The 144,179-nt window shown below is 37.3% G+C and overlaps 2 protein-coding genes and 1 long non-coding RNA gene across 6 annotated transcripts in view; 2 read left to right on the top strand and 1 right to left on the bottom strand.

The window, feature by feature from the left end:
- The window catches only part of LOC121374828 (anoctamin-6-like), a 62,761-nt gene extending 6,216 nt beyond the window's left edge, over nt 1-56,545 (top strand). The window contains 15 exon segments of the mRNA XM_041501939.1: nt 1,803-2,110; nt 3,493-3,610; nt 4,404-4,453; nt 5,301-5,421; nt 5,932-6,279; nt 9,414-9,650; nt 12,510-12,622; nt 12,930-13,016; nt 16,391-16,546; nt 17,025-17,061; nt 18,137-18,246; nt 53,126-53,262; nt 54,142-54,343; nt 54,890-55,019; nt 56,262-56,545. Of these exon segments, the coding sequence (XP_041357873.1) occupies nt 1,838-2,110; nt 3,493-3,610; nt 4,404-4,453; nt 5,301-5,421; nt 5,932-6,279; nt 9,414-9,650; nt 12,510-12,622; nt 12,930-13,016; nt 16,391-16,546; nt 17,025-17,061; nt 18,137-18,246; nt 53,126-53,262; nt 54,142-54,343; nt 54,890-55,019; nt 56,262-56,344 (2,202 nt within the window). The 5' untranslated portion in view covers nt 1,803-1,837 and the 3' untranslated portion in view covers nt 56,345-56,545.
- Nucleotides 56,546-61,449: 4,904 nt separating this feature from the next.
- Nucleotides 61,450-124,776, top strand: LOC121374252 (anoctamin-7-like). Of its 4 annotated transcripts, none has more exons than XR_005958214.1 (22): nt 61,450-61,485; nt 72,641-72,721; nt 79,237-79,565; nt 80,064-80,133; nt 80,859-80,959; nt 81,673-81,778; nt 82,267-82,633; nt 83,347-83,406; nt 84,763-84,845; nt 85,416-85,528; nt 85,837-85,926; nt 86,403-86,558; nt 87,039-87,075; nt 88,076-88,185; nt 91,592-91,731; nt 93,373-93,592; nt 94,291-94,420; nt 95,234-95,367; nt 95,811-95,891; nt 103,899-103,984; nt 121,102-121,189; nt 122,037-124,776. XR_005958214.1 is itself a non-coding variant. In XM_041501273.1 (21 exons), the coding sequence occupies exons 2-20, from the start codon at nt 72,718-72,720 to the stop codon at nt 103,980-103,982; spliced, it is 2,415 nt and encodes an 804-aa protein (XP_041357207.1). In that variant the 5' UTR covers nt 61,450-61,485; nt 72,641-72,717; the 3' UTR covers nt 103,983-103,984; nt 121,102-124,776. The 4 variants fall into 4 exon arrangements, 2 of the variants coding, with proteins under 2 accessions (XP_041357207.1, XP_041357209.1); XR_005958215.1 differs by having other exon boundaries at nt 121,102-121,203; XM_041501273.1 differs by having other exon boundaries at nt 121,102-124,776.
- LOC121374253 lies at nt 118,030-121,102 on the bottom strand. Its single transcript, XR_005958216.1, has 3 exons — nt 119,387-121,102; nt 118,486-119,233; nt 118,030-118,344 (listed from the first exon to the last, which is right to left on the bottom strand). It is a non-coding gene; the product is annotated as an uncharacterized LOC121374253 (long non-coding RNA).
- Nucleotides 124,777-144,179: the final 19,403 nt, after the last annotated feature.

Genomic DNA, 144,179 nt, shown 5'->3' with positions numbered 1-144,179 from the left:
TCACATCAATGGAATGAATGAATGAATGAATGAATGAATGTTTAACGACACCCCAGCACGAAAAATACATCGGCTATTGGGTGTCAAACTATGGTAAATCTCATTAATGGAGGATCCTTCTTAAAGATAAATGAATGTGTCAAGTATGTATGACCGATGTGAGCACGACACAAGACTATTTCATCCTTCCTGCACTGTCTATAAGAGGTCTGCCACTCTCCCAAGACTGGCTTGATAGCTTGAAGCTTGTTCGCAGAAGCACCGTCCCAATCATTTTGCCAAGTCGAAAAGATAAATTAGTTTATACTATATTTAAAATCAGTATAAGGCACACCAACCCCGGCATGAGGCAAATCTAAAGCAGACTTGACAGCCAAAACTGTCTTTTCATTACCCCTGATACCAACATGGCTGAGCACCCAACAATATACAACATCTTTATTGGCAATGGATAAAACGACACACTGTCGTATCACCATCCCAATTAAGGGATGAGCCAGCTTCATGTTTCGTAAAGCTTGGAGACACGAAAGTGAGTCAGTAAAAATTATTGTGCAGAAATAATTAAAAATAAAATATTAAACTAACTCAGGGTTAATTTAACTATGCTTTGAACAACTAGACCTTGGGGGGGGGGGGGGGAGAGAGAGAGAGAGAGAGAGAGAGAGAGAGAGAGAGAGAGAGAGAGAGAGAGAGAGAGAGAGAGAGATGAATCCTTCTGCCGCCACACGGTACTCCTGCAAAACCAGCTAAAGATCGTTTATATTCAGATCTAGAACTCGAATAGATGGCAGCTTGGTTTAGTGTCATTTGAGTATGATTCGGATAAAGTGTTCGTATGAATTTAAGACATTTTATTACCCTAGTCATTGACAAACATTGCACTCATGCCGCTTTTTTCACGTTCAAAATTATTTAACAATTTCAGTATGCTTACATACACTGGACCTCTAATTGTAATTTTACAGAACCTTATAAGGCAAACATTGCTTGATAAAATAGCCTATAATATATTAGCGAAGAGATAATATGGAACTCATACGGGTGCCACCGGTGAGGCAGGATATGCTGACCTTTCGCTAACACCTGATATCATCATTTACCATGCCATCACTGATGTATATATTGAGCTCTACCTCGTGCAAGTTAGGGTTTTCTAAGCTAGTCTGAGAGTGGCAGTCCTCCCACAGGCGCTGCTGGAGAGATGAAACACACTGTTACAGATATCCTAGGGTAGTGGTGGTCCTCCTAGGGATAAGCACATGATAGTGGGTCATGAAAGCAATCACATTGCCTAAAACATCCTATCGACTTAGCCTTGTACAGAGTAACGAAATTATTACCCCCCCCCCAAAAAAAACAACAACAAAAAAACAAAAACAAAAAAAACAACAAAAAAAACAACAATATATATATATATATATATATATATATATATATATATATATATATATATATATATAAATATATATATATATATAAATAAATCCAAAACAAACTATACACCCCCTCCAGAAACCACCCGAATAGAAACTCCAAAACAACACCCCACAAAATACCCCCCCCCCCAAACCCGAAATGATACAACAAAACCCTACATACCCAAACAAACAAATCCCCCCCCCACCCCCAAAAAAAAAATAAAATAAAAAAACAACAAAAAAAAACCCTGAAGAAAAAGAAACCACCAAAACAAAACAAAAAAACACCCAACAACCAACAATCTACACACACACCCCAAAGAAAAAAGAAGCAAAAAGCAAAAACATACAACACATACCAAATTTGATTTTTGTTTCCAGAAACAATTTGTTGGAGCACATCAACAAATACCAAAATGACGCATAAAGAACATATAATTATTGAAGATGAAATGAAGGTTAAGGGGAATAACGAACAGAATAAGAGAATAGATTTGGTTCTCGTGTTCCCGAAGCCGTCGAGCCGTGAACAGTACAGGAAACGATTTGAGGAACTATTAAAGAAAGAAGAAGGTTTTTCCATCGAGCGTGACACTATTGGAAAACTGGTTTATGTCAAGCTCCACTGTCCTTTGAAACGGCTACGTACTGAAGCACAGAGAATACGACTTAAAATGCCTATTAAACATGTAAGTACAATGTATTTTAATTTTAAATGCTTAATGACTATATATAAATATATATATATATATACAGTCGAACCTGGTCTAACGGTCACCTGTACATAACGGTCACCTGCCTATAACGGTCACTATAAATCCCTTCCAATGCATTTCCTTCCTTATTTGACCTGTACATAACGGTCACCTGTCCATAACGGCCAGCGGTCACTATTTTTCACCCAAAATCACAGGTTGAACCTGACATAACGGTCACAAGATGATCGTCGTAAAGACGTTTTTTGGTTTATTTTTTTATCCTGGTTATGTCTCTACTTTTTCAATCATCTTAAAAATTATAAATTAAATGTGTTTATATGGCCATGTCTGTAGCTTTGAGTTTATTTTCTGTCAAAGTAAAATTCCATTGTAATTCTCTGATCGTAATTGAAAAACAAACAGACACTCAGTAACTTCCGTGACACGCAGATACTGGTGGTGTAATTCGATTGGTTCTCAGCATCCTCACTGAATAGTAGACGACTTCCCATTGGCTGTACATAATGTAATTTGTATGTATGGTCACTCTATTAAGTCTCGAGAAACCAAACAAATGAGGTATTATGTTAGGTGTTTCCTTGTTTCTAGCCAGACATGATTGGTAAATAGACAAGAATTGCTGAAGGCGGCGGTCATTGCAGATGTCCCGTGTTCGGATTTTTTAAGCGACTCCTGATTTTATTCAGCTGTAATCAAAGATCATACCCCACTGAAGGATTAGTGGTGACATGAAACAAACAAATGAGTCAAACATGCCACATGGGTAATAACCTTCAATTACACAAAATATCTTCTGCAAGTCAATGTTAGCGTTTGCGAAATATATTAACGAATACATTTGTATGCAAAATGCCACCGAAAACTAGTACTGCTTTAACGTTAGAAGAGAGAATCGACGTTATTAACAAATCTGAGAAAGGCAATTTAAGTGCGTGAAAGATCGCCGATCATTTTGGTGTAGGACGTTTTCAGATTAATTCTATTTTAAAAAGGAAAGCCGATGTTCTGGCCGATTTTGACAATAATGTTTCAGCCAAAAGAAAAAGGCAGAAGAAAGCAACAGGCAATGATTACATAAACAGCTAGTGTGGGAATGGTTTTAAAATGTGACATTTTTTTTAATGACATTTGTGATATTCTTTAATATATGGGTTCTAATTTTGAACTTGTATATAAGGGTCACCTCTCTATAACGACCACTTTTGTCAGGTCCCTTGGGTGGCCGTTATATAGATAATGTCTGTACTTCACTAAGCCAGTAGCTTTAACAGTGGTACCACACTCAGAACTGTCTCATTAAATACTGACTTTTGTTCATGATTACTTTCTTACTTTTAATATTTGTTTTACAGTGTCAAAACAAGCCAGGAGACAAGAAGAGAAAGAAAGAAGGAAATGTTTCATTTAAGGACGCACTCAAGATGACAACTTCAAGGATGATCCAAAATCGCTTCGTAACCGACAATGAAGGTATATTTAGAAACAATAAAGTGAATGGCGTTCGAGTAAACTCTATTAACGTGCCCTTATCCCACAAGAGGTTTGGTCTCTGTTATGACCAGGGACCTGACTCGGGACAGAAAGACTGTTAGAAATCTTTTATGCCCATAAGAATTGGAGGAGGGTTCTACCCACCAACCCATCACTCAATCATACCATTTACCTTTTGTCTTATATAATTATATAACAGAACGAAAAACCTTTAAAACGAATAAAAATCGTCATCTAAGACATTGCTATTCTGTTTTTCAGATGCTAACAAATTGTGTTTTTAAGACTGGAAAATATATCCTAGTGACAGTTGCCAAAATCTTTGAGAGGTTGACGCAGACTAGTTTTTAGTATCCCTTACAGGAAATGTTTTATTTAATGACGCACTGAACACATTTTATTTACGGTTATATGGCATCGGATATCCCTTGCTATGAGTTCTGGACACGTACTAGGGGAGTGGCGGTCCTCCTAAGGACGAACACTTGACAGTGGATCATGGAAGCAATCAATTTTACTAAAATATCCTTTCGACTCTACATTGTATAGAAATACGATTTTGATAACAATATGGTTTTGTCATTCAGAATTATAAGACTTTAGTCTCAAATATGTAACATTCATTTTACTCGAGGACAACTTCTGACTGCTCAATGTACAGTTTGAGATTACATTTCATATAACTAAAAACACCCAACTGTCTTTCGTTTTAGTCGATTTTGTCAGTACTCGATTGTCTGGTGATCATAATTTTTTATTTCCTTGTTTAAAGATTGTGACGATCCAGCCACCTTCTTCAGCCCAGCACGAAGGTCATTTCTTGTAAGTATTAATTAGATAATTATTATAATACTATTTTTTATGTTTACATCTTAAAACAAATGTAAACTGGGCACTATTGCCTGCAGGATGAAAAAGGCCCTTCCCAATATATATTTAATAAGCAGATCACAAACCTGATTTCTAAAGGGTCGATTTGTATGCAAAGTTACTAGGATGTTATATATTATGGACTTTTGTAAACTAACTAAAATTTCTGGTTGGTTTTTAACACTTGAGTCTGAAAGGCATTCGTCACTGTTGAGTGAGATTTTATTGATAACACGCTAGAAACCTTAAATTTTGGATGGTCATTTCGGAAAAAGGTAAAACTCTTTTTTAAAGACAGCTGTAGTACACATATACATTTTGGTTATCTCTCAGAATTCTTGAATCGTGAGTGGAGACAAGGCGATCTTCATTGACCATATTTATTTACCATACGTGTACCTGTATATATACAATCTCTTGTAATTAAACGAAATAATGATATTAACAGCTGTGACGGAACATGCTCTCAGAATTCTTTAATCGTGAGTGGAGACAAGGCGATCTTCATTGACCATATTTATTTACCATACGTGTACCTGTATATATACAATCTCTTGCAATTAAACGAAATAATGATATTAACAGCATAAATATTAACAAACATTTCAGTATCCTGACAAAACTAATTTTACTTTATATGGATCTGGAAAAAGTGTATTAAAATCATAAAAAATTCTTGAAATTGTTGCAATCTCTCATGATTGAAGATTAACTTAATAGATAGATTCAACAAGTGATATACACATTTTCGGAGCCTGAAATGTCGTGAAATATTATTATTTTCGTTTCTTACCTACAGATACACCACATTTTAATAAATATTGATAATCAAAAGATAAAAAAATATGATGAGCAGAAGGAACCGAGGGAGAAATCTACAAACACCGCCAAGCAAGGCGTTCAAGTTAGGAAACGGAGAGGTAAAGGTTTGTTAGGTGTATACAGGGTACTGACCTACTCTGAATATTCATTACTAAAATACATTTTTATTTGGATATTCAGTTATCATTTATATATTCATTATTTATTAAAAAAAAGAAAAAGAAGAGAGAAAAACCCCGAAAAAACCGTAGACAAAAACCCACCTTAGAATACTCAAGAAGAATGATTAATTAGTACTATAAATGTTATTTTATAAGATGTATAATTGCAGAACTATGGTAAATATGAACCACAAAACCGTAATACATGATCGGGGCCCAATCTATACACAATGCAGATTCGAATGGGCATTTAGCAAAATAGTGATTGATTTCGTGAATACTTTTTTCCAAATGTACTGACAATGATAAATTAAATGTTGCTCTAGAAATTAAGTAAACAAAATAATGATATTAACAGCATAAATATTAACAAACATATTAACGAGTACATTTTATTCTTACAAATAATTACGTTCTTAATAATGTAATATGTTTATTATCTGGTAGGTCTTCAGTACCTGCTAATGAAAAAAATCTACACTGACGCCTTCATTTTACACGAGGACTCCAAGTTATGCCAGGAGATGGATACATGCAGTAAAACCGAAACTGACATAGAACAGAATGCCAAGGAAACCGAGACAAAGGGAAAGGAACTATTGGCCTTTGATCCACGCTCTGAACTGAATGATACTTGGACGAAGCTTTATAAGTTTCAGCCTCTGTGGAAAGTGCGAAACTACTTTGGTGAAAAGATAGCTCTGTATTTTGCTTGGTCTGGCGAACTGATGATGTCTCTGTGGATACCGACAATATTCGGTCTCATCATCTTCATTTATGGACTTGTAAAAAGGTGTGTGAGTGTTTGAAGTTTTTGGATGGGTTTCGGGGTTTTTTCTTCAAAGAGACGAGATGTCCAGGGCTCTATGTTAAGACTTGTCAGCTTTTCCAGAACAAGTTGGTTTGGTTTAGCAGAACTACAGTTTTATAACAGCTTATCTGACTGGACAAGACCACTGAAAATCACAATATATGGACAAAATTAGGCTTATCATTTACTGTAATTTAATCAGGGGAGAAAAGTTTTTTGCAGTTTATTATTGGTGTTTGGTTCAACCATCACATTAAAGATACAATATACATATTATGTTACCATTCTACAGTATGGCTAAGTAACAGTGATGTTTCTAGAATTTATTCTTTTTAGCTTAAATAAAAATGCCTTCTTGGTCAAACTGAAGAAGACCTCAAATATATTAAAGGGACATTCCTGAGTTTGCTGCATTGTAAGATGTTTCCGACTAATAAAATATTTCTGCGATTAAATTTACATATTAAATCTATTTTCTTGGTTAGAATATCAGTGTCTGTATATTCAATGTGTTTCTGGTCGTCTTAATATTTGTAAGAAGCCCATAATGGATTGTTTCTTCAAATAATTTTGTACGTACGAAAAAAAAATATTTTAGGAAATACAGTGAAATATAATCTAGTACAAATATTAGAACGACCAGAAACACGTTTAGTATACAGCCACTAATATTTTAAGCAGAAAACATATTTGATATGTAATTACAATCGATAAAAAGTCTCTGTTAGTCGATAACATCTTAAAACTTGCAGCAAACTCAGGAATGTCCCTTTAATTTCCCTGATTCTTTTCTTCTGCCACCTCTCTTCTATTATTTTAGACTAGATATATGACCATATTACACACGTATGGCGTATGCATTTGTTTTTGTTAAATTGTACAATTAACTTTAATTATAAGAACTAACCGCGAGTATTTTGTTCGACTTGTGAAAGTGTGTATATATATATATATATACTCTTCAAAAGAAGAAACGCAAAACCACATTGTCGTAACATTTGGAGAATTGATTTAATTATTGAATGGTGAGTCCGATAATTACCAAATGTTGCAGGATTGTTCACAATTCACTCTAGTCTATTGTGAGTAAGTGATAGGACACACCACCAAGGTCAAGGTCATCTGGAGTCAATACCGGGTGTGGCCTCCGCGTGTGTTGACAACTGCCTGGCACCGCCTGCCCATTGAAGCAACCAGAGTACGGATGACGTCCCGGGGGATGGTGGCCCACTCGGCCTGCAAGGCTGCTGCCAGCTCGGGCAGGGTCTGGGGCTGTGGTTGTCGCTGTCGGAGGCGTCGGTCCAACTCGTCCCATAAATGCTCAATTAGGTTCAAATCCGGTGATATCGATGGCCAAGGAAGGACATTAATGTTGTTGTTCTGTAGGAAAGCCGTTGTGAGACGTGCTGTGTGAGGCCTGGCGTTGTCATGTTGGAACACTGCGTTGGCGTTGGCCATAACTGGAACGATGTGTGGCCGGAGGATCTGGTCAATGTAGCCCTGTGCATTCAGGTTGCCCTGCACGTGGCCCGGTCAGTTCTGCCAGTGTGTGAGATGGCTGCCCACACCATGACACTACCCCCGCCGAATCTGTCCACTTCCTGCACGCAGTTTGCCGCATAACGTTCACCACGACGCCTATACACGCGACATCTTCCATCATGACGTCGGAGCAGAAATCGGGACTCGTCACTGAACCACACCTGTCTCCATCGCAGTTGAGGCCATTGTCGATGAATCTGGCACCACTGCAGTCGGAGTCGACGGTGTTGTGGTGTTAAGATGACACCTCGAACTGGACGTCTGGCACGAATTCCTACCTCACGTAGGCGGTTCCGTACGGTCTGGTCGGATATGCTGCGCAAACCTGGTATTGCTGCGGCTGTGGAGGTGGCAGTAGTCAATCGTTCCCGAAGGTGGCGTACCCGGATGTAGCGGTCCTGCCCGGGGGTAGTGACCCGTGGTCGACCGGATCTAGGGAGGTCACGTGTTGATCCATGTTGCTGGTAACGGTCCCACAGTCTGGAGATGGTGCTTGGGGACACATGGAATGCCCTGGCAACGGCCGTTCTGGATTCGCCTGCGTCTAGTCGGCCGATGGCATTGTTTCTCTGCGGTTCACTGAGACGTGGCATGTCCTGCATTGTCAACTGTCGGCCAGATACAGATGGGATGGGAAACTGTATTAACGTGCCCCTATCCAAAAAGGTTCAGGCACGCCCACTACGGATTTAGCCTCTGACTTCGCCAGTGACTAACTCCGGAGCAGGAGGGGGGGGGGGGGGGGGGGGGGGGGGGGGGGGGGGGGGGGTAAGTTTGAAGTGGGCGGAATTTGGAAAAAAGCCATTTAGTAAGGTCAACGCGAGCGCGGACCAAATAGCAGACACTTCGTAAACTTGAAGTACACCGAGTGGGAGCCGTGCTCTGATTGGCTGAATTTCGATTCCTCGGTGAAGCCTGTTTTTTACCTAAGTCTACAAAGAGTAACTGCATCCAAAAACATGTCCGGACTATAAAATTTAACCCAAAATAGTTAGGACTGCTCGGCCAAAAAGTTTTAAGGTGATTTTGAGCAATTGAACGGGCGCCAAAGTAAAATGCGTTAGACTGCTTATAAAAAAAAAAATAAACATAAGAATTTTGAACTGCTTCCAAAATGTTTAAAGTCTAACTAGCCCAAAAAAAGAGGTTGGTACTCACGGAGGTGAAGGAGGTTGGCAAAGGGGAGGACGTCACGGTGAGCCGATGAAGTTAGAGGCGTCAAGATGCGGGATGCCCGGCCGGTAAGTGGATTCTGCAATCAACTTGGCTAATGTTTGGTACTCTTTCCCGGCTACGATTTTGATGACTCGATGGAGGGTCGGGTTATCCATTTCTGGGAGTAGCAGTGCTTGATTGTAGCTCCCACTCCGGCGTACGGTAAGACAGACTCCATGGCCATCCCGCATCGTGACGCTGTGGACGGAGAAATCTCCCTCTGAAGGGCTTGACGGTAGCGGCATGAAGGAGGTAAGCTTTGGTTGGGTGAATAACCTCCGGACGTCCTCGATGTTAGTTTTCACTAGCTGGGAGTAGCGCGTTGGTAATTTGCCGGCCTTGAGTGACCACTGCTCCTCAGCTTCAACAACAGGTTTCGGCGGTTGCGTCGGGGGTCCTGGCTTGACTGGTTGGTCTCCTGGTGACGCAATCGCTTTCCGCTTCGCAACGGCTACCGATCGGGCCTGGGACTCGACTGCGGCACTCTTCCTAAGTGGAGGTGGCATCGTAGGAGTCCCGGAGGCTGAGTTCAGAGGAGTTTGTGGGGGCGACTCCATAACCGCCTGGTTAAGGTCTTCCCCTGGTGGTTCCACTGTTGGTTCCGGCTGAGCTGGATCCTCTAGTTTCGCCGGTGTAGATCGGTGCCGGGGATGATCATCGTAAAGGGCCGCCGCCGGCAGTTGAGCTGCCGGTTTTGCACCCCCCCGGTCCATCCCTGGCGCGTCGGTCTTCCTCCTTCTTCTCTTCCTCGCTGGCTTCTTAACCGGGTCACCGTACACCAAGGTCACGGTTGCCCGTGGCCCGGTGTACGTGACGCGGTACTCCAGTAACACTCCGTAAGAAGCAATGAGTCCCCCCAGGTGGGGGGGGGGGGGGGTAGCTCGAGAGAGCAAGCGCACACGTCCTGCTTCATCTTTGTTCAAATCGTGAGTGGCCAGATACAGAGGCCAGGCAAGCGAACACCCTGCACTTTTATACTGTCGGTGTTCATGTTGCACGTGCAGACAACGCACGTGCAGTGGTGACATGGTTTGCACGTGGCTGCGTTTTTGCGAATATTCACATTTTGGAACTTTATTGTACGGTAGCTGCGTTTTATCGAATGTAACCGTGGGAATGTGTTTGGGACATGCAATGACCTTATATTCACAAAGCATGAACCGGTAGGAAACATAAAATCGGAGTTATAACCCATTTGTACCCTTTTGCGTTTCTTTTTTTGAAGAGTATATATATATATCCTCCCCAAATATAACATGAACAGTAAGCTGTGCACATTATTATTTGGTTCAACTTGACTGAATTAGAAAATGCTTGAAGTCGTTTGTGAAATGTTCTTATTTTTGTCAGCATTGAAAGTTCGCTGAATTCCAATCTTTGTCTTTGTATGGAATAAATATCACATATCTTACCGCAATTTTACTTCAAAATGTTGTGTGTTTTTTTTTTTTTTTTTTTTTTTTTTTTTTTGTGTTTTTGTGTGTGGGGGTTTTTTTTTGGGGGGGGGGGGAGGGGGGGGGTAAATTGTACAAAATTTTAAATTACATTTATAATTGTGTTTTTTTTATATTTCAAACAAGATCAGATACATTCGTAATCATCGAACAAGATATTTTCAATGACAATTTCCCCAGGGTTTTTTAAGCACTTAAAATGAAAGTGTTGTAGTTGATAATATTATTATTGTAGGGTTATGCTGTGTGATGTTAATCAGTTATTTAAGACCCCGTTTCGTTTAAATGAATGCTTTGTTTGATGTGATACATCACAAAGAGTAACGAATATAAAAGGGCATAAAATTATAATTTGAGCTATGAGGTACAGGTTTTTTTTTTTATTATTATGCTAATTGTTTACGTACTTTCATCCATATAAAAATAATTGCCATTTTATATTGGTTTTAGTTTGCATATTTTCCATTATTGCTATATGTAGGCAAAAAAGAAAAAAGTATTCAATGTCTGTCTCACTAGCTGGAAACCATTGGACTCCTTGTCATGTTTTTATAATCAAACTAATTTACTATCATTTAATCACTCCTTCATTCACGGATGACGATTTGCTTAAATATACAATAAAATTGGATTAACCAATAGTGTGGAGAATTACCTTGGTTAATTTCCTGTTTAATACACGCACTATATAGAAATATTTCTGTATACAAAGCAGATATGTAGAATAAACAGAATACCATACTAAAGTGCTCATCAAAATTATACCAATCAATTTCTTTTTAATGATTTGTATTTAAATAGTATGTAAGATTCATGAGAAACCCTAGAATGAAAACCTGAAAACTATGTTAGCATTAATTATGATGTCCTGTTACTAAATACAGCAACATGCATGTCTTTTATATAGCTGACAAATGTTCATCTTATTAAATTATTACCGTCGAAAACATATTGTTGTTAAACAGACAATAATATTCCATATCGTCGTAACTGTCCTATGTAATAATTCAATCAAGCTTTGGCATTTGCAATCGACTTAATATGGTCTGTTTCGGATTGTCCGCTTTTTATTTCACGGATAATGTGATAATATAATGTTAAGTAAAAACGTTCTTTATTATTTTATTTTGATATAGTTTTGTTTGTTTGTTTTCTTTTTCTTCCTATTTTAAATTGTGGTTTGGACTTTGGTCACAATTTACTATCACTTAATTTTATCATCTGGAAATATTGTTAATTCAGATGAAACCTTGAAATAATGAATAGTTTTGACTGTAGGTATTCCAATATATGTTTGCAGAGTGAAGGAGGCTATGGGTCATGTTAATCTATCGTTTGATACTGATGCCGCCCATATACTTTGCTCTTGTCATATGTGCATGGGGTGAGAGAGTTTTTTTTTCTTTGTCTATTTTTTTTATAAACTACAGGTTTAAATCCTTAGATGCTATAATATCAAGCTTAATGTTTTTGTAAACTGTATACGCAACTTTAATTCCAGTCAGCCATTATTCGATATTCAGATGACGTAAGAATACGCGACGCGGTGTCATTTTGAATGGACATGACGTCAAACTTGAATGTCGCCATTTTGGATATGCTTTGATAAAAACAAACTATAGTGACATCGATTTAATTTGTAAAGTTATAAATACTGAAAGTATGTGATCACATACATGTACTTTGTTATATGCATGTAATACAGAGAGATAGACATGCATATAATTTTGGTTATATACTTTTAACTTGCGATCGATTTTAGGTTTTACTTAGTTAATATGATTATGGATATAAACAAATAAAGTGCTTTTAGAAAAAACGAATGGCTGAGGTATTAGATAGAATAACACACTCGGTACCATTTATTATCACATGCATGTCCTCGTCAATTAATTTCATTTGTCAAACGCTAAAGTTCGTATTAAGTGAAAGTTTTATAATAATTGGTAAATCGTGTATTACCCTCTATAATATATGTGTACACAAATGTTTTATCATTTTAGGTACTATTGTTTTGAAGTTGTGGAAGCGGAAGGAAGGTACACTTGCCTATGAGTGGAATGTTGACAAATTTGAGGAAACAGAACCAGACAGACCTCAGTATTATGTTACAGACGTATGTTTTGCATGAGATAAATTGTCTTACCTTAAAACAAACATTTGAGTATATTTACATAATATTATGTAATTGTAACATTTTCGAACAGTCATAATGCATTACCTGTAGTTATCGATGAACATTTATAGCTTTTCAGTCTTGTTTATCTATGTTGACGAAATATTGTTGAACTATTTAAGAATTAATTATTCTATCAGAGTATGTATGGATATACATTTACGTCTTTTATGCAAGTATGTGAATGTTGTGTGTATGCATGCACCCGTATGTGTATAACTAATAAATATGCTGATTATTATTTTAGGATCCTATAGACAATGGACAGATATGGTATTACCCAACCGAGAAATGTCGCAAAATTTGTGTATCAGCTTCTTTTGTGATTTTCATGGTACGTTTTCAGCTAGTCTTATCACAAATACAATTAAAGGTACATTCGCACATATGCAAGTGCTATATTTCACTATTTTTACATGTCAGTGTAATAAATAACTAAACATTGTAACGTACTGCCACTCGATGTAAACAACCAGTAATCATTATTAAAATAGCAAAATAGCAGCCAGTTCTGTGTGAATATGAAAACACACGGACGCACGCACGCACGCATGCACGCAGGAACGCGCGCGCACACACACACATATATTCCAGATTAGGACCTGGATATATATATATATATATATATATATATATATATATATATATATATATATATATATATAAGTAAGTATCTCAATACAAAACGTTACAAACCCTTAAAACCAATAATTTTGCTAAGTCCTCTGGAGAGGGGATACAACCAAGACAGAACAGTTGGAACATGTCCAGGAGAGGTGAAAAGAACGCACCCCAAGTCTGTGAAATTTGTCGTGACGTAGGCATTGTTGTGCTTCGAGCGACATCTACCGGTGACATCAGAATACAAACTTTCAAAATTATTTCAAGCAATTGGGACATGGGGATTCCCATGGTATTTATCGATATAAAACCTGCTTTTTCACTCAATTTGATAAAAACGTGATCTAAGTGTGTTACAGGTTTGTAGATTAACCAAATTATAATTTATTTTCGCTGGATGGAACTAGGGTGTGCGGCTTTAAATATTGATAAAATCACATTTTAAGAACAAACAAGGATAAGTATATTGATTACACAATTTAAAATACTACTTAATATGAATTATTACTCAACTTTCGCTATAGTTTCAGATTAAAGAATCGTAGAAAATATGCTTAATACCACTTGAATATTACTAACAAAAGGTTCTGGTAATTAATGTTTCTCTGGTTTATTCTTAAACAAACAACACAGCATCTGCTATATTATTGATGTCTTGTTATCTAGGAGCTTCTTTTCATCCCTGATTATTTGTAATGGTTCGCTGGTTTATTCTCAAACCTAGCCTTGCTTTGTGTTTCTATAAACAAATGGATCAAGACATGGCTACTTTCAGTGGCTTCTTCTAATTCTTTAGTACAAATTTATAAAACTAAACATGTTTCTGGGGTTTACTCAAAAGTTCTTCTGTTGCAACCAGTACATGATGGCAGAGTCCAATGAAGATAAATTTAAAACTGAGCCTTACAAAAAGTATGAAGTTTGTAGAAAAGTGTTAATTCCAAAAGATGCATATTTCACAATGCTAGAAGATCTTAAAACAGCAGCAGCTGATAGTGGACCAAAGAGCAGACATGGATACTATCTGCTATCAAAGTGACCTTTCTATACCAATATGTTAGTTTAATGATTTGACACGGACTACTTGGTAACATTCAACTTCATCTTCATGTACAACTTCTGAAGTGATTTGATTTGAGATTAAATAAAGCGTTACATTAGGACTTGAGTGGTGTGGTATTATAGATAGCACTTTAGTCATTTTGCGTAATGGCTGGCCATGATTTTCAGTCATTTCGTGAAATGCCTGGAATTTTCAGTCATTTTGCGTATTGCCTGGTGGTCACAGGCACTTCTCGAAATGACTGATTTGTTTAGTCATTACGCATAATGACTGGCTTCACAGATTGACTGTAACATATATATATATATATATATATATATATATATATATATATATATATATATATATATATATATATATTACATACCCATTAAATCTTACTATATAAATACAGTCCTGAATACAAAAATTTATGAAATACACGTTTCCGTATTCAACTCAACTGTCGGAACTATGCCGTATTCAACGCTACTATTTATAGCACATATTACCGGGAATGTCCTTGGCGATATGTAAACAAAGTTGGTGCCTGATTTGAATTGTTTGTTAAAGCAGTTAACTGTTATGCATGTTTAAAATGCTATTTTGTGGAACATTTGAACTAAAAACAGACGAAAACGGTGACGAATATTTATAATTTAATGAGCGCGATACCAAAACTAGAGACGGGAACATTACTCACCAACGAGCTTTTAATACACGATTAATATTGACTGAACTGAACTTTATTTACACTCTGGCCGTAATTCAACGGCATATGAGGTACATTGTAAAAATATAATTAAATAAATAAATAAATCAATGACAAGATGGCACATTCGTCATAATAATGTACATCAGATAAAACAAGTGTATATCTATGGATTCATACTTGCATTTGAAGACATACATTGCATATACAAATAAAATGAAATTGTAAAAACAGATTTCAGCCCTGGGACTTAAGAATATGCATAATTTGTTTACAGAAAACTGCTAAATTTCTGAGAACACCAGTTTTTTTTACTGTCAAATAGCATTCTAAATTTATAAACATTTGGTCTAGACTGGCAACACTTTGGCAGAAGTCTTGTTCTTTCATCTTTAAACAAAGGACAACACATTATATAATGACAACAGTCACTTTTTAGATCCCTGTTTTGGCTTGGTACACAATAAATAAAACATATCCAACGGTAATTTTGTGATATGATATATTTGATAAAAGGTACTTTTTATTTCTTTCATCTGACGTTTCCTTTTAAAGATTATTGAAAAAATTCCAATGCAAAATTGCTATTGATTTTGTTTTTAATATTACTAATGCACCTGAATGTGTTTGAACAAACTCTTGTGATTAAAAAATTGTACCTTTTACGAAATATGGATTTCTAGTGAAATTACGGTAAGATATAATGCTATATTTATTGTGTACGAAGCCAAAACAAGGGTGCGAAAAGTAACTGTTGTTGACTTTAGCAACAATGACGTCGCATGCACAGTCTCCCCAGGTAGAAAACTTGAACTGACAACCGGATTATTCAGTGGAGCGATGATTTATGGAGGCAAATTTAATATAAACGTCAACTTTTCAGCAACGAGTAATTCCATGAACACCAATAAAAGAAAACAGGCCGATGACGACACAGACATTGAATGAACAATTCTTGACATTTTTCTTCATTGATTAAACTGGCGCGCTGAAGGTTTTGTGACGTATTACGAGCAAAGTAAATATTACATTGTTCCTGAATTTGAGCTATTACATTGTCTTTAAAAGGCATTTCAAACAATATCATAAAAATTATAGGTAACTTTTCAGTCATTCTTTCCTATTTTGTTTATTGTTTAAATTGAACTATATTCCTATGTGTAATAATTGGTGGTTCATCGCTCCGCGTAGTAACACAGCTGACCTAGTTGTGTAAATTGAGAAATCCCCGTCATTATCTAGCAGTGTTACGCTGCATCGAGGTTTCCTGCAGGAAATACACATATATCTAGTTTTGTCTACACACACACACACATATGATTTGTGTTTTCAGATCTGCCTGGTGTTGATCAGTGTTGTTGGTGTAATAGTCTACCGTATTACCCTGTATGTTAAAGTGTGTCCGGGCATGGAGCTTCCACGATGCATCTTTCTGACCACAGTCGTGTCCTCTGTGATAAACGCTGTCTCCATTTTATTTCTCCAGAAGGTTGGATATCACCAAGGCTGAACATAGAATCAGTTTTAACATATCACGGTTTTACTCACTTATAATGTTCATTTATTTGCAGACCCGATTTACAGCCCATGAAAATGAACACTAAGTTTAATTTAGAAACCTGTAGAACATCCGGATAAATAGATTGAAACAACAGTCTGTAATCATGAAATGGGAATAAATACCTACTAAGAGAATAGAAATGGATATTTTAAACAATAAGATGTAAGTAATATGTGAATTTAGTTATCATAAAATGGCTCTAATAGTAAACAGTACGCGGTAGTTTGAAAAACTAGGGTCTGTGACTTTAAGTAGATATATGTCATAATTCATTATAATGAGAGGTATTTGTTCTTGTTATACAAAAAGTAAAAATAACAAAATAAGTAATAAATTTGTGCCACAAATTCTTCATAAAACGCCAGTTTAACAAATGTTACTTTTCTTTGTTTGTTCTATTTTTCAGCTGTATGACTGTATGGCTGTAAAGTTGACTGATTGGGGTATGTTCATAAAATTAGGTGCACTGTACATGTTAAATTATCAGTTGTGGAGTGTTTGTAACATTTGGGGCGGGACGTAACCGAGTGGAAAAGTGCTGGCTTGATGCGCGATCGGTTTGGGTTCGATCCCCATCGGTGATGCCATTGGGCTATTTTTCTTCTCAGTCAGTACACCACGACTGGTATATCAAATGCCGTGATATTTAATACCCTGTCTGTCGGATGGGGCATATATATATATATATATATATATATATATATATATATATATATTAAAAGATCCCTTGCTACTAATGGAAAAATGTAGCGGGTTTTCTCTCCAAAACTTATGTCAAAATTACCAAATGTTTGACATCTAGTAGTCGATGATTCATAAATCAGTGTGCTCTAGTGGTGTAGTAAAACAAAACAAACTTTTATAACTTTTTGAAAAGGACATCTACAATATTGGGTTGTCATTCTATAGTTTAAATACGGTATTTTTCTTCTATAAATGTATTTCATTCAACCCTGGAAACATCCTGAAAAAAGAAAATATATTCATTAAAAATAGAAGTTTCGGGACATTTGTATCACATGATTGCATAAAATCACATACACACTCTCCAGGAAGAAAGCCAACAGCAACCCTTTTCAATAATGTTCCGCTTTATAAGTAGCTGCTGACGGGTTTTTTCTTTGTAGTGTGTGTATTAATGATTACTATGTCAAATATTTGTTATCAACGATCTCGAACATTAACTATCTAAAGGTATTTAACATCAAACATAGGAATATTGTTGTATTAGGGCTGAAATCTTTGACTATCGTTTGGTAAGCACACATTGCGCAATTTTGATATACAAGTGGTTTTTCTGTATTGAGAGCGTTACAACCGTCCACATTTCCGCCTTGCTCTCTTCCGGTCAGAGTACTCGGGCTATCTTTGGGAGTGCCGCTAATTTGCCTTCGGCATGCTGCAAACTCAAACATGTCCTTTTTTAAAACAAATATTCTGTGAGCCTTCTTTACAAAATCGTGGATCCGCCCCTGGAGCTAGCCATAGAATGAAATGAACTATGTTGTTTACTTTCAGAGAACCACCAGACTGAAACGCTCTACCATGACGCTTTGATCATCAAACTGTTCGCCTTTCAGTTTGTCAACAGTTACGCATCTTGCTTCTATATAGCGTTTGTCAGAGAGGTAAACTTTACAGTGCTCCTTAATAGCCGTTATCCATGACTTTACAGTACTCCTGGGTACAGGGTTCGCAGCCCGGTACCGGCTCCAACCCAGAGCCAGTTTGTAAGGGCTCAGTAGGTAGTTGTAAGGACACTACATCCTCTTCTCTCTCACCAACTACTAACCAACTAATAACTAACCCACTGTCTTGGACAGACAGCCCAGATAGCTGAGTTGTGTGCCCAGTACAGCGTGCCTGAACCTTAATTGGATATAAGCAAGAAAATAAGTTGAAATGAAATGACTTTGCAGTGCCTTTTTGCCTTGTAATATGTCGAAGTTGTAGCGTGGTTTTAAACTTAAAAATTTACACAACAGTTAAGAGTAAAAACTGTGACCAGTACCAGTATGAATTAATGTTTGACGAATCCTAGTCGATGCGCATTTCGATAGCTTTCACCAATGCACGAGAAACACACCGTGACCAAGATTTCTGCATGTATCAGAAATGAAAAGAACAGAACAGAACAGAATAGATCGTTATTAGGCTCAAGGTCACCACTTCGTGACACAAAATGAGTACACAAGTTTACAAATCGTGAGCAATCAAGGTGACAAGACATGAAATATATAACAATACTTAATAAAACACACAATAAAGTACATAATAAATACCATACGTTTTCAGGAGGAACACATTTTGTATATAATATTAATAAATAGGCACAACTTTCACAGTGCCAGCATCTTTGCAGTTAACTGTTGGAATTTAATAACAATAAGCCGAACAATATAAAATGTCTTTAAATACATTGATCTTTTATCTTTAATTTGAACATATATACATTAATAGTGAAACTCATCTCCGATTTTGTCCGAGGAGCGTAATGAAAATATTTTGCGGGATATTGGTTGAAAAGAAGAAATCGTAGTACACAAATATATGATTTCCTGCTTAATATATGCAATATGCTTCAAACTATGTTTTCTTTTTGAAATGTCTAAACGTTAAACTTTTCGTAGATTATATTACTTCGCTTTGCCAATACTGTCTAAACTGACCTAGATTTAATCATGATTTTAAAATACCAAAATTCTATAGCGTAATACCAGTTTCATATTTTTAATATCTGAATACTTCAAACATATTTTATTTCATTTAAAAATCATATGGATTGGACACATGTTTTTCAACAACTTGCTAGACCCTCTCCATAATATATACAGTATTGGTGAAAACATGCATGCATGTATTTGCAATTTAAAATTAAAACACAGTAGATTAATCCAGAATATGGAGAGAGAGAGAGAGAGAGAGAGAGAGAGAGAGAGAGAGAGGAGAGAGAGAGAGAGAGAGAGAGAGAGACGGTTTGTCTCGTTCCAGCCAGTGCACCACGACTGGTATATCAAAGGCCGTGGTATGTGCTATCCTGTCTGAAATAGTGCATATAAAAGATCCTTACTACTAATGGAAAAATGTAGCGGATTTCCTCTCTAAGACTATATGTCAAAAGTTACCAAATGTTTGACATCCAATAACCGATGATTAATAAATCAATGTGCTCTAGTGTTGTCCTTAACTATAGTACTATATTGCAATAATTACACTGATTTCAATTTGACAGCGAGTTGATTATTCGTGGCTGTTTGGAAACTCGTACTACGACAGCTGCTCGGGGACGTGCATGTCACAGCTCTCCATCCAAGTTCTCGTGTTGATGATCGCCAAGCCATTCCCCAAGTTCGTCAAAGACATCATTTGGCCGTAAGTTTGTTATTTCGTTTAGTTATTTATAGATACGTATCGAGGACTGATAACCTAAACTAGATATGCCCAAAGTCATGATTTTCTAAATTAAACATTTTAATGTTTAAAAAATTCTGAATAATCCAAAAAAGATTTTTTAATTATTCAAATTATTCAGTTTTGCATCGCTTCTATTGCGTGTAAAAACTAACCCCCACAAAAAATCCTCACCCCAGTAAAATAATGTAAAAATACCCCAATAAAACAAACAAACAACGAATACTAAAACAAACAAACAAACAAAAACCAAACCTCCCCATTCCCTGTAAAAAATAAACGAAACACAAACGCAACAAGCAAAGGAATAAAACAAAGAAAAAAAAAAGAAAACCCAAAACTAAACATAAATCCCAGCTCCCCCCCCCCCCCCCCCCCCCCCCCCGAAAGAAAAAGAAAGAAAAGGTAAAGGACACAAAACAATTGTTTTTTAAAAGTCTCATTTTCGCAGAGTGGACATGACCAGTTCTCGTTGTCAACCTTCGATTTTGGCACCATGGAATTTAAGTCATGCAAGAATGAATAGAATTTATTTTTAGTGATAAAGTTAATTAACTTGTAATGAATTACAACATTACTCTTGTATCGGTCGTTATTCACTTAATACTGTAAACTGTTCAGGTTTTAAAAATGTCTGTAACATTTGCACAGGGACATCCATAGAAGACGTACGCTGACGATAATATGCACACCGAGCATACATGGTAAAGGATGCGATCCATCACTCACAGAGTACATAAATGTGCCACATATGTATCGGTGATATTAAATAAAACATATTGAATCATATTGTATTTTTTTAAATGATTGCCGGTTGTAAACATATACTATATTACTATATAATTCTGTGGCAATAAAGGTTTGAAACGAATATAGAATTTGTAGTGGTGCATAGAGGTGGGGGTTACTAGGTGGGGCAGCAATATTTAATTGGTTATGTTTTATTCAATGTTCTGAAAATATTGAAATATTTGCCTGCATATCCATATATTTTGGCCCCTCTTGTAAATCTATGAGACATATGCACTGGATTTTATATTGGGATGGGTGGGGGTGGGGGTGGAGTGATTGGGGTATCATTGCAGCGAACACTATGTATGTATGTATTGATGTATTGATGAATGAATATCTATATATTGTATGTATGTCGAGGTTGACTGTTACATACTTAAATATTAACGCTATGACACAGGAGATAATTAAATCCTTTCTGACCTCACAAATTGTCCCATGCCGTTGCTGGCACTGAATTTCCCGCAAATTGCGGACTAACCACGATGCGCTCTGAGCTATTGGGGCATCCATAATACAAGGATGCTCTTTAACTCATACATGGGGCCTACAATCTACGCGGTCGATCGCGCTTACGTGTATAAAACAGTGGGCAGACCTGGCACTGGCTAGTATGTATTAATGTATGAATATCGATATATTGTATGTATGTCGAGGTTGACTGTTACATACAAAAATATTAATGCTCTGGGAGGCATGGACCCCGTGCCTACCCACTCTCGCAACGCCAATGGCCATACATCATCAACTTGTATATGTAAACAAAGTCATTTTGTAAATTATTATTACTATTCGTTTAATATGCAGTATATATTGTAAAATCTATTTGTCTTTCAAAAGGTTTCTTAAACAACGCTGGCAACGTCGTCCCTCCTTCTTACGTGTCAAGTGTTCACTGTGGTGTCGAAAGAATCAAGTGAACCAGTCATCAACGAATGATGCCATCAGTTCACACTTCCTTGAGTTCTTGACGAACGAAAGACTAAAACCCGACCTGGGCGACTTCACTCTTACTGAGTACACAGAGAAAGTCATCATGTATGGATTTCTTATGGTGAGTAGGTTTTCTTCTTTATTTTCGTATTTCTTTTCATATTGTATTTCACCCATTTTGCAGTGAACTTATACAAATATCCCATCACCGCTCTTAAGGTCTGGGGGTCATTTCTCTTACACTGCATCGATCACCGATTATAATCGTTTTGCACCAACCGATCATCTTTCGATTACACAATCAGTTTGAATTGTAAGAATATCAGAAGGATTTTAATTATTAGCACTTAGAACCTATTGTCGTTTTTACTGAGATAGACCCTACATAATGCTTATTTTACATTTAATATATTGTTTCTTTTTGTACACTTGAAAACAAACACCAGCCCCAACATATTAATTCCATCATCTACATTAGGGGAACAATTACAGTTAACATTTTCCAACACAATCAGTTAAAGATTTTTATAATCGGTCATCACATTGGCAAACCAACCAATTTTCGATCATTGGAATATTTATTCTGCACTCACCTAATGCAATTTTAGTTGTAACTCTCCTGAGAAATATTCTCATTTCTGAATCCACATGCACCTATCAATCTGTGCATCACATATCCCAATACTTACAATACTGACATACCTAATAGCCACTGATTAGAGCAGTGCTTGGGTGCCATTTAACACACAAATAGTAAATGAATCGACGTGCTCTTTCAGCTATTCGGCGTATCATTTTCGTTGGCACCTCCTGTGGCTCTCGTCGTCATTTGGGTGGATATCCGCGTTGATGCCAAACGAATGCTGTGGTGGTACAGGAGACCAGTTGCCTTCATTGCTGAAGACATTGGTATCATGGGCTGTCCTAGAAGTGATCACAAGGGCATAAACATCGGATGATCAAATCAACGGGGTGGGGTGGTTGGATGAGTGGATGCTATATATTAATGTACCTTTCAACTGCCATCTTCCGACTCTTGTGAATTGGGAGTTAGAAGGCAGCATTAATATTATGTTATAAATGGTGGGCCGGCCTACCGTTAAACAGTTTCTCGATGCAAAATTTAATTTTGTTGGTGGTAAGTGTGCAAAAATAAGTTGTCTCCTGTTCCCAATGTGATCATTACTGGAACAGCCATAAATTATTTACTGGTTTTTTATTATTTTTACAGAATGTTACATTGGATGGACATACCAAAATCTAGTTATTGTATATATATATATATATATATATATAAAAACATTTTTTAAACAAGTACAGAGTACAATAGTGTAGCGTCTAAAGATTATGTTCCTGATAAACAAATCTAAAATAATTATACTTCTCGATTATTTTATATTATATCGATGCCATAGTATCAACAATAACAGACAAAACGTTATAAAACTGTACCGACTGCAATGTTGTGGTTGGCTTCTTACTTGCCGTGGTGCTCCGAAAAACTGCTTGTCGGCGGCCACAAATATGCCGTGATGCCCTACGTGATGTAACACTGTGCCCTTTCCACATCTCATGTTGAATATGTACATTTCGAAAGGATTATTGGTAACATATTTTAAATATTGCTTTATTGTTTACATGTACATTTGATCACAAAACATAAGACCTATTAGCTTTGACATACTAGGTAGTGAGGGTGTATTTTAATTGCAGGAATGTGGTCCACGATTATGACGTTTGTTAACATTGTTGGAATTCTATCACATGCCTTCATCATTGCCTTCACGTCGTCTTGGAGTGAAAACTTCTCAATGCAGAAGAAAGTATATACTGTCGTTATTTTTGCGGTAAGCATATCAGCTACAGAAAATTCACCTGCTGTGATCACTTCACTTTATAGATTTCATGTTGCGAAACAAAATTGTTTATCGTCTGAAAGACAGCACCATCCTCACTGATTTTATGGGCCAGTTGATGATACCTCATTTGGACAAATTATATGTTGAAAATAGTAGTTTTAAGTGAAACCTGTGCAATTTAAAATGATAATTTTTTTTAAAGAGGTACTGTAATTATAAAGGATCAAAGCTCTTTCTATAAGAACCCTTCCCTCTGCATAATCCATCTTTTGACACTTTTTAGACAGTGCATGCCCCATTTTCCATAACATAATTCTTAACTTTTGTGGGGTAGCTTTCAAAATACGAACAGACACAAATTATTAGATTAGTCATTTCGAGTAATATATGAATCATAGCACGTGTAATGAATTGTATTTGTTTCAGCTTATATTGATGGTATTCAAATTCATCTTGACCTATATAATATCAGATGTACCTGCCTCACTACAAAAGAGAATGCGAGATGTAAGTTATCATTTGAACAGTCTCATTAGTTGATGTAAAACACTGCAAAATAATGCTAAAACTTTGAAGCAACATAATTAATTAACTTTTAAAGCAATACCAAGTCATATGAGATGTGTTAGCGTTGATTGCAGTGGATGAATAAAAGGCAGGTACAAGTGACCGTTGCGTACGGAGGTTGATCTTGATTAGCAATATATATTTATACATGGCTAACTAGCTACATGTAGATGTGGTCGTCTGCCCACTCGTCGTTCTCTGAAATTGTTTAAGTGTGCTAACAAAGTTCTCTAAGAGTGTAGGTGGGTTTTTTCTGTTTACACACACACACACACACACACACACACGCGCGCGCGCGCACACACGCATATTGTCTAGTTAGGGTTTCGATTACATGTATTCTATGAATGTGTCTGTACAATATATTAAATTGTTTGCTAACTGTATCATTTCGCATGCAATATTCCTCAAATAAACTGTGCTACAGGAGGAAATCTAACCTTAATAATTTATTTGTATTTTATGTCTCACAGGACACAACAGAATATCTGAAGAAATATGTGGAGGAACTTAGCAAAAATAAATCATCAGACTGTAAAAATCCAAAAACCCAAACTGAAATATCCGTAAGTATAACATGCTTTTCAGGTTATTTCCAGTTAGAATTGTTGCACGCATGCACACACACACACACACACACACACACACACACACACACACACACACACACACAGAGAGAGAGAGAGAGAGAGACACACACACACACACACACATGTTCACACATGCACACACAATCACACACACGCACATTTACATACATACATATACATACACACAGATACACAAACACACACATACACAAACATAAACAGGCACACATACACACACATACACATATATACACACACATACACACACACACACACACACACACACACACACACTCCATCCCACACCACAATCACCTCACATTCCACACAAAGTAATCTATAAATAAAGTGTAGACTATGTTGAACACAAAACATTAACTCTTTTGTTAAATTTCCATGTTAAAGGAACTCTATTCCTTATTCCTTTTATATTTCCAGCCATCAATCCTCTAAAAATGTTAAATATTAATCCATCAACCTAATTAATGTGGTATTACAGGTACCACTTATGTGCATTTTTGTTTCATATCCTGAAATATGCTGACAAGTCAGATTAATTGTTGACTAACAGACATTCAAAGTTATATCTTGAGCTTGGCTATGTAATGGTGTCAGGAATATATAAACTGTAAAACTGATGGGTGCCTATAGGAAGGAGCAGTTTTAAAAACCAAAACTTAATAATTTTTTAACACTATAAAAGTATATATTAGCATTTCCTGAAACGTGAGTAATAGGTGATTAAAACTACTACGTGTACATATGGATCTGGTCCTTGTATTTAGAATACATATATATTTCCACATACAGAATGTAGCAGTAGACTCCCATCCCTTATGGGGAGCCATACATAAAAAAGTATTTATCTAGTTTGAACTCCTTTTCTACACATTTACGTTAAATATAAACTTACATATTAAATAATATGTACCAAACTTTTATTAAATGTGGCTGTATTATACAAAAATAACATTGGTAATATATATCTATAATATATATTACGGTTCAAAATATTTATCAAATGTTTACAAATATTTCCAACATGTATTAAATGGCTCACACTATTAATTAAAATCCCCCCTTACTTATTTTCTCTGATAGTCAATCCTTTTCCAGACGCAAATCTCTACCTAAATGCATGTATGTGTAGATATTAAAGCCGAATCTAATATTAAAGTGAATAAGTTATGTACTATTATCCTGTTCAATTATTTAGACCCAAAGTTTTTTGCAAATGTTACGTTTATTTCTTATTCGATATTTGTTTTCTTTGCATTTACATGAAAACAAACCCAAACCCCGACAGGTTTTATATACAAATCATCATATAAAATGCACGAATTTAACTTAATTCCACTTTTTAAAAATCTGTGTCGTTTGAATGCACGTTATTTCGCCTATAAATAACTATGGTCATTTGCATATCAAAAGCATCATTCTATAGTGCGTTTCAAACCAATGTTCGGTTCTATCGTCCTATCCGCACAAATCGTAGTATGACCTATATTTAAAAAAATATCTGTAAACATGAAGCAGGCGCGGATTCAGGTGGGGAGTTCAAGTGACTAAACCTCAGTTTGAAAAAAAAATATGTATCAAATATTTTAATTATATTAAATATTAAAGGGAGAGACAGACAGACAGAGAGAGAGAGAGAGAGAGAGAGAGAGAGAGAGAGAGAGAGAGAGAGAGAGAGAGAGAGAGAGAGAGAGAGCGAGAGAGACGTCATTTATGTAACGACGCACTCAACATATTTTAATCTATGGTTATATGGTTATAGGGAGAGAGAGAGAAGAATATGGTATGCATGCGATTGGTGGAGGTGTGACCCTCTGCACAACCCCAACCCCACTTAAGGCTTCTTTTGTATATGGAGCGGGACGTAGCTCAAAGGCAAAGCGTTCGCTCATGGTAGGTCGACTGATCGATCCCACATGGTGGACCCATTGGGTTGTGTCTAGTTCCAGCCTGTGCACCACAACTGATGTATAAAGGCTGTGGTATGTGCTATCCTGTCTATGGGATGGTGCATGTGACGGTACATACGGTCGTCTAATACACACCCAGCGCAGATGTGGAGGCCATGTGGCTAGTAGTTACGTAATATCTCCGGTAGTGCTGTTTATGGCCAGGGGATTGCTCGCGGTATGGTGACAGCCAGTCTGACGATCAGAGAAAAATATGCCGGCATGGTGGTTGTGGAAAATCCACATGATACGTGAGGTACCGCCTGGCGATATTCGCTGTCTCTGAGAGTTTTGAATAAATAGCTAGGATTTTAGAGATATCGAGGAGAACGATAGGAAGGCTCCAGGGGATCGCTGTCCGTCCACTGAACGATCTATATTAGTTCAGACGGGACTTTGGTAAATATATATTTTCTGCTCTGTGTATAACCTTGATGTGATTGATGTGACTTTAAATATTTTAATACTGTATTATACCAATATTATTTAGACGGTGCTGCCGGTCATCTGACGCAGTAATCTGTAGGCTCACTGTCCTAAATAATTATAAAAAGCTTAACCAGTCATCCTAGAGGACCTAGGTAAACCGTAGGTTATTGTCATTATTGTGATAGGTACCAGTATTAATTCTGTGTTACAAGGTTACTGAATGAGTAGTTAAGGGTTAATTAAAAATTAACCAGTTAGAAATAGAGCTGTAATTCCTTTATTAATTAAGTTCCCCTGGAAGCGTTTCTCAATTATCACACGTGTGGGTGTTGTGTCACGGTGAAGTGATTAGCATATTGTGTAAACTAGACACCTAGAGATTAACTAATTAAGTGATCAGTTCTGGGTTGTTACTATTGTTATTAATTAGCTACTGCGGCAGTACATGTGTCAGCGTAGGTTAATACAGATTCCAAAGTGTATTGTGTTTTTGTTGTGTTTTCTAGTGAACTAAACGTGCTATAATAATATATACTTTATATAAGATCTTATCTCTGATCATACCTAGACGAGCCACAGCGGGTATAACTGCTCGATACAGAGAGATCTAATAGATATACAGTTAGGAGAGATATTTGGATAATCGTGTTTCATCCAGTTACGGGTATTATAGAATCCCCGTGACAGTGCATATAAAACGTCCCTTATTACTTATCAAAATTGCTTATCGGAAACAGTGGCCCATGTGGCGGTAGCGAGTTTCTTTCTCACTGTCATAATGCTCCTTAACCGTTTTGTCTGACGCCACATAAACGTATATCAAATGCGTTGAGTGTGTCGTCAAATAAACATTTCTCTCGTATGTATGTGTAGTCTATATGCATTTCGAGTTGATTAGTTTATAGGTTGTTAGGTTGTTTGATAGTGAATGATATGGAAATAAATTGTTTTTGGTGTTAAAGAGTTCTGCATACATTAAAGTAATACTCCTGATGGGTATGGAGAAATAACTTAATCAGTCGACGAACTCATTTCTTCATCACTATCTTCGTTAAGGGGGACTATCACAGGGGGTATTTTATTTCTTATAAAACTATTTTGTTTTCTAAAATCTTCTTCGATCTTTATTACATGTTTAATTGCGTCAGAGAAGTGTGTAGGTGTGACAGAGTTCAATGCACGTGCAAGTTCTCTCCGCACCGTGGTCATTTTACCATCATTATGACGAGCTATGTGCCCTTTGACTTGACTCCAGATCAGTTCTATCGGATTGAGTTCAGAATGTCTTGGCGGCAGTCTTAGACACAAGTGCCCACGGCGTTCAGCAATATCATCAGTAACAAATTGCTTTGCACATTTGTTACTTTTCACAAGTTCATAAAGAACTGGCTTTGTCATGTTACTCTCAAAAGGTATATTTTTGTTTTGTAGCCACGACTGAATTTCTTCCTTTTTAGCGTTTAGTGCAGGACATCGTGTAATCTCAGTTAATTTGTTGTGGTAGCTTGCGTTATCCATGACGATAACAGAAGGTTCTGGTAGAGAAGGCATAAGTTGTTCTTCAAACCATTTGATGAAATTGTCATGATTCATCTCACCATGATAGTCTCCGTCTGTTTTTTTTAGCCTCAAAGATCAATTCAGAGCCATCTATCAATCCATATTTATCACAGCCAGCATGACAAATAATAAGTCTTTTTCCCTTCCCAGTCACCGAACAGAGTTTAGGAACTCGATCAGCAGCGTCTGATTTCGGCAGGTGATTGGCGGTACTTGTGCCCGGGTGGATATCTGTCCAGTGGTGGGATGTTGTGTGGTTGACATTCACCCAGGTCTCATCTTGATACACTATTAAATACCCCTGTTCTCGTAAACAGGATATTTCATGGAGATAGGACAGTCTCCTGTCTGATATATTGGCGTCCTCAAAAATCACTTTTCCGGTTGTAGACATATGTTGGTATTTAAAATCGAGGTCATGGAGTGTTCTTCGTAAAGTTGATATGGATATGTTGATTCCACATTCCTCCCTTAAAGCCACGTTAATCTTATGTAATGTAGGTAATTCGCCCTCTCTATAAAATCTGTATACTCGTCGTCTAATAACATCTTTATCAAATAAATCGATGAGTTTTCGGCCGCGTTTTTTAACAGTGATTTCTGTGCTTGGATTCGTAGAGCTTAGATTTTTCACAGTTCTTTTTACTGTTGAAACCGAAACTTTTAGTGCAGAGGAAACTCGATCGACAATTCGATAAGAAGCAAATCTAGGTCTACCGCGCTGATATTCATCTTCAAAATAATCGAAAACGTTCTTAATACACGATTTTACATCAACTGAAGTGTTTTTCAATTTATCCATATTTTTCCTTAAATAACAATAACAAGAATGTTGAGTAATACATTTTTAATGAATTTATATACCCTACCTAACTTGTATTTTACGTGGTTTACACATTGCTACAATATCACGTGCAGTCATAGATCGAAATAATGATGTTATTGACCAAGCAATGCTGTCGTATTTTGAACATTCAGGGCTGTGTCTGCGGGATGAAAAAGTGGTTGAACCCATACGAGTCCGAACAATAGCCTTTGGTTTTTCGCATTACAAATGTAACACTCCACCCCCAAACCCCAGCCCCTAGCACCACCCTAATACTATATATATATATATATATATATATATATATATATATATATATATATATATATATATATATATATATATATATACGTATGAGTTCCCAATTTAGAGGCAAATTAAATAACATTTTTATTATTATTTGATGTTGATGGCCTTTGACATTTTATCCCCCCCCCCCCCCCCCCCGGTCTTCTGGGTCCGGCCCTGCATTAAATTTATTTATAAATTTGGAAAGCACATTCCTGCGGTGTGTGAGGTGATTTGTGTTTATTACTGTGCTACACCTCAGTTGTGTTAGGTTAGGTATGGTATGCTAATATATAATTGATATAATAAAATAAACATACATAATACATTAGCTAAATTTATTAAATATAATGCACCTACAAGAAAGGGTTACATATTCTGTTTGTTTACATCTATGTTTAACGGAAAGATTAGACAATGCTGTTACACACTGCAAAACAATAATAACCTTGATTTAGTGAAACAAGCTATAATGGCCTTCACGTAGCCTCAGATCCCAATGTTTTGATATGCAAATGACCTTAGTTATTTATAGGTGAAATAACGTGCATTCAAACGACACAGAGATTTTTAAAAAGTCGAATTAAGTCAACTTCGTGCATTGTATATGATGATTTGTATATAAAACCTGTCGGGGTTTGGGTTTGTTTTCATGTAAATGCAAAGAAAACAAATATCGAATAGGAAATAAACGTAACATTTGCAAAAAACTTTGGGTCTAAATAATTGAAGAGGATAATAGTTTTGATTTACTAAACTAATCTTGGCAGTGAGCGGTGCAGGAAGGATGTATTGTCCAGTAAAGGATCTCACCAGGAGTGGCTGTCTTCCTATAGATAGAGATTCATGGAATCAACCACAATTTTGACAAATGCTTATTTTCTGTATTATTCAGAGATACGGTTTTGATCATGGATAATGATGTTGACGTTCAGATTTAGAATATATTTGGTTCATTATATATATATATATATATATATATATAATTATATATATATATATATTTTGATAAAATAAAAGTTACGTTTGTGTTATATATGTATAATATGTCTTATCTAGTGTGTAGTCTTGATCAAATAAGCATGTATGTATGTAGAAACGAATATGAACTGCAGCAGCAACATTCAAGTGAGATATTTTATCTTTATATACACAAGAAAACTCCTTATCATGAAGTGTTGTAATTTAGCCATTATGGAAATAATCCTTCATTGTCCTAGTTTATTTATAGCTGCGCCTCTTCATCACTGTATTAGTTAATTCATAACAAAAATACTTCATGTCCTGGTTAATACTTTCCTGATTAATTTGTACCAAACGTACCGTCATGGCATGTGATTATTCATCCATAATATACACAATACAAAACAGAATTGTTCTAACTCATCTATAACCAAATGTACCAATGTCCTGGAACATATATAACAAAACTTTTATCAGTGTCCTATTTCATCTCTAACACAATCTGCATCATTGTCTCAGTTAATTCGTTACAAAACGTTTATCATTATCCTAGTTCTTCTATAACACAACCTGCATCATTGTCCTCGTTCATCTGTTACAAAACCTCCATCATTTTTCTAGTTCATCTATAACAAAACATTTCATCATTTTCCTAGTTCATCTATAACAAAACATTTAATCATTTTCCTAGTTCATCTGTTACAAAACATTTCATCATTTTCCTAGTTCATCTATAACAAAACATTTCATCATTTTCCCAGTTCATCTATAACAAAACCTACATCAGTATTCTAGTTCATCTGTTATCTGTGAACTCGCTCATTCATAGCAAAATTTTGAACCATAGTGTTATTATTTTCCTATTTTCAATCACACTCTTACACACACACACACACACACACACACACACACACACACACACACACCTTGTTATTGTTCTTAATGTCTTTCGGTTAGGTTTTGTATTGACATTTCTAAATGAAAGGATCACCATACATCTTGGGTTTATAACGATTTGGCATATTTCGTTAGTTGTTAAGTTGTTGGTTGGGTTTTATTTTGGTGCTTTATTACATGCATTTTATTATGTTGGTTTGTTTTTAGAATCACAACTTAGACGCTACATGGACATCCACAACCACCACGACACGGAATGTTGATCAAATTCATCGGGGAAAGAACTGTAAACTGGGTTATCTATTATAAACTACATGTATTAAATATTATAAAATATATTCAAAATTACAGCATTACTTTATGAATGTGTAAATACATTTGTTTGTGAAAAGACAATGAATATGGCTAAGACAATTGTGGAATTTTGTTCAGTAAATATTTTATGATAAGAATTGAAGCATATGTGATATTGTAAATAGTTACTATGTCAAAACATCTGCATTATATGAAATGTAAATCTGAACAAAATGTTCACTGTATTTGACTTTAATTTCCATGATTTTCCCGAATCATGATCAGTAATGATTGTTTCCGTGACATCCAGAAGCTTATAACCAATAGACCAATAATTATTTTTATCTGTGGTAAAAGCTGGTGTAATGTATGAGACCAGGACCAATTTAATAACTAGACAAAACATTAATTGAGGTACACTAGAGCTTATTAATTACTAGTTCGTAATTGGTGTGAAAAGATCACCATGCATCTTGTATTTACAGTCTGTTGTCTGTTTAATTAAGGCTTGACGTGGATTAGGGGAAGCAAAATAATTCTGAACTAAATACATTCATTAATGAACTGTCAGGGACTTGGTGACCTGGATATACGCAGAGATGTTTTTAATTATCTTAGAAAATTGGACTGTTCCATTTTTTGTTTACAAGATACACATTTCGAAAACAGTCAAAAAGCATATATCAGAGCACAATGGGGTTATGAATGCCTTACTAATTCCTTTAATAGCAGCTCCAGGGGAGTAGCAATTCATTTTAAGTCTAACTTTTAATATAAATTGGGTAGAACAAAATGTGACGATAAGGGCAATTTACTAGTTATTGAAATAGAAACGAGCTTCTACAGAGTAACTATTGTAAATATATATGGCCCAAACAAAGGCACTCCTGATTTCTATAAAACTGTTTCTGAATCTATTGAAGAATTTGATAATGAATTTAATATTGTCTGTGGGGATTTCAATCTATTACTTGACCAAGAGTTGGATACTTATAACTATAAACACAGAAATAACCCTTAGGCCCGTAATGAGATACTAAAAATTATGAATAAATTTAATTTATGTGATCCATGGAGAATCAATAACCCAGAAAGTAGACGATACATGGTCAAGGAAATCACCATTAAAAAAGGCAAGGCTGGATTTTTTGCTGATAACAGAAGAATTATTATCTTGTATCTTAAAAACTAGTATTGTTCCAGGGTATAAAACAGACCATAATGCCACAGAGATCTTTATAAAACTTTCTGAATTTACTAAAGGCAAAGGTTTTTGGAAATTTAACAACTCCCTATTAAATAATACTCAGTATGTTGAACGCGTGAAATCGGTTATTTATAAGTAATAGAGGAGTATGCTTTACTTCCCTATGATAGAAATTACCTGTTGTCTGCAGACCCACATCTTATATCCTTTATGATAAGTGACCATCTATTTTTGGAAATCCTCCTTACAAAAATAAGGGGCATGCCAATCAGTTTTAGTGCAGCTCATAAAAAGGAAAAGGAGTTAAAAAGAAAACAACTGGAAAATCGAATTAATTTTTTAACTGAGTTAGTGGATAAAAATCCTGAATCAAAGATATTTGTTGAATGGTTGGAAGAAAATAAAAAACAGGAGGAATTAGATAGAAAAGAATATATGAAGGGTTTAATTTTGAGAAGCCGAGCTAGGTGGATAGAAGACGGAGAAAAGCCATTGAAATATTTTTTAAATCTAGAAAAAAGAAACTATGTAAATAAAACAATAACCCAACTTGTTTGTGAGGATAGTAACATTATTATTGAACAAAATCAAATATTGGAAGAAGCCGGATCGTACTACTCGAAACTATATATGTCACAGGAAGAATATTTAATAGATATTGATTTAGATGAGGTTTTTAGAAATACAAATATTCCCAAAGTTGAAAATGTTAGCGAATATGTAGGTCAAATAATAGCAAGTGAGGCATTGTATGTATTAAAAAAATATGAAAAATAACAAAACACCGGGGCCAGATGGGTTCACAGTCGAATTTTTAAAATTCGTTTGAAATTGGCGAGCTGTCAATAACTCAAAAACAAGGCATTATTACTCTGTTGCCAAAAGGAAACAAACCCCTTGATGTTCTAAAAAACTGGAGACCAATATCTTTACTAAATACCACTTATAAAATCATTTCTGGCTGTATAGCCAATAGAATAAAACAATCTATAGATAAATTAATTCATGAAAATCAAAAGGGTTTCCTAGCAGGCAGGTGTATAGCCGAAAATACCAGATTATTATATGACCGGATGCATTACACTAGTGAAAATAATATTCCGGCACTCCTTTTGTTAGTAGATTTTGAGAAAGCTTTTGATTCAGTATCTTGGGGATTTATTAACAAAACCTAAAAAAAAATTAACTATGACGAGGACATTATAAAATGGGTCAATATATTAAATAAGGACTGTATGTTAACTGTAATTGAAAATGGTGTTTTTACTAAAAAAAAATCCAGTACGGAGGGGGTGTAGACAGGGGGATCCAATACCACCATATCTTTTTATATTGTGCGCTGAGATCATGGGAAATTTGTTTAGAAAGGAGGAGTCAATTAAAGGAATAGTAATAGAAAAAAGAGAATATAAAATAATGCAGTATGCAGACGATACAGCTATAACACTCGATGGGACAGAAGCTTCACTAAGGAACACATTAAATTTAATAGATCAATTTTCTAAATTCTCAGGATTGAAACCAAATATTGAAAAAACTATTGCTATTTGGATCGGATCAAATTCAAATAATACTCATAATCTATGTAAATATAAAATCTTAAAATGGTCACAAAAGAAGTTTACCTTCTTGGGAATTAAATTTAGTGTCCAGTTAAATCAAATTGTACAATTAAATTATACTGACAAAATTGAAGAGATTTCAAAGTTACTGAATACCTGGTCTAAACGTCATCTTACTATGCTGGGTAGAATTACCGTTGTCAAATCCTTGGCTCTATCTAAACTTGTTCACCTTGTTTTCAGTATCCCCAATCCAGATAATGGCATAATAAAAACAATCAACAAGATCTTTTATTCATATATTTGGAAGAGTTCCATAGATAGAATTTATCGGAATTCGCTAATGCAGGATATAGAAAATGGTGGTTTAAAAATGGTAAACTTAGAATATTTTATGAATTCCTTAAAATTAACATGGATTAGAAGAGCAATAAATGGACATGATTCATTATGGTATCATGTCCTTAGATGTTACCTCCCAAAGAAAAATATTTTATTTACTAATATAGCAGATGATTACCATAAACTGTCTGGGAAAAAAATTACAAATATGTTCTGGAAACAGGTATTCAATATACTAGCATTATTCAAAAAGAAAGTGGAATTTAACGAAAATGATGTAAGTTCTGAACCACTGTGGTTCAACTCCCTAATTAAAATTGGTAACAAAACTGTTTATTACCAGAATTGGAATATAATAGGTATAACAAACGTACATGATATGTATGACTCAGATGGCAACTTATTTAAATATGATGGATTTTGAAGGGCTAAAGGCTGCAATATTACATACATGGCCATTTTTATCCACCAAACCACTTTCAGCTGAGTTTCTATTTTGGCCAAAGTATATAAATACCATAATACAAAACAAACAGGGGTCAAAACATATATATAACACCTATATAAAGTCGTCTTTTTCTCCACCAAAAAAATATATCTAAATGGGAAAGAGAATTAAATTTTGAACAAGAATACAATTGGTGGAAAAGTATCAAAAGCAATGTGTTCAGTATATCTAAGGATACCAAATTAAGATGGTTCCAATATAGAATAATCCAAAGAATTCTCCCTACAAAAAGTGTCTCTATAATATTAGAGTGATAAGCAGCCCAAATTGTAGCTTCTGTAATGTGTCTATTGAAACGTATACGCATTTATTTTTTGATTGTGTACACGTCCAAAATTTAATTAAACAAGTCGAACAATGGATAAAAGAAGCGGCAGACATTATAGTTAGCTTCTCTCATACCAGTTTTCTTCTTGGGCACTCAAAGAACAATATCATAATTTACATTATTGCTCTTTTGACAAAGCAATTTATATATAGTTTAAAATGTCTGAAGAAATCACTAGATATTAAAATATTAAAAATTCATATACATTCTTATTATATATTAGAATTTTTTTTTATATAATGAATTTATTAAAAGATGGAGTGTTTGAATAAATATCTCTAGGTCATCCACCACTGACAGTATCTTAAGTATTTATTACCATATATACATGTATGAATTTTTTTTGAGTGTTTAGTACTGAGTAAGGTTCAATGACGTGTTGGCAAAAGGTTTGTTCTTTTATTTCATAGTATATTAATTTTAATCTGTGTATGTATGTATAAAAATATATATATACTGTGTGAAAATGTGACCAAAAATGAAAAAAAAATATTCAAATAAAAAAAAATAAACAAAGTACATTCATTAACACATAATAGTATAGTAATTATTGCAAAAGCCATGTGTATATGATATGACACTATTTTCTGTTGATTACAGTTGCAAACATAACTGAAATTTGTGAAAATGTCATTTGAAATGTTTCTGTGTTCCTATTGGTATTTGACCCGACAAGTGACTTGTACATCATAAAGAGATACTAACGACGCTGAGATTATCTGTAAACATTACATTGTACTGCCTTTTGTTTACAGATACCATATTGATATGATTCTGCTTTTGCAATATTAGTATTGTGATATTGTTTGTTGGGAATGCTCTTCCTTAAAACATATTTTTAAATTTTGTTTTGATCTTTTGTGTCAAGGGTAATCTGTTGTAATCACTGTGTTTATGCAGATATTTGCGTGAAGATGTAACAGACAAGAGTGAATTCATATTGTGTTTTTGACATATTATATATATATATATATATTGTAGTGATAAGTTACAAAATCCTTAGATTATAATATTGATTACAGGTACCAATATAGTAATTAGAATTTGTTAGTCATGTTCAGGCTTTGTTTGGAAACTTTAATGTTTACCACATAAATGAATACCGTTATTAGTTGTGCATTTATTAGCTTTTAGAAAGCATTTTTATTAGGACAAGTATATTTATCAATTTAATATTGTTGTTGTGTTTGCTTTTTATTATAAAACGTATATCTGTTTTTCACTAGTGCCATATGCCTATTTGGTGGCTAAAATACTGTGCTTTTGAGATTTTAAACGATGCCTATTTTTTGACTAACCTGGTGATTTCAATATTTCAAGTTATAGTTATTATACATGCAGCAACCGAAAAGGGAACAAATGAGGCAGGATATTCTCACGGTTCGTAAACACCTGATATCATTACTTATGGAATTGCTTCAAGAGAGCATGGCATCACAGTTATATCTATTGCAATAAGCCCTGCCCTGTGCTAGTTTTGATTTAGAAGCTGGTCTGGGAATGGCAGTCCTCTTTGTGGCGGTGCAAGAAGGATGTAGTGTCCAGCAAAGGATCTCCTTAGGAGTGGCTGTCCTCCTATAGAGGAGGCACTAGAATGAGTTTCGTGAAATTAACCAATATTTTGCCAAATGTCATTAGACTGCATAGCGGTTTTATCGTTCAGATTTATATGGACTTTACAATAGACAGGACAGTACAGACTATGACATTAACGTGCCAATCATGGGATTCTGAGATGGACAAAAACGGAGTCCATCAAGGGCGATAAATCTTGTGACCCATTGCGCCTTAGGCAAGCACTCTAGTACGAAGAGAAATATTTCTAAATAGCTTTAACTGGGAAGATGGGAGATGGAAGGCCATTGCGTCCACGTGCCTAACTAAACGTTACCAACTGACCATTATTATATTAGTACGTATTATATATATTATATGCATTATATTGCAGCATAATTTATTGAGTATTTTTATTTCTATAACAAAGGCTTTGTTAATATAGTTTTTATGATCTTATTGTGAGAAATGTGTAATATGTAAGTAAAAGTCTAAATAATTTAACAAGCATGCACATCTTCCAGTTTTATCAAAACTATCCTTCCACATTCTTCTAATTTACCTTGTCTTGCTTGTTTTCATAAATATCGTTTTTGTGTATTGTTTTGTCTTCTTTTGTTTTACCAAAAGTTATGTTGTTGAAACTAATTTCCTTCATTAAAATGTTCCTCATTTTGAAAAACATTTATCCTGAAAGAGTTTACTTTCAATATAATTTCAGTCCGTTTGTCTAGAATATGGACCTATGCTGGAGTGTGCACATAACCTACTGTTTCTGTTAGTGTTGACGTATTTATTTTCTTTGAGTTTATATATTACTTTTAAGAATTGTCTCATTGTCCTGTCACGACGTGTATTTATTGAGCATCTGCTGTAATAGTATAGTACATTGCATTTTAGCATTTTGGACTTTTATTTGTTATTAAAACAGCTTTTTTAAAGCCTCGTTTTCTGTTATTTGGAATATTGGAACAGAACTTCTATTACTTCGATAACCGTGTAATTTTATTAACAGCTGGTTCATATAGTCGTAGTGCATATATTCAATCGTAACTGGGTAGTGTTCTTTTCGACTGGTAGAATAGGTAAGTAATAAATATATGATAAGAAATGGTCTTGCCCCCTTTGGGTGCTGAACAAGAAGGCTATTACACTGGATTAAACATTAGACTTTAAAGAAAACATAAATACGCTTTTCATTTGGTGGCACATGGAAATAAATGCCATACCAGCTTCCTTCCACAACAAAACAAAATGTGTGAGGTCCCATGCATATACTAGTTTTGTGCCAGTAGCCAAGTATTCCACAGATGTGAATATATAAAAGGGCGAAACATATTCTAGAACGTAATTGGCGACCTAGAAACGATTGATGTGCTTTCGATAAATCTACTTTGTGTTGCATTTGAGTTAATATTGGACTCCTTAATCAACACCAAATTGGAGAGTTAAGCCGGAAGCTGATTTCTTCTCACCTTTTGATCCAGCACGCCTCGACATGAACGATGACTACTGTATCTAACAATTAGTTTGGTAAAACATATAATCTGCAAGTATAGGTAATACTTTAGACATTTGGTGGAACTCAGGAGGTTCATCGGTGACTCATCAAAACCGATAAATTACAAAACAATTGAAACACAAAGACGCGGGTGCACGCACACGCACACCACAATAAAATGAAGCACAAAGGCGCGGGTACACGCACACGCACACAATAAACTGAAACACAAAGGAGCGGGTACACGCAGACAGCAATAAACTGAAACACAAAGACGCAGGTGCACGCACACGCACACAACAATAAACTGAAACACAAAGCGCGGGTGCACGCACACGCACACAACAATACACTGAAATACAAAGGCGCGGGTGGACGCACACGCACGCAACAATAAACTGAAACACAAAGACGCGGTTGCACGCGCACGCACACAACAATAAACTAAAACACAAAGGCGCGGGTGTACACACACGCACACAACAATAAACTGAAACACAAAGGCGCGGGTGCACGCACAGGCACACAACAATAAACTGAAACACAAAGACGCGGGTGCACGCACACGCACACAACAATAAACTGAAACACAAAGGAACGGGTACACACACACAACAATAAACTGAAACACAAAGGCGCGGGTGCACGTACACGCACACAACAATAAACTGAAACACAAAGACGCGGGTGCACGAATACGCAAACAATAAACTGAAACACAAAGATGCGGGTACACGCACACGCACACAACAAGAAACTGAAACACAAAGACCCGGGTGCACTGACACGCACACAATAAACTGAAACACAAAGAAGTGGGTACACGCACACAATAAACTGAAACACAAAGACGCGGGCGCACGCACACAACAATAAACTGAAACACAAAGGATCGGGTACACGCACACAATAAACTGAAACACAAAGGAGCGGGTACACGCACACAGCAATAAACTGAAACACAAAGACGCGGGTACACGCACACGCACACAATAAACTGAAACACAAAGGAGCGGGTACACGCACACAATAAACTGAAACACAAAGACGCGGGTACACGCACACGCACACAACAATAAACTGAAACACATTCAGTAAGACGCGGGTGCACGCACACGCACACAATTAACTGAAACACAAAGGAGCGGGTACACGCACACAATAAACTGAAACACAAAGGAGCGGGTACACGCACACGCACACAATAAACTGAAACACAAAGACGCAGGTACACGCACACGCACACAATAAACTGAAACACAAAGGAGCGGGTACACGCAGACAGCAATAAACTGAAACACAAAGACGCAGGTGCACGCACACGCACACAACAATAAACTGAAACACAAAGCGCGGGTACACGCACACGCACACAACAATAAACTGAAACACAAAGACGCGGGTGCACGCACACGCACACAACAATAAACTGAAACACAAAAACGCGGGTGCACGCACAAGCACACAACAATAAACTGAAACACAAAGGAGCGGGTACACGCACACGCACACAACAATAAACTGAAACACAAAGGAGCGGATACACGCACACAACAATAAACTAAAATACAAAGACGCGGGTGCACGCACACGCACACATCAATAAAAGAGTGTCTGTTACGACCACCCTATTTTAACAGACTCCTTCAAAGTTCCTTAGTGTTGGCTTCCTTCCAAAAGTATTGTATTAATTACGTTTTATTGGTGTGAGAGGAATAATCATAATATCGTCCTCTTAAACTTACATTTTGAGTTAGGTGATGCCCAATCGCCAGTCACCACGTCCTCCTGGACCCACCTTCACCAACAGCCCATATAATAATTATCTGTCCTGGGGTGCAGTTAAAAATTAATTAATTAAATAATTAATGAATTAATTCCTTCACTCCACTCTATTCCAATCTCCTCCAACTGCAACAATGCAGGCCAATGTTCTGAATTGTATCCAGATTAGAATCCCAGACGACCAGTCTCCCCCAGCTGCAACAATACAGGCCAATGTTCTGAACTGTATCCTGATCAGAATCCCAGATGACCAGTCTCCCCCAGCTGCAGCAATACAGGCCAATGTTCTGAATTGTATCCAGATTAGAATCCCAGATGACCAGTCTCCTCCAGCTGCAACAATACAGGCCAATGTTCTGAATTGTATCCAGATTAGAATCCCAGATGACCAGTCTCCCCCAGCTGCAACAATACAGGCCAATGTTCTGAACTGTATCCTGATCAGAATCCCAGATGGCCAGTCTCCCCCAGATGCAACAATACAGGCCAATGTTCTGAATGGTATCCAGATTAGAATCCCAGATGACCAGTCTCCGCCAGCTGCAGCAATACAGGCCAATGTTCTGAATCGTATCCAGATTAGAATCCCAGATGACCAGTCTCCCCCAGCTGCAACAATACAGGCCAATGTTCTGAATTGTATCCAGATCAGAATCCGAGATGACCAGTCTCCCACAGCTGCAACAATACAGGCCAATGTTCTGAATTGTATCCAGATCAGAATTCCAGATGACCAGTCTCCCCCAGCTGCAACAGTACAGGTCAATGTTCTGAATTGTATCCAGATCAGAATCCCAGATGAGCAATCTCCACCAGCAGCAACAATACAGGCCAATGTTCTGAATTGTATCCATATTAGAATCACAGATGACCAGTCTCCGCCAGCTGCAGCAATACAGGCCAATGTTCTGAATTGTATCCAGATTAGAATCCCAGATGACCAGTCTCCTCCAGCTGCAACAATACAGGCCAATGTTCTGAATTGTATCCAGATTAGAATCCCAGATGACCAGTCTCCCCCAGCTGCAACAATACAGGCCAATGTTCTGAACTGTATCCTGATCAGAATCCCAGATGGCCAGTCTCCCCCAGCTGCAACAATACAGGCCAATGTTCTGAATGGTATCCAGATTAGAATCCCAGATGACCAGTCTCCGCCAGCTGCAGCAATACAGGCCAATGTTCTGAATCATATCCAGATTAGAATCCCAGATGACCAGTCTCCCCCAGCTGCAACAATACAGGCCAATGTTCTGAATTGTATCCAGATCAGAATCCGAGATGACCAGTCTCCCCCAGCTGCAACAGTACAGGTCAATGTTCTGAATTGTATCCAGATCAGAATCCCAGATGACCAATCTCCACCAGCAGCAACAATACAGGCCAATGTTCTGAATTGTATCCATATTAGAATCACAGATGACCAGTCTCCGCCAGCTGCAAAAATACAGGCCATTGTTCTGAATTGTATCCAGATCAGAATCCCAGATGACCAGTCTCCCCCAGCTGCAACAATACAGGCCAATGTTCTGAATTGTATCCAGATTAGGATCCCAGATGACCAGTCTCTCCCAGCTGCAACAAGACAGGTCAATGTTCTGAATTGTATCCAGATTAGAATCCCAGATGGCCAGTCTCCCCCAGCTGCAACAATACAGGCCAATGTTCTGAATTGTATCCAGATCAGAATCCCAGATGACTAATCTCCGCCAGCTGCTAAAATACAGGCCAATGTTCTGAATTATATCCGGGTTAGAATCACAGATGATCAGCTGAATCAGTGCCATGGTCTGTGAATTAAAGTTCGTAAAGAATAGTCATTTACCACCGACAGCGATACTTCACATACCAACATAAATATACATGCGAACAAGTAACCAACAACACATCTACATCTACTTCTGTTCGGAATGCCACTGGGAACAGTAGGTCGTGAAATGTGATATTAAATGTTTCGCTTCACTTTGTTATCGACTTCTGTTTCCCCCAGTATAGGAAGGTACATTGTATGTGAGGAAAGATGGCGGGCTGGAGAAGATAGGGCATGTCACGTCTCCACCAGACGTGGATGTGTCAGTACAAATAAAACAATACGTGTATAGGGAAGTTTTCAGATCTGTCTGGTGTTAGTCAGTGTTGTTGGTGTGATTGTCTACCGTGTTATCATGGATGTCGACATGTGACTTCTGTTTTCAGATCTGTCTGGTGTTAGTCAGTGTTGTTGGTGTGATTGTCTATCGTGTTATTGTGGATGTCGACATGTTACTTCTGTTTTCAGATCTGTCTGGTGTTAGCCAGTGTTGTTGGTGTGATTGTCGACAGTGTTATCATGGATGTCGACATGTAACTTCTGTTTTCAGATCTGTCTGGTGTTAGTCAGTGTTGTTGGTGTGATTGTCTATCGTGTTATTGTGGATGTCGACATGTTACTTCTGTTTTCAGATCTGTCTGGTGTTAGCCAGTGTTGTTGGTGTGATTGTCGACAGTGTTATCATGGATGTCGACATGTAACTTCTGTTTTCAGATCTGTCTGGTGTTAGTCAGTGTTGTTGGTGTGATTGTCTATCGTGTTATTGTGGATGTCGACATGTTACTTCTGTTTTCAGATCTGTCTGGTGTTAGCCAGTGTTGTTGGTGTGATTGTCGACAGTGTTATCATGGATGTCGACATGTAACTTCTGTTTTCAGATCTGTCTGGTGTTAGTCAGTGTTGTTGGTGTGATTATTGACAGTGTTATGATGGTTGTCGACACGTAACTTGTTTTCAGATCTGTCTGGTGTTAGTCAGTGTTGTTGGTGTGATTGTCTACCGTGTTATCATGGATGTCGACATGTGACTTCTGTTTTCAGATCTGTCTGGTGTTAGTCGGTGTTGTTGTTGTGATTGTCTACCGTGTTATCATGGATGTCGACATGTAATTTCTGTTTCCAGATCTGTCTGGTGTTAGCCAGTGTTGTTGGTGTGATTGTGTACCCTGTTATCATGGATGTCGACATGTGTCCGAACCGCGGTGCTGCTGAATGTCTCCTCACAACGGTTTTGTCCTCTCTGCTCAACGCAGTCTCCATTTTATTACTCGGAAAGGTACGACATCATCTAGGTTTGTACATTTGTAATACACACACCACAGTGTTAATTGTTCTCTCTGCTTAATCCTTGAAAACAGAAGTTACCCATATGATTAAAAATATCTTGGTACATATCAAAGTGATACGTCCGAGTAGAACGCAAAGTGGGACGTAACACTTCGAAGTTACACGATGACGTCATCGATTGGCGTACTACAACCTTACAGGAATGCCAACCAAACAGTTGAGTGATATAAATTAAGATCGATTATGATTAATAAATAGGATATTAAACTCGCTACCATTTCGTATCATGTTTATGTCCCTCGTAAAATAATGTTCATTGTTACTGACTAAAGCTCATGACAATTGAAAATTATTTCACTCAGGTCTTAAACATAAAGAGGTTTGGTCTCTCTGCTTAATGATTGGAAAGGTATAACACCATCTAGGTTTGTACGTTTTTATTAATAGACCAGTTTTGTTCTCTCTGCTTAATGCTTGGAAAGGTATGACATCATCTAGGTTTGTACATTTGTAATAATAGACCACAGGTTTGTTCTCTCTGCTTATAATGATTGGAAAGGTATGACTTCATCTAAGTTTGTACATTTTTATTAATAGACCACAGTTTTGTTCTCTCTGTTTATAATGATTAGAAAGGTATGACATCATCTAAGTTTGTACATTTTTAATAGAGATCACAGGTTAGTTATCTCTGTTTATAATGATTGGAAAGGTATAACATCATCTAGGTTTGTACATTTCTATTAATAGGCCACAGGTTTGTTCTCTCTGCTTATAATGATTGGAAAGTTATGGCATCATCTAGATTTGTACATTTCTAATATAGACAACAAAGCTGAGATGATTTCCAGAGTGGAGGTCATAGCAACGGCAGTTATTCCACCGAGTCATGGACTCTGGCTTCCAGTAAGAATACCACAAGTGGAGAAACTGGCCAAATCTGTATTTCTTCAAGGTAAAGATGTACTACCCAAAGGAGTATTTATTTCAGAAAGGATCATAGACCCTCACAAGGAAAGTATCAAAGTCAATGTGATCAACTGTAGTTCAAATGAGGTCACTCTTCACCCTAATATGAACATAGCCATTGTGGAGTCGATCTACATGACTTCTGACGATGACGATATGAGATGTGCTGCTTGCCACTTAAAAGTTTCGAAACCAGCAGCCGAATACATGCCTGACCATCTGGAACAGCTCTTTAAGAGTAGTTCAGAACACCTGTCTTCATCTGAACGTGAAGCCTTTGCAGAACTCCTGATCAAGTACCAGGCAGTCTTTTCAACAAACTCAGCAGACCTAAGTCAAACAAACAGAGTTCAACACAAAATCAATACTGGTACAGCTTATTCAATTCGCCAGTCACCAAGGAGACAACCCCTAGGAAAACGTCACATTGAAAAAGAAGAATTACAGAAAATGTTGGACAACAACATCATCGAGCCATCCGACAGTGCATGATCATCTCCTGTGGTTCTGGTAAAAAAGCAAAATGGTTCATACCGCTTTTGTGTTGATTACAGACAACTAAATGAAGTGACCATCAAAGATTCCTATCCATTACCAAGAACCGACGATTGCCAAGATGATCGAGCAAAGTGCAAATGGTTCAGCATTATGGATCTAAACTCAGGATTTTGGCAAATGGGTATCGCTGAACAGGACAGGGATAAAAGTGCTTTTGCCACAAGTCTTGGTCTCTACCAGTTTCGAGTGATGCCATTTGGATTAACAAATGCCCCTGCTACGTTTGAGCGACTTATAGAAAATGTCCTTCGTGGTTTGCAGTGGGAAGAGTGCCCCCTGTTTGTTGATGACATTATAGTGGGAGCCGCTGATGTGGCAGAAGCTGTGCAGAGATTAGAACAAGTTTTCCAAAGACTACTGGATACCAATCTCAAGCTCAAGCCAAACAAGTGCACGTTCTTTCAGAAGAAAGTGAAATTTCTGGGCCATATCGTGTCTGAAAATGGTATTGAAACAGACCCAGAAAAGATTTCAGCAGTAAGAAATTGGCCTGTACCAAAGAACGCCAAAGATGTTAGAAGTTTCCTTGGACTATGTTCTTACTACAGGAGATTCATCCTCCATTTTGCTGAGATAGCAAAACCCCTCCACAGGTTGACTGACAAGGCAGCAAAGTTCATCTGGACAGTTGAGAGTAATGAAGCCTTTGAGAAACTGAAAGACGTTCTGATCACAACACCTATTCTTTCATACCCTTTGCCAAATCACCAGTTTATCCTAGATACCGATGCTAGTGACAAGGCTGTTGGTGCAGTCCTGTCACAAAAGGATGGGGATACCGAGCATGTCGTTGCTTATATGAGCAAGGCACTTAGTAAACCAGAACAAAGTTATTGTGTCACACGCAAGGACCTATTGGCAGTTGTTGCAGCCCTTAAACATTTGCACAGTTACCTGTATGGACAGGAAGTTCTCCTACGTACAGATAATGCAGCTGTAACCTGGATAAAAAAAAAACCTCAAGCAACCTACAGGACAAGTTGCTCGTTGGCTCCAGGAATTGGGCACTTTCAATCTGAAGGTAATCCATCGAGCTGGGAGAAAGCATACAACTCATGATGCTTTGTCTAGGAATCCCTGTAAGGCATGCAAGCAACAAGAGAATATCCAGAACAGTCATTCTGATAGTGAAGATGAAGATTGAAACCCAACATTACCAAATGTTTCCCAACCTTCAACAGGTCCATTTAGAGTGCTAGCCATGCAACAGAAATCTCAATCCACTCGGTTCACACCACACACCCTCCTAGAAGGCTGAGATCTTCCATCTGTAAGACAAAAACAGTTGGAGGATAAATCTGTTGGACCCACCGTAGTTGCAGTAGAGAAAGGAAAACGTCCAGAATGGGAGGAAATATCACCATGCACAGCAACCATAAAGATCCTTTGGAGACAATGGGACCGACTGTAAGTCCATTCTGGAGTGCTATACAGGAAATAGATTGATGAGAGTACAAACACACTTCAGATGGTCATACCAGAGAAACTTAAGTCAAATGTGTTGAAATACCATCATGATATACCATCTAGTGGACATTTGTGCAAAGAAAAATCTCTGCAAAAGATTCAAACAACATTTTACTGGCCAGGAATGAAGAAAGATGTTGAGACACACTGTTAACTCTGTGATCATTGTACTGCAAGAAAACAGTCCAACAAGTCACTGAAGGCACCTTTGGGACAGTACCATGTTGGGGAACCAATGGAGCGAGTAGCTATGGACATACTTGGACCATTACAAAAGTCACGAAGAGGCAATCGGTACATACTTGTAATAGTTGACTGTTTCACCAGGTGGACCGAAGCAGTAGCCATCCCTGATCAAGAAGCCAAGACCGTTGCCAAAGCCTTGCATCACTGGGATGAGAGCCCAATCCAATGGCAATGTAGAACGTTTTAACAAGACACTAGGTGCTATGCTGACAATGTATTGTGAGAAAGACCAGAGATCCTGGGATGACTATTTACCACAAGTCATGCTGGCTTACAGAGCATCACCACATTCTACAAGAGTACAAACAAAATGGTTTTTGGAAGAGAAGTCTTTCTCCCTATGCATGCCATAATTGAACAACCTGAAGATATGAGAAATCGAATGGATGTCAATACTTACCTTTTGAATCTAGAAGATAACCTGAAGTTAGTCCATGATCATGGAAGAAAATGTCTGAAAAAGAATGCAGCCTATCAGAAGAAAATGTATGATACCAAGGCTAAAACTAGATCGTTGAAAGAAGGGCAAGCTGTTTGGCTACATAATCCTGTGAGAAAGCCAGGTGTTTGTCAAAAGCTCACGTCAGGCTGGAAGGGACCTTACCTTGTTGTCAAGAAGATAGATGATCTTATATACCTTGTCAAGATGTCATTGGGACTGCCAAAGCTATCCACATAGACCGCCTGCTACCTTATAGAGGATGCAGTCTTCCAATGTGGATTATAAAGCAACAGTCGGTCAGGAAGAACAGTTTATAAATCAGGACATTTGTATGAGTATTGTTCATATTTTTTGTTGTTGTTGAGTAATAGTTTGTTGAAGTTCAAGTTTTCCAGTCTCGAGAGGATTTTAAAGAAGCAACACAGTGGATAAAGATAGCTTTATTACAGGTACCTTAATTTATAAAACTATAATTGTGATTGAGATATCTGCTTTGATGTAAACCTACAATGACACCGAGGATGGTACACATGATGTCTGCAAATAGTTCTTTGACCTCCTTGTGAATGAAGGATGGAAAGTCTGCAATGAAAAAAGAGATGAGTTGTAGCTGCAGCGAGAGTTAGGAAGTTTCTTAAGATGTTTTCAGCAGGACTAGGACTGATCACCCTAGGGTCTTCTGAATTGAAGTTTTTCTCTTTTCTTCACTGTTGAGTTGTACAGATGGAAATCCACAGTAGTCAGTAGTGGGTGACTGAGTGGTTAATATTAATAACTATAGATTCCAAACCCGAGTGTGTGTAGCTATCCCTCTTTGTCAGCATTGGGTTACAGTAGATAAGCAGTGCTATAGTAACCATGAAAAATCACTTACCTTTCAAACAACATTGATGGAGATAATACAGGTTTCATAAACATGTGTTAACGGACAGACTTTGTGATATCTGGAGAAATACCTATATTGAAATATGGGGAGTAGAACAAGTTACAGATGGTGTAGAACAAGACCTTTACTTGCAGTAAAATGGTGTTCTAAAGTTACACGTGAAAGTCTTTAGTGACAAAGTTCAGGTTCTGATCATCAATGTTTCAAGATGAGGACATTTCCAGATATCACAAGTCTAGTTGAAGTGACCTATATTTGTTTAAAGAATTCTAGACGTCTACCAGAGAAAGTATTGAAAGTCTTTAGTATCGATTACAACACATTCCTTAATCACGTTTACCAAGTTCCATTAATCATGATGTTTGAGGCCTGATAAATTTTAATTAACATTTCTCAGGAAGATCACATTTTATCATTAGAGATTCCACCATGCCGAGATATTCTTGTGGTATCGGTACCTGCAGTGACCAATTCCCAACAAAGAAGGAGTTGAAAAATCACCTTACAACGATTCATAGAAAAATTAGAATCCTATGTGTTTTATGCCAAGGAAACACATTTTTCAACAGGGTAGCAGAGTGGAGGAGACATTGTGAAGCGAAGCATGAACAGAGGTTGCATGAACTGGGTGCAGAATTCTGTGGGGAGCGCAATGCAGTGTGGCTGTCCTTGAATCCAGAAGTATATGTGAGAGTCGTGAATCCACCATCATGGTCTGAAGACCTTTCAATAAAGACAAGGAAAATAGCTCTCCAATGGACATCAGATATAATAAACCCGATACACACTGAAGATGACTGGATAGAATGCTGGGAGAAGATAGGGCATCCAAATGTCTCACTGTCCACGTCTACATCCACGCCAATACCACTGCAGCATGATGACGACGCAGTTTCAATCTATGCAGAATCGACAGTAAGTGAAACCAAGATGTCGGAACCTACCCAATCTACATATGATCCAGAGAATGCATCATTAAAGCCATCGGAGGCATTGCAGTTGGTAGATGACTCGCTCAGAAGGGACATGGCAGAAGCAACCTTTACAACTCCTGGTCATGAGATAATTTATAAAACGAGGCTATCCCATTTGACAGATAGAGAAATGAGCTCAATTGCAAGGAAGATGCGGGTGATGAATACGTTTCCTGATTGTCGTCAACATTCTGGGGATGGTCATCTTCTTCAGGAAAAAGAATTTAAGGTACGGTCGAAGACGGTGGCGACTCTACTTTCCATTGATACCAATCACGTGATGGCCATACGCTGCTGGAAACCGAGATATCCTTCCATGCAGCGCAAGAGGTTAAGAAGTCCTTCTCCCACAATGAAACAAACTTCCAATATTCTGAGCAGGAATGTACATGATATGGAACACAACAGCAGATGACTCCCAAACATCCAAAGGGACCATCGCCAACAAAGCAAAATGCAGCTATGACAACACCTTGCGAAAGAAGTAAACGGATACTGGCCAAAGGTTGCATGCCGCTGGTACCACCTGCTCGTCGAGAATGGGAGACGAAGCAAATTAGTATGCAAGTAGGCAATGTCATCCTACTATGGCCGCCCTCTGGATGGAAGGACATGGATGGTGACCAGCGTCTTCTATAGTGGGAGTGTGCTGCAATGACCCTAGAGCAGTCTCTTCAAGTGATAGACCGGCAATAGCTCCAGGATAAATGGAATATGCTAGCCCTTCCTAGTAGTCCCTCAACAACAGGCAAGAAGGGATCAATCTCAAAATCAAGGCTATACAATTATATAACCCTTTCAGAAATTGCTCTAGGAAAAACAACATCCAAAGAAGCAGAATCTTTTGTAAATCAGATGCAAGCAGCAATGTGTTACAGACGTACTGATACTGACATAGTCATGATGTGGATTGAAGCTGCCAGCATACCATTACGACTGGAAGCATCACCAACAGAAGAATGAAAATTGGGTCTGTGAAAGACAATGATATCATCAACGAGATTTATATATATATATAAAAATTCCATTCCTATGATTGTTAATGTCTGGATATTTCAATTGGACTTTAGTCTACTCTATTGCTGATTTCATAAAGATTCAAGAACATTCTTCTGTTATTGGTTTCTTCAGAGATTCAAGAACCTTCTTTTGATCTCTTCAGTGATTCTCTTCTATCGACACATATTCCAAAGATTCAAAAACATTCTTCAACTACTGGCTCTTCAGTGTTTCATGGAAAACTCTCTATTATTGGGATCTTCATCGATAACTAATGATGGTATTGCTGACTACAACATGATCCGGAGGATCATTTCTACTGAGTGTGTGTGTGTGTGTGGGGGGGGGGGGGGGGTTAGTGTAATGGTCACACCTTAAGTGTCCATTATGGTTTAATTAATTCTATTCTAGTGGAAATACGAGGCAGGTAGCTTAGGTTCCAAAGTACAGTTTACGATGTACAACTGTTAAAACAACGGAACATTGTCCTGGATATTCATTGTGACTGTGAGAAAAGTTTTACTATTTGATAAAATAGCTATATAGTGATGATTAGTCGTACCTACAGATTGTTTCGCTAAGTTTCTAGCACACAATAACTTATTATTTCAATGGAATCGCCATAGTTTATTTGTATTTACTTCCGGGTTTTGACGGACGCCGCCATGTTTACTTGAAGATGTGTTAGGACAGGTCAAGGCTACGTTAGACGAAATTTTTCTAAATATAATTTATGAACGTTGTAGCTGAATGACATAATTACATAATTTAATGTTCAGATTTAATATCAGTTACATGTGTTAGAATTCATCAAACTTGTTTTGAACGTTAGACTGTATTGTTGTCAACTGTAGATTTGTGCTTACAGTTGCATCGGTGCGTTAGACTATCCCTTAGTCTTTCACGTTGACTTACTGGTGCAGATTATTACATAATCTAGGGAGGTAGGTAGCCAAATACTTTATTGTGTGAGTGTTAATGCAGTTACAATTGAACCAGTTATTTTACAAACATTATCGGTTTACACCTTTTTATTAGATAGGGTTGGTACTTACTTTTCGAGGCGTCAGGTTGCAGCGGGTCGCATTTCGGGTTGGCGGGTTGCATTTGATAATTCTAGATCAACTACACACTTGTTAGACAAACTGAAGGTACCAAACTGTACAACAACATTATGGAAAAATATGTTGAAATGGGCAACCTGATATATAATGATGATTTAACTACGAAAATAGCATTTTAGTAAGCCAATTTAGTAAACATAACATCAAACGGGTCGCACCGCGTTGGCAAATCCTGTATTTTGATTAGTCAAATGACGTCACGTGGTACGTCTGAAAACATATAAAAGCAAGCGACGTCATTAATGGCGTCACTCTGTCGCAGGCACTTTTAGCTATGACGCCGAATGTAGTAGACGTGGTCGACTGCTCTGTACAATCTATATGTATGTATGTATGTAGGTAGGTAGGTACACAAAAGCAATTGACATTCATTGTTAGTTTAGAGTGGGTTGTTTTGTGTGTGTGTGGTTTGGGGTGGTGTTTGGGGAGAGGGTTAATGAGAGAGAGAGAGAGAGAGAGAGAGAGAGAGAGAGAGAGAGAGAGAGAGAGAGAGAGAGAGAGAGAGAGAGAGGGGGGGGGGGGGGGAATTCTAGCCATATTGAAATAAATGAAATATGCTGTCTACATTTTCAGAAAACCATCGGACTGACACCCGCTACAATGATGCTCTCATTATCAAACTGTTTGGTTTTTGTCAACAGTTATGCATCATGTCTTTATATTGCATTTTTCAGAGGGGTAAGTACTGTCATGACATCCAGAGAATTACTAAGCAGATTGTGGTTCCACATTTATTGTCTTCTTATACATCGCCCATTATATCCATACAGCAAATATTTTTTTTCCAACGTAACCCACAGGGGGTAAACGCTGTCCATACCAAAACGGAAGTTGCCTAGTAGTAACTACCATTTTCCCGCCTCGGTTGATATTTCCCATATTAAAAAATACTCGTGACGAATCCTCTATTTATTAACCCGATTAACATAGACTCGGTTGATATTTTTCATATAAAAAATACTCCTCTCTCTCTCTCTCTCTCTCTCTCTCTCTCTCTCTCTCTCTCTCTCTCTCTCTCTCTCTCTCTCTATCTCTATCTCTATCTCTATCTCTATCTCTATCTCTATATATATATATGTATCTGCGTGTCAGCGGTTTGATGATATTGGTGTGCTTGGTCGAGGTTCCAGCTACAAAGACAGCTGTTCTTGTTACAATATTTGTATACATGTACATATTTCTACTTGTCAGCGGTTTGATGATATTGGTGTGCTTGGTCGAGGTTCCAGCTACAAAGACAGCTGTTCTTGTTACACTATTTGTATACATTAACATATTTCTACTTGTCAGCGGTTTGATGATATTGGTGTGCTTGGTCGAGGTTCCAGCTACAAAGACAGCTGTTCTTGTTACACTATTTGTATACATGTACATATTTCTACTGGTCAGCGGTTTGATGATATTGGAGTGCTTGGTGGAGGTTCCAGCTACAAACAGCTGTTCTTGTTACACTATTTGTATACATGTACATATTTCTACTGGTCAGCGGTTTGATGATATTGGAGTGCTTGGTGGAGGTTCCAGCTACAAACAGCTGTTCTTGTTACACTATTTGTATACATGTACATATTTCTACTGGTCAGCGGTTTGATGATATTGGTGTGCTTGGTCAAGGCTCTAGCTACAAAGACAGCTGCTCGAGGACGTGCATGTCACAGCTCTCCTTCCAAGTTCTCGTCGTCAAGCCATTCCCCAAGTTCTTCAAAGATATCATTTTGCCGTAAGCCTATTCTTCTTACCTTCTCTTAACCATTTAGATACATGTATATTTTACTGTTATAGCAGAAATCACATTTGATAGTTAATGTACAACAAGAAAATTAACAAATATGAATTATTCTTTTCACATATAAATACATTTTGGTATCACATTAAAAAAGCAGAAATATCATAAGTTATAACATCAGTACTGTTAGCATTAGACATACATATTCAAATAACAAACAGCCTCGGTGGCGTCGTGGTTAGGCCATCGGTCTACAGGCTGGTAGGTACTGGGTTCGGATCCCAGTCAAGGCTTGGGATTTTTAATCCAGATACCGACTCTAAACCCTGAGTGTCTGCTCCGCAAGGCTCAATGGGTAGGCGTAAACCACTTGCACCGACCAGTGATCCATAACTGGTTGAACAAAGGCCATGGTTTGTGCTATCCTGCCTGTGCAAATAAAAGATCCCTTGCTGCTAATCGGAAAGAGTAGCCCATGAAGTGGCGACAGCGTATTTCCTCTCAAAATCTGTGTGGTCCTTAACCATATGTCTGATGCCATAAAACCGTAAATAAAATGTGTTGAGTGCGTCGTTAAATAAAGCATTTTTTTCTTTCAAATTAAAGCACATGTTATAGGTATATCGAACTGGGGATGCATGAAGCAGCAACATCTGAGGATGAAGCTCAATTATGCTTTCTCCAATTTTTATTCTGAAAATAAGTTAAAATATGTGTCTGGATATCCATATATTTTGACAGAATTCACACCACTGCCCATGTACCTATGGAATCAACTTTCTACTAGTCATATACATGTTCAAATACAATCATTTGATAAGCACTGCATGTTATTACACTGTGTTATAATGTACCATATTTGTCTTTTCAAAGGTTTGTTAAAAAGCGCTGGCGACGACGTCCCAACTGCTTACGTTGTCGTAGGAACCAGGTGGACGAGACGTCGCAGGATAAGATGAACGGTTCAAATCCTCGTCACCAGACATTCATGGAGAACGAGAGGCTAAAACCTGACTTGGGCGACTTCACTCTTTCTGAGTACACGGAGAAAGTCATCATGTATGGATTCCTTATGGTGAGATGTTTGCTTTAATTTGTATTAGTAGTCCCCTACTGATTTGTCACCATCCGTCCGTCTGTCTGTCTGTCCCACTTATAGTTTTTTTTTGTATTACCTCAAGATATTAAGCTGACATTTTGTGTATGGCTTTATTATGCCCTGTTGCAGATCAAGTTTGACTTTCCTGACAAAAACAAATTTTTCACAGTTATGGCCCTTGAACTTAGCTAGTAGTTAATTGTTGGGCCAAGTAGGAGACCTGTATTGCTTTCTGAAACTTTTTGTTTGTAGTGGCTCAAGATATTGGGTTAAAATTGTGTGTATAGCTTTATCAGGTACTGTTACAAATCAAGTTACACTTTCATGGCGATTTACCAATTTTTCACAGTTATGGTCCTTGAACATAGGAGATATAAAAATGTGTTTGGGCCGATGCAGTAGGGGACATGTATTGCTTCATCAGTTTTTATACTCTCAGAATGCTTGTTTTCATATGTTGTTTAATTATATCTTGCTTTAATTAAGCTGAGCCCACACCAAACTCTGAAAAGCCTGTTTCAGCTGTTTGCTGCCTCATTTCCACTGGCGCCATTGTTAGCCCTGGTCAACGTGTAGATCGATATCCGAGTGGATGCCAAACGAATCCTATGGTGGTACAGGAGACCAGTGGCCTTCATTGCTCAAGATATTGGTATATTAGTTATTTATTATTTCTCTTTTTGATGTTATAGCTATAAGCCTATACAAAATGACAAACATTAAAATATATAATTTCGATAAAGGATTATGACTGCAACCTCAATCGAGAATTGACATTACTTAATTATTGGTGGGACATGTACTTTAGCTCATTTAGTCGAGTGGTCACCTGAGGTGCTTCCTTCGTAGGATCGAACCCCTCAGTGGATCCATTCTTTGATTGTTTTTTTCCATTCCAACCTGTGCCGCATGGTTGGTATATCAAAAGCTGTGGTTTGTACTGCCTTATCTGTGAAAAAATGCACATATAAGATCTCTTGCTGGTAATGAAAAAAATTGTAGCAGACTTCCTCTGAGACACATGTTTGACATCCAATAGCCAATGATTAATTAATAAATCAATGTGTTCTAGTAGTGTTGTTAAACAAAACAAAGTTTTGAACTTTCATCCATTTGGATAAATTTTATAAAATTTATTATTTGATATAGTATGAGATATCAACACACCAAAATATTGTTTAGAATTTGTTATAATATGTCAAAAACAAAATAAAGTTTAGAAAGACCATGATTTCAATATTGGAAATCTGATACATCCTATTGTTATAGAATATGATTGCCATAGCAACAATAATGATGAGTGGAATGTTTCAATCGTGACACAAAATAACTGCTCTACAACTTATAGTTATTTGTAGTTTTACTACATGTATACAATTGGTTAAAGTTTTATTACAGTGTTGAAGCTATAAACAAACGTGCAGTTTGGCATGACATGTATTTCAACTGGGTTACTATATTGGTATAAGAAGAACACATTTTCATTGAAGTAGGCAAATGTGACAAAATTGGTTCACCTGGAAATATAATATTTTTCTAATAAAAACAGCGTTTGGATATTGATGTTTTGAATTTTGTTTTGCATAAATATACTCAACAACATTAATTGAGAGCCAATAGATATTTTCAGCATTTTTCTTTTATGTGGTACAAAATACTAATATAACTACTACAGGCATGATGTGTGTGTGTAACACTGGTCAACATTTACTCAAACAATATTTAGAAATCATCTGTGATTAAACCTTACCAACACTATACATGTGGACCGAAATGTCTACTACATGTAGCCCGTAGTCACGTTTGTTGAGTATACATGTACACGTATAATGCAGCAAATAGAAAAAGAATAAGATGAACATCTAGATAATGGTAATGCATTTTACTTTTGCAGGAATGTGGTATGACATTTTGACGTTTGTTAACTTTGCTGGAGTTCTGTCAAATGCCTTTCTCATTGCCTTCACATCTTGTTAAAACCAGCAAAAATACAAAGAGCATGCGCGAAGAATCCCGCAAACAATTGCTGTCGAGCGCACTGTTGGTAGCACTATACCAGTTAATTTCCGGCTGGGTCGAAGTTCGAGGTGCACCGCTTTTGATAGAGAAATGGTATAGTCCAACCTGTTAGGAAGTCTGTGCGATCGCTATTTTATTTTTTAATAGGCTTCTCCCATACAAGGCCTCTTCCATTTCCATTTTCCAGTAGTAATTGTGTCTGTACTTCTCATTGGCCAGTCTATTTATATCAGCCAATGAGCTATTTTTTGACATTCTACCGGAAATGGAGAGTCGTCTGCAGGTTGGACTATACCAATTCAAATCCCATAGGCGACCATGTTAACGTTTGTGTTTAAAAACACTATATGCAATATATCAACCAAACTATGACCCATAAATATCAGTACTACAACCCCTACCTCAAAGTATTAACTGCAGAAAATGGTACCTTTCATGGCTCATTTTCGGTATAACCAGATGTTTTTACAACACCCCTAGTTTCGCACAAAATTTTAGTACTTTTTTTTGCATGTACCCCATACATGTTCCAAGCACAAGGCTACTTGACACAGTGGTACTAGATGAATTAAAATTGTATACATTTTTAGCCCAGATGAAACTAATTTTTTTTTACAACCAACACACTCACATTTATAACCAATCACAGGACTTGTGGTGTTAACTTCTCTATCAAAAGTTCGGTGCACCTCGAACTTCGACCCAGCCGGAAATTAATTGGTATAGTGCTACCTGCAGGTAGCAGCGAAGTAAATCATAACATACTGTCCACTATATTAACATAAATTTTAAAAAATAGAAAAAGAGAACAGGCTCGGACATGTAGAGACTAAACGCGAACAACCGTGGCGTTCTGCAGAATAGTCGTCATACGAGTCACGAAAAAACAAGTCGACATATTCAGCCGGAGAAATTACGTGGAGGCAAGGAATCTCGCTGAAAAAGAATCCAACCTGGTGGTGCAGACTGTCGAAACGAGAAGCGTTCCAGCGTTCAATCAATTCCAATGGCCGCATACATCCCAGTAGAAAACTTCATTTCGCTGACAAAAAACAACGAGATGAAGGATCCCCAAGTCGAGCACACGATAGACCGATCTTTGATACCGTCGGCAGGTAACAGCAATTAGCCTTTTAACTTCTACAGTGAGTGTATCGAGTTTGTATAAAATCTGCTTTACAAACATTTCATGATACCATTCGTGTTTTTATTAGGTAATCGGTTAGGTATTCGGAGTGTTTTAAGGCTCGGGCGACTTCTCTGACAACACGCGATGAAGCTGGACGTATGTTCATGTGCTCTCGACTTGCCCGTCTAAAATGCTCAAATCACCTTAAAACCCTTTCGGTCGAGCACTCTAATTTTATTATTTGGACTTAATTTTTTGTCCAAACATGAGTAGTATGAAATTAGCTCATTTTGGCTTCAGGTCTGAAGTTAATTAATAAAGGAATTACAACACCATTCCTAACTGGTTAATTTTTAATTAACCCTTACTACTCGTTCAGTAACGTGTGATAATTTAGGAACGCTTCCAGGGGAACTTAATTAATAAAGGAATTACAGCTCTATTCCTAACGGGTTAATTTTTAATTAACCCTAACTACTCATTCAGTAACCTTGTAACACAGAATTAATACTGGTACCTCTCACAATAAAGACAATAACCTACAGTTTACCTATGTCGTCTAGGATGACTGGCTAAGCTTTATATTACCAAATACTCGTATAATGTTATAACAAAAAGTCTACGATTTACTTCGTCAGATGACCGAAGACACTGTCTAAAGAATATTGGTATAATACAGTATTAAAATATTTAAAGTCACATCAATCACATCAAGGTTATACACAGAGCAGAAATGGTATTTACCAAAGTCCAACGGACTACGTTCCCTGGGAGCCTCCTTTTCGTTCTTCTAGATATCTCTAAATCCTAGCTATTTATTCAAAAATCAGAAAACGCCTGGGGGTACAAGGCGGTACCTCCCCCTATCATATGATATTTCACCTCTACTAGCGTCGTTATATTTCTCTCTGATCGTCAGACTTACTGACGCCATCGTCGCCAAATCACGGTTGTAAAAACCGCACTCGCAGAGGTATTACGTAACTACTCGCCACATGGCCTCCCCAGCTGGACTAAGTGCATATTGGAATGCCCGATCGCGCGAAGTATTACGTAACAAGTTGCCCACCTGCGCTAAGTGCATGTGGAACTGCACACGGCCCTCTAACACAATTAAAATCGCCACAGGCGAAAACAAATTTAAGAGCATGTTCCGTCACAAGGTCTTTGACTTAACAACTAAATTCGTATTCCAAATTATGCCCACCTTAAATCCCCCCCCCCCCCCCCCCCCCCCCCCCCCCCCCCCCCCCTCCCCGGCCTGGACCATATAGATTGGACTTTAAACTTTTAGACCTCCGTTCAAAATTTTATGTCGAAATTGCTTTCTTTTTTTTAATATTATTAAATAGTCCGATCCTCTCTTCTTTCTCTTATTTATTTTTGGACGGTCCTTCTAAAATACTCCAAATTATATAAATATTCGGCCGAGCAGTCAATTTTTTTTTTTTTGGCTTGTAATTTTTTTTTTTTTTTTTAAATTCTATTAACTTTTTTTTACTAATTTTTATTTTCAAAATTCTGCCCATTTTCAACTCTAAAAATCCGTCACCCCCCCCCCCCCCCCCCCCCCCCCCCCCCCATCCCGAGTCAGGCCACCGATCTTATCGGAAAGAAATGTTTTATTTAACGACGCACTCAACACATTTTATTTACGGTTATATGGCGTCAGACATATGGTTAAGGACCACACATATTTTGAGAGGAAACCCGCTGTCGCCACTACATGGGCTACTCTTCCGATTAGCAGCAAGGGATCTTTTATTTGCGCTTCCCACAGGCAGGATAGCACAAACCATGGCCTTTGTTGAACCAGTTATGGATCACTGGTCGGTGCAAGTGGTTTACACCTACCCATTGAGCCTTGCGGAGCACTCACTCAGGGTTTGGAGTCGGTATCTGGATTAAAAAACCCATGCCTCGACTGGGATCCGAACCCAGTACCTACCAGCCTGTAGACCGATGGCCTGCCACGACGTCACCGAGGCCGGTCGATCTTATCAGAGGTCGGACTCTGCATGGGCGTGTTCGAAATCCTAGTGGTATATGGGCACGTTAAACTAGTTATCTATCTATCTATTTAAGGCTCGGGCGGTTTTGTTAATTGTCAAATCAACAGGAGTAACTTTTCCTCTGCACTGGGTAAAAAAAAAAAAAATCAAAAAAAAAATCGCTGTGAGTTAATCTTGAAAGAGAGCTCTTCCTTAAATATCAATAAAATACTGGTTTAATGCAACCATAGTTTGTAATAAATAGTTTTCATCGTAAATGTATTTGTTAGCGTTCCCTCTCATGTTTGGGCTTTGAGGTAGGGTTGGGGTGGGACGCCCTTTGCTTGGTGCAATCTCTTGTATAATGGCTCGGGCGATGTGTTTGAAATGGTTATAATAATAACTATTCATGTTTCTCCAAAACTTACCTGTACTTAAAATCTACATATTAACACAGATGTACTAGTACACTAACCACATATGTAGATTTTAAACTCTTTGTTTATTCAAACATAAATAAGACGCAGATAATATCCGTGTAGTGAGACCGTACTATAAAAACTGTCTTTGCACAGTTTATCTTTCTCGACACTTGTGCATAGGTACTTGATGACAGGATAATAAACTAGTTCCCAATGACACTACTACATGATACGGTGGTTACTGAATTGATTTAGTCACTGTAATTGAAAGCCCAATGTCCCATAAACATTCAGTACTATTTGTCTTTTGTTTTATTTTGTTTTAACAGCACCCTATTCTAAGCATTCTGATTCGCGTTTTATCCCCGGCCAGGACGAAGTGAGGATTTTACCCCGCCCATAATGCAAATTTTGAAACACGAAAATACATGACAGAAATGTAAAAATAAAATTTAAAAATACTTTTGCAGCTTAATGTGTATGATATGCTTCTTGAAAAATACCGTATGACGTTGATATAATCAGGTATTAAAAACACGTCATCAGAACCATAAAAATTATATACATGTATTATTATATATTCGACTTTGAAAATGTAAGTTCTTTAATTACTTTGTATAATATCTACATTTGACATTTTATTGCAACTTCATAAACCAGTTCAAAGATTTAAAATGTTTAATTAATTAAACATCAATTATTTCAAGTCAGTTTTCAAATTTATATTTTTGCGTTCAGTGTAGGGAAAACGCTTGTTAAGCCTTGTAACAATATAGGCTACGTGTTAGTGCAATATTTTCAGGGGTTTGTATGTAGGCTAGTGCGTGCTAAGAGGGTTTTTTGAGGGGTATATTGTGGTATATTGACAATATTTACATTATGCTGTCATCAAGTGCCTATGCACTTGTGTAGATGAAATACATTTTTAAAGTATTATATCTAAGGCCGTCTTGACTTTTTTCAAGGGCCGTTTTGACTTTTGTTAAGGGCTGTTTTGACTTTTTCACTTTGGCCGTTTTGACTTTTTTAGGGCCGTTTTGACCAATTATTGTTAAGGCCGTTTAGTACTGGGGCCGTTATGACTACGATCTTCTGCAACGATGTCGCCGATATGGTCTTTGCTGAGATTGCATAGGGAAAAATATATGCATTTTTCTACCGTCTGCCATGTTGCTTGTTTATGGAATACTCTTCAAGAGGGTTGAAAGCCTCCAAAGTATGTGACACAATTAATATGAAATCAATGATCTCTAGTGGTATCATTAAAATAATAATAATAAATAATATGACGTCATCACGTTTGCTTTTATATCATAACATGTTATGATCGACGTTGTTAGTTTAAGTCCTATCCTTTCACCCCTCTTGAAGAATATTCCATATAAAGTCAAAATGGCAGCTGACTCAAAATTACATGCATTTTGCCCTATGCACTCTCAGCGAAGTCGATATAGGTAACATAGGTATCATCTGGTATGTGGAATCTGTGTCACTGTAATGATTTTTTCAAGATTTGTGTCTGGACAAACTTTGGAGGAAATCTAACGGCAATTAAAGGTAGGAGAGTAATTTTTCGTAGTTGTTAACAGTTTGGTTCGGACAATAGGGACCGTGGACACTTTTAAATATGACAAGAATGATATTGATTGTTTGTTATACTGAAGAAATACCTTTAAAAGAATTTTAAAAAAGATAATTCAATTGGCCCTGACCCCCAAAATAAACATTTTGTAATCGGGGTAGGTAACTCCGTTTTGCCAAAAAAAAAAAAAAACAAAAAAACGTTTGGCACACTCAAAATTTTAGGAATATATTTATTATTTTCAAATAAAATACCTTCAATACCATTAATATAATCAGTATAATCGACTAATTGGTCATTATAATACCCATCCACCCCCAAAAAGGGTTCAACATAAGAAAACGGCCATTTTGTTGAATAAGCATATATACCATCGATGTCCCAAACTGCGTTCACCTAACTACAAAAACACGAATACGATATTTACGGAAATACTATTCAACATTTTTCAGCTACAATACGTGAAACAAAATAAATTGCAATCAAATAACGTAAAAAATCAACAATGTGGACGTAAAACATCCATTCTAATAAATAAAAGTGAAATGCCCTCTGTTAAGCAGGAAAGGTGCGACGTTTCTAACTGCGTTCAGGTGCATGAGTTTGCAAAAAGTATCGTACTGCACATGTGCGGTTCGTCATTTTCCATTTTTAAGGCAACTACATGAAAAAATATGTTTCTTAAAGGGACACACCCTAGTTACGGGGTTGTTTTTCACTATTAAACCCATTTTTTCACAAATAAAATTGCACTTTACTTACCGTTTATTATTTAGAATATACATTTCCATTCACCTGAAGTGTTTTTTGGTAATCCTGGTAATCCTGGTGTTTGTAATACCACAAAATACATTTTTCGTACTTCTTAAAAACGGACGTACGTTTGAAAAAAAACCGTTGAGCAGACAAGGTCTAATCTATTTTTAGAGGGGATATTTCCATTTCAATGTCACAGACGTTGGTATACCACATGACCGTTACCATTTTGGTTCGGTTTGTTTTCTCGTGCACGGTTCGCGCAATCAACATCCGATTTGTTGTTGTTCATTTGTGAGATTTTTCTTCACAGTTCGTGAACATTTTCAGTAACAATAAAGTTCAGACAAGTAAGTGTCTCAATACAAAACGTTACAAACCCTTAAAACCAATAATTATGCTAAGTCTTACGATATCTGGAGAGGGGATACAACCAGGACAGAACAGTTGGAACATGTCCAGGAGAGGTGAAAGAAACGCACCCCAAGTCTGTGAAATTTGTCGTGACGTAGGCATTGTTGTGCTTCGAGCGACATCTACCGGTGACATCAAAATACTAACTTTCAAAATTATTTCAAGCAATTGGGACATGGGGATTCCCATGGTATTTATCGATATAAAACCTTCTTCTTCACTCCATTTGATAAAAACGTGATCTAAGTGTGTTACAGGTTTGTAGATTAACCAAATTATAATTTATTTTCGCTGGATGGAACTAGGGTGTGCGGCTTTAATTATGCACAGTTGCCGAACACTTAATTAAAAAAAAAATTTAAGGAAAAATTCAATTTATCAAGCGTCCTGGTCCGGTCCGCATTTTATCAATACACATCGCTCACACTTGATGTCAATACTGATAGGCATTACATTCATACCTGCGAATAGTTTGTAAAATATAATGTTTCTAATGAATTGATTCTAAATTAACACAATTTATATACTCACAGTTATTTACAACTTTTATGAATGGATTATGAATACTATTCACTACAATAGAGGCACAAAAATGTAGCATACCTTTTGCAGATTGAATATAATAATTGAAAACAAATTCTAACAACAGGGGTCTTAAAAATCGTAAAAATTATTTTTTTTGGCCTTGTTGATCTGGCACGTGTGAGGTCATGTGACACACACCAAACGTTCATTCATCTTTCTCCATTTTAAGTCCATTTCTACGAATCATGTGGACCCGATATCGGTAATTTTAAGGAATAAACAAAAACGACTTAGTAAAATTAATGGTTTTAGGGGTTTGTAAAGTTTTGTATTTAGATACTTATTTTTCTCAACTTTATTGTTTATAAAAATGTTCCTGAACTGTGAAGAATATCCTCATAAATGAACGACATGCCGATGACAACAAACCGGATGTTGATTGCGCGAACCGTGCACGAGAAAACAAAGTGAACGGAATTTGAAGCATAACACAGTTAGGGACGTTGACGATAATATATATCATACAACATGTGGAATGTAATAAAACTCATTTGTGCATTACAAATGAACATTACCATCATCGTCATGTGCTACATGTAGTAATCAGTAACTCCTCATTCGTTACCCGCATTATCACAGCTTTCAATTGTACAGAATAAAGAGCATCAGTCTGCCATGGAAAAAGTGATATACAGGTCAATGGTCAATATGTAAGAGGACAAAATGTGTACCATTAATGTTGTATCTCTGTCAAAATGTTAACGTACGTGTGTGTGTGTGTGTTATATGAGAGATAGAGAGAAGAGAGAAATGAGATAAAAGAGACTGAGAGAGGGGGGGGGGGTGGGGGGAAGAGAGGAAAAGAAGGACAGAGCAAGAGAGGTAACAAATGTATGTTAGGTTTTGGGAAATTGAGTTTCTTCATAATTACAAAATTTAAAATAATTAGAGAATGCTTCATTGTTGGTTGTATGGCTTATTAGCTAGCCTGTCTTTGATTTTAAAACAATAAGTTAGTGACATTAAAAAACAAAATTACATCACCCATGCTGTGTTATTGAGACAATTATATACACATTTAGTGCTGTCATTGTTAAAGGTGTGCAAACAGTGGTTTAAATGGTGAAAGAAAAGTCGTAGAATACATGTAGTTAGGATTTTTTAAATAGTTGTTTTACACATTAAGTATAATGTCAAAGTTGAGATTTTTTACCTTGGTACCACTTTAATAGATTACAGCCAGTGCTCCACAACTGGTGTAACAAAGGTCGTGGTGTGTACTGTCTTGTCTGTGGGATGGTGCATATAAAAGATCCCTTGCTGCTAATCAAAAAGAGTAGTCCATGAAGTGGCGACAGTGGGTTTCCTCTCACAATATCTGTGTGATTCTTAACCATATGTCTGACACCATATAACCGTAAATAAAATGTGTTGAGTGTGTCGTTAAATAAAACATTTCCTTCCTTCCTTCCACTTTAATAGTTGATATTTTGACTTGACATTTTTTCCAGTGACATTTTGTCCTACATCCGTTAATTATAAAGATGTGGTTATAGGGATTATTTTTATGTGATTCCCTAACAATAGATGTGTCAGGGCCACAATAAATGCATTCATAATAACAAATCATTGAAAATGTAAACAAATATCCGCCATCTTGGATTGTAGTAAACACACAAACAGGAAAATGTTGTTAACGAGCGATCACAGTTACACAATAAATCAAAACATCTAAATTTTGTCATGTACTGCAAGAGTAATAATTTAAATATAATTACCTCACAAAAATAAATACTTGCAATAACGACAACAACACTAATTTTCAACAATTAAAATTAAATCCGGTATCGCTACTTTTTCACTTTGCCACTGAATAAAACATAAAGTGGCAAGTAACATGAGTTCTATATTTGTTATAAAGATTTATCAATGTATTTTATACCTGTTACAAGTACTGGTATTCTTCCAATGTTAAACAATAAATGTTTTATAGACGTTAACTAACATGTGCTTTTCAAACCTTGCATTCGGCAATGGTGTAACGGATGTGAGTGGCACTACCAGTCTTCTGGTGCGGTCTCTACATGTACCCAGTGTATGGTTATTGTAGGTTCTAATAGACCAAATCAATTCCTATTACCGATAATGTTAACGTTTACTAATAAAACTGATATAAACAGCGTTTCAACACACCCAGGAAGTATAGCAAGTGTGGCACCTCATATCTAATCTTCCTGCAAGAAAATGGGGGGTCACGTATCATTTAAGAGATTTAATTAATGTTTTTAATAGCAACCGTCATTTTTGCTGAAAATTGCAGTTCCATTCTTGGGGGTACCCCACATTAGTTTCAACCTCTGGTATATACTGCATAACAACTGTATAACAAATAAAAGTGTATTTATTTATTGTCAATGGATAATAGTATTTGCACAAATAATCAATGTCACATGTATATTACTACCAATCACACCCACAGCTGCTTTTACTCCATAAATATTTGACACGGAACTTTCTTCTTTAATAAATTAAGTAAATTAATGTGGTACACATCATGGTGTGGAGAACACCAAAGGTATGGAATATGCTTGGATGTCAAGTCACTGAATGCAATATTTTCAAACCCATCAGCCTAGTTGGCATTATTAAATCCACTAACAGCTACCAATATATCTGTTGATATTTTATTAATAATCTCCAGTGATTGGTGTTTACAGACATGGATCATATCTAGAGTTATCATTAGGGTTTTACATTTTTATTTTTTATTTGTCATAAGAAAAGCAAATTCAATGCATCAAAAGAGTGCGAAAGTCATTTTTCTTTAATTATTTTCTGTTTTAACTGAATATAATATTTCTATTGTATGCATTCCTACAATCTGTAATGTATCAAATCATTTACATAGTAATATTGGAAAATATAGCTTTACAAGTGTGGTAATAATGGAAGATAATACTAACACACTCCTAGGTAGATCAGCAAATGTGTCAAAATTGCTCTTGTACTTGGTATATACTTCAAATATCCTTTACTATAGAAAACTCACTGAATATATGGACAAGATTTAATGAATTGACCTAAAGCTATCATTACCAAGCTTATATTTGTGTACAAATAAAGAAGAGAATGCAAAATGGCTACACATGCAGAACCCACTTCTGTAGATTTTAATGTTTTTGCCAAACTCACAAAAACAACTGTAAAAACTCCCATATTTGCCTAAAACATAATTCACCAACCTAAACAGTATGTTAAAATTACAGCAGCAATCAGGTTATTTAAATGTAGTCTTTCCAGAGCTAATGGCATTCAAATACACATTGTTAATGGAGATCTAAGAGATTAACCATTTTTTAACTAAAAATGAATTATTACTAATAGCTTATTTCATCTTGCCTAGACTTATTATCCTACATAAGATTAGTGTTATATGACATGTCCATCACCTTGGATAAATAAGCTTTAAAATATTTTAAGTAAAACATATGGGCCAAAATCTCCAATTTGTCAGCACAGACTTTTTTTCAAACTCTATTCTCAGCAGTGCACAGCAAATTAATGCCAAGGTCAAGGTCATCATGAACTCCCATGCCTGAGTGTAACCTAATTACTAGTAAGCAATTATGACTGTCAAATAACAGTAAATGGCACACAATATAAAATAATGATAATATAGTGAATATATGCTATAGGTTCTAATAGACCAAATCAATTCCTATTGCCGATAATGTTAATGTTTACTTATAAAACTGATATAAACAGTGTTTCAACACACCCAGAAAGTACAGCAATAGAAAGTGTGGCACCTATCTAATCTACCTGGAAGAAAATTTGTGTGTGTGTGGGGGGGGGGGGGGGGGGGGGGTAACGTATCATTTAAGAGATTTAATTAATGTTTTTAATAGCAACCGTCATTTTTGCTGAAAATTGCAGTTCCATTTTTGGGGGTACCCCGCATTAGTTTCAACCTCTGGTATATACTGCATAACAACTGTATAACAAATAAAAACTTTTGCATTTATTTATTGTCAATGGATAATAGTATTTGCACAAATAATCAATGTCACATATTACTACCAATCACACCCACAGCTGCTTTTACTCCGTAAATATTTGACGTCATTGGAATACTGATGTCATTCAAATTCAAAATTAGCTATATTATTACAATGCTTCGCCATATTAAAATAAAAACTGGTGTACTAACCTTGACCCCTGTTAAATTTCTATAACAAGCGGACAACGTTGTTTACAGGTTGGTATTTTGTTATTTTTCATAATTCTGGACAAAATATTAATTTTAAATTTCAAAAGATGAAAGAAATTAAGAGTACCTTTTGTCAAATATATCATATCAAAAAATTACCGTTGGATATGTTTTATTTACTGTGTATGAAGCCAAAACAAGGGTGAGAAAAGTGACCGTCGTCAACCTTAGTTCTCTCACTAGTTCTAAGAAGTCTTATTTAGTTACTATTACTGTACATGTCTATAAATAGTATAATGAGCAAATTTACGTATATTTTTAAAAATTTTTTAATGTAGCCCTCCTTTGGGTCTTGGGGGCCCCTTTTTTGACAAGGTGGTGGACAGTATGTGTCCCTTTTTTTAAGATCCTAGATGCAACTCTGTACATCAGATGTTTTGTTTTATACTTTACTGTTTTTCACATACACTTCATATAAATATGTATTGTTAGTGATCATTAATTCTAACTGCAATTTGTAATTGGGTTCAAATACTTAAAATCAATCCCCATGGGTAGATGGGGTTGTGATGGGATTACATGCAAACCCATGAGGAATATAGTTTTAACAAATAACGTATTGCATCCACTTTGAAAAAATAAGTGATTTTAGCAGTTACAGTTTAAACCTTCAAAGGCAAAATGTACCTAACCCACTCCAACATTCCCCCTCTCTCTCTCTCTCTCTCTCTCTCTCTCTCTCTCTCTCTCTCTCTCTCTCTCTCTCTCTCTCTCTCTCTCTCTCTCTCCATTCAAGAATATTCCACTAGATTCTCATTTATGATTACAAATATTTGAAATTTATATTGTCACCAATATTGTTTGTATTATGGAGAGGGCCTATACTAAGTAGGAAAACGTGTGCCCAATCTATTTATTTTTAAGAAGTTTGTTTTGTTTAACGACACCACTAGAGCACATTGATTCATTAATCATCGGCTATTGGATGTCAAACATATGGTCATTTCGACACAGTCATGAAACCCTCTACAGTTTTCCATTAGTAGCAAGGAATCTTTTATATGCACCAAACCACAGACAAGATAGCACATACCACGGCCTTTGATATACCATTCGTGGTGCACTGGCTAGAACAAGAAATAGCCCATTAGGCCCACCGATGGGGGTCGATCCTAGACCGACCGTGCATCAAGCGAGCGTTCCCACTGGGCTATGTCCCACCCGCATTTGTTTATGTTTCAATCAATCAATGTGACCTCTTTCACAATTTGGTTAGGATAAAGTTTTCTTACAGTTCATACATGATCACATTTCCTCTTGATTATTGGCTCCTGTATATTTTAAAGATGTCACATGTTGGTTATATATCTGCATTTCTAGACTTTTATTTAGTTTAAACTCTGTAGGGTTAATGTTTGGCCTGAGTCTAAACTCTAAATTGTTTTATAAGCATGAATCATTTGCCATATGAAAAGATTTTTAAGTTTATCGTTATCTTACATTTGTTATTTAGGATTTCCTTTATCAGTTATCTGAATGGTTTTTTTAGCTTTTTTGTTTTTTGTTTATTTTAATTTAATCTATCATATATATAACGGTACTCTGAATGACGACAGACGAGTCACCGGAAGGGTTCACAGTTTATTCATACAAGGGAAACAAAACAAAACGACCCTGTAAAGACAATAAACAATAATAAATATCACAGGCTTAAATAGTTAAAATACACACATAAAACTCAATCAACATTCAATCATATACATCATTCATAATTCAAAGATGATTGAATTATATCAAGGCATATAAATAACATATATAGCATGATCTGCCTTTATTCAACACCTGGGTAATATACCAACTTAACTTCCCTTAATGTACTCGCTACCAAAATAAAATACTAAATGAATAAACGTAAATAAAATGCGTAACGCTTAATTGGAAAGGGCATCTGTTATATATTTATATTAAGTAATTAACCCATCTATCATATATGGAAATACGCATCTACTACACCAGTATATTAATACTTATTAATATAATCCAATATATAAATCTCCAGTGATGGAATACACCACAAACAATCCAATAATCTTTTATACAACACACATACGATTCAATTGCACTGGCCAGGTGCTCATGAAACGTACGTGTAGCATACAAAGCAGGTGCATTATATGACAAATACCACACACAATCCAAATAAATGCATTACATTACATTATTCTACACACCTTTGCTATGGGCAAAATGGTCAGTGATTGGAACATTTAGATGTTATATAGTTCCAGCCTAGAAACAAATAAAATGACATAAGTTATCATGTAAATACAATTATTCCAATATGGCTGCCATGATAACCTTAGACGTTAACTATACATTTTTATACACAATTAACTAAAAGATATATTTGGACCATGAACTGTGATGGAATCCTTTCGATTCCATACAGAACTTTTGTTGCAATTTTTACGTGATACTGAGTTTTATTCTAAATTTTAATTATATCTATCTGTGATATTTGTATTTTTACACAGTCCTTTACACTGTGTTTTTATTTACCTGTTGAATTTTTATATTGATGTTGATTATCAAATTTGTTTTGCTTTTACCATAGTTTGACACCCAACAGCCGATGTATTTGGGGTGTCGTTAAACATTCATTCATTCATTCATTCCTTATTCATATATATTACTTTAAAATATGAGTTTTATTATATATATAGAAACTCAGGGGTTCAAAAAATTTCAAAAAAATTACTTGCCACAGGGCAAGTGCCAATCAGATATTCACTTGCCCCATATATTTTTCCACTTGCCCATACTTCTTAAGGTAACCAATTGTGTTACTCTTATTTAATTTAATACAGTGCTTAATAATGTAATAATATTGAAAGTAATTGGTTTGATTGCACAAATAAAGAATTTTGCCAATAGGTTACAACACTTACTCAGGAAGTACTAAATGTATATGTCTGTCCAATAGTATCCACTGTCTTCTCTATTTGTTGATTTAAACTTTATTTTTTAAATAGTGTCCATTTGTTGATTTAAACTTTATTTGTTTGGTAGTGTCCACTTGTTCATCTCAACATAATTATTGTGTCGATGTATGTATTAGTGGCCGTGGATGTGGCGAGAACCCTTTCCACTTGTGAGCCATTCTTTTATGGCTGGCATTGGTTGAAAAATGTTTATGGATTTTGGCCCACGTGTCATTATTGTGAGTATATTATTTAACATTCTCTGCCCCAAAACACTTCTCTGGGATGTTTTTACCCTGTTTATAGCCAAGAAAAGTCTCGCAAACAGCCGTGGCTGGGCTCAAAGTAAATATGAGCTCTGTTTATGTTTTTAAAAACTGCATGTTTGGTAAACAACAGAAGGGGACGGGGTACATCGATTGCAGCCTTGTATTTTTAATTTATTGAGCATAATTTATTTGTTAAAAACTATTAATAAAGCAGAAAAAATCAATATATTTATGTATGCTTAGAGAGAATCGCACCATCATGATTATGGCGTAGGGCTAATGAAATCTAACTTGTCACGATTTTGACGTCGTGCTAATTAAATCTAACTTCACCTTACCCGTTCATTTTACATGGACGTAGATTTACATTTGCAAAGTACTGAAAAACATTAAGTATGTTTTTGCTACAAGGTTTTTGATATCTAAACTAAAATATCTTGCAACGTTTATAAGAACACAGTTCATAATATTTATGCTTTGTTCAAGTGAATTCAGAAATTATAAACGTGCTTTACACCCCCGTTCATTTGCAAAGAGTAGATTCCAGAGTCCACCGCGTTAACGTCTAATATAATTTGAATATGACAATTTTTGTAAGGATTAAACATTTTGATTGCATTCACAAGGTATGTATATTTTATTTTTATTTAAAATACACCTGCGAAGTCACAGTATTGTCTCAACGCTCCATTATTTTTCAGTAATGGAGAGATGAAACCCTACTTAATTAACCCACTAAAATCATTAGTGTTAATTTCCATACTAACATATATATTCACATAAAATTATTACTCAGTTGTGTATTTTAAGTAGGGGAATATCCTTGTAATTCTCCATTCCTGAAAAATAATGGACTCGTCTCCATTATTTTTCAGGAATGGAGAGTTACGAGGACATTCCCCTATACATAAGCTGTAAAGCGTATTGGACGCTATTTCCAAGTTTGAAGATCATCGAACTGATTACTTGTACGAATTCAGTCAAACGTTCAGTGGCGGAAATTACCGATCTTAGTCGATAGTAAAAGGGGAATAACTCTAAAGTTGTTATTGAACTTTACAACACATTGTTTTGGTGTTATCGCATTGGCAAGAGTTCCGATTGTTCCAGCATTTAGAGTTAGTTCTCCTTAGAGCTATGTAAATGCTCAAACGATCGGAACTCTTTCCAAAGGTTTTACCGAGATTTGTAACAAAACAAAACAAACAAAAAAGTTTTAGGTGTTAATTATATAGTCACTTGTCATCGGGCATATGCAGTTAACATAATTACTTGCCCGGCATGAAAATTCCACTTGGCACGGGCGTCGGGCGATGAGATGTTTGAACCCCTGGAAACATTATATAATTTTAGTTGGTTTTATATTAATTACTAAGCTTACTATTAAACAACTTCATCATTATTTTATTATAACATGTTTACCAGCTTTTAATCAAACTCGTTAATATATCAAACTACGTACTAGTTATAAATACTATTTTATATAATAATAACATTAAAACATGCTTGTTAGTCATACCTTATGTGTGCAGTGTAAATGATACCGGATATGAAGAAGAAATAAAGTAATAGAACGGAGCAGTCAAAAGAACGTTTCGAACCAAATAATCATTACAGTAGTGTCCGTCACGTGATCATAAAACAGTGACCACTACACAATAAACTATAGCGATTGGTCTAAATACCCGCACGGACAATTCGCCCCAATCCTTGGCGGGAAACATCACTTGGGCGTTGCCCGTAGAGTATATATATTCTATATGGGAAAACCTAATAACCGAATAAAACATTAATTAAAGGTAAAATAAACAATTATGTACAGAATAAAACACATTAGTGAAAGGTGTACATTATAGTATTTACATGGACCTCACATTTCACTCACTGTTACATATATATTTGTTTAATGTCAGTAAATCCAAAAGCAAAGAATACATGTATATAATTAATAAAACTTTTTGTCTTCTGTTTCCAGCATATTGTGTTTGTACTTAAGTTCATCCTGGCCGATATGACTCCAGATGTACCAGCCGAAGTACGACTGGCAATCCGATGAGTGAGTTTTTACCATTTGTACTGTACATTGAGAGAGATTGTATCTCTCTCTGGATTACGATTACTTGACATATATAATATATATAGAGGTACTAAATGACCTTACCTGTCATACTATTTTTATGAAACTAGTGAAAAAGTGTGGTATTTGACTAGCGACAAGTTTCATAAAAATGGTATGACAGACAAACTAGTTTAGTATTTTATTTATTACAAACCAACTCATGGGCGTACATAGGATTTTGAAAAGGGGGGTTCCAAAATAGATTACAGAGATATTGGGCATATATTTCTATGTTGAGTAAATATAATAATGTCAGATATCAATGTCAGATATATTAAATTATAAAAAAAGCAATTTCAGGGGGGTTTCAGTCGAACCCATCGAACCCCCCCATGTACGCCCATGCAACTGCAAACAAGCCGCAACACAGAAGTAAGCAGATGTCAGGACCTACTACACGTTATTTTTCAACGAATTGGGTCAGCAAATGATCTATGTCACACGTAAACTTAAGTGATGTCACAGAGACTTCATCAGTGTACAGTTTAGATTTTGATGCAAAGCTTGCATTATAAAGAGGTTTTAAAATTAACAATAATGACTGAATTGTTGATCGGAGCAGCAAAGATTGAGATAAGTGAATGAGATTAACTAGATGTGACATTGACATTTTATACATACACATGTAGGGCCGTCAAAAAAAAGAGTAGCATGCAGGGTGTATTTATCACCAAATCAAATCCCATAGATGACAGTAATATATGTGGCTAATTAAAACTCCTAGATGCAGCATATTAATCGACAAACACCAGAGATATAAATACTACCATATCTCACCCTTAAAGTGAATCAGAAAAAATAGGGGGTCAGGCTGCTCATTTCAGAAATAATGAGAAGCGTCTATAACTACCCATTTCACATAAAAGTTGAGTACTTTTTTTTTACAGATATTACATACATGTTACTAGCACAAGACTACTTGACACAGTAGTACTAGATGAAATACAATTGCATACATTTTTTGCCCAGATGAAACTAATTTATTTTACCAACACACATTTATCACCAATCACAGTACTTGTGCTGTTAACTTCTCTATCAAATGTTTGGTTCATCTCGAATATTGCCCCAGCTGGAAGTTATTTGGTTTAGTAGCGACCTGCAGGTTGATGACAAAGTTTTGGCTTCTTACACAATATAAGTCCAAATATAATGGCCTGTCTTATCGCAATTTTATTTCAGGGCCATATTTTGTAATGGTACACTTTTAAATTACACTATTTTGTAGAAACATGATTAGATACGTTAATAATCTCTGAACAAAACATTTGCAACAGAAGTTGTACCAAAATTATTTTAGACAAAAATCCTTATTGAGATACTTCAAAACACGACAATGTCGACACATCCATTGGCTATAAAGATATATTTTAAACAAGAAAATGTAAGTAAATTGTAATTTTAAAATATTTATTTGCCAAAAACCTTTTAAAATGGCTACAAACTCTGGATGGTCACAGTAAAACAAAATAATTTTGAAACAGTTCTTGTAAAATGTGTTATCTTTTAAGAACAATTGCAGATTTATAGAGCTGAATTTTCAAACACAATTAGTTATATAAAAATAAAATTGAGAGTTACTCTAATAAATAATAGTTTCACAGTGAACGAAATGCAACACAAAAACCTAACCAAAAATATTTACATTATATTAATATTTGCATGTTCAGTAAATATTTGTATTGTGATACATATTTTAGCAGGTTTTAACTTACGGGTACTGCATATAATCACATAATGTTTATGTGTTTCACACTGTGAAGTAATTTGAATCATAAGAGAATTGTTTATCCATTTGAAACCTTAGTAAATCCTATACTGAAACACAATGAAAACACAAAAACAACTTTTCATTGCAAATAACGACACATTATTAATGAATTGATGGATAATGTAACATGACATTAATGACTGGTATTCATGAGATACATTCACATGGAAACATGGCCAGTTATCTTCAGTAATCGAGTTGCATTTGTAATTGAAAAGTTCAACCCTCCCATATCAAGGTCAGTATCTGGTGTGTCCACCATTGGCCCGTAATCATGCGTAAAGACGATGGGGAAAAGGATTGGCACAAACATCTCAAATAAGCCACAGGAATGTTCCTCCACTCCTCCTGCAACGCCTGTGCAAGCTCAGCGACGTTACGCGGTGGTGGTTGGCGGTGACGTATACGACGTCCTAACATCAACATGTGTTCCATTGGGTTCAAATCCGGTGAAACGGCGGGCCAGTTCATAATGGTGATACTGACTTGTTGCAGGAATGCTTGGGTAATTCTTGCAGTATGTGGATGCGCATTGTCTGTTGAAACAGAAGGGGACCTCGTGGTCTTCGGTGACGGAGCAAAAGTGGCTGGAGAACTGGTCTTAGAATAACGTCAACATAACGCTGGGCTATAAGGGCATCGTGGACAATGTTGAGATCACTCCTGAATTCACAGTTGATTGCCCCCCATGCCATCAGACAACCGCCGCCAAACCTATCACGTTCCCTCACACATCCGTCAGCATACCGTTCATGGAGTGTCTTCCATCGGCAAAGGAGACGGAGAAACGGGATTTATCTAAGAAAACAATGCTCCGGTAAAAGGCTGGTGGATGATTACCATTCTGGAGAGCAAACTGTAGTCTTGCAGCACAATGTCGCGGTGCCATGATGTTACCATTGTACGGGCATCTGCATCTGAGTCCAGCCATTCTGAGTCGACGGATGACCGTCATCGGATGGATAGGCCTTCCATGACATCCTATCATGTTGCTTGTTGTCGTCGTCGCAGTTCTTAACCGGTCACGGAGGTGGTGTCGTCGAATCTGCCGATCTTGGCGTGGGGTAGTAACGGGATGTTGACCAGGTTGAGGTCGATCACGGACACTCCCGGTCTGTTGATGACGTTCAACAAGTCGTCCAATAGTTGATGGATGGACTCTGAAGGTCCTAGCAACTTGGCTTTGCGAAGTCCCTTGAACCATGCCCAACGCTTGCTCCCTTTGTTCTTCTCGGAGTCTGGTATTCTTAATGTGATGAGGAATATGACACCGTTACGTGACTTTTATGTGTCCACATACTGGCATTTCACGTGCATTGCATGCAGCATGATTGAGCATGTAGTGAACGCATTTCACACTATTTTGTGTGTTTCTGCTATTGTATGTGTAACGAGAACAAAACCAGGATTAAAACCCAGACAAATGTACCAATCAATGGCTTCCTCTCGTCAATTGTTATTTTAAGTCCAATAAATATATTTTTCATTAATCACAACAAAATATTGAAAAATATCTGTTTTGCGTTTTCATTGTGTGTCAGTATAGTTTATTAAAATCTTTATCATACCATATTTGGACGGTCCTTCATTGGACTTGTATGCTCAATGCATTAACTCAATTTGTACTTGAGTACCTAAAATTGAGAAATAGGCATAATGTCATTGACAAACATTCCTACACATTGTTTTAACAAAATGTCTTATTTCTCACATAATGAATATGATATTCATTTGTGTGATATCTTTTATAATATAAATTAGATGACATATTCCTTGTATACATGTAATTAGATTTTCCAAAGCACAGGTTTGTTTTTTAAAAACCCAGCCATGTATATGTTTATTGGCAGCTATCATACATTACGTTTAAGTATTGTTCTATTGTTCTGTTACTATTTGTCGGGTTTATAGATTGTCTACACTGATATTATACTATATGCATTTTTATAAATCTATTTTAGTTGTGTTTACTGTATTTATTAATAAAATGACTTGTTTAGACCTCATTTGTTTTTGTGCTGGATTGTTTGAAGTGAATTGGAACTCGTATTTAGTGAACATAACAGCCGGTTTTGATGCTAGTAGGGCATATGTGTACAAAGCTGGACTGGTAATGTAGCGTTCCCACATTGCTTACCATTATATTCTTCTGTGAGGTTATAATACACCCATAAATGATACACACTGTATTACATTATGCTGGCTTTTTAAAAACATGTCATAGCATATGTTATAAACACGCCACGAAGTATACTTAGGAGGCTCTTGGGTGTTTTTACGTCATTCTTAACCCATTAGACAACAAAACCATTAGAGCGTTCAAAATGGTATCTGTACAAGGTGTTTTGGCTATATAGGGGGTATTTTCTTCTTTGTATGAAGACTGCCATGACTGGTTTGAATGAATAAATAAATGTGTAACGACACCCCAGCGTAACCCCCCCCCCCCCCCCCCCCCCAAAAAAAAAAAAGCCCACACATGACATTGGGTGTCAAACAAAGGTAAATATGTGTCTACAATTATTAGTCCCCTACTGGTCCCACATATTTGCCGGATGTTTTTTTTTTTTTTTTTTTTTCAACAATGCCTCGAAATGCTGAACTGAAATTAGTGATAGTTTTATCACCCTATGTTATGACCCTTGAACTTAGGAGATATGAAAATGTGTTGTGGCCCGGTAAGAGCCATGTATTACTTTAGCAGTACTCCCAGAATGCTTGTTTATATAAAAAATAAAAATGATATAAAATCACAGTGTAAAATAAGTATATGAAAAAAGAAATCTAGAAATACATCGGCTATTTGGTGTCAAACTGGTAAATGCAAAACGTAAGTGATAATCAACATCAATATAAAAAAATCAACAGTTAAATCAAAATGCAGTGTAAAGAACTGCGAAAAATACGAATTTCACAAATAGATGCAATTAAAATTTAGAATAAAAATATAATAAAAGTTCCGGATGGAATCTAAATGATTCCATCACATTTCCTTGTTCAAATAGATCTTTCCTAGTTTCTTTGAGATGAGTACACTTCACCAAAATGTGCCGTACCGTCAGAATACACTGGCAATGGTCACACTAATGGAGGATCCTTCTTAAAGATAACTTAATGTGTCAAGTATGTATGACCGATGCGAGCACGACACAAGACTATTTCATCCTTCCTGCACTGTCTATAAGAGGTCTGCCACTCTCCCAAGACTGGCTTGATAGCTTGAAACTTGTTCGCAAAAGCACCGTCCCAATCATTTTGCCAAGTCGAAAAGATAAATTAGTTTATACTATATTTAAAATCAGTATAAGGCACACCAACCCCGGCATGAGGCAAATCTAAAGCAGACTTGACAGTCAAAACTGCCTTTTCATTACCCCTGATACCAACATGGCTGAGCAACCAACAATATACATCTTTATTGGCAATGGATAAAACGACACACTGTCGTATCACCATCCCAATTAAGGGATGAGCCAGCTTCATGTTTCGTAAAGCTTGGAGACACGAAAGTGAGTCAGTAAAAATTGATGTGCAGAATAATTAAAAATAAAATATTAGACACTAACTCGGGGTTAATTTAACTATGCTTTGAACAAATAGACTTTGGTCGATCGAGAGAGAGAGAGAGAGAGAGAGAGAGAGAGAGAGAGAGAGAGAGAGAGAGGAGAAGATGAGATGAATCCTTCTGCCACCACACGGTATTCCTGCAAAACCAGCTAGAGATCGTTTATATTCACTTTCCCATAGGCAGAACAGTACAATGGCTTTGGTGCATTGGGGCACAAGCACGACAGATCCTGCGAAACATGTATCGATCGCACCCAAGGCGAGAGCTATAGAACTCACATAGATGGCAGCTTGGGTCATTTGATTTTGTGTCATTTGAGTATCATTTGGATAAAGTGTTCGTATGAATTTAACACATTTTATTACCCTAGTCATTGACAAACATTGCACTCATGCCGCTTTTTTCACGTTCAAAATGATTTAACAATTTCAATATGCTTACATACACTGAACCTCTAATTGTAATTTTACAGAACCTTATAAGGCAAACATTGTTTGATAAAATAGCCTATAATATATCAGCGAAGAGATAATATGGAACTCAGACAGGTGCCACCGGTGAGACAGGATATGCTGACCTTTCGCTAACACCTGATATCATCACTGTTTTTACCATGCCATCACTGATGTATATATTATATTGAGCTCTACCTCGTGCAAGTTTAGGTTTTCTAAGCTAGTCTGAGAGTGGCAGTCCTCCACAGACGGTGCTGGAGGGATGAAACACACTATTACAGATCTCCTACGGTAGTGGTGGTCCTCCTAGGGATAAGCACTTGATAGTGGTCATGAAAGCAAGCACACAGCCTAAAACATCCTATCGACACAGCCTTGTACAGAGTAACGATACAACAAAACCCAAACCCGAAACGATACAACAAAACCCTACAAACCCAAACAAACAAATCCCCCCCCAAAAGAAAACAACAACAAAAAAACAACAACAAAAAAAAACAACAACAACAACAAAAAAACTAAAACCCAGAAGAAAAACAAACCACCAAAACAAAACAAAAAAACACCCAACAACCAACAATCTACACACACACCCCAAAGAAAAAAGAAGCAAAAACAAAAACATACAATACATTCCAAATTTGATTTTTGTTTCCAGACACAATTTGTTGGAGCACATCAACAAATATCAAAATGACGCATAAAGAACATATAAATATTGAAGATGAAATGAAGTTTAAGGGGAATAACGAACAGAATAAAAGAATAGATTATGTCCTCGTGTTCCCAAAGTCCAAAGATGTCCAAACCAAAAAGCCGTCGAGCCATGAAAAGTACAGGAACAGATTTGAGGAACTATTAAGGAAAGAAGGTTTTTCCATCCAGCATGACACTATTGAACAACTGGTTTATGTCAAGCTCCACTGTCCTTTCAAACGGCTATGTACTGAAGCACAGAGAATACAACTTAAAATGCCTATTAAAGATGTAAGTACAATGTATTTTAATTTTAAATGCTTAATGACTATATATATATATATATATATGAGCGACATAAAGTGGGGGTTTTCGCAAAAGTTTTTATTAACGTTTGTTTTGAAATGTAAAGTTTACCTTTAACCATGTTCTAAAAAAAAAATTTACAACCAAATAATTGAATTTACTAGTAGAAAATAGAAGAAGAAAGGCTATTTTAATGGAAAATATACCAAAAGTACAATGTAAAATTTGTATACGCACGTGGTGTATACAGTCTACTAATGATTCTTTGAGGTCGATTACAAAAGTCTACAAAATATCCAGGACAGAGCAGTTGGTAAGTAAATCATCACAAATTCAATGAGCACTTCGTGATAATATTTATAGATAATGTCTTTATTTCACTAAGGCCAGTAGCTTTAACAGTGGTACCACACTCAGAACGTTCTCAATAAATACTGACTTTTGTTCATGATTACTTTCTTACTTTTAATATTTGTTCTGCAGTGTCAAATCAAGCCAGTAGACAAGGGAATTTCAAGAATGATCCAAAATCGCTTCGTAACCGACACTGAAGGTATATTTAGAAACAATAAAGTGAATGGCGTTAGAGTAAACTATTAACGTGTCCCTATCCCACAAGAGGTTTGGTCTTTTTTATGACCAGGGACCTGACTCGGGACAGAAAGACTGTTAGAAATCTTTTATGCCCATAAGAATTGGAGGAGGGTTCTACCCCCAACCCATCACTCAATCATACCATTTACCTTTTGTCTTATATAATTATGTAACAGAACGAAAAGCCTTTAAAACGAATAAAAATCGTCATCTAAGACATTGCTATTCTGTTTTTCAGATGCTAACAAATTGTGTTTTTAAGACTGGAAAATATATCCTAGTGACAGTTGCCAAAATCTTTGAGAGGTTGACGCAGACTAGTTTTTAGTATCCCTTACAGGAAATGTGTTATTTAATTACGCACTGAACACATTTTATTTACGATTATATGGCGTCGGATATCCCTTGCTATGAGTTCTGGACATGTACTAGGGGAGTGGCGGTCCTCCTAAGGACGAACACCTGACAGTGGATCATGGAAGCAATCAATTTTACTAAAATATCTTTTCGACTTTACATTGTGTAGGTACGATTTTGATAACAATATGGTTTTGTTATTCAGATCTATAAGACTTTAGTCTCAAATATGTAATATTCATTTTACTCGAGGACAACTTCTGACTGCTCAATGTACAGTTTGAGATTACATTTCATATAACTAAAAACACCCGTCTTTCGTTTTAGTCGATTTGGTCAGTACTCGATTGTTTGTTGATCAAATTGCCTTGTTTAAAAATTGTGACGATCCAGCCACCTTCTTCAGCCCAGCACGAAGGTCATTTCTTGTAAGTATTAATTAGATAATTATTATAATACTATTTTTTATGTTTGCATCTTAAAACAAATGTAAACTGGGCACTATTGCCTGCAGGATGAAAAAGGTCCTTCCCAATATATATTTAATAAGCAGATCACAAACCTGATTTCTAAAGGGTCGATTTGTATGCAAAGTTACTAGGATGTTATATATTATGGACTTTTGTAAACTAACTAAAATTTCTGGTTGGTTTTTAACACTTGAGTTTGAAAGGCATTCGTCACTGTTGAGTGAGATTTTATTGATAACACACCAGAAACCTTAAATTTTTGGATGTTCATTTCGGAAAAAGGTAAACCTCTTTTTTAAAGACAGCTGTAGTACACATATACATTTTGGTTATCTCTCAGAATTCTTTAATCATGAGCGGAGACAAGGCGATCTTCATTGACCATATTTATTTACCATACGTGTACCTGTATATATACAGTCTCTTGCAGTTAAACGAAATAATGATATTAACAGCATAAATATTAACAAACATATTTTAGTATTCTGACAAAACTAATTTTACTTTATATGGATCTGGAAAAAGTGTATTAAAATCATTAAAAATTCTTGAAATTGTTGCAATCTCTCATGATTGAAGATTAACTTAATAGATAGATTCAACAAGTGATATACACATTTTCGGAGCCTGAAAGGTTGTGAAATATCATTATTTTCGTTTCTTACCTACAGACACACCACATTTTAATAAATATTGATAATCAAAAGATAAAAAAATATGACGAGCAGAAGGAACCGTGGAAGAAATGTACAAACAACGCCAAGCAAGGCGTTCAAGGTAGGAAACGGAGAGGTAAAGGTTTGTTAGGTGTATACAGGGTACTGACCTACTCTGAATATTCATTACTAAAATACATTTTTATTTGGATATTCAGTTATCATTTATATAGTCATTATTATTATTTATTTTTTTAAATGAAGAGAAAAACCTCTGAAAAAACCGTAGACAAAAACCCATCTGAAAATACTCAAGAAGAATGGTTAATTAGTACTATAAATATTTTATAAGATGTATAATTGCAGAACTATGGTAAATATGAACCCCAAAACCGTAATACATGATCGGGGCCCAATCTATACACAATGCAGATTCGAATGGGCATTTACCGTAGCAAAATAGTGATTGATTTCATGAATACTTTTTTCCAAATGTACTGACAATGGTAAATTAAATGTTGCTCTAGAAATTAATTTACCTTTACGAGTACATTTTATTCTTACAAATAATTACATTCTTAATAATGTAATATGTTTATTATCTGGTAGGTCTTCAGTACCTGCTAATGGAAAAAATCTACACTGACGCCTTCATTTTACACGAGGACTCCAAATTATGCCAGGAGAAGGATACATGTATGGATGGGAACAAGTACAACAGTAAAACCGAAACTGACATAGAACAGAATGCCAAGGAAATCGAGACAAAGGGAAATGAACTACTAACCTTTGATCCACTCTCTGAACTGGATGATACTTGGACGAAGGTTCTTAAGTTTCAGCCTCTGTGGAAAGTGCGAAACTACTTTGGTGAAAAGATAGCTCTGTATTTTGCTTGGTCTGGCGAACTGATAACGTCTCTGTGGATACCGATAATATTCGGTCTCATCATCTTCATTTATGGACTTGTAAAAAGGTGTGTGAGTGTTTGAAGTTTTTGGATGGGTTTCGGGTTTTTTTTCTTCAAAGAGACGAGATGTCCAGGGCTCTATGTTAAGACTTGTCAGCTTTTCCAGAACAAGTTGGTTTGGTTTAGCAGAACTACAGTTTTATAACAGCTTATCTGACTGGACAAGACCATTGAAAATCACAATATATTGACAAAATTAGGCTTATCATTTACTGTAATTTAATCAGGGGAGAAGAGTTTTTTTGCAGTTTATTATTGGTGTTTGGTTCAATCATCACATTAAAGATACAATATACATATTATGTTACCATTCTACAGTATGGCTAAGTAACAGTGATGTTTGTAGAATTTATTCGTTTTAGCTTAAATAAAAATACCTTCTTGGTCAAACTGAAGAAGACCTCTAGGTATATTAATTTCCATGATTCCTTTCTACTGCCACCTCTCTTCTAGACTAGATATATGACCATATGACAAACGTATGGCGTATGCATTTGTTTTTGTTAAATTGTACAATTAACTTTAATTATAAGAACTAACTGCGAGTATTTTGTTTGACTTATGAAAGTGTGTGTGTCTATATGCATATATATATATCCTCCCCAAATATAACATGAAGAGTTTCGTATTGACCTCTTAGCTGTGCACATTATTATTTGGTTCAACTTGACTGAATTGGAAAATACTTGAAGTCTTTTGTGAAATCTTATTTTTGTCAGCATTGAAGTGTCGCTGAATTCCACTTTCAATCTTCCGGAGAATGCTACATTTACAGAAGAGTGAGTATTTTAAGTTGTTATCTAGTGATGGAAATGTCGATGACAGGATATCGGTTTGTCTTTGTATGCAAGAAATATCACATATCTTACTACCATAATGTTTGTTTTGTTTTGTTTTTTTGTTTTTTTGTTGTTTTTTTTTTGTGGGTGGTTTTTGTTTGTTTGTTTGTTTGTTCTTGTGGGGTTTTTTTTTTTTTTGGGGGGGGGGTTTGTTGTTTTTTTGGGGGGGGGGGATTGTACAAAATTTTAAATTACATTTATATTTGTTTTTATTTCAAACAACATCATATACATTCGTAATCATCGAACAAGACATTTTGAATGACAATTTCCCCAGGGTTTTTTAAGCACTTAAAATGAAAGTGTTGTAGTTGATAACATTATTATTGTAGGGTTATGCTGTGTGATGTTAATCAGTTATTTAAGACTCCCTTGCTTGCTTGATGTGATGCAACACAAATAGTAACGCATATAAAGGGCACAAAACTATAATTTGAGCTATGGGGTACAGTTTTTTTGTTATTATTATGCTAATTGTTTACATACTTTCATCCATATAAAAATAATTGCTATTTTATATTGGTTTTAGGTTGCATATTTTCCATTATTGCTATATGTAGGCAAAAAAGAAAAAAGTATTCAATGTCTGTCTCACTAGCTGGAAACCATTGGACTACTTGTCATGTTTTTATAATCAAACTAATTAACTATCATTTGATCACTCCTTCATTCACGGATGACAATTTGCTTAAATATACAATAAAATTGGATTAACCAATAGTGTGGAGAATTACCTTGGTTAATTTCCTGTTTTAATACACACACTATATAGAAATATTTTTGTATACAAAGCAGATATGTAGAATAAACAGAATACCATACTGAAGTGCTCATCAAAATTATACCAATCAATTTCTTTTTAATGATTTGTATTTAAATAGTATGTACGATTCATGAGAAACCCTAGAATGAAAACCTATGTTAGAATTAATTATGATGTCCTGTTACTATATACAGCAACATGTATGTCTTTTATATAGCTGACAATGTTCATTTTATTAAATTATTACGGTCGAAAACAGTGTTGTTAAACAGACAATAATATCCGATATCGTCGTAACTGTCCTATGTAATAATTCAATCAAGCTTTGGCATTTGCAATCGACTTAATATAGTCTGTTTCGGATTATCCGCTTTTTATTTCACGGATAATGTGATAAAATAATGTTACGTAAAAACGTTCTTTATTATTTTATTACTATCACTTAATTTTATCATCTGGACATGTTGTTAATTGAGATGAAACCTTGAAATTACGAATAGTTTTAACTGCAGGTATCCAATATATGTTTGCAGAGTGACGGAGGCTATGGTTCGTGTTAAGCAATCGTTTGATAATGATGCCGCCCCATACTTTGCTCTTGTCATATGTGCATGGGGTGAGAGAGTTTTCTTTTTTTTCTTTGTCTGTTTTTATAAACTACAGGTTTAAATTCTTAGATGCTATAATATCAAGCTTAATGTTTTTGTAAACTGTATACGCAACTTTAATTCCAGTCAGCCATTATTCGATATTCAGATGACGTAAGAATACGCGACGCGATGCTTTGATAAAAACAAACTAGTGACATCGATTTAATTTGTAAAGTTATAAATACTGAAAGTATGTGATCACATACATGTACTTTGTTATATGCATGTAATATAGAGAGATAGACATGCATATAATTTTGGTTATATACTTTTAACTTGCGATTGATTTTAGGTTTTACTTAGTTAATATTATGATTATAGATATAAACAAATAAAGTGCTTTTAGAAAAAACGAATGGCTGAGGTATTAGATAGAATAACACACTCGGTGCCAGTTATTATCACATGCATGTCCTCGTCAAATAATTTTATTTGTCAAACACTAAATTTCGTATTAAGTGAAAATTTGACAATAACTGGTAAATCGTGTATTACCCTCTATAATATATGTGTACACAAATGTTTTACCATTTTAGGTACTATTGTTTTGAAGTTGTGGAAGCGGAAGGAAGGTACACTTGCCTATGAGTGGGATGTTGACGAATTTGAGGAAACAGAATCAGACAGACCTCAGTATTATGTTAAAGACGTATGTTTTTGCATGAGATAAATTGTCTTACCTTAAAACAAACATTTGAGTATATTTACATAATATTATGTAATTGTAACATTTTCGAACAGTAATAATGCATTACCGATAGTTATCGATGAACATTCATAGCTTTTCAGTCTTGTTTATCTATGTCGACGAAATATTGTTGAACTATTTAAGAATTAATTATAATTTCTGAGTACGTATGGATATACATTTACGTCTTTTATGCAAGCATGTGAGTGTTGTGTGTATGCATGCACCCGTATGTGTATAACTAATAAATATGCTGATTATTATTTTAGGATCCTATAACCAATGGAAAGGTATGGTATTACCCATTCGAAAAACAACGTCTCAAGTCTTTTGTATCAGCTTCTCTTGTGCTTTTCATGGTATGTTTTCAGCTAATCTTATCACAAATGCAATTAAAGGTGCATTCACACATATACAAGTGCTATATTTCACTATTTTTACATGTCAGTGTAATAAATAACTAAACATTGTAACGTGCTGCCACTCGATGTAAACAGCCAGTAATCATTATTAAAATAGCAGCCAGTTCTGTGTGAATATGAAAACACACGGACACACGCACACATACATATTCCAGATTAGGACCTGGACACACACACACACACACACACACACACATATATATATATATTCAGGCCCTAATCGAGAATTGAATAGAGGCGACTTCTCCCTCCCCAGAAGAAAGAGAAGTTTAATAAAAATAGGCGAAGTGAACATAATACATTTCGTAACGTTTGGCAATGTACATACATATATACATACATTCATACATACACACATACACACACACACACACACACACACATACATACATACATATGATTTGTGTTTTCAGATCTGCGTGGTGTTGGGCATTGTTGTTGGTGTAATTGCCTACCGTATTACCATGAATGTTGAAGTGTGTCCGAACATGGAGCTTCCAGGTTGCATCTTTCTGACAACAGTCGTGTCCTCTCTGCTAAACGCTGTCTTCATTTTAGTACTCCAAAAGGTTGGATATCACCAAGGCTGAACATAGAATCAGTTTTAACATATCACGGTTTTACTCACTTATAATGTTCATTTAAAGTTGCAGACCAGATTTACAGCCCGTGAAAATGAACACTAAGTTTAAATTAGAAACCTGTAAAACTTCCAGATAAATAGATTGAAACAACAGTCTGTAATGATGAAATGGGAATAAATACCTACTAAGAGAACAGAAATGGATATTTTAAACAATAAGATGTTAGTAATATGTGAATTTAGTTTTAAAAAACGGCTCTAATAGTAAAAAGCACGCGGTAGTGTTTAAAAACTAGGGTATGTGAGTTTAATTAGATATATGTCATAATTCATTATAATAAGAGGTATTTGTTCTTGTCATACAAAAAGTAAAAATAACAAAATAAATAATAAATTTGTGCCACAAATTCTTCATAAAACGCCAATTTAACAAATGTTACTTTTCTTTGTTTGTTCTATTTTTCAGCTGTATGACCGGATGGCTGTAAAGTTGACTGATTGGGGTATGTGTATAAAATTAGCTGCACTGTACATGTTAAATTATCAGCTGTGGAGTGTTTGTAACATTTTGGGGCGGGACGTAGCCCAGTTGAAAAGTGCTCGTTTGATGCACGATCAGTTTGGGATCGATTCCCATCAGTGAGGCCATTGGGCTATTTGTCTTTCCAGCCAGTGCACCACGACTGGTATATCAAATGCCGTGATATTTGCTACCCTGTCTGTCGGATGGTGCATATATATTAAAAGAACCCTTGCTACAAAAAGGAAAAAAATGTAGTGGGTTTCTTCTCCAAAACTGTATGTCAAAGTTACCAAATGTTTGACATCCAATAGCCGATGATTAATAAATCAATGTGGTGTTGTTAAACAAATCAAACCTTTATAACGTTTTGAAAAGGACATCTACAGTATTGGGTTGTCATTCTATAGTTTAAATACGGTATTTTCCTTCTATAAATGTATTTCATTCAACCCTGGAAACATCCTGAAAAAAGAAAATATATTCATTAAAAATAGAATTTTTGGGACATTTGTATCACATGATTGCATAAAATCACATACACACTCTGCAGGAAGAAACCCACCAGCAACCCTTTTCAATAATGTTCCGCTTTATAAGTAGTTGCTGACAGGTTTTTTCTTTGTAGTGTGTGTATTAATGATTACTATGTCTAAAGGTATTTAACATCAAACATAGGAATATTGTTGTATTAGGGCTGAAATCTTTGACTATCGTTTGGTAAGCACACATTGCGCAATTTTGATATACAAGTGGTTTTTCTGTATTGAGAGTGTTACAACCGTCCACATTTCCGCCTTGCTCTCTTCCGGTCAGAGTACTCGGGCTATCTTTGGGAGTGTCGCTAATTTGCCTTTGGCATGCTGCAAACTCAAACAGGTCCTTTTTTTAAAACAAATATTCTGTGAGCCTTCTTTACAAAATCGTGGATCCACCCCTGGAGCTAGCCATAGAATGAAATGAACTATGCTGTTTACTTTCAGAGAACCACCAGACTGAAACGCTCTACCATGACGCTTTGATCATCAAACTGTTCGCCTTTCAGTTTGTCAACAGTTACGCATCTTGCTTCTATATAGCGTTTGTCAGAGAGGTAAACTTTAAAGTGCTCGTTAATAGCCTTTATCTTTGATTTTACAGTGCTCCTTAATAGCCGTTATCTTTGACTTTACAGTGCTCCTTAATAGCCATTATCTTTGACTTTACAGTGCTATTTAATAGCCGTTATCTTTGACTTTACAGTGCTCCTTAATAGCCGCTATCCTTGACTTTACAGTGCTCCTTAATAGCCGTTATCTTTGACTTTACAGTGCTCCTTAATAGCCGTTGTCTTTGACTTTACAGTGTTCCGTAATAGCCGTTATGTTTTACTTTACAGTGCTCCTTAATAGCCTTTTCCTCAGTACGTCGTAGTTCCATATGTATTGCCTTTTTATGTATGTGCTATTTTGTTAATGCAGGAAATAAACCTGTTTGTTGTGTACCATAAATTACAAATTTATTTCTTTGTTTCATGTTTAATATTTGTCTCACAAGTTTATTGTTGAAAATATTAATCATTCTATATTCAGAAAAAAAAATTAATTGCTAGTAGATATTTTCAGAATTTTCTTTAAATATGGTTAAAATAAATGAATGAATAAATAAATAAACAAAACCAACAAAACCAAAACGTTTTTGCCTTGTAATGTGTCGAAGTTGTAACGTGGTTTTAAACTTAATAATTTACACAACAGTTTAGAGTGAAAACTATGACCAGTACCAGTATAGATTAACGTTTGACGAATCCTAGTCGATACGCATTTCGATAGCTTTCATCAATGCACGAGAGACACACTGTGACCAAGATTTCTGCATGTATCAGAAATTAACAGAACAGAATAGAACGCAGGCTCAAGATCACCACTTCATGACACAAAATGAGTACACAAGTTTACAAATCGTGAGCAGGGTCAGGGTAACAGTTTAACGTGCATATATGCCACGAAAGCTTCATACACGCCTGTCATGGGCTTAGTCTCTGACATTCGCCAGTGACTAAGTCCAGGACAAGGGGGGGGGGGGGGGGGGGGGGTAAGTTTGAAGTGGGCAGAATTTGGAATTAAACCATTTAGTAGAGGTCCAGTGACTGCGCAGACCAAATAGTAGACACCAAGTAAAGGCCATGTTCTCATTGGCTAAAGTTCGATTCCTTTGGTTCAACTTGTAAAAAACCTAAGTGTACGGAGAATACCTGCACCGATAATCATGTCCGGACTAAGGATTTAAACCCAAACGTAAGTTTGACTGCTCGGCCTAAAAGGTTTTAAGGTGATTTGAGCAATTGAACGGGCGCCAAAGTAAAATGTGTTGGACTATTTATAAAAAAATAAACATAAGAATTTTGAGCCGCGGCCAAAAAGTTTTAAAGTCCAACTAAGCCCCAAAAAGGAGGTTACCTGTCCTAGATAAGGTTGGTTGTACTTCGGGGAACCTGGAGTATCTCGGAGTGACGGCAGCTGGTCTTTTCGCTGACTTAGAGTCTTGACTACACTGGAATAACCGGGGCCACAGACTGCTTTGAGCATCTTGTGGATAGATCTATTGTCGATCTTCCAAAACAAGATGCACTGACTGTATGTCTGGTCCCTTCGGTGCGTGACGATTATTCCCTGCGTCCCACTGAAGATCTTGGTATGTAGCTCGTAGCTGCTGCCGTCGTCCAATGTTTTCCAGTTAACATTGAAAAATCCTCCCCGAAGTCGGTGTGGTTCACGCGTGTCCCCCTGCATGTACTGATGGAGTTGGTGATGAAGTCCATTGATGGAAAGGCTCCATTCGTCGTCAACAGGGGGCACGGCTTCCGGCGGCGGCTTAGTCTTGGCTGGCTGGGTGGTCGGTGATGTCGCCTTCCTCTTCGCCGCTGCAACAACAAGTCCCTGTGATAACTCAACGGGAGCGGTCGGTATAATTGACCGCTGCACCGGAGTCGTCGTCTGTGGGGTGGAGGTGGAGGTCGGTGGTGTCACACTTGTACGCTGGAACATCGCGATGTCCTGTTCGGAGTATGGCCGATCCGGGGGTGCGGGAGCCGATGACTGTCGCGTCCTCTCCGGTGAACTCGGCGGGGGCGGCGACGCAGAAGGGACCGCCGCTGGCGGTTAAGCCGCCAGCTTTGTCCCCCCCTGGGCCGTCCCTAGCACGGGTTTCTTCTTCCTCCTTCCTCTTCCAATCCCTCCTTTCCTCTTCTTTGGAGGCGGGTCACCATATACCAAAGACACAGTTGCCCGTGACCCGGTATAGGTGACCCGAAACTCCAACAGAGTACCAAAGCTGGCTATCAGTCCCCCCAGGTGGGCGGGCAGGTCGAGAGCGCACGTAGACACGTCTACTCACATCGAGAGACAGCTGGAGAAAAGAATCGTGAGCAGTCGAGATGACAAGACATGAAATATATAACAATACTTAATAAAACACACAATAAAGTACATAATAAATACCATACGTTTTCAGGAGGAACACATTTTGTATATAATATTAATAAATATGCACAACATTCACAGAGTGCCAGCATTTTTGCAGTTAACTGTTTGAATTTAATAACATTAAGCCGAACAATATAAAATGTCTTTAAATACATTGATCTTTTATCTTTAATTTGATCACATATAAATTAATAGTGAAACTCATCCGATTTTGTCCGATGAGCGTAATGAAAATATTTTGCGGGATATTGGTTGAAAACAAGAAATCGTGGTACTGAAATATATGATTTCCTGCTTAATATATGCAATATGCATCAAACTATGTTTGTTTTTTTAAATGTCTCAACGTTAAACTTTTTGTAGATTATATTACTTCGCTTTGCCAATACTATCTAAACTGACCAACATTTAATCATGATTTTAAAATACCAAAATTCTATAGCGTAATACCAGTTTCATATTTTTAATATCTGAATACTTCAAACATATTTTGTTTCATTTAAAAACCATATGGATTGGATACAGATTTTTCAACAACTTGCTAGACCCTCTTCATAATATATACAGTATTGGTGAAAACATGCATGCATGTATTTGCAATTTAAAATTGAAACACAGTAGATTAATCCAGAATATGGAGAGAGAGAGAGAGAGAGAGAGAGAGAGAGAGAGAGAGAGAGAGAGAGAGAGAGAGAGAGAGAGAGAGAGAGAGAGAGAGAGAGAGAGAGAGAGAGAGAGAGACGGTTTGTGATCGATCCCCGTCACTGGGTCCATTGGGCTATGTCTCGTTCCAGCCAGTGCACCACGAATGGTATATCAAAGGCCGTGGTATGTGCTATCCTGTCTGAAATAGTGCATATAAAAGATCCTTACTACTAATGGAAAAATGTAGCAGATTTCCTCTCTAAGACTATATGTCAAAAGTTACCAAATGTTTGACATCCAATAACCGATGATTAATAAATCAATGTGCTCTAGTGTTGTCGTTAAGCATAGTACTATTTTACAATAATTACACTGATTTCAACTTGACAGCGAGTTGATTATTCGTGGCTGTTTGGAAACTCGCAATACGACAGGTGCTCGGGGACGTGCATGTCACAGCTCTCCATCCAAGTTCTCGTGTTGATGATCGCCAAGCCATTCCCCAAGTTCCTCATAGACTTCATTTGGCCGTAAGTTTGTTATTTCATTTAGTTATTTATAGATACGTATCGAGGACTGATAACCTAAACTAGATATGCCCAAAGTCATGAGTTTCTAAATTAAACATTTTAATGTTTTAAAAATTCTGAATAATCCAAAAAATATTTTTTAATTATTCAAATTATTCAGTTTTGGATCGCTTCTATTGCGTGTAAAAACTAACCCCCACAAAAAATCCTCACCCCAGTAAAATAAATGTAAAAATACCCCAATAAAACACACAAACAACGAATACTAAAACAAACAAACAAACAAAAACCAAACCTCCCCTTTCCCTGTAAAAAAAACCCACCGAAACACAAAGGCAACAAGCAAAGGAAAAAAAAACAAAAAAACAAACGCAAAACTAAAAAAAAAAAAACCCTCCCCACACCCCCCTCTCGAAAGAAAAAGAAAGAAAAGGTAAAGGACACAAAACAGTTGTTTTTTAAAAGTCTCATTTTCGCAAAGAGTGGACATGACCAGTTCTAGTTGTCAACCCTCGATTTTGGCACCATGGAATTTAAGTCATGCAAGAATGAATAGAATTTACTTTTAGTTATGAAGTTAATTAACTTATAATAAATTACAACATTACTCTTGTGTCGGTCGTTATTCATTTAATACTGTAAACTGTTCACGTTTTAAAAATGTCTGTAACATTTGCACAGGGACATCCATAGCAGACGTACGCTGACGATAATATACACTCCGTGCAAACATGGTAAAGGATGTGATCCCACATATGTATCGGTGATATTAAATAAAACATATTTAATCATATTGTACTTTTTTAAATGATTGCCGATTGTAAACATATACTATATTACTATATAATTCTGTGGCAATAAAAGTTTGAAACAAATATGTTTATATAAGAGGTGGGGGTTACTAGGTGGGGCAGCAATATTTAATTGGTTATGTTTGATTCAATGTTCTGAAAATATTGAAATATTTGCCTGCATATCCATATATTTTGGCCCCTCTTGTAAATCTATGAGACATATGCACTGGATTTTATATTGGGATGGGGGTGGGTGTGTGTGTGTGTGTATGTGTGTGGGGAGGGGTGGGGGGGTGGCATTGCAGCCAACACTATGTATGTATGTATGTATTGATGAATGAATATCTATATAGTGTATGTATATAGAGGTTGACTGTTACATACATAAATATTAACGCTCTGACACAGGAGATAATTAAATCCTTCTGGCCTCACAAATGGTCCCATGCCGTTGCTGGCACTGAATTTCCCGCAAATTGCAGACTAACCACGATGCGCTCTGAGCTATTGAGGCATCCATAATACAAGGATGCTCTTTAACTCATACATGGGGCCTACAATCTACGCGGTCGATCGCGCTTACGTGTATAAAACAGTGGGCAGACCTAGCACTGGCTATTATGTATTAATGTATGAATATCGATATATTGTATGTATGTCGAGGTTGACTGTTACATACATAGATATTAATGCTCTGGGAGGCATGGACCCCGTGCCTACCCACTCTCGCGACGCCAATGGACATATGTCATCAACTTGTATATGTAAACAAAGTCATTTTGTAAATTATTATTACTATTCGTTTAATATGCAATATATGTTGTAAAATCTATTTGTCTTTCAAAAGATTTCTTAAACAACGCTGGCAACATCGTCCCTCCTTCTTACGTGTCAAGTGTCCACTGTGGTGTCGAAAGAATCAAGTGAACCAGTCATCAACGAATGATGCCATCAGTTCACACTTTCTTGAGAAGAAGTTCTTGACGAACGAAAGACTAAAACCCGACCTGGGCGACTTCACTCTTTCTGAGTACACAGAGAAAGTCATCATGTATGGATTTCTTATGGTGAGTAGGTTTTCTTCTTTATTTTCGTATTTCTTTTCATACTGTATTTAACCCATTTTACAGTGAACTTATACAAACATCCCATTACCGCTCTTAAGGTCTGGGGGTCATTTCTCTTACACTGCATCGATCATCGATTATAATCGTTTTGCACCAACCGATCATCTTTCGATTACACAATCAGTTTGAATTGTAAGAATATCAGAAGGATTTTAATTATTAGCTCTAAGAACCTATTGTCGTTTTTACTGAGATAGACCCTACATAATGCTTATTTTACATTTATTAATATATTGTTTCTTTTTGTACACTTGAAAACAAACACCAGCCCCAACATATTAATTCCATCATCTACATTAGGGGAACAATTACAGTTAACATTTTCCAACACAATCAGTTAAGGATTTTTATAATCGGTCATCACATTGGCAAACCAACCAATTTTCGATCATTGGAATATTTATTCTGCACTCACCTAATGCAAGATATGATAACTAGATGATTCAGCCCAAAAGATTCAATTTTAGTTGTAACTCTCCTGAGAAATATTCTCATTTCTGAATCCACATGCACCTATCAATCTGTGCACCACATATCCCAATACTTACAATACTTATATACCTAATAGCCACTGATTAGAGCAGTGCTTGGGTGCCATTTAACACACAAATAGTAAATGAATTGACGTGCTCTTTCAGCTATTCGGCGTATCATTTTCGTTAGCACCTCTTGTGGCTCTCATCGTCATTTGGGTGGATATCCACGTTGATGCCAAACGAATGTTGTGGTGGTACAGGAGACCAGTTGCCTTCATTGCTGAAAACATTGGTATCATATGGGCTGTCCTAGAAGTGATCACAAGGGCATAAACATCGGATGATCAAATCAACGGGGTGTGGTGGGGCTTGGTGGTGGTTGGATTAGTGGATGCTATATATTAATGTACCTTTCAACTGGGGGACATTATTGTAAGAATTGAGGAGGCAGTGCTCCCAATTTGCCATCTTCCGACTCTTGTGAATTGGGAGTTAGAAGGCAGCATTAATATTATGTTATGAATGGTAAGCCGGCCTACCGTTAAACAGTTTCTCGATGCAAAATTTAATTTTGTAGGTGGTGAGTGTGCAAAAATAAGTTGTCTCCTGTCCCCAATGTGATCATTACTGGAACAGCCATAAATTATTTACTGGTTTTTGATTATATTTAGAGAATGTTACATGGGATGGACATACCAAAATCTAGTTATTGTATATATATACACATTTTTTAAAACAAGTACAGAGTACAAATCTAAAATAATTTTTCTTCTCGATTATTTTATATTATATCGGTGCCATAGTATCAACAATAACAGACAAAACGTTATAAAACTGTACTGACTGCAAGTGTTGTGGTTGGCCTCTTACTTGCCGTGGTGCTCCAAAAAACAGTGCTTGTCGGTGGCCACAAATATGCCGTGATGCCCTCTGTGATGTATCACTGTGCCCTTTCCACGTCTCATGTTGAACATGTTCATTTCGAAAGAATTATTGGTAACATATTTTAAACATTGCTTTAATTGTTTACATGTATATTTAATCACAAAACATAAGAACTATTAGCGTTGGCATACTAGGTAGTGAGGGTGTATTTTAATTGCAGGAATGTGGTCCACGATTTTGACGTTTGTTAACTTTGTTGGAATTCTATCACATGCCTTCATCATTGCCTTCACGTCGTCTTGGAGTGAAAACTTCTCAATGCAGAAGAAATTATGGATTGTCATTATATTTGTGGTATGCATATCAGCTACTGAAAATTCATCTGCTGTGATCACTTCACTTTATAGATTTCATGTTGCGAAACAAAATTGTTTATCTTCTGAAAGATAGCACGATCCTGTCAGATTTTATGTGCCAGTTGATGATACCTCACTTGACACAGTATATGTTGAACATAGTAGTTTTAAGTGAAAACAAGTGTCATTTAAAATTATATTTTTTTTAAAGAGGTACTGTAATTATAAAGGATCAAAGCTCTTTCTATAAGAACCCTTCCCTCTGCATAATCCATCTTTTGACACTTTTTAGACAGTGCATGCCCCATTTTCCATAACATAATTCTTAACTTTTGTGGGGTAGCTTTCAAAATACGAGCAAACACAAATTACTAGATTAGTCATTTCAAGTCCTAGTAATATATGAATCATTCCACGTGTAATGAATTGTATTTGTTTCAGCTTATATTGTTGGTATTCAAATTCATCTTGACCTATATAATATCAGATGTACCTGCCTCACTACAACAGAGGATGCGAGATGTAAGTTATTTGAACAGTCTCATTAGTTGATGTAAAACACTACAAAATAATGGTAAAACCTTTGAAGTATTAAACAGCATAATTAATAAGTGACCATTGCGTACGGAGTTTGATCTTGATTAGCAACATATATTTATACATGGCTAACTAGCTACATGTATATGTGGTCGTCTGCCCACTCATAATTCTGTGAAATTGTTTAAAAGTGCTAACAAAGTTGTTCAGGAGTGTAGGTGAGGTTTTTCTGTTTATATATATATATATATATATATATATATATATAGATATATATAGATATATATAGATATATATATATATAGATATAGATAGATAGATATATATATAGATATAGATATATATATATATATATATATATATATAGATATATATAGATATAGATATAGATATAGATATAGATATAGATATAGATATAGATATATAGATATAGATATAGATATATATAGATACATACATACATACATAGATTATATATATATAACAACAAAAGTTTAGCAAATATCTTTTATGACGTCTAAAGTTGCCATGGTTGAATAAAATTAAACGAAAACCAGATCCTCCTGTTGTGTTAAAGGTAGGGTCAACTCATACAAGAGCCTTATGTGTTGGAAAGATGCATACCTGGACCACCAACACATACTGACATTTTAACAAATGAAAAACGTGTAATTTTAGAGTTAATAAAAAAAACATGATTATTCCTGCTAACTGGGGACAGCCATTTTGTTTCATTTTTGTGACGACCCGGTGGTATAGCGTGGGGCGAAGTGACGTCAGCTCCGTCTATCACAGTGTAAACAAATGCTCTAATTTACGACAAGATAAACCTGACTTGTAAAACAACATAAATGACTTGATAGTATAATAAATTATTTAAATAAATTTATTTCAATTTGCATCAATATAAGGAAATGGAGAATCCAAAGAAAAAATGCATATTATTAGGCCTATTGGTAAGGTACGTTCGAGCAAAAACGACCACTCAGATACCCAAGTGATACTTTTCTTTTCTTTGGGACGACGTAATTGGTCAGTTTTGTGATTTTAGATGGGGAAAGTCTACTTAATCAAGGGTTTTACGGAATTACTTACAGTAATAAAGCAGGAAGGCCGATAGCAATTACGATTTGAGGGATATCCGTGCGGTTTTCACACAATACCATGTGATCTTAATAAAAGAGGCACGTCGTTTTAGCGAGTCTAGACACAGTGTCTGGGGACCGTCTAAATATGCACCTGCCAATCAGGAACCACGGGTACAGGCCACGGAAAGAAAATACCAATTAACCAAGAAAACACTCCGATTAACATTTCAGTACATAATGCAGTTATTTCAAAACTTTGACAATGGTGTATGGAAATATAATATATAATTGTTGCTGGCTTACTGGGATGGCTATTATTACAGAACATTGCGATACATTCACAATAAGCAGGTATGCATGTTTTGTTTCTTCAGTTCGAAGACTAATTCCTGACGTGACACATTAGGTATTACGTAACCACCAGCTCGCCAGGGGGCGTATTCACTGGGATGGTACAAAATGGCTGCGCCCGTTATATATAATAGCCGTCACATTTAACCGTTTTATTAATTAACTATACGATTATACTTGTTGATAGTAAGCAATAATGTGCATTATATATCGTTGAATATGCATACCAGGCCAAATGCCTTAATTGTCCCCTCCTTTAAGGCAAAGGTTGATGAGTTTATGTCATTTGTAAATGGAAAACTTTTCAGATGTGAATATTAATTAATAAAAATAGGTTAATTTATAAATGTTATGCCATTTCAGTTAACATTAACTTTCGTTTTTGAGTAATACACACACACAGTATGTTTGTCTGTGTGTGTGTGTGTGTGTGTGTGTGTGTGTGTGTGTGTGTGTATATATATATATATTGTCAAGGTCAAGGTCAAAGTGTTTTACGTGCACATTCAGAACAAGCTGTTGTAGTGCACGCCTGTCGTGGGCACAAGAGCTGGCCTTGGCCGGCTCCTCCGTCCATGACAGGAAAGGTGGGGGGGGGGAGGGGGGGGGGGAAGGAGGGACCGCCTACACTGGCAGGTGCAAGGGAGCACCAGCAGCCCGATTGAATCGGTAGCAGGTGGGAGGGGTGGTGGTGGTGCTATGGAATTTGAATGGAGCTGTTAATGCCAAAGAGAAAAGGTGCACATTTTTGTTGAGGAAATTTGGCGCAATTTTGAACGGTCGGTCGAAAGGTAAATGTGTTTTGAATCGAGAATAGCTCGTTAGTGGGTCGAGAGTAGCTCGTTAATTATAGACCTTCGTGATGCTGGTTGTCTCCCTAGGTTGTCCGTAGGGTCCTTATAAGGACCTGACCTCTTTTGGTCGTGGCATAACAACCCAGAGGAGACTCGTGCAATTGTGTAGACACTGGTAGGCAAGGCGTTTTGTTCCGGGGTGGTCGACGTGCTGATGTTGGCATGGTCTTCCGCTTCCTCCTTAGTGACACCAAGTACAAGTTTCCAGCAGCAAGTATTTGGGGATTGGGTGGGGGAGGCTGATATTCTTTTGTTCGGCCTCCCCCGGGTGCATTGCAATTGTGTACCCGGAACCAGTATTCTTTTGTCCGGTTCCTTATTAGAGCACGTGCTGGGCCATTAAATGAGGGGCGGATGCATTGTTATCATTAGTCAATGCATCCTGTGTACTGTTGCAGTGAGCGTGTAGTCTGTATGTAGTCCTAGTTTGGTGTTAAGGTTGTACTTATTGTCTTACGTCCCTACTCTAATGATTCCAACGGTCTTCACGACCACCCCTCCCCCTCCGTCTTTGTGTAGCATTTAACGCAATGGGGGGGGGGGGGGGGGAATTAGACTAATCTAGGTATCTAATTTAAAGGGCAAGCCCTTATAGTGTATGTATTGGTTAAAAAGCCTAGCGCTTGCATGGTTAACTTTATTATTAATGAGCTATCCTATGAGCGACACACATAACCCTAATGTAGGAGGTAATTTTTGATTCCCGCCCCCCTAAAACATTTTATGGAAATAAGTGTACATACATGCTGAGTCAATGCACATGCATGCACTATAATTGTTAACACACACTATACCCCCCCAGATTATATCAGCAATTGTATACATGTCATCAAAATATAATGGTTAATTTCTTACTTGGTTAATCTTTGGTTCTTTGGTGTTTAGCTGTTCTTCTGTGCTCTAGTGACTTACCACGGTCTGCTAGATTTGTTCATTAATAATAAAGTGCATGGTGCGAGTGCATACATAGTGCAATATATACAAGTGGTAATCCTGGGTCGAGGTTCACTGGACTGTACAAATGAGCGAGCTGGGAAAAAAAAGATGGTAATTAGTGGGCCTATCCTGGTTGGCTGCATGACTCTATTTGCGTGTACTTGCTACCGACCCACCGTCTGTCCCTTTTCACTAGAGTGCATCGGGTCCGAGTTCAATATTGGTTGCAGCTCTTTGTGAAGGGGCGTACAAGTGGGTGGTTTTTGAGTAGTCCCTATGATAGCTGATTAGTGTTAAGTGGCACCCCTCTTTACCTGTTCACCTTTGGCCTCTAGGTCGGAAAGCATCGAGTAGAGTTCGAATTGGTAGCAGTTCCTTCTTAGTGGCGTACTAGTGAAAGGTTAGGAGTGCCTGTCGTTGTACTAATTAAAGTTTTGGTTTGGTGGACTGGACGAACTGATAGACTGCGTTGAAAGTTTTATGCTTGAAGTATTTATCTGGGTTTAATAGGAAGTTAGGCGTGATTTGTTGATTATGGTTGGCTTCAGTAATTGATCCTATCATGAGTTGTCTCTGTTGGTCGTGTAGCGTGCAATCCAGGAGATAGTGTTTCATATCTTCGTGGGTGCCACAGTCGCATTCAGGGTTAAGTTTTTTAAATGAGCAACTGTTAAGCTGAGAGGAGACACCCAATCGTAGTTCGGTTATTAGTTTATCTACAGAGGTTTTTTTATGTTTAGGTCGGATGGAGTTGACTAGTGGCTTGATGTTATAATGCCACGTATTGGTTGTAAGGTCCCAGTTAGCCTGCCAATGATTAATGTAGTGTTTTTTTGCTTGTGACATTAACTCTGTTATTCCTAGTGGTAGTGCAGTAATTGTACTAGTGATTGAGAGTGCTGTTTTGGCTCGATAATCCACTATTTCATTGCCAATTATTCCTACATGAGCTGGGACCCATTCAAATACCACTGATAAGTTAAGTAGGTTTAGTTCGTGGAGTTTTTTGTGTATGGCTGAGAGGATGTCTGGTCTAGTGGATTTGTTAGTTTGGAGAGATTGAATGGAGCTAAGGCTATCTGAAAAGATAACGCTTTTGGGATATTGCTTGTTTTTAATCCAGATTAGTGCCTCGTAGATGGCTGTCAATTCTGCTGTATATATATATTGTGAGAACCCAGTATATTTATAAGTAATACTGTTGTGAGTTACGTTTTTTGTTGTTGTTATAATTGTAAACTGGCGCTCACATAAGTCCGGTATGAGACCATTACCAACCGCCAACTTACGAAGTCTTTTATGTCCATTTTATTACGTTTGGGCGAATGTCGACCCTTTTAAATGATGTAATTATTACTTGTGTACATTCCAAATTCATATTTTAATGATGTCATGTCGTGGCACGAAGTTTCTTGTCACTTCTGAGTGTTTAACAGATCAAGTTTATATGCAAATGGCGGTAATGGCCGATAATGGTCACAGCTGTCAAACGTTTCAGCAGTAAATACAACTAAACTTTAGAAAACCAAAGTTTAAATTATTATTTTCGTAAGAACACGAATAAGATTAGAATTTACTGTATATGTTTGTTTAGATAATTTATTGAGGTATTAGTTTACACTAGTAATAGGGAAGTCGGGTGTACTTTTAGCGTGACTAGCCTTACCCAGCCAAACAGGGGGCGGATCTTAGTTCGCTGATTCAGCCGGCTCCGCTGATTCAGCATGCTGATTTTGGTCGTTTTAGACGTGAATACCCTCCTTGTGCACTGATTCAGCATGCTGATTTTTCGTTGATTATCAAAAGTTATAAAAGGGCAATGTTTAACGCTGGCCGTCAGTCTGGCTTTGCCCTTATATTAGGTGGGTTGGGACCCATTTTGTTTATTTTATAAAATTGTGGGTTTTTAAATAAAGATTTGGAATTAGATAGCCATTCTCACTAATAAGTAGCATCAGTAAACATGATAATTATATTTGGCAATAATAATTAAATCAAACTGAGAGCCCAGAAGTGCTATGGTATTTACTGTGAAACGTTAACATTGAGATAAAGTGTCTTGGACATAAGTGATATCATTCTGAGATAGGAATATGTAGTTTATTGAGTTAGAAGTACTGAAATAGAAGTTCAAGTGTAGTTTAATATTGCTGAAGTAGTGAAAAGTGATAGTTCACTCAGTGTATAAGAGGAGATAGAATAGAAGTAGTGAAGAGTGAGAAGTATTGAAATAGAAGTTTGTCTAGTTTAATATATTGCTCAAGTAGTGAAGAGTGAGAAGTATTGAAATAGAAGTTTGTGTAGTTTAATATACTAAGTATTGCTGAAGAAGTGAAAAGGGAGGTAGTTCACACTGTGTATAAGAGAAGATAGTGTAGAAGTAGTGAAGAGTGAGAAGTATTGAAATAGAAATTTGTGTAGTTTAATATACTAAGTATTGCTGAAGAAGTGAAAAGGGAGGTAGTTCACACTGTGTATAAGAGAAGATAGTATAGAAGTAGTGAAGAGTGAGAAGTATTGAAATAGAAGTTTGTGTAGTTTAATATACTAAGTATTGCTGAAGAAGTGAAAAGGGAGGTAGTTCACACTGTGTATAAGAGAAGATAGTGTAGAAGTAGTGAAGAGTGAGAAGTATTGAAATAGAAGTTTGTCTAGTTTAATATATTGCTCAAGTAGTGAAGAGTGAGAAGTATTGAAATAGAAGTTTGTGTAGTTTAATATACTAAGTATTGCTGAAGAAGTGAAAAGGGAGGTAGTTCACACTGTGTATAAGAGAAGATAGTGTAGAAGTAGTGAAGAGTGAGAAGTATTGAAATAGAAGTTTGTGTAGTTTAATATACTAAGTATTGCTGAAGAAGTGAAAAGGGAGGTAGTTCACACTGTGTATAAGAGAAGATAGTGTAGAAGTAGTGAAGAGTGAGAAGTATTGAAATAGAAGTTTGTGTAGTTTAATATACTAAGTATTGCTGAAGAAGTGAAAAGTGAGGTAGTTCACACTGTGTATAAGAGAAGATAGTATAGAAGTAGTGAAGAGTGAGAAGTATTGAAATAGAAGTTTGTGTAGTTTAATATACTAAGTATTGCTGAAGAAGTGAAAAGTGAGGTAGTTCACACTGTGTATAAGAGAAGATAGTTTAAAAGTAGTGTAGAGTGAGAAGTGAAATATAGTTGAAGTAGTTGTGGGTGATGTACTACTAAGTTTATAGTGTTTAAGTGGTAGTTGAGGGTGATGTAGTGCCACCCTGTGTAGATATTATAGTATTGAAGTGATAGAGAGTAGACAAATATAGTACTGAAGTAGTAGGAAGTAGTGAGAGGTAGTATTAGAAATGGTGTAGTGAACTGTAGTATTAAAGATAAAGCAATAGTTTAAACTAGCAAATCTGAAGTTAGAGTATAAGTAAACAAATTTAGTTATAATGGAAATAATTGTGCAGTTGCATAATGTAGTTTAATGATAAACTAGGTAACCTGAATACTACTTACCTTAATGAATACATATAGCTGAGACAATGTTAGATTTACTAACATTTAATGATATAATGTAGCTTAATGATAAACTAGCAGGCCTCGAAATTCGGTGTTAAAAGGGCAGGCTATAATAGCCTTTAAAAATCTAGGAAATGAAGGGCACCAAGGCTAACCTAAAAGGCACAAAGGCTACGTTCATACATTTTCAAAGAGCACCAAGGCAGTCTTTTTTTTTAGGAAGTCAATTTAACCAGAAAAAAACTTTTTATCTGTAATTCTGTTAAATTGGTCATTCATCAATAAATCAAAGTATTGTAGTGGTGTCATTAAACAAAACAGTATTTTAAATTTTTTGTGGTGTCCTTAAAGACAACTTTGGTGGAGAGAGATTATGACGTATCTGGTCTCCTTGAACAAACACTGCTGCTGTTCCATCTCATTACAGCAGGTAATGGATCAAAGTCCACTGGTTTCGGACTATCTGAGCAGATGGAGTATGACTGAAAGAAAATTATATTTGAATGGCTGGACAGTTATGTTAAAGTCTTAACATTAAAGAAATAAAATAAAATAATCTATAATAAAAGTAGATATGTTAATTTTATCTATTAGTTTGTGAAGGTATCTCCAGAGAATCACAAAAAAAAAAAACATACACAAAAGGGGCACCACGGCAGGTAATTAAAAGGGCACGGTTATTCATAGCCGTAAAATAAGTGGTATTTTTGAGGCATCACGGCAAAGGCACAAGGCACAAGGCAGTACGGCAAATGCCGTGGAGCCGTCGTGAATTTCGAAGCCTGAACTAGGTAACCTGAATACTACTTACCTTAATGAATACATATAGTTGAGACAATGTTCGTTTTTACTAACATTTAATGATATATTGGGCAGTGTGCATGACCTGAAAGTGCGTGTTGATAGCAAATGCAAGAAGAATATTTTATTGAGACTGTTGAAAAACTATTTACTCTTGTTGTTACATAATAAATTATTGAACTTTACAAATGTGTTGTGTCATCTTTGCCTTCTATAGTTATTTGGGAGTTTATTACTAGCCATTCACAAAACATTCAGACGCTCGGTCGTCACAATATATATATATATATATATATATATATATATATATATATATATAATGCTTAGTTGGCGTTTTGATTATTGTATGAATGTGTCTGTACCATTTATCAAATGGTTTCCTAAATGTATAATTTCGCATGTAATATTCCTCAAATAAACTGTGATTCAGGAGGAAATCTAATCTTAATTTATTTGTATTTTATGTCTCACAGGACAAGAAACAATATCTGCAGAAATTAAACATAGCAGAGGTAAATCACCAGAGTGTAAAATTCCAAAAACCCAAACTGAAGTAACCGTAAGTACAGCATGCTTTTCAGGTTATTTCCAGTTAGAATTGTGTACACACGCACACATACACACACATGCACATACACATACACACACATATGCATACACACACTCGTACACACACACCATCCCACACCACAATCACCTCACATTCCACACAAATTAATCTATATATAAAGTGCAGACTATGTTGAACACAAAACATTAACAAAACATTAACTCTTTTGTTAAATTTCCATGTTAAAGGAACTCTATTCCTTATTCCTTTTATATTTTCAGCCATGATTCTCCAAAAACTTTAAATATTAATCCGTCAACCTAATTAATGTGGTATTACAGGTACCACTTATGTGCATTTTTGTTTCATATCCTGAAATATGCTGACAAGTCAGTTTAATTGTCCAGTAAATGATCTCCCCAGGAGTGGCTGTCCTATAGATAGAGATTCATGGAATCAACCACTATTTTGACAAATACTTATTCGCTGTATTATTCAGAGAACTGGAACTGGAACTATTTTCTCGTGCCCCTATCCATATATGGTTCAGGCACGCCCACCATGGATCCATGTTCTGGCATCGCCAGTCCACGGTTCCATGGCGGGAGGGGGGAGGTGGGGGTGTATTTATATGAGGGGGACATAAACATGTGGTAAGACCTTAAAGTTATTACTACAAAAGAAAAGGGATATAACTGCATTTAATTTCTTATTAATAATTATCTAAAACATTATTTACACTATCTGTAAATTTATAAATTATTTTCTTTTTCTTTTACTTAATATATAAAATTTTACTATGCACCAATATAAAATATGAAGTCGGGCTATATCATTTAACGTAACATTAGTTGGTGCCATTTTTGACCGGGCAGTTCAAAATATTGTTTTCAACTATTAATAAATAAAAAATTATTACATCTTAGTAACCTAACTTTAGCCCTTGAGGAAGGAGGTTGGTATAGGCGGGCGGGGCATCGCGTCCAATCCAGTTTGTGCGAAACCCCATGGTAGGTCCAAAGGCCGGCCGGATTCCCACGGGGCAGGTTTGCCGGGAGGGGGAGGCCTCCTACCAGGAAAACTATCGGTCAAAACCGCTGACGCCCTACCGCACCCAAATAAGCATCCTATCACGGCGTCCCGTCTCCCCCCCCCCCCCCCCCCCCCCATCCCGTCTAACCCAAAGTTATCCATACAGCCATTCGGACATACTTAGGATGTAGATATGAAAGGTAGGGTGGGTAGGGATGATAGGATAAGGGATGATGTGTGATGAAAAGCCCGCCAATCACGTCCGGACCGCCGCGGTGGAAACGTATCTCCGGAATAATCATTCAGTTGTTGAGTCCGAGGTGTCTCTTTGGATTCCTCCAGCAATCATACGCCTACACCCGCTAGGGTGCGTCACCTATACGGATGACAAGGTCATTGCTATATAAGCCTTGGTGTCGTCCAGATGACCACTGTTCGTTAGGTGGACGGCACCAAGTAGCAGTCCGGTTATTTTCATTTAGTTATATTAACTAAGGACTGCTCAGGTTAATACCTGTTTAAAAGTAAAGTAACAGGGAAGTATACATGTATAGTTAAAACAATAATTAAAATGCCAAGAGGAAGATTTACTAATTATAATAATATTAAAAGAAGGGGGAGTGGCTCAACCCAACTGGGCGTCCAGCCTCTCCCACTACACATAGCATTAGCCAACATTCTCTTCCCATTCAGTCCGGCCGGCAGCTAGGCAGGGCCCACACTGCCAGGTGTGCGTCCCGCCAAATGCTGCCGCTCTATCCTCCACTCATTCGCGCTCATACTGGCTAGTATAAAAAATACTCAAAAAATAAAAGAAAAAATAATATATATACTAAAAGGGGGGCATCCTCTAAAAGAAACTTACCAGATCTGGTACCGGCCGTGTGTGTCGTGCGAGAGCAGTGCCGGCCACCTCCAGAGTGTGTCCAGATACCTCCTAAATATATATAAGTCCTACTAGAGCGTTTCGCCCCTTAAACATACTGCCGACTTGCCCTATTCGCCAGTCCAGCCGACCTCTAGCCTCTCTATAAGTTATATTTTCACACCGGTCTCCTTAATATAGTTAACTATTGCCTTATTAATAACATTTTTACAAGATTTAGGAGGGTTAAACATAACTATTGGGTTAAAAGCTAAGTCATAATTAATAAAAGTATTTTTAAGTGTTGTCCTCTCCCCACTGTACCGGGCGCAGTAGAAAAGAAAATGACGAGCATTATCCAGTCTACCGCACTCGGCACAGTTGGGTTTGCTTAATTTACTAATTCTGGCTCTGCTCTCGTTCAGGCCCATAGAAACACCTAATCGTAGCCTGGTGATTAGTTTAGTAGTATGTGGGTCCAAATAGGTGGGACTTTCACTGTTTACTTTAGGTTTAATTAGATAATGCCACAGTCTTGTTTTTCTGTCCCACTCAGTCTGCCAAAAGGAAATTAATTTACTATGTGCTGTGGCCATAATTTCATTACAGTTAAGCTTAATATTAATATTAATTATTGTGTGTAGTAGTGCTTTTTTAGCATTTAAGTCGGCCATCTCATTGCCAGCGATGCCCACATGGGCCGGGATCCACTCCATCCCAACGGTGTGGCCTCTATCCATTATATAATTAGTCAAATTAATAATTTGTGGTATTAAATAGGAGCTGCTGGACTTGCCAGCATCTATAGCTTGTAATGAACTGAGGGAATCCGAAAGGATAAGAAATTTTTTGTTTATATCAATTAATTTATTTACAGTTGATAAAATCCACTTTAGTGCCGAGAGTATGGCCACCAACTCCGAGGTAAAAACCGATATCCGGTCGGTGAGCCGTGCTCGGCAGGAAAATGGTTTGTCGTTTAGGTCCTTTTTGACATAATATGCCATCCCGGTCCTGCCCGACAAAGGGTCTTTAGATCCGTCCGTATAGATACATATATAGTCGGAATATAAATCGTACAGTGCTGCTTTAAATATAATATTTTTGAACGGAGGAAAATCTGTTTTTAAGGTTTCATGTCTTAATTTTAAATTAATTGACGGATACTTAAGTCTACCGGACGGTTTTAAAATACTAGGATTATTGCTAAGCTGCAGGTCCATCAGCTCCAAATTATTTACAATACGATTAGTAAAATGTAACACTGATTTATTTAATATCTTTCCCGTAATGGTGTTGTCCTGGGTCATAAGAGACACAGGGTGTGTTGGAACAACACTCCTAACTTTAAACCAGTATTTAAGACATTGTTTAGTTCTCCTCACACTTAACGGAAGTACTCCAAGCTCCACCCTGATGCTGATATTGGGGGTACCTGGGTGGGCCCCCGATATTATTCTAAGAGCAGCATTGTAGGGGGCCTCCAACTTAGCTAACTGGGTGGGGGAGGCACTGTTAAAGGCCTGAGATCCATATTGGAGGCGAGAGACTATCAATGCTTCAAAAATAGCGAGCATGGTGCGCCTGTCCGCCCCCCAGGTGGTAACAGTGAGTATTCTGAGCATGTTAATATGTTGCTTGCAGGCATTGACCACCTCGTTAATATGTGCAGAGAAGGTAAGAGTCTGGTCGAAGATCACTCCCAAAAATTTAACTAATAAAACCTGCGGAACCTGCAGTGTCGTCTGCAAAAAGTCCTAAACTAAATTGTGTATCGTTGGACTTATGGTATCAGAGATACGGTTTTGATGATGTTGACATATATATATATACATGATTACAGGTTGCGACATATAGTCTTTAAAACATTTGTTGTTGTTTCTTGTTTTAGTGTCTGTACTGCTAATTAACGGATGTGTGATTCACAGTTTACTATAAATAAACCTTTGACATGTCGCCTCCTTCAGCAAAAACTGCAACTGGAATGTATTAAATTAACCATTCTCAACAAGTTTGTTTTCTCTTTCCATTTAATTATTTAATTTCTACTTCATGCGGTGTATTGTCATAGTACGTGAACATACAAATGTCAAGCGTAGCCTGCCCAGAGGCAATTAGATGCACTTCATAGTCATACTTTCTTAACTGATACACAGTAGGTATGTCGGGACTAACTGGGCACTTGTATTCCTGAAGGTGTGAAGATCGGTTATTTGAGTGCACCTTATGGCTGTTGTTAAAGGGACATTCCTAGGACAGGTTTGACTATATATATACTCTTCACAAAAAGTAACGCAAACTCAGATTTTCATTGTATGTTTCTAAATCGTTTAATACATGAAAGAAACATGGCAGAAACTTGCAATTTGACACAGATAAACAACATTGACAGAGGCTGTTGTAACAGCCATTCAAGTTCCCAAGGTCCCGTTTGACGTCACGTACAGTCAGTAACGAGTGTGACCCCCATGAGAGTCAAGTACTGCCTGGCACCTCCTGCCCATCGAAGCAATCAGATGACGGATGACATCCTGCGGAATTGTAGCCCACTCGGCCTCCAAAGCGGCAGCCAGCTGTTGTAGTGTCTGAGGTTGGGGTTGTCGTCGTCGCAAACGTCTATCCAGTTCATCCCACAAATTCTCGATTGGGTTTAAATCTGGGGATTTGGAGGGCCTTGGGAGAACATTGATGTTGTTGTTTGCTAGGAAGGCTGTGGTGATGCGCGCTGTATGAGGACGGGCATTGTCCTGGTGGAAAACAGTGTTGCCGTTGGCCATGTTGGGGACGACGTATGGGCGCAAGATCTCGTCCACATAGCGCTGTGCTGTCAAGTTCCCCCTGATGTGCACCAAGTCTGTCCTGGCGTTGTAAGAGATGGCTGCCCACATCATCACACTTCTTCCACCAAATCTGTCCACTTCCTGTATGCAATTGTGTGCAAAACGTTCACCTCTTCGGCGGTAGACACGTGCCCTTCCATCCTGTCTGCGGAGCATGAATCGCGATTCGTCGCTGAACCACACGTGTCTCCATCGTCTTTGAGGCCATACCCTGTGTGCTTGACACCATTGTAGTCGAAGCTGTCGATGCTGCTGGGTTAAAATCACGCCTCTAACAGGACGTCTGGGTCGCAATCCTGCCTCTCGTAGACGGTTCCGGACAGTCTGGTCAGAGATCCTACGCAGTCCCGGTATTGCAGATTGAGTGGAGGTAGCCGTGGTCGTCCTTTGGCATAGGTGGCGCAACCGGATGTAGCGATCCTGGGCAGGAGTGGTGACACGTGGTCTACCGGATCTGCGAAGGTAACGTGTTGATCCATGCGCCTGGTAGCGGATCCATAATCTTGAAATGGTGCTAGGGTACACATTGAAAAGCCTCGCAACCTCTGATTGGGATTCGCCTGCTTCCAATTGTCCGACGGCGTTGTTCCTCTGTGCTTCATTCAGTCTTAGCATTGTGAAAGCTACGCTGACAGTTTTAAACTGAGTACAGCTAAGTCCTGAACCCTGCACTTTTATAGGGCTTCTTGTGCCTCTTGCACGTGCACACCATGCCGACCGTTCAAATCGCTGAATTGACTGCAGGTGCAGTTTTGCGATTGTTAACTTTTTCACACCTGTCTTCAAGGTCATCAAATTCCGAACAACTTTGCTGGTGAAAATGCATTTGGTACGCTCCATTACACAACATACTTAGTGTTCGGAACTCAATGTTTCCACACATCCATATTTATTAGGAAAATTTCATTTTTGCGTTACTTTTTTTGAAGAGTATATATATATATATATATATATATATATATATATATATATAATAAAAGTTACATTTGTGTTATTTATGTATAATGTCTTATCTAGTGTGTAGTCTTGATCAAATAAGCATGTATGTTATCCTGAGAATGCAGTGGATACAGATACTAGAAACGAATATGAACTGCAGCAGCAACATTCAAGTGAGATATTTTATCTTTATATACAAAAGAAAACTCCTTATCATAAAGTGTTGTAATTCAGCCATTATGGAAATAATCCTTCATTGTCCTAGTTTATTTATAGCTACACCTCTTCAACACTGTCCAAGTTAATTGATAACAAAAGTAGTTCATGTCCTGATTGATACTTTCCTGATTAATTTGTACCAAACGTACCGTCATGGCATGTGATTATTCATCCATAATATACACAATACAAAACAGAATTGTTCTAACTCATCTATAACCAAATGTATCAATGTCCTGGAACATATATAACAAAACGTTTATCAGTGTCCTATTTCATCTCTAACACAATCTGCATCATTGTCCTAGTTAATTCGTTACAAAACGTTTATCATTATCCTAGTTCTTCTATAACATAACCTTCATCATTGTCCTAGTTCATCTCTAGTGAAACCGTTCATCATTGTCCTAGTTCATCTGTAATAAAACCGTTCACAATTGTCCTAGTTCATCTGTAATGAAATCTTTCATCACTGTCCTAGGTGATCTGTAATGAAACCTTTCATCATTGTCCTAGTTCATCTGTAATGAAACTGTTCATCATTGTCCTAGTTCATCTGTAATGAAACCGTTCATCATTGTCCTAGTTCATCTGTAACATAACCGTTCATCATTGTCCTAGTTCATCTGTAACGAAACTGTTCATCATTGTCCTAGTTCATCTATAACATAACCTTTCATCATTGTTCTAGTTCATCTGTAATGAAACCGTTCATCATTGTCCTAGTTCATCTGTAATGAAACCGTTCATCATTATCCTAGTTCGTCTGTAATGAAACCGTTCATCATTATCCTAGTTCATCTATAACATAACCTTTTGTCATTGTCCTAGTTCATCTGTAATGAAACCGTTCATCATTGTCCTAGTTCATCTGTAATGAAACCATCATTGTCCTAGTTCGTCTGTAATGAAACCGTTCATCATTATCCTAGTTCATCTATAACATAACCTTTCGTCATTGTCCTAGTATATCTATAACATAACCTTCATCATTATCCTAGTTAATCTGTAATGAAACCGTTCATCATTATCCTAGTTCATCTGTAATGAAACCGTTCATCATTGTCCTGGTTTATCTGTAATGAAACCATTCATCATTATCCTAGGTCATCTATAACATAACCTTTCGTCATTGTCCTAGTATATCTATAACATAACCTTCATCATTATCCTAGTTCATCTGTAATGAAACCCTTCATCATTATCCTAGTTCATCTGTAAGGAAACTGTTCATCATTGTCCTAGTTCATCTATAACATAACCTTTCATCATTTTCCTAGTTCATCTGTAAGGAAACCGATCATCATTGTCCTAGTTCATCTGTAATGAAACCGTTCATCATTATCCTAGTTCATCTGTAATGAAACCGTTCATCATTATCCTAGTTCATCTATAACATAACCTTTTGTCATTGTCCTAGTTCATCTGTAATGAAACCGTTCATCATTGTCCTAGTTCATCTGTAATGAAACCGTTCATCATTGTCCTAGTTCGTCTGTAATGAAACCGTTCATCATTATCCTAGTTCATCTATAACATAACCTTTCGTCATTGTCCTAGTATATCTATAACATAACCTTCATCATTATCCTAGTTAATCTGTAATGAAACCGTTCATCATTATCCTAGTTCATCTGTAATGAAACCGTTCATCATTGTCCTGGTTTATCTGTAATGAAACCATTCATCATTATCCTAGGTCATCTATAACATAACCTTTCGTCATTGTCCTAGTATATCTATAACATAACCTTCATCATTATCCTAGTTCATCTGTAATGAAACCCTTCATCATTATCCTAGTTCATCTGTAAGGAAACTGTTCATCATTGTCCTAGTTCATCTATAACATAACCTTTCATCATTGTCCTAGTTCATCTGTAAGGAAACCGATCATCATTGTCCTAGTTCATCTGTAATGAAACCGTTCATCATTGTCCTAGTTCATCTGTAATGAAGCCGTTCATCACTGTCCTAGTCCATCTGTAATGAAACCTTTCATCACTGTCCTAGTTCATCTATAATGAAACCGTTCATCATTGTCTTAGTTCATCTGTAATGAAACCTTTCATCATTATCCTAGTTCATCTATAACATAACCTTTCGTCATTGTCCTAGTATATCTATAACATAACCTTCATCATTATGCTAGTTCATCTGTAATGAAACCGTTCATCATTGTCCTAGTTCATCTGTAATGAAACCGTTCATCATTGTCCTAGTTCATCTGTAATGAAACCGTTCATCATTGTCCTAGTTCATCTGTAATGAAACCATTCATCATTATCCTAGGTCGTCTATAACATAACCTTTCGTCATTGTCCTAGTATATCTATAACTAGTGCTGCAACGATAAACCGGTATACCGGTATACCGCGATAATTGATCAGCTCGATACGAACCGCGGTACAGTTTTGCGTACCGCGATTTTTTTTCCTTGTAACTTATTTGATTTGAAATAGGCAAACAAACAAACAAAAACCACATCATTTTATTAATTGGTGATGACAGGAAATGTAACAATCACGTCAAGCGTAGTCGGCTTACTTGTTGGCATACGAAGTGATAGGTCGGTTATACTTGGTTCTAACTTCTAAACAAAACATGTCAAAAGTCCAGTGAAAATAACCAGTTAACGATAATTACAAATAAATGTTTTGTTACTTACACATTATCATTCGTTGTTCATTTACGTTGGAATACGGCTACGGCTATCATCTTCAAAGAAATAAACCAACAAATGAGAATCACACTTCGCTGTTTTTCACTGAACTCGGAATACTTCGGCCGATCGTTCAAAATACCTCGGCTAATAACCTCGGCTCTGGTTCGGTCGATCTGGCGAAACATTGTGACTCAATACGTACATTTCCGTGTTAAGCGAGCAGCAACAGAAAAGCCCGATAGTAAGGATTTCCGAATGTGACAATTTATGAATAGTTTGACCATTCACAGTCTGGAGCTCCACGCGGTAAGACGTGTTTGTTTCGCTTGTGCACACTGCGCGTGCTTTCGTGTGCTCGACTTGGGGGGGGGGGGTCCCTCATTTCGTTGTTTTTATCAGCGAAATGAAGTTTTCTACTGGAATGTATGCGGCCATTGGAACTGATTGAACGCTGGAACGCTTCTCATTTCGACAGCCTGCACCACCAGGTTGGATTCTTTTTTAGCGAGATTCCTTGCTTCCACGTCATTTCTCCGTCTGACTGTCGACAGGTTTTTTTCGTGACTCGTATGACGGCCATTCTGCAGAACGCCACGGTTGTTCGCGTTTAGTCTCTACATGTCCGAGCCTGTCCTAGCAGTACTGGAAGATTGACCGCCCCACTCTAAGAAGAAATAGGAAGCGGGGTCGGCCCCTACTACTCTTTTTCTAGACTTTACCTTGCTTTATAGTGATACCATCTCGTATCCTCCGGAGTCGGGCCCGTCCGCACCACTATACCCTAGTCTGATACTCTCTCTCGTTCAGACAGATCCGGCTTCTCAAGATCTGTATTTCAGCACAGCAGTACACCTTCAACGTCTATCGACTGTCAATCTAGGGGTTTTCTTGACGGGATGCAACCTATCTCGTCCCTTTAAGCTGTGCACCCAAACGGCCTTAACGAGGCCACTCGCGTGGACATATCGATTGGACTTTAAACTTTTAGATCTGCGTTCAAAATTTTATGTCGAAATTACTTCTTTTTTTTAAAAATATTATTAATAGTCCAATCCTCTCTTCTTTCTCTTATTTAATTTTGGACTTTCCTTCTAAAATGCTCCAAATTATATAAATATTCGGCCGAGCAGTCAATTCTTTTTTATTTTTGGATTGTAACCTTTTTTTTCTTTTTTTTAAATTCTATTAACTTTTTTACTAATTGCTATTTTCAAAATTCTGCCCATTTTCATCACCCCCCCCCCCTCCATCCCGAGTCAGGCCACCGATCTTATCGGAGGTCGGACTCGGGATGGGCGTGTTCGAAACCCTAGTGGTATATGGACACGTTAAATTAGTTATCATCATCATCAGTGTGATGTAGACTAGTATTGTGTTAAAAAATAAAAATATGGCCTAAAACATTTAGCCTGACAGCTGAAACTAATAAGATCATTAAAAAGTTATGCCTTCTATTTTCATTAAAAAAAAACCAACCGATAAATAATATCAATTATATTGCAATACATATTGCAATACAGTTTCTTATATCGCAATACGGTTTTGACCGTATCGTTGCACCCCTATCTATAACATAACCTTCATCATTATCCTAGTTCATCTGTAATGAAATCTTTCATCACTGTCCTGGTTGATCTGTAATGAAACCTTTCATCATTGTCCTAGGTCATCTGTAATGAAATCGTTCATCATTGTCCTAGTTCATCTGTAATGAAACATTTCATCACTGTCATAGTTCATTTATAACATAATCGTTCATCATTGTCCTAGTTCATCTGTAATGAAACCGTTCATCATTGTCCTAGTTCATCTGTAATGAAACCGTTCATCATTGTCCTAGTTCATCTGTAATGAAATCTTTCATCACTGTCCTAGGTGATTTGTAATGAAACCTTTCATCATTGTCCTAGGTCATCTGTAATGAAACCGTTCATCATTGTCCTAGTTCATCTGTAATGAAACATTTCATCACTGTCATAGTTCATTTATAACATAACCTTCACCATTGTCATAGTTCATCTGTTACAAAACCTCCATAATTTTCCTAGTTCATCTGTTACAAAACCTACATCATTTTCCTAGTCCATCTATAACAAAACCTACATCATTGTCCTAGTTCATCTGTTAAAAAACCTCCATCATTTTCCTAGTTCATCTGTTACAAAACCTACATCATTTTTCTAGTCCATCTATAATAAAACCTACATCATTGTCCTAGTTCATCTGTTACAAAATCTCCATCATTTTCCTAGTTCATCTATAACAAAACCTACATCATTTTCCTAGTCCGTCTATAACAAAACCTACATCATTGTCCTAGTTCATCTGTTACAAAACCTCCATCATTTTCCTAGTTCATCTGTTACAAAACCTACATCATTTTCCTAGTCCATCTATAACAAAACCTACATCATTGTCCTAGTTCATCTGTTACAAAACCTCCATCATTTTCCTAGTTCATCTATAACAAAACCTACATCATTTTCCTAGTCCATCTATAACAAAACCTACATCATTGTCCTAGTTCATCTGTTACAAAACCTCCCATCATTTTCCTAGTTCATCTGTTACAAAACCTCCATCATTTTCCTAGTTCATCTATAACAAAACCTACATCATTTTCCTAGTCCGTCTATAACAAAACCTACATCATTGTCCTAGTTCATCTGTTACAAAACCTCCATCATTTTCCTAGTCCATCTATAACAAAACCTCCATCATTTTCCTAGTCCATCTATAACAAAACCTACATCAGTGTCCTAGTCCATCTGTTACAAAACCTCCATCATTTTCCTAGTTCATCTATAACAAAACCTACATCAGTGTCCTAGTCCATCTATAACAAAACCTACATCAGTGTCCTAGTTCATCTATAACAAAACCTACATCAGTGTCCTGGTTCATCTATAACAAAACCTACATCAGTGTCCTAGTCCATCTGTTACAAAACCTCCATCATTTTCCTAGTTCATCTATAACAAAACCTCCATCATGTTCCTAGTTCATCTATAACAAAACCTACATCAGTGTCCTAGTCCGTCTATAACAAAACCTACATCAGTGTCCTAGTTCATCTATAACAAAACCTACATCAGTGTCCTAGTTCATCTATAACAAAACCTATATCAGTGTCCTAGTTCATCTATAACAAAACCTACATCAGTGTCCTAGTCCATCTGTTACAAAACCTACATCAGTGTCCTAGTTCATCTATAACAAAACCTACATCAGTCTCCTAGTTCATCTATAACAAAACCTCCATCAGTGTCCTAGTCCATCTATAACAAAACCTACATCAGTGTCCTAGTCCATCTATAACAAAACCTACATCATTGTCCTAGTTCATCTATAACAAAACCTACATCAGTGTCCTAGTCCGTCTATAACAAAACCTACATCAGTGTCCTAGTCCGTCTATAACAAAACCTACATCAGTGTCCTAGTTCATCTGTTACAAAACCTCCATCATTTTCCTAGTCCCTCTATAACAAAACCTACATCAGTGTCCTAGTTCATCTATAACAAAACCTACATCAGTGTCCTAGTTCATCTGTTACAAAACCTACATCAGTGTCCTAGTTCATCTATAACAAAACCTCCATCATTTTCCTAGTCCATCTATAACAAAACCTACACATCAGTGTCCTAGTTCATCTGTTACAAAACCTACATCAGTGTCCTAGTCCATCTGTTACAAAACCTACATCAGTGTCCTAGTTCATCTATAACAAAATCTCCATCAGTGTCCTATTCCATCTGTTACAAAACCTACATCAGTGTCCTAGTCCGTCTATAACAAAACCTACATCAGTGTCCTAGTTCATCTATAACAAAACCTACATCAGTGTCCTAGTTCATCTGTTACAAAACCTACATCAGTGTCCTGGTTCATCTATAACAAAACCTACATCAGTGTCCTAGTCCATCTGTTACAAAACCTCCATCATTTTCCTAGTTCATCTATAACAAAACCTCCATCATTTTCCTAGTTCATCTATAACAAAACCTACATCAGTGTCCTAGTCCGTCTATAACAAAACCTACATCAGTGTCCTAGTTCATCTATAACAAAACCTACATCAGTGTCCTAGTCCATCTGTTACAAAACCTACACCAGTGTCCTAGTTCATCTATAACAAAACCTACATCAGTGTCCTAGTTCATCTATAACAAAACCTCCATCAGTGTCCTAGTCCATCTATAACAAAACCTACATCAGTGTCCTAGTCCATCTATAACAAAACCTACATCATTGTCCTAGTTCATCTATAACAAAACCTACATCAGTGTCCTAGTCCGTCTATAACAAAACCTACATCAGTGTCCTAGTCCGTCTATAACAAAACCTACATCAGTGTCCTAGTTCATCTATAACAAAACCTACATCAGTGTCCTAGTCCGTCTATAACAAAACCTCCATCAGTGTCCTAGTCCATCTATAACAAAACCTCCATCAGTGTCCTAGTCCATCTATAACAAAACCTACATCAGTGTCCTAGTCCGTCTATAACAAAACCTACATCAGTGTCCTAGTCCATCTATAACAAAACCTACATCATTGTCCTAGTTCATCTGTTACAAAACCTCTATCATTTTCCTAGTCCGTCTATAACAAAACCTACATCATTGTCCTAGTTCATCTATAACAAAACCTACATCAGTGTCCTAGTCCGTCTATATCAAAACCTACATCAGTGTCCTAGTTCATCTATAACAAAACCTACATCAGTGTCCTAGTCCGTCTATATCAAAACCTACATCAGTGTCCTAGTCCGTCTATAACAAAACCTACATCAGTGTCCTAGTTCATCTGTTACAAAACCTCCATCATTTTCCTAGTCCCTCTATAACAAAACCTACATCAGTGTCCTAGTTCATCTATAACAAAACCTACATCAGTGTCCTAGTTCATCTGTTACAAAACCTACATCAGTGTCCTAGTTCATCTATAACAAAACCTCCATCATTGTCCTAGTCCGTCTATAACAAAACCTACATCAGTGTCCTAGTCCGTCTATATCAAAACCTACATCAGTGTCCTAGTCCATCTGTTACAAAACCTACATCAGTGTCCTAGTTCATCTATAACCAAACCTCCATCAGTGTCCTATTCCATCTGTTACAAAACCTACATCAGTGTCCTAGTCCGTCTATAACAAAACCTACATCAGTGTCCTAGTTCATCTATAACAAAACCTACATCAGTGTCCTAGTTCATCTGTTACAAAACCTACATCAGTGTCCTAGTTCATCTGTTACAAAACCTACATCAGTGTCCTAGTCCGTCTATAACAAAACCTCCATCAGTGTCCTAGTTCATCTATAACAAAACCTCCATCAGTGTCCTAGTTCATCTATAACAAAACCTACATCAGTGTCCTAGTCCGTCTATAACAAAACCTACATCAGTGTCCTAGTTCATCTATAACAAAACCTACATCAGTGTCCTAGTCCATCTATAACAAAACCTCACATCAGTGTCCTAGTTCATCTATAACAAAACCTACATCAGTGTCCTAGTTCATCTATAACAAAACCTACATCAGTGTCCTAGTTCATCTATAACAAAACCTACATCAGTGTCCTAGTCCATCTATAACAAAACCTACATCAGTGTCCTAGTTCATCTATAACAAAACCTACATCAGTGTCCTAGTTCATCTATAACAAAACCTACATCAGTGTCCTAGTCCGTCTATAACAAAACCTACATCAGTGTCCTAGTTCATCTATAACAAAACCTACATCAGTGTCCTAGTTCATCTATAACAAAACCTCCATCAGTGTCCTAGTCCATCTATAACAAAACCTCCATCAGTGTCCTAGTCCATCTATAACAAAACCTACATCAGTGTCCTGTCCTAGTTCATCTATAACAAAACCTCCATCAGTGTCCTAGTCCATCTATAACAAAACCTACATCAGTGTCCTAGTTCATCTATAACAAAACCTACATCAGTGTCCTAGTTCATCTATAACAAAACCTACATCAGTGTCCTAGTCCATCTATAACAAAACCTACATCAGTGTCCTAGTTCATCTATAACAAAACCTCCATCAGTGTCCTAGTCCATCTATAACAAAACCTACATCAGTGTCCTAGTCCATCTATAACAAAACCTACATCAGTGTCCTAGTCCGTCTATAACAAAACCTACATCAGTGTCCTAGTTCATCTATAACAAAACCTACATCAGTGTCCTAGTCCGTCTATAACAAAACCTCCATCAGTGTCCTAGTCCATCTATAACAAAACCTACATCAGTGTCCTAGTCCATCTATAACAAAACCTACATCATTGTCCTAATTCGTCTATAACAAAACCTCCATCAGTGTCCTAGTCCGTCTATATCAAAACCTACATCAGTGTCCTAGTCCGTCTATAACAAAACCTACATCAGTGTCCTAGTTCATCTATAACAAAACCTCCATCATTTTCCTAGTCCGTCTATAACAAAACCTACATCAGTGTCCTAGTTCATCTATAACAAAACCTACATCAGTGTCCTAGTTCATCTGTTACAAAACCTACATCAGTGTCCTAGTTCATCTATAACAAAACCTCCATCATTGTCCTAGTTCGTCTATAACAAAACCTACATCAGTGTCCTAGTCCGTCTATATCAAAACCTACATCAGTGTCCTAGTCCATCTGTTACAAAACCTACATCAGTGTCCTAGTTCATCTATAACCAAACCTCCATCAGTGTCCTAGTTCATCTATAACAAAACCTACAAACCTACAAAACCTACATCAGTGTCCTAGTTCATCTGTTACAAAACCTACATCAGTGTCCTAGTCCGTCTATAACAAAACCTACATCAGTGTCCTAGTTCATCTATAAAAAAACCTCCATCAGTGTCCTATTCCATCTGTTACAAAACCTACATCAGTGTCCTAGTCCGTCTATAACAAAACCTACATCAGTGTCCTAGTTCATCTATAACAAAACCTACATCAGTGTCCTAGTCCGTCTATAACAAAACCTCCATCAGTGTCCTAGTTCATCTATAACAAAACCTACATCAGTGTCCTAGTTCATCTATAACAAAACCTACATCAGTGTCCTAGTCCGTCTATAACAAAACCTCCATCAGTGTCCTAGTTCATCTATAACAAAACCTACATCAGTGTCCTAGTTCATCTATAACAAAACCTACATCAGTGTCCTAGTTCATCTATAACAAAACCTCCATCAGTGTCCTAGTTCATCTATAACAAAACCTCCATCAGTGTCCTAGTTCATCTATAACAAACGTACATCAGTGTCCTAGTTCATCTATAACAAAACCTCCATCAGTGTCCTAGTTCATTTATAACAAAACCTCCCATCAGTGTCCTAGTCCATCTGTTACAAAACCTCCATCAGTGTCCTAGTTCATCTATAACAAAACCTACATCAGTGTCCTAGTTCATCTATAACAAAACCTCCATCAGTGTCCTAGTTCATCTTTTACAAAACCTCCATCAGTGTCCTAGTTCATCTATAACAAAACCTACATCAGTGTCCTAGTTCATCTATAACAAAACCTCCATCAGTGTCCTAGTTCATCTTTTACAAAACCTCCATCAGTGTCCTAGTTCATCTATAACAAAACCTACATCAGTGTCCTAGTTCATCTATAACAAAACCTCCATCAGTGTCCTAGTCCATCTATAACAAAACCTACATCAGTGTCCTAGTTCATCTATAACAAAACCTACATCAGTGTCCTAGTTCATCTATAACAAAACCTACATCAGTGTCCTAGTCCATCTGTTACAAAACCTACATCAGTGTCCTAGTCCATCTGTTACAAACCTACATCAGTGTCCTAGTCCATCTATAACAAAACCTACATGAGTGTCCTAGTTCATCTATAACAAAACCTACATCAGTGTCCTAGTTCATCTATAACAAAACCTCCATCAGTGTCCTAGTCCATCTATAACAAAACCTACATCAGTGTCCTAGTTCATCTATAACAAAACCTACATCAGTGTCCTAGTCCATCTATAACAAAACCTACATCAGTGTCCTAGTCCATCTATAACAAAACCTACATCAGTGTCCTATAGTTCATCTATAACAAAACCTACATCAGTGTCCTAGTCCATCTGTTACAAAACCTACATCAGTGTCCTAGTCCATCTGTTACAAAACCTACACCAGTGTCCTAGTTCATCTGTTACAAAACCTACATCAGTGTCCTAGTTCATCTGTTAACTCGCTCATCGAAAGCAAACTTTTGAACTATAGTGTTATTATTTTTTTATTTTCAACCACACACTTACAAAAAACAACATCAACAACAACAACAACAAAAAACCGTGGAATACTAAATTAAATTTAATGTAAGAATCTATATTTGATTTAAAAAATAATTGTCGCCTCTGTATAAATCATTTGAGTTATTGTTCTTCATGTCTTTCGGTTAAGTTTTGTATTGACATTTCTAGATGAAAGGATCACCATACATCTTGGGTTTATAACGTTTTGATATATTTCGTTAGTTGTGAAGTTGTTGGGTGGGTTTAATTTTGGTGCTTTATTACATGCATTTTATTATGTTGGTTTGTTTTTAGAATCACAACTTAGACGCTACATGGACATCCACAACATCCACAACCACGACGACACGGAATGTTGATCAAATTCATCGGCGAAAGAACTGTAAACTGGCTTATGTATTAAATATTATAAAATATATTCAAAATTACAGCATTACTTTATGAATGTGTAAAAACATTTGTTTGTGAAAAGACTAAAACAATTGTGGAATTTTGTTCAGTAAATATGTTATGGTAAGAATTTAAGCATCTGTGATATTGTAAATAGTTACTATGTTAAACATCTGCTTTATATGAAATGTACTTTGCGACGTGATTCTGAACACAATGTTCACTGTATTTGACTTTAATTTCAATGATTTTCCCGAATTATGATCAGTAATGATTGTTTCCATAACATCCAGAAGCTTGTAACCAATAGAATAGATTCATTACATAATAATTATTTTTATCTGTGGTAAAAGCTGGTGTAATGTATGAGACCAGGACCAATTTAATAACTAGACAAAACATTAATTGAGGTAAACTAGAGCTTATTAATTACTAGTTCGTAATTGGTGTGAAAAGATCACCATGCGTCTTGGGTTTGTAAATTGTGTTTACTGTCTGTTGTCTGTTTAATTAAGGTTTGACGTGGATTAGGGGTAGTAAAATAATTCTGAACTAAGTACATTAATTAACACATAATAGTATAGTAATTATTGCAAAAGCCATGGCTATATGATATGACACTATTTTCTGTTGATTACAGTTGCAAACACATAACTGAAATTTGTGAAAATGTCATTTGAAATGTTTCTGTGTTCCTATTGATATTTGACCCGACAAGTGATATGCCGACTTCCTGTGAGTAGTTTTACCCATAACTTGTCACAGGCGTCGTTTTTCTAAATTAAAGGGTGCCAGTGTCTTTTGAATGACGTAACATTTATGTTCTTTTTGGTCTACAGAGAGGCGCCTCGGATCTTCATTCACTGGAATACGTTTCACACCTGCGACTTGCCAGACTTTGCAGATTATTTTAATCTTATTGGAGGTGGTTTAATGGTGTTCCTCTACTAGGGACACCACCTCCTTTTTGAATTTGCCGGAGGTGGTTTAATCTTGTCCCTCTCCTAGGGACACCACCTCTGGATAAATAGAGGATGCCGATATTGGAGGGCTGGGTTGGATGGGGGGGGGGGGGGTTGTTGGGTGGGGTTTGGGGGAGGGGGGGTGTGCCACCGGATGTTAGTGGTTAGGCGCTTAGGTGTAGGCGGTTTAGGCCGTAGGGAGAGATAGGTTTGTCTGGGGGTTAGCCCCCTCTCCCCTTTTTCGCACCTCCCTCCTTCCCCCCCCCCCCCCCTCCCCCCCCACCCCCCCCCCCCCCCCCCCCCCCCCCCCCCCCCAATCCGGCCACGCTTTAGTTACCGATATTTTCGGTACCCCTCTGCTAAATAATAGGTCTTCAAATTTGGTATTTCCTGTGACTCTTTGAGCCTTTAAACCACCAACCCTCTCCAGACAAGGGCTTAAGTAATTAATATGAAGTAGATTATGAGAGCATGTTATTTTGGTAGCCCGTTCAAAATTTGGTGTTTAATTTTAAGATTTATTTTGAAATTATATTATTTATATTTAAATAGATTGTTTTGGGATTACACCAAACAAATTTATATATATTTTTTAATTGTCCCCATATTTATTTAATTTTTAGAGTAAATATCCAAATTGTCCCGTTAAATTTCTGGCCCGGAGCAGACCCCTGGCTATCCAGGACTCGGCCCCGGGGCAGACATGCTTGAAGCTCTAGTGGCATATAAGCATGTAAAAATTTACAACCAAGCAACCAACCTACAAGTGACTTGTACATCATAAACAGATACTAACTACGCTGAGATTATCTGTAAACATTTGTTTACAAATACCATATTGATATGATTTAGCTTTTTCAATATTAGTATTGTGATATTGTTTGTTGGGAATGCTCTTTCTTAAAACATTTTTGAATTTTGTTTTGATCTTTTGTGTCAAGCGTAATCTGTTGTAATCACTGTGTTTATGCAGATATTTGTGTGAAGATGTAACAGAGAAGAGTGAATACATATTGTGTTTTTGACATATATATATATATATATATATATATATATATATATATATATATATATATATATATATATATATTGGAGTGATAAGTTACAAAATCCTTAGATTATAATATTGATTATAGGTACCCATATAGTAATTAGTATTTGTTAGTCATGATCAGGTTGGAAACTTTAAAGTTTACTACATAAATGAATACCGTTATTAGTTGTGCATTTATTAGCTTTTAGAAAGCATTTCTATTAGGACAAGTATATTTATCAATGTAATATTGGTGTTGTTTTTGCTTTTTATTATAAAACGTATATCTGTTTTTCACTAGTGCCATATGCCTTTTTGGTGGCTAAAATACTGTGCTTTTGAGATTTTAAACTATGCCTATTTGTTGACTAACCTGGTGATTTCGATATTTCAAGTTATAGTTATTATACATGCAGCAACCGAAAAGGGATCAAATGAGGCAGGATATTCTCACGGTTCGTAAACACCTGATATCATTACTTTTGGAATTGCTTCAAGAGAGCATGGCATCACAGTTATATCTATTGCAATAAGCCCTGCCCTGTGCTAGTTTTGATTTAGTAAGCTGGTCTGGAAATGGCAGTCCTCTTTGTGGCGGTGCAAGAAGGATGTAGTGTCCAGCAAAGGATCTCTTTATGAGTGGCTGTCCTCCTATAGAGGAGGCACTAGAATGAGTTTCGTGAAATTAACCAATATTTTGCCAAATATCATTAGACTGCATAGCGGTTTTATCGTTCAGATTTATATGGACTTTACAATAGACAGGACAGTACAGACTATGACATTAACGTGCCAATCATGGGATTCTGAGATGGACAAAAACGGAGTCCATCAAGGGCGATAAATCTTGTGACCCATTGCGCCTTAGGCAAGCACTCTAGCACGAAGAGAAATATTTCTAAATAGCTTTAACTGGGAAGATGGGAGATGGAAGGCCATTGCGTCCACTTGCCTAACTAAACGTTACCAACTGACCATTGACCACTGTCCTAGACACATAGTTGAGGTACGTGTACGTATTATATATATTATATGCATTATATTGCAGCATAATTTATTGAGTATTTTTATTTCTATAACAAAGGCTTTGTGAATATAGTTTTTTATGATCTTATTGTGAGAAATGTGTAATATGTAAGTAAAAGTCCAAATAATTTAACAAGCATGCACATCTTCCAGTTTTATCAAAACTATCCTTCCACATTCTTCTAATTTACCTTGTCTTGCTTGTTTTCATAAATATCGTTTTTGTGTATTGTTTTGTCTTGTTTTGTTTTACCAAAAGTTATGTTGTTGAAACTAATTTCCTACATTAAAATGTTCCTCATTTTGAAAAACATTTATCCTGAAAGAGTTTACTTTCAATATAATTTCAGTCCGTTTGTCTACAATATGGAGTGTGCACATAACCTTCTGTTTCTCTTAGTGTTGACGTATTTATTTTCTTTGAGTTTATATATTACTTTTAAGAATTGTTTCATTGTCTTGTCACGACGTGTATTTATTAATTATCTGCTGTAATAGTATAGTACATTGCATTTTAGCATTTCGGACGTTTATTTGTTATTAAAACAGCTTTTTAAAGCCTCGTTTTCTGTTATCTGGAATATTTGAACAGAACTTCTTTTAATTCGACAACCATGTAATTTTATTAACAGCTGGTTCATATAGTGGTAGTGCATATATTCAATCGTAACTGGGTAGTGTTCTTTTCGACTGGTAGAATAGGTAAGTAATAAATATATGATAAGAAATGGTCTTGCCCCCTTTGGGTGCTGAACAAGAAGGCTATTACACTGGATTAAAGATTAGACTTTAAAGAAAACGTAAATACGTTTTACATTGGGTGGCACATGGAAATAAATGACATACCAGCTTCCTCCCACAACAAAACAAAATGTGTGAGGTCCCATGCATATATTAGTTTTGTGCCAGTAGCCAAGTATTCCACAGATGTGAATATATAAAAGGGCGAAACGTATTCTAGAACGTAATCGGCGACCTAGAAACGATTGATGTACTTTCGATAAATCTACTTTGTGTTGCATTTGAGTTAATATTGGAGTATGGTTCCACCTCCCTAATCAACACCAAATTGGAGAGTTAAGCCGGAAGCTGATTTCTTCTCACCTTTCGATCCAGCATGTCTCGACATTGACGATGACTACTGTATCTAACAATTAGTTTGGTAAAACATCTAATCTGCAAGTATAGTTAATACTTTAGACATTTGGTGGAACTCGGGAGGTTCATCGGCGACTCATCAAAACCGATAAATTACAAAGACGCGGGTGCACGCATAAGCACAACAATAAACTGAAACACAAAGGAGCGGGTACACGCACACGCACACAATAAACTGAAACACAAAGGAGCAGGTACACGCACACAACAATAAACTGAAACACAAAGACGCAGGTGCACGCACACAATAAACTGAAACAAAGGAGCGGGTACACGCACACAACCACAAACTGAAACACAAAGGAGCGGGTACACGCGCACAAACTGAAACAAAGGAGCGGGTACACGCACACAATAAACTGAAACACAAAGACGCGGGTGCACGCACACGCACACGACAATAAACTGAAACAAAGGAGCGGGTACACGCACACAACAATAAACTGAAACACAGAGACGCGGGTGCACGCACACGCACAACAATAAACTGAAACAAAAGGAAGCGGTTGCACTCACTCGCACACAACAATAAACTGAAACACAAGGGAGCCGGTACACGCACACAACAATAAACTGAAACACAAAGGAGTGGGTACACGCACAACAATAAACTGAAATAGAAAGACGCGGGTGCACGCGCACACAATAAAACATTGTCTTTGTTACGAGCACCCTATTTTAACGGACTCCTTCAAAGTTCCTTAGTGTTGGCTTCCTTCCAAAAGTATTGTATTCATTACGTTGTATTGGTGTGAGAAGAATAATCCTAATATCGTCCTCTTAAACTTACATTTTGAGTTAGGTGATGCCTAGTCACCACGTCCTCCTGGACCCACCTTCAACAGCCCATATAATAATTATCTGTCCTGGGGTGCGGTTAAAAATTAATTAATTAATTAATTCCTTCACTCCACTCTATTCCAGTCTCCTCCAGCTGCAACAATACAGGCCAATGTTCTGAATTGTATCCAGATTAGAATCCCAGATGACCAGGTGAATTAGTGCCATGGTCTGTAATTTAAAGTTCGTGAAGAATAGTCATTTACCACCGACAGCGATACTTCAGATACCAACATAAATATATATGTGAACAAGTAACCAACAACACATCTACAGTTTTACTTCTGTTCGGGATTCCACTGTGAACAGTAGGTCGTGAAATGTGATGTTAAATGTGTATTTGTCTCGCTTCACTTTGTTATCGACTTCTGTTTCCCCCAGTATAGGAAGGTACATTTTATGTGAGGAAAGATGGCGGGATGGAGAAGATGGGGCATGTCACGTCTCCACCAGACGTGGATGTGTCAGTACAGATAAAACAATACGTGTACAGGGAAGTCTCTGTGAGGATTTCTGAAAACCTCATCTTACGACTGACACGGGGCGTTACGCAGCCCATTGGTAAAACGCTTGCCTGATGCACGGTTAGTCTGGGATCGAGACCCGTCAGTGGCGCATTGGGCTAGTTCTTGCTCCAGTCAGTGCAGCACGACTGGTCTATCAAAAGACGGACGTGGTATGTGCTACCCTGTCTGTGGGATAGTGCGTATAAAATATCCCTTGCGACTAATGGAAAAATGACATAAAACTATATGTCAAAATTACCAAATGTTTGACGTCCAGTAGCCGATGATTAATAAATCAATGTGGTCTAGTGGTGTCGTTAAACAAAACAAACTAAATTTTTAACGATCTTCATCAGTGGGCCAACTGGACTAACGCTGCGTTCATTAGAAGTCGTGAATCTCGTATTGCTGTGAAGAGCGTTCGTTTAGCGAAATAACCTGTGAAGACAACGTGTCAACTGGAGAATGATGTTCTGTCTCAATCTTCACAACATGAGACTTTTTTTTTGGAAGAAACGTAAATTGGATTGGAGATTAGAGTGACAGTGCAGATTGTATATAAATCGCTTGAACGCTCTCCAATTGGTGAAGTTGTGTTCACGATTTGTCACTTGTGAATTGATGATATTCACGAGCACCAAATCAACGCAGCATTAGTCTCGTTCCAACCGGCGTTTCACATCTGGTATAACACATGTCGTAGGATGGAGTACACACAACATCTGGTATAACACATGTCGTAGGATGGAGCACACACAAGATCTGGTATAACACATGTCGTAGGATGGAGCACACACAAGATCCCTATCACCGTAATCAAACCGAAATGCCTATGGCGTGGCGGAAGTGGGTTTCCTCACTCTTTATATTTATCTGTGTGGTCCTTAAAGGTTCATATAGAGTGGATACGGCGCGTGCGTGCGGTACGACTATTGCGTCTGCTGTTTTCGTTTTGGACATATACACCATGTTTTTATACTGCACGTGTTGCGTAGACGCACGCATCCAGTCTAGATGTTCTCATGGAAACTAATATATTTTTAATCGGACCGCACGCACGCGCCGCATTCAGTCTATATGAGCTTTAACTATATGTTTGACGCCATATAACCAGCTATAAAAATGTATTGTGCGTCGTAAATGTTTATGTGGCTCTACATATTGGTACAGTTGTTTATTTTATTTTGTTTATCAGAGAGGGTATAGATCATGTTTATTACAACATTTGCTTGAAGTGCGATGGGTAGGGTTGACCCTCCTTGTGGACCCGATGTCTTTTCTGATCCTAACCAGTTCCCCCAATCGTATTTAAAGGAGCCCTTGCTGCTATTAAGAAGAAATAACCTATGCGGCGACTGCGTGTTTCCGTTCTTATACTTTAGACCAATTGTTCAAATAGCCGTTTGTTAGTAATTTATAATGTGTTGGGATGTCGTCAAACAAACACTTCTTTCTGGTTCTTTATTCTGATCAGTCCCTTCAAATATTTTACAGTTATCGTCATTTAACTTAACATTCCATCCCAAAGTATGTGTGTATTACGGTGCACCACGGCTACCTGCAGAGTGCCTGTCAGACTGGTAGCATTTCGTCTTACAGTCGCAAATTACACTGTGCCATTCAAAGCTGCTGAATGCCGCATAGGAGTACTGGCTCCCATCTTTGTAGGGGGCAAGCTGGCTTTTGCCCGAATTAAACGAAAAATGCCCGAATCTAAATAGCAACAAACAAAGCGGAAGTAAGTAGACGGTAGGGTTTGACTGAGATCGAAGGCGCAAAGCAAAGTTTTTAGAGGTTCGGGGGTATGCTTCCCCGTAAAGGTTTGAAAACTAGATGTCCTGAAATATGCAATTTCCTGTATTCTATAAGTATATCAAAGGCCGTGGTATGTGCTTTCCTGCCTATGGGAAAATGCATATAAAAGATCCCATGCTGCATTAAAAAAAATGTAGCAGTATCTTCTACTGACTACGATTCAGAATTATCAAATGTTTGACATCCAATAGCCGATGATTAATTAATCAATGTGCTCTAGCAGTGTCGTTAAACAAATAAAAAAAATGTCTACAAGTAAAATTCATCTCTGCCTTAAGATTTAATACCAATAATATTTTTATTCAGAATGATCCTCCGTGACTGAACACCATAATTTATTCATATTAGCATTACTATCAAACAGCTATATAGGATTGCAAACGAACCACTACGCATTGATACATGCATTTTGAGGGTAGAATGATGGAAATACATGCTACAAAGGTCTCATGTTAGCATATTTCCCTCGAATATCTCTATAATTTTGGGCCGAATTTGAGGTTTTGCTCCAGCACTAAGGTAGGGGTGGGGAGCAGTCCCCCACTCCCCCCTGTATTGCACGCTTATACGAATGCCTCTATCACTGAAGTCAGCAAATTACCACTCAAGTGTGTAATCTGCAGGATTTCAAGTCAGTAACTTGCAGTAGAACCCTACCTCTGGTGTAGTGTGCTAAACATATCGACCGAATTTCCATAGTGCCATTCAGTGGATATATAGAGGATTCGTCACGAGTATTTTATAATATGGAAAATATCAACCAAGTCTATGTTGATTAACTGGACGAGGTTGATATTTTACATATTAAAAAACACGAGTAGCGAATTCTGTTTATCCTATAACACTTCTAAATAACATTTTAATTTTTAAAAATTCGTAAATCACAGTACTAAAGTCGCCCCCATCGATAATATGACGTCATCACGATTAGCACAGATTAGTTTGACGTCACGCATTTTAAACAAATATTTGAAAACGTTACGCTCAGGTACACGGGTCTTGTTGGCTTGTAAGCAAATGACCCATCCACAGCAACACATTACCTAGAGACTGCAAATTTGCATACCATTATTAACCGGGTTAATACATTTCTATATACATGTAATTAATTAACAGTGAATGTTAAAAGTGAATATAAAATTAAATTTGTAAAAAAAAATAAATGACAAGTGTATACTATTTTGTCTCATTATCTGAGCCTTGATTATAAACTTAGGCTACATAAGTTAGTACAATCGTGTGTATTTGAAAAGTTTAGCATTAATAAACCTATTTTAATCTTGAATTACATATTAGTTTTTCTTTATATTTTTATTATGTACTTGATGCTCTTGTTTTTCCTTGCAACGCAGAATCATTTTTTATTTAAAAAAGCCCAACAACACGAAACGTGATCTGTAAGGTACACATAAATACGTCCACCAATACAGATGTATGTAACATGGATACCCTTTAACAGAAGAGTTACAGGTCACGGAACGCGTTCGGTTGTGTAACATAGTCCACACAGGCTCGGCAACGGACGACCCCGTCAAGTTGTTTTTTTCCAATAAGAGTCATCAATTTGTCAAGCTAAGTACAATGTCATTGCATTCTGCAGTTTCGCTTGTTTTGTGTGCCTGTGTAAGGGGATGCTGGATGCCGGATTATGGAGGCTGGTCATGAAGTGCAGGGCGCAGTATATCATGCAAGGGTCGCCTTTAATACGTCCGTAGTCACAGCCAGGATTACACCAGGGTACACAACTCGTTATATGGCTCATTACCCTCGCCGGCGACCTGCGTAGCGAACAATTCTATTGGTCAAAATGTGGCATGTGACCTACTGAGGTGCATACCCGAGACGCTTGGAGGTAATGGCATACCCAAAAGATTCCTCAGTGACTTGGCAAAATGAAAAAAAAAAAAAAAAAAAAAAAAAAAAAAGGAAATAAGAAAGAAACAAAGAAAAAGAATGAAAAGAAAAATCGAAAGATCAGATAAGACTTATACCTGATGTAAGTCGATTTCCGACACCACTGTTTGCTGGTTCATCACACCGGTTCACCGAAATCAACCAGCTCATGTCTGTTTGCAAAATTATATGTTGGGTGCCCTCCCCATAAAACAAAATATTAAAATAATAATAATAATATAATAAATTAACCCTTCTGAATATGGAATTATTTAAAAATATAGGGAATGAAACTTTGATATGTTACACCCATTACTGTATGGATATTTGCCATGATCAGTGAACATTTTAGCCCCAGGTCAAATATTGTTAAAATAGCAACCGATTCAAAATTTTAAATTAAAAATGCGACAGAAGACATAGGAGAGTAAATGCGATGATCGTCGTATTTGTTTTACTTACAATTTTTTATTTTTTTCTATTTTAACAATATTTGACCCATTGGCCTCAGATTGTTACTGAAGGTAGCAAACTTTCATATAGTAATGGGTGTGAAATAACTTCTTCTTTTTTTTACAGTTCCACATTCATTAAGGTTAACGGTTTTTGGGATCACCCGATATAACTGGATTATATAATTGCCCACCAAAAATGACTAGTTGAAATTTAAAATTTAATTTTTGTTTTCTTTTACAACACCATTTGAGCACATTGCTTATCAATCATCGGTTGTTGGTTGTCAAATAGTTGGTACTTTTGATGTAATCTTCAGAGAAAACCCGTTTGTTTGTTTTTTACATCAGTAGCAAAGTATGTTTTAATATGACCTTCCCACAGACAGGACAACATATACCATGGTCTTTCATATAGCATTCGTGGGACGCTGGATGGGACGAGAGAACAAACTCAGTAAGAGAATGGATCCACAGAGTGTCTTCGATCCTGCTATTAAATCACCTCAGGCGAGCACTCTACCGACTGAGCGAAATCCCGTCCCACGACCAGTTTAAAGCCAACAAGTACATGCAGATACAAGTTAAAGTTTGTTTTGTTTACCGACACCACTAGAGCACATTGAATTATTAATTACCGACTATTGGATGTCAAACATGTGATAATTTTGACATAGCGTCTCGGAGAGAAAATCCGCTACATTTTACCATTAATAGCAAGTAGTAGTAAGGGATCTTTTATATGCATCATCCCACAGACAGGATAGCAGTCGTGTTGCACTGGCTGGAATGAAAAATAGCCCAATGGGCCAACCGACGGGAATCGATCCCAGACGACTGCGCATCAGAAAAGCGCTTTACCACTGGGCTACGTCTCGCCCGTCCTCCTGCAGATACAAAGGCTACCAAGTAAAGTCACAGGATTTTCCACGACAGGCGTGCTTGAACAGTTTTCTGATGGAAGCATGCCAAACATTACCTACACCCACACAGGTATGTGAATTGCAACTGCTACTGGATGCCTTTTGGTCATATAGGAAGGAAGGAAGGAAGGAAGGAAGGAAGGAAGGAAGGCAGGAAGGAAATATTTTATTTAACGACGCACTCAACACAACATAGGAAGGAGGCATTTGTTTTATACGCACCACCTGGAAAATAAAAAAGAAGAAGATGTATACCACGCATACATAAGGAAACAATGTGGCAAACTCACCAGGCATGAGGTGACACACCACCATTAATTACTCCATGCAGTTCAATAGAATTATAAGTCAGAATATATTCTGTCAAACAAATACAACAATTTCGAGAAGGTCATGTGACTACTAGTTTTAGTGAGTGCTCTCTGTTGGCAACTACGTTGTAAAATATCGAAATAGGCGGAACACCGTCTCATGCTGCTATCATGCACTCTTGCACAGTTGTTATTATTTAGTAATAATGTTTTATATAGCAAGTAACTTTAAACAAATGGATTATTTAAAAACAACATAGGTCAACCTTAAATTGCAATCATCAAAGAAAGATTTGAAAAGACATCATATTAAAAAAACAAAATAACAATATGAGGAACTATTTCAAGCTGCTACAACACGTAACGACGCCACAAATGGTGGTGTGTGGTCTGAAGCGATATTTACTGTATCACTCCAACTCAGTCTCAATGTGATTCATTATGGATCAACCCTAAGCTTTTTAATCATGCTATCCGTTCTGTGATCCGTCTAGCAGTATAATCGATACACTCACCTTTCGTGTGTGTGTGTGTGTGTGTGTGTGTGTGTGTGTGTGTGTGTGTGTGTGTGTGATTTCCATGATACAATCAATTCAATAAATAAATTGTCAACATGGGTTTTGAACATTCAGAAGACATTAATAATTTGAATAGACACCACAAACTAACGGGATTCAAACTAAAATTACCACCCCCACCCCATCCCCACCCCTATTAAATTAATATCTGCGTTTCTTTTGTTGTTCGTTATATATAGCAGTGTAAATTCTGCTGAGATTTATCAAAATCCATAACAGTCAGTATAGAAGTATTCTAATGTTTTAGAATTCATTTTAGAAATACAGATGCTACGTCCAGGCCAAACCAGTATCATTTGCAGGGGAACGTGACGTGCCACACATCAAAAGCTGGGCTTAATGCTTGTGGACTTCCTGGAATTCCGTGAGGACAGATAAACGTATTATCACCTTTAGTTTTATTGAAATAAAATGTTAAGATCTGTTTGTGTTTTAGCGGCATTCTTTGAGAGAATATCATCGTGTCTCTGGGTTTTAACTGCTTGCCAGTAAACAGTATCTATATTTAAGATTGTTTAGCTGATAGCGGGAATGGGATCCCCTGTTAAAAAACCCACCGACAAAGATGCTATACATTATCTCTAATCCTAATGTGATAGGCCATCGATAACTGAAGAGAAACACACAATACATTAATGTTATCGCAGTGACAAGGCAAGTTTAGCCATTATTACAGCTTGATTTAATACCAAAAAAATGTGAGAATTTCATCCATACCTTCTTAGAGCATGTCGGACGAGATCTAGCTAAATCAGTATCTAGAGCGCTCGCCTCAGGTGCTTTCATAGTAAAATCAGACCCCCTCGAGTGGACCCATTCTCTGACTGGGGTTTGTCCCATCCCAACCAATGCTCTAGTGTATCAAGGGTCGTGGTATGTGCTGTGTTGGAAAAGTGCACATAAAATATCATTGCTGCTAAATGTAAAAATGCGAGGGAATGCAATGTTGCTGGAAAATCGTTAGTGGACGACCAACGGAATTTGGCGTGTTCAGTTGAGGCGAACACTTGCAAACGTTATTTGAGGAAGATGATGCCGACAAATGTGCTGACTTCGTGCAACTCATCTGTTTCTGGTGGCCCTGTCGTGTCAAATAACCGGTTTTTTGGAATTCTTTAATGTTATAAGATTTGTTATGATGAAATAAATAAAATAATCTGGTTGTAGTGAACACTACTCTGTTCACACGGCGTATAAATACATTACACTTTCGATATACCCGAGTTCTTCTTCTGCTTCTCCTCCTTCTTCTTCTTCTTCTTCTTCTTCTCCGTTCAAGCTATATATAAATTATCATGCTTTAGATTTGTAGTCTGAATTGCGTCTGCTGTGATGCCCAAAAGCATGTCAGCCATGTTGCTCCATTCGGCCATTGCTGTAACCTTGTTTTGTTGCAACACGTGTTCTGGACTAGTTGACATGGACAGTCGTCAGTGTCTACCAGCTTCAAACTGTACAATTGGACCGGCAGTGATCAGTTCGTGGTTTTAATGGTCTCGTCTGCTGGTGTTTCTCCAGTTTATGCATTGGGTCCTTGGTTGTGGTGGTGGAATTGCGAGACTTTCTTTTGATGAAAGTTGTTGTCTTTCTAAAGGAGATTGGATTTCGTGGCTGTTCTTGAATGCTTCCTGTCTGTTCCTGGGTTATTTATTCAAAGGCTATGCATAGGACTAATTAATCTGTAGTTATATATTGCAATTACATATACAAATAGCAAAACATTGAAATTACAACTATGATATAGCACCTTTAATGTTAAGCTTTGTAAAGCATCTCCAATGTACTGGACTGTTAGATAAGATCGCCATCGTAAAAGTAAATATCTGCATCGTTGCGTTGAATGGTACGAGCTATTTGTTGCTCATATCCAAAGTTCAAGTACGCTGCCCTTGGGTCGGCTCTAGGGAATTTCTGCTGCCTTGTCGGGAATTCGACAGTTGTATTGACATCTTAAAAGTAAATACCTGCATCATTGCATCGAATAATACAACATATGTCTTGCACATATCCAAAGTTCAAGGAAAGAAGCAAGGAATGTTTTATTTAACGACACACCGAAAAACATTTTAATTACGGTTATATGGCGTTGGACATATGGTTAAGGATCACACAGATATTGAGAAAGGAAACCCGCTGCCATCACGCAGTGGACTATTTTCGATTAGCAGCAATGGATCGTTTATATGCATCCCACAGAAACAATAGTACACACTACGGCCTATGTTACACTAGTTATGGAGCACTGTCTGGAACGAGAAATAGTCCAATGGGCCTACCGACAGGGATCAACGCTAGACCGACCGCGCATCAGGCAAGCGCTTTACCACTGGGCTACGACCCGCCTCCCCCAAACTCCAAATACGCTGCCCTGCACACGCAACTGGAGAACCTACGCTGCCTAGACTGAGGGTAATTGTTTAATAATGAGAGACACTCCCGCCACACAAAGAGTTAAATTTTGATTTGTTTAACGACAACACTAGAACACATTGGTTAATTAATCATCGGCTATTGGATGTCAAACATTTGGTAATTTCGTACGGTCTTCAGAGGAAACCCGCTATATTATTTCATTAGCACCAAGGGATCTTGTACATGTGATTTCCAAAAGACAGGACAGCACATATTACTGCCTTTGGTATGCCACCCATGGTTGGGATGGGAAAACCCCAGTGAGGTTGGATCCTACGATATAAGCAGCCCAGGCGAGCGCGCTATACCGACTGAGTTAAATCTCGCCCTCTATCGCTACACAAGTTAATCTTTTCAGCTGGCAGCAAGAGATTTATTATACCGGTCATATATACTTTTGAACAGTCGAAACATTGTTATCACAAGTGACGTTCTGGGTATTATACCGGGAATGGAAAATGTCTAAGTGGTAGACCTATGTGGCGACAACGGGGTATCCTCTAACGCTGACTCTCAAGACGAAAAGACGGGACGTAGGCCAGTGGTAAAGCGCTCGACTGATGCTTGGTCGGTTTGGGATCGATCCCCGTTGGTGGCCCTATTTGGCTATTTCTTGTTCCAGCCAGTGCACCACGACTGGTATATCACAGGCCGCGGTATATGTTATCCTCTCTGTGGACTGGTGCATATAAAAGACCCCTTGCTACTGGTGTAGCGGGTTTCCTCTCTAAGATTATATGTCAGAATTACCAAATGTTTGACATCCAATAGCCGAAGATTGATAAATAAATGTGCTCTAGTGGTGTCGTTAAACAAAACAAACTTTTTTAACTCTAGACAAAAAAGTAAAAAAAAAGAAGAGTATTTTGTTTAACACCACAAGAGCGCATTGATTTATAAATCATAGGCTGTTGTGTATCGAAGTTTTCACAATTCTTACACGAAGTCTTAAAGGAAACCCGGGGGGGGGGGGGGGGGGGGGGGGGGGGGATTTAACGAAGTCTGTTGAGTGCTCGCGTGAGGTGCTTGCGTCGCAGGATCGAATCACCTCGGTGGATCCATTCAACTGATTGGGTTGTTTCTCGTTACAACTAGTGCACCAGGAAATGTTTTATTTAACGACGCACTCAACACATTTTATTTACGGTTATATGGCGTCGGACATATGGTTAAGGACCACAGATATTGAGGTAGGAAACCCACTGTCGCCACTTCATGTGTTACTCTTTTCGATTAGCAGCAAGGGAACTTTTATATGCACTATCCCATAGACAGGATAGCACATACCATGGCCTTTGTTACACCAGTTGTGGAGCACTGGCTGGAGCGAGAAACAGCCCAATGGGCCTACTGACAGGGATCGATCCCAAACCGACAACTCATCAAGCGAGCGCTTTACCGCTGGGCTACGTCGTGCCCTCAACCAGTGCACCATAACTGGACAAAGGCCGTGGTATGTGCTCTCCTGTCTGTGGTAAAGTGCATATAAAAGATCCTTTGCTGCATTAGGAAAAATATAGCGGGTTTCCTCTGATGACTACGTGTCAGAATTACCAAATGTTTGACATCCAATAGACGATGATCAATTAATCAATGTGCTCAAGTGGTGTCGTTAAACAAAACAAACTTTAAAAAAATAAATTTGTTTTTAAAGGAAACCCCCAACACTTGTTATTATCAGCAAGGGGTCTTTTATTTGTACATTCCTGTAGACAGGACAACACATGCTTTGATATGCCAGTTGTGGGGCTCTGGTAAAGATGGGAGGGGGGAGGAAGCGGACCAATCAGATAATGGGTCCACTGAGGCGGTTTGATCCTACGACGAAACCACCTCAGGTGAGAGTGCTACCGACTGAAAAAGTCAAATGAACATGTTCAGAAACATGCGCCAATGTGTCATTTAAAAAATATTCCTTTCTTTTTGGGGTATACCATTTGAGGTGTGGGGCTGGATCTAGTTCAGTCGGTAGAACAATCGCATGAGGTGCCTAGATCGTAGGATCGAACCTTCTCGGCGGACCCTCCCCCCCCCCCCCCCCCCACACACACACACAATCCTAACCATTGTCCCACGACTGGTATCCAATGAGCTCTGTCCGGTGCTAATTTTAAATTAGTAAACGAGTCTGGGTGTAGCAGTCCTCTTTGTGGCAGTGCAAGAAGGATGGAAACTGCAGTAAAGGATATTCTCGTGTGTGGCAGTCCTCTTTGTGGCAGTGCAAGAAGGATGGAAACTGCAGTAAAGGATATTCTCGTGTGTGGCAGTCCTCTTTGTGGCAGTGCAAGAAGGATGGAAACTGCAGTAAAGGATATTCTCGTGTGTGGCAGTCCTCTTTGTGGCAGTGCAAGGATGGAAACTGCAGTAAAGGATATTCTCGTGTGTGGCAGTCCTCTTTGTGGCAGTGCAAGAAGGATGGAAACTGCAGTAAAGGATATTCTCGTGTGTGGCAGTCCTCTTTGTGGCAGTGCAAGAAGGATGGAAACTGCAGTAAAGGATATTCTCGTGTGTGGCAGTCCTCTTTGTGGCAGTGCAAGAAGGATGGAAACTGCAGTAAAGGATATTCTCGTGTGTGGCAGTCCTCTTTGTGGCAGTGCAAGAAGGATGGAAACTGCAGTAAAGGATATTCTCGGGAGTGGCTTTCCTTCTATAGATGAGACACTACACGAGACTCTTGGAAGATTTGATAAATTTGTAAAAATACGAGTTCATTTTGAAAGCGCAAGTGTGTTTTAACTGCTGTTATTCTCCCAGAAATTGTTGTACATTTTCCACGCCAGAAATTCAGTAAGGCTCCCTTGTTGCTAATGAAAAAATGTAGCGGGTTTCCCTTAAAACTACCTGTTATAATTACCAAATGTTTGACATCCGGTAGCCAATGATTAATGAATCAATGTGCTCTAATGGCGTCGTTAAACAAAAATAAACTTTAACTTTTCCTCAGCGAGGTTTCCCGTCTATCCTGTGCACAACGACTGGTATGATGAAGGTCCTGGTATGTGTTGTCCCGTTTGTGGAGGAACAGAAAATGGGCTTAGCCTAATTGGTTCCATAGTGATGAAAGGATAGGACATTGTACGTGGGTTAAATCCCACAACATGCTACACTCAGTGGAATGATCGGACACATGTTTGTATCTCCAAGGATTGAAATTGCATATCTGTCGAGTCCAGGTAGTTCTAGCTCCGTAAAGAACACATTTATCACTGATACCACTGACTTAACCAGCGCCATTTGTTTTAACTGCCTCTGTGGCGTCATTGGTATATGCATATACGGCTATTTCTCGTTCCAGCCAGTGCTCCATAACTGGTGTACTAACGGCCGTGGTATGTATTATCCTGCTAATCAAAACGAATAACTCATGGAGAGGTGGCAAGGGGTTTCCTATGCCATTATCTATGACATTTGTGCTCTTCAACCATATATCTGACGCCATAAAACCGTAATTAAAATGTGTTGAGTGCATCGTTAAATAAACTTTTCTTTCTTTCGTTTTTTCTTAACATCACAATAACGACTTTCATACAAACCCTACCACGCATTTTGTTTTCAGTATTAGAGCCGGGTTTTTTAATATTACAATTTGATATTACTTAGATTTTATTGTTTAGATTATCCATGTCCCTACATCCAGAGTGTTTTTGATCATCCTGATGTTTGTAATACCAAAACATGCAAATTGTTTTTTATAATTGTAAAGAAGTAACGTTTATGGAGAAGAGTTTGGTCTATTTTTGAGGATATTTCCCCGCTTCAACGTCACAGTCTTATTTTACTCCAAGGGCGGGACGTAGCCCAGTGGTACAGCGCTCGCTCGATGAGCGGTCGGTTTGAGAGCGATCCCCGTCTGTGGGCCTATTGGGCTATTTCTCTTTCCAGCCAATGCACCACGACTGGTATATCAAAGGCCGTGGTATGTACTACCCTGTCTGTGAGATGGTGCATATAAAAGATCCCTTGCTGCTAATCGAAAAGAGTAGCCCATGAAGTGGCGACAGCGGGTTTCCTTTCTCAATATCTGTGTGGTCCTTAACCATATGTCTGAAGCCATATAACCGTAAATAAAATGTGTTGAGTACGTCGTTAAATAAAACATTCCTTTCTTTCTTTGTTTCACTCTATTGTAAGATTATACCGATGTGTTACAGGTTTGTAGATTAACAAACTCGATGTCCATTTTCACTCTATTGTAAGAGTATACCGATGTGTTACAGGTTCGTACGTTAACAAACTCGGTGTCCATTTTCACTCTATTGTAAGATTATACTCGGTGTCCATTTTCACTCTATTGTAACATTATACCGATGTGTTACAGGTTCGTAGATTAACAAACTCGGTGTCCATTTTCACTCTATTGTAAGAGTATACCGATGTGTTACAGGTTCGTAGATTAACAAACTCGGTGTCCATTTTCACTCTATTGCAACATTATACCGATGTGTTACAGGTTCGTACATTAACAAACTCGATGTCCATTTTCACACGTTGAACGGCAAATTCGGGCAGGACATAACCCAGTGATAAAGCGCTCGCTTGATGCCCAGTCAGTCTGGGATCGATCGCCGTCATGGGCCCATTGGGCTGTTTCTCGTAACAGCCATTGCACCACAACTGGTATATGTAAGGCCGTGGTATGTGCTATCCTGTTTATGAGGTGACCTGTGCATATAAAAGATTCCCTGCTACTAATGGAAAAATGAAGTGGTTTTCCTCTAACATTATACGTCAAAATTAAAAATAGTCGATGATTCATAAATCAATGTGCTCATGGGTTGAAATTATGGTCTGCGATTTAAACGGTTAGGTGTGCAGTGTAAGGTCTAGTAACCATAAAATAAAATAAAATAAAATAAAAATAAAAAAGGAAACAAAAAAGGTCTCACGCAAGACTGTCATGACACGTGCACCTACATCATGTATGTAGGACCAGAGGGTTGCGTGCCTGAACCTTGATGGAATATAAATCAAGTTACAGTGAATAATAATAAGAAATAAAAACAGGCAAACAAAAAAAAGGTTCAACCATAACTGTCGTGACACATTGCTCGAAGCTCCCCTCCATGTCTATTAAAATGACAGCGTCGAATGAATCTGCGCACCTACATATTATATCATTTGTATATCACCAGGGTGTGTGTGCACACACGTATTGTATAGGGAAACATCGTGCCGCGTATTTCCCATGCAATCCTAAAAAACACAATACAAACGATTACGGTATGTTTTTTATCTACCAATGTGCGCACGTGTGATACCGCACATCAACTCTCACCTTCAAAGAGCATATGCAGTTCATTCATATCCCACATATTTTATTGACATTTTCCACACCGGCGACCGACATATAGCGTGCTACTCATTCATAATTGTTTATGCACACACTTGGGAAAGATCGTGTCGTCTTACAGGGGATTCTGAAAACTCACTTTGCCCTGTACTCTGTGTATCCGGTTCTGCGACTCGCTGTCGTCATATCGTCACCTTTGACATAAGGTAAGGTTGTCTGTCATAGCTCATTATTTCTCTTTTATTATTCTTATTAATATTAATTAATGTATGTCTAATCAACTATATGTATATGCATTTATAATGAATGTTGGGGTTTTTTGGTTTAACGACACCACTAGAGCACATTGATTTATTAATCATCGGCTATTGGATGTCAAACGTTTGGTAATTTCGACATATTGTCTTAGAGAGGAAACCTGCTAAATTTTTTCATTAATAGCAAGGGATCTTTTATATGCACCATTCCACAGACAGGATAGCACATACCACGGTCTTTGATATACCAGTCGTGGTGCACTGGGCGGAGCGAGAAATAGCCCACCGACGGGGATCGATCCCAGACCGACCGCGCATCAAGCGAGCACTTTACCACTGGGCTTCGTCCCGACCCGTATTTATTAATAATGTCACAATTTTCCGTGGACCGTCCTAACTTTGTAATCCTTAAACTAGTTGATTAATCAACGCATAGATAATCATTGCAAGTGTTCAACGATATCGGCAATGTCCTTGAGATTGCAGTGGATGTTTTAATTATCCAAAGCCCATTTGGACTGTGGACTATATTCGATTTTTACCAAGTGGACATTTTCTTAATTGCAACGATAATAAATCTACCTAATGAAATCTATTCCAAGTTTGAAATATGAAGCATTTGATATACAGACTAAAAACAATTCTGGATTCCATTTAAACAAATTGTGGCGAATTTTATTATGCGTTGGAAAAACACAATTTGTGCAGACGGAAATTAGCTGCTACACAAATTCAGATCGCTTAAAATGCATTAGATATACAAGTAGTTCTATGTTGTACGCAAGAACATGTACGTGTGGTGTAATTTAAATAATTACAAACGGCTCTATTGCCCGACAGCAAGCTTCAGTGACTACAGATTTGGAGGTAGTCCCTTTAAATAGTCCACACACCCTCTGAATTGCCTTCTTACACTTATTACACCTGACGTCCCGGGGTGGGAGGGGGGGGGGGGCATGGGGCATTATCCCCGTCACAACAACCCGGGGTGGGGGGGCATGGGGCATTATCCACGTCACAACAACCCGGGGTAGGGGGCATGGGGCATTATCCACGTCACAACAACCCGGGGTGGGGGGGCATGGGGCATTATCCACGTCACAACAACCCGGGTGGGGGGGCATGGGGCATTATCCACGTCACAACAACCCGGGGTAGGGGGCATGGGGCATTATCCACGTCACAACAACCCGGGGTGGGGGGGCATGGGGCATTATCCACGTCACAACAACCCGGGGTGGGGGGGCATGGGGCATTATCCACGTCACAACAACCCGGGGTAGGGGGCATGGGGCATTATCCACGTCACAACAACCCGGGGTGGGGGGGGGGCATGGGGCATTATCCACGTCACAACAACCCGGGGTAGGGGGCATGGGGCATTATCCACGTCACAACAACCCGGGGTGGGGGGGCATGGGGCATTATCCACGTCACAACAACCCGGGGTAGGGGGCATGGGGCATTATCACCGAAACAACAACACCTATGTTTCAATAACACCTTTCATATTTGTCTGTTGCCCAATGACACAGCTCAAAGACACGACTGGGCATACGCGATGACGAAATGTTACAAAATGTCGATTCAAATGTTTCAATACGGACTTGAAAAAGACTTCTCCGACGAGCATGTGCGGCATTCACTGCTGCTCGGTGGTAATGCGTTTTTGATTGATCGAGTATGTCAAGTGCTTTCACTTTTATCATACGTTTGTGTCATAAAATTAATTTACACATTTTATCTTAGTCCGTTGTATAATGAATAAATGAATCAACGAACAAACGTACCATATATTTTCCAAGGTAACAACATCGGCATCTATAAAGTGAATGGGTGGATGGATTGAGGAATGAATGAATAAATGGATGAATGAATGAATGAAAGAAATGGTTTATTTAACGACGCACTCAACACATTTTATTTACGGTTATATGGCGTCGGACATATGGTTAAGGACCACACAAATATTGAGAGAGGAAACCCGCTGTCGCCACTTCACGGGCTACTCGTTTCGATTAGCAGCAAGGGATCGTTTATATGCACCATCCCATAGACAGGATAGCACATACCACGGTCTTTGATGTACCAGATCGTGGTGCACTGGCTAGAGCGCGCATCAAGCGAGCGCTTCACCACTGGGCTACGTCCCGGCCCTGGATGAACGAACGAACGAATGAATGAATGAATGAATGAATGAATGAATAAAAGGAAGGAATAATGAAATCAACCACACAAATAACTTCTCCCAAACATATCGCTTAGCAACAGAACCCTAAGCATTGTTTTAACAAAAACCAAAATCACAATATCTAAATTATAAACCGACAAGAGCAGAGCCAAATGAAACAGCAACAACAACAGAAACAACAACTAAAACAACAACAACAACAACAACAACTACTACTACTACTACTACTACTACAGTATTTTAGGATTCACTATCATACATACATATTGCAATCGTCTCCAAAAACAAATATTCAACCCAGCCATCACCTCACCTCCACTAAACAGAACTAAATTCTTTATTATATCTACTCCTTAAAACCCGAATTTTTGTGGCACTTTGAAAATTCAGAAAGGGATACACACCCCTAGCACCACCACCACCGCCGCCGCCGCAACCACTCCTTGGATACCGCACCTATATGTTACATTGCTTATCTGTACACACTAATCTGATGTTGCGCAATGTTGTTCCTCTTCTCAAAGTGGCTAGTCACTCTGTCGTTTCCCCATTCATTACGTCGTTTTTCTTTCTTGGCATTGTGACGTGCTTTCGGTCATACACGGCGCGTTATTAACGACATATCCCGAACTGTTTATAACGGTTACGTATGCCTCGACATAGCGACACGTTCTCACCTGTCCAGGAATTGAATTAACACACCGTGTGTGGCTATTACGCTGGATTAATGTATTAACTTTAAGACAATTTCATGTTATGTAATAACTGATTTGCATATCAGACATAACAACGATGGGCCAATTGATATGGAGTCTATCTTTTTGGTTTTTTTTTATTTCGTCTGGAACACTCTTTTTATTGAAAATAATTTAAGAACTATAACAGTGATTCAAACTTGTGTAATGTAATGATTATTTCTAGGCCCAGTGTATATACAGCGTTTTGTTTCGTTAATCTTCAGGGACTGGATGTAACCCGGTGGTAAAGCGTTCGCTTGATGCGCGGTCGGTTTAGGATCGATCTCCGTCGATGGGCCCACAAGGCAATTTTTCCTTCTTACCAGTGCACCACGACTGGTATATCAAAGGCCTATGGTATGTGCTACCCTGTCTGTGGGATGGTGCGTGTAAAAGATCCCCTGCTACTAATGGAAAAATGTAGCGTGTTTCCTCTCTAAGACTATTTGTCAGAATTACCAAATGTTTAAAATCCAATATCCGATTATTAATAAATCAATGTGCTCTAGTGGTGTAATCTTATTATAGTTATTTGCAATGAACGGACAAAAATATGTTCTTCTATGAAATAACCATGATCAATATGGGTTTATATATA

The sequence above is a fragment of the Gigantopelta aegis genome, chromosome 6 (assembly GCF_016097555.1).
Source record: "Gigantopelta aegis isolate Gae_Host chromosome 6, Gae_host_genome, whole genome shotgun sequence".
Taxonomy (NCBI): domain Eukaryota; kingdom Metazoa; phylum Mollusca; class Gastropoda; order Neomphalida; family Peltospiridae; genus Gigantopelta; species Gigantopelta aegis.
This window is presented reverse-complemented; position numbering and strand designations above follow the sequence as displayed.

Excerpts from the sequence above, each read along its gene's own strand:
- LOC121374252 (XM_041501273.1), top strand. Across the intron at positions 87,076-88,075 it reads TGTAAAGTTGACTGATTGGG|AGAACCACCAGACTGAAACG; the intron begins GTATGTGTATAA and ends GTTTACTTTCAG. Across the intron at positions 91,732-93,372 it reads CTCATAGACTTCATTTGGCC|ATTTCTTAAACAACGCTGGC; the intron begins GTAAGTTTGTTA and ends GTCTTTCAAAAG.